This window comes from Lissotriton vulgaris, chromosome 5, assembly GCF_964263255.1.
Source record: "Lissotriton vulgaris chromosome 5, aLisVul1.2, whole genome shotgun sequence".
Classification (NCBI taxonomy): domain Eukaryota; kingdom Metazoa; phylum Chordata; class Amphibia; order Caudata; family Salamandridae; genus Lissotriton; species Lissotriton vulgaris.
The window spans coordinates 2,032,073,941-2,032,217,782 of record NC_141693.1 but is presented as its reverse complement, the minus strand read 5'-3'; the positions used below and the strand labels follow the sequence as shown (position 1 = coordinate 2,032,217,782).

The following is a 143,842-nucleotide window of genomic DNA, read 5'->3' as shown; positions in this document are numbered from 1 at the left end:
CAGTCTACAATGATGTGGCATCAGAAAGTGCTACCGAGAGACAGATTGAAAGAACACTCCCATCAATTGACAGAACTGCCTCTGGTTATTTCATCAACTTCGACAACTTCTCTGAAGATTTTAACGACCCCGAAGTGATGCCAGAAACAAAAAAGTATTTTAAAGAAAATACAACAGGACTCCTTCAACAAATCAAAGAACTATATCTGGATTCACCGTTGATTGAGCATTGGATTATCTCAGGGGTATTCATACTCCTACTATGCCTAATTTTAGTTTTAATTTTAGGGAAGTTCATTACAATTGAATGGACACAGCAAGTCAGAACATCAACCTAGTCCTGAAACAACACAGATCATCCCACGTGAAGAAAAGAGAACTGTCAACAGTAAATGTCACAGCAATTCCAATACCTGGTGGGGTAGTATGGGAGAAAACAGACTATGAGATATATGGTCCGGTCGAAATCCTGAAGTATCCTCATCAACTAAAGGTTTCCTTAAGTGACTTTTTGACACCAAGTACACTCTCTGATGATTGGGACTTTAACAGTATTAATGACATGATGTCTGATTTAGTAATGTCAGCTAGATTCACAGATCATGATTATTTACAAGGTTCATCTAGTTATGAGCAGTTATTCTGTTACACCCACTATGGGGATCATTACTTGCATAAATCTGCACAGCCTAGAAATGTTTTTATGTATAATCAATGGGAACATTGTTCTACACCACCTAAAAGCAGTTCTAAAGCATTTTTTGAGAAATTCAAATACTTCTCAGGGTTTAACACCAGTGATGCAGAAACGTTTTATTACAAACTGTTAGATAAAACAGGAATGAAAACAATGCTGACAAATTCTAAATTGATATATTCAGAAGCATTTTATGACAAAATGATGACATTTGGTTTTGATTATTGGAAAAATAATATTGAAACGAAATCAATTTGGGGTACAAAAGATTGGCAGGTGCAAGGCATTGAAGCACTATTTAGAACCTGCATGATACCAGAACAAATGTTATTTTTAAATGACACTGTACACCAAACATCTTGTCTTGGCCTAGCTAAGAACAAAGACCTGAAAGCACCGTCTATACCAAAGCCAATACCTGAAAATGCAACAGCTGATATTGAGTTAGACGTGTCACAAATTTTACATTTCAACAGAACACATCCTGATTGGAAAAAGTGGTTAATCTGGCCTACAGACACAAATAGCTGTCAAGATAGATTCCTGAATAAAACACAGGGTTTAAAAATGACCAGATTAGACCCTAGATATTCCCAGAGACAACATCCAGGAATTATACCCACATACAGTGTAGGGAAACTCTGCCTTGAATGGCTAACTACATCCACACTGGCTGAAATTAAGCAACACTTGTCTTTATTAAAAGATGGTGCTGATTTGCGCGATTTCATTCTTGGTCCACGCAAACAGCGTCAAAAGCGTTTCATAGCGACCAGCATCTATGCTGCTTACAACGAGGCTTGGAAAGTAAAGCAAATTGAAACTGCTGAAAAGATACGAGAAATTGATCGTATTAATTTGGAAAAATCACTTTCTGTGGTAGACAATGGGTTAATGACTCTGTCTTCCAGAATATATTCTTTGGACAATATTGTATCCTCTGCCTTTGATGTGATAGACAGGGATTTGCTAATGTTACAACATGGCCAGTCTCAATTACGCTCTATTATAGAACTAGGCTGGACGCTGCAAAATCTTCGTTCAGGCTATGTGCCTTGGCGTCTGATAAACACAACGTCATTATTTTCCATTTTTAACCTTACTGATAAACAGATCAGTTTGGCACATAAAGGAGCAGACTATACAATCTTGAGCATCGAGAAACTCGAGAGATTACCATTGACAATGTCAGAGAGTCCTGTCATTGAATGGATAATACACGGAATTATCACAATTCCGATAACAACTTTCCGCTTTAAAAAATGCCTTGAATACATACCTGCTGGCCAATATGAACAATTGGGTAAGGGATATGTAAAATCCGAATGGAAATTACCATACACTCATTCTTGCTATAGTGACAGCGACAAAAATGTATTTCTTAGTGGTGAGAACTGTAAACACTCACTAAGCGGTATACTTTTGTGTCAGGGTATTAATTTACACGGAGCATGTGATGGCAATTCAAACAACCTTTCATGCCACCAGCTAGTCACACCTGCAACTCAGATAGAGCCCTTCTTTATGCAACTCGCAAACGGGAGTTACATTCTAAGAACGGATCACAGGTGCTGTGGCCTCGCGCCCGGAAAAAGTTATCTAGTACAAGTAACGTCCATGGTCAAATGTTGCATGCAAGCATTGTTCCCGAGCGGGCCTCCAGACATAGTGACTCCCCTCTGGCCTCGTCTGAATCTCTATTCTATACGAATTGATACATTAAGCAAAATGAAATCTGTGCTTTTACAGACAACAGTGCCTATAACGTCATCAAAAGAGACGTATGATCTTCTAGTCGCAAGGACGGCTACTGAAGTCCATGACCTTTTATCAACAAATTGCCCCGTGCATTTCGTACAAATGCTCGACCAACTCCTTAACATGTCTAGTGCTACAAGCATCCCAGGCATATTTAAGACAGTCTTTACGGGACTGCTAACACCCTTCCAGGCAATTTTGGGAATCTTTCCTAATTTTGTGCACTCCATCTTTGGTGGTATTCCACTATTTTTTGGACTCATCGCAGGGATTCTATTTTTGACCCTCCTGCTACGTTATGGCAAGCCTCGGCTCAGACATAGCTCCCATGGGAATGGAAGAAACAATCCTAGCAATGCGCTACAGGGACAGGATAACTAACGTCCTCGGATTGGCCAGGCTGAGAGATCTAAACATGACCTGGTTCCTTTCATTCAGACCGATATGGCAAAATTGCATTTTACCTGTGCTACGGTGTATGCTTTGCGGCGATGAATGCGTGTTGGACATCTGTCTTTCACTTCCATCAGCAGTACCAATGGACGTCGATACTTTGCTAAGTCCAATAACGGCTCACGCATTGTGTTGTCCCCAGCGGCTACCAATCCTGATGACGGCATTCGTGGAGACTCCTGTACTACAGCCAAGTGGTAACAGTGGAGCGAGTGACAAAAGCAACATCATCCAGGTACAACGTTCTGTGAGCAGAGCTGGTCCTGTCTTCGATGACAGCAATCATTCTCACACCTGCCAAGTTACAGCGCTATCTAATTTGGTTGAACTATCACCTGATTTTGTAGACCAATTCTTTGCGAGCCTGTCTGATACGATGTTCTCACCCATAGAGAAACAATAACTTTTGAGAAGCTTTCCGACACACAGCGTTCCCATGAACTCTGAATTCGGCCTTCAGTTTTGATCAACATAAAACTGCCAGGAGCTTTGGTAAACTGATTTTTCTTTGAATTGGACAATTTTTTAATATTGACCCTTTCCTTTTGGCACGAACAATTCTTTGCTTAACGTAAAAACTATTCTTAGAGAACAGAAGCTTCACACTTCTATTTCTAAACACATCTAGAGACATAACAACATAACACCAGCCTCTAGCACACATATTATTACAATGCATTTTTATGTGATGTTTTATCTCGCATTTCTTCTGTCAGAGATACTTCATGTGTAATTCTTTATGCATAATCGTTCATTGATTTCATATGCAATAATGGATCACTGAAATAATATCGACTGACAAAATATCGACTTGCCAAAATATCGTGGACAAAATATCGACAGTCAAAATATCGAGTTTGTATCTACAAACAGGTAAGTACAAAAATATCGAGTACAAAATATCGTTAACATAAATATAGATGTAAAAAATATCGACTTTATTAAAAACAGTGTTAAATTAAATTAATATTAAATTTTAATTACTAAAATATACTTTAAACGACTTAAATTAAATTATAATAATAAAATAATAAATGAAAATAATAAAAATAATTTTTTAAAATCTTATTTGTTGACCCTGAACCCTAAAAATACCCCTTTACCCAAAAACCCAAAACTGACCCTGAACCCTAAAAATACCCCTTTACCCAAAAACCCAAAACTGACCCTGAACCCTAAAAATACCCCTTTACCCATGACCTGAAAACTGACCCTGAACCCTAAAAATACCCCTTTACCCATGACCTGAAAACTGACCCTGAACCCTAAAAATACCCCTTTACCCATGAACTGAAAACTGACCCTGAACCCTAAAAATACCCCTTTACCCATGACCTGAAAACTGACCCTGAACCCTAAAAATACCCCTTTACCCATGACCTGAAAACTGACCCTGAACCCTAAAAATACCCCTTTACCCATGACCTGAAAACTGACCCTGAACCCTAAAAATACCCCTTTACCCATGAACTGAAAACTGACCCTGAACCCTAAAAATACCCCTTTACCCATGAACTGAAAACTGACCCTGAACCCTAAAAATGCTCCTTTACCCAAAATTTATCAATATTATTTAATTACCAATTAATTATTAATTAACAATAACAATAAAGTAAATATATTAGAACATTAGGTGTAATTATTTTAATAATTAATATTATTTTATCAAAATTAATTACTTAAAAATAACACAAAATTATATATATAAAAAATGTACTCTAATTAATGTAATTAACTAATTACAATTAATTAATTAACAATTATTTACTAATACAAAATATATTCAAAATTATATTAATTAATTAACTAATTAATATTAATTAATTATCAATTAATTATTAATTAAAAATATTAACAAACATATATTAATTAATTAAATATTATTAAATTACTTCCCACCCTATTCCCCTATAAACCCACAACCCGCTACAGAATTACATTACGCAATTATTATCAAAACAAAATTCATGTAATAAAATATTTAATAACATTAATACACACTATTCACACATATTATTACATAAAAATACACTATAAAATATTATATATTATTAAAAAATCGATATTTTTGCTATCTATATTTTATACAGTCGATATTACTTCACTTACCTGAAAAACGATATTTTTGTAGTCGATATTATGTCCAGTCGATATTTTGTCCAGTCTATATTTAAAACTCGATATTATGTCCAGTCGATATTTTGGAGTCGATATTTTGTCTCTATACCGCAATAATTTTTGAATAATTACTATGCTTTTAAAACTACGTACAGTACCTAAATTCCATGTATTACAAGTACGCCTATTTCGAATGCATTTATGTATTTTGGGGTGGGCTATGTTACACCATGTTACACATGCATCTAATTGCTTAGTTTTAGTAATTTTGATGGACATGAATTCGTGGAGTGGGTGTCATGTGCTTATCTAGGTTCCTGATCGATACTGTGACCTTATGCCCCTATTCGGCTATAAATCCATTTATTCCCTATATTGGCATAACCGTTCAAGTGCGATTTTCTGTAAAGTCATCTCTGGCCTCACACGAGCAGAGCCACAGAGCCACATTCCAGCATGACTCTCTGCTACTTCCTTTGCGACCAATTAGTGCAATGACAGAGCAGCAGTCACTATCTGATATTCCTAGATAACACTCCGAGTTCTTCAACAAGATAAAAACTTAGCAAACCTGGAAATCCCGCTTGCTATGTTTTGATTAGTAATGGAACTCTAATGAGCAACTGATAACTGTCACTTCCTAGTGACATCTTTAATTGACGTCTTATGTCCAGCAAACTTGCGTCAAACCCGGCACCTGTCAGGTATAAATATTACCAACGTTGCCTTAAGCAATGAGCGAACATGTTGCTGATGCCAGCTGCCTGCATGACCCCGTGTTGGTAAAAACTAGCACTCTGTCGCTGCAGCCTGCTATCCTGTGGTGGTGAAGCTACTGATTACCATTATCGCCGCTACAGCGCGACCTATGGTGCAGTACGCTTGAGGAGCCGTGCAGCCGTCCTCTGCGAAGACATCCAGCCCAGCTGCCCGCGGACGCTGTCACCCCTCCTTCCTCGACGCGCTGAGAGAAGCCGCTGCCTTTCTCGTGCAGAGAAATCCAGTCCCGGCGCTTCCAGTTTACCCTCGCAGGTGACTGGGATATCGAGAGATACCCCTGAAGGAGATACCAATCCTCCATCATTCTATTCAGAGGTATGGTGTTGACTAAACCCTTAGACGAGAATTCTTGAAACAAACCTTGGCAAAACCAACTTAACTTAAGCTACTTACTTACTCCCCTTCTCACGTGTTAGGCTTAGGTCAGGCACACTGGGGTAGGCTTAGTTAGAAGCACCAGTTGAGTATGGTAGCCTAATGTATATATGACTGTATATATGTTTTATTACTTTTAAACCATTGTATGGCTAAGAAACCATATCAATGCTTTTACAGTTCTATTTCGCTATTCTTATCTTACTGTACGTACTTTTTATAATAACAGTTATTGCAATTGTGGCAATACATTTCTCTTGTACGAGAAGAAAGACTGTTCAATAAATGTTAACCTTTATTGATACACGCCCGTCTCTCTATTCTCTACATACTGTGAAAGTAAACTGCACTAGACTGACTGAGTGAAATCTATGTCTATTGTTTCACACGACCCTAGAGATCGACTCTTGATCTGAGGAGCAAAGTTGTCATGTTGCACGGTTGTTGGAAAGCTGAATCCCTTCTTGTCTGTGCCAAGGAAGCTGATCACTTCCTATGCAGAGAAGAAAGTTTCCAGTGACCTCTGAGCTAGTTGGTAACACAACCCAATTAAGTTTAGCATAGTCAGTGGAGGCCTGGAATATAAGCAGTTCCACGTCGATACTACTGTTTATGTTATTCCAATGCGCAGGGCCTAGTGGGAAACTAGGAACTACACTACAAACCATGGCCTGAATACTATCGACGAATGGAACAGCACTATTACTATCTAACGTCCTCCGTCCCTGTGCCTCCCATTCTATTACTGAACTGCACCTCTAGAATTACCTATGCTGATCCACAATTTTTATACATCCCGCTCAACTGACGCTTTATACCCCTGACACCACCATTCTGTGTTTACAGCAACTCCAACTGCCTGTCTTTTTAACTTATAGAAGGTGATTTTCGTTGCCTACTCTATTACGCACCCTCCGGTCATAGAAAGTGTCCCACCCCTAACACACTAACCCCTTTCCCCTTGGTTGCTATTGTAGACATGCTTGTCTCGACTATATCATTGTTACTACTTACAAGATTATTCACATGATTGTGCTGACCATGTCAATGTTACTACTAACCATATTGCGTTCCTTATTATGTGGTCTCCAATCGTCCCTAGTGTGATTTTATGCACCTGGTTTTTGATATTGACTGTACTGTGATCAGACAAATTGGACACTTATGTTTAGCCAGCAATGTTCCTGTTGTTCTATTTTCCACCACCGTGCTCATCGGCCGCCCGATTGAGGCTTTTATTTCCACTGTATTTAGAACCATCCAGATCTGCCTCCCTTTCCTTCATCCCTCCCTCTCCCTGTCGACCAACCAGATTAGCTGATTTATGGCTGACCCACCTGCGTCATCACCCCCCCCCCGCCCAATCGCATTTACTCTTCCGGTTTGTTCTGCAGTCCCCTAGGCAACACAAGCTCGGACTCATTCGCCGGCAGATACCTCGCCGCTTGGAGGTACGTCCTTTCCAAGCATTCTATCTTCCCCCCCCCCCGCCCGGTATACCTATACCGACTCAGTTGTTTATTCAGGCTCCCTTTGCTTTTTTAGATTCTTTCCCTGATGGCAGATTGTCGATCCCACCGTGGATCGATATAGTAAAACCCTATTCCGGATTCATTTCCGGATCTCCTTCCCCACCGCGTGGATTCTCACGGTCATTGGTAAGTCCGTAGATTTCCCTAGTGCCATACCTCCCCCCCTCCCCTTTGGCCTCGCGGACGGTTCTTAATTCTTCCCCCTTCCTTTGTCATCCCTCCCCCCAGGCTTCCAATCGTCAGATTCTAACCAACTCCGGACCCCCCCAGGCTCCTGATCAGCGCCTTGAGACCCCACGGGTATGTAGCGCGCTTTATAAGTGTCACTGATTGATTGATTGATTGATCGTCGGATTCATACCTACCCCGGACCTGACGCTAGACCCGCGCAGCTCAAGGTATGTCCGGTATGCCCTCCAGCCCGGGTACACTCCCCACCCTACGCACTGGCTTGCTTCTTTACCCAGTCCCCACGTGGTCCTTCACTCGCGTTCCCCTGAGACCTGCATGGTTCAACATCACTTCAGGACTCACCGGACTGAATTAAGGTTTCTCGGCTCGCCGCTTCTCTACACAGGCCCATTCCACTCGGTTAAATATCACTGCCTTTCTCACTACCTTCCCCACCCCTGTTCTTTTATCACTGCATGACCATGATCCACTCTCCTTGACGTCCCTGTATGACTCTGCCTGACCTGCGCATCTATGGGACACCTACGCGACTGCATGTACCAGCACCATTACAGACTAGTTCGGTCTTGCCTAACCATCCTGCCCGGTCTGCATAATTATTTGACCCCTTCACCATTCTCACCACGTTACTTCCCGCTCCACCCCGCCCCGCACATTCCTCCCTGAAGAGGCGACTCCATCTCTGCCAGTCCATCCTCTCCCTGTACGTTGCCCCTCCCGTGCCCCCTGGCTAACACCCTTTCCTTGCCCCTTCCTGCAGCACTGCACCTTACCCAAGTCCTGATGATGATCCTGATTTGGAAAGGATCGAAATGCCGTCGACCGTCCAGCGCGAACATAGGCGCCCCAGACCATATGGTTCCTAATACAATAACTGTATCACTGAAGTTTATTTCAAACAAATGAGGAACCATTTTTTGCTGTCTTTTACTCACTGTACATAAGAATCACCAGTCACCTGCGCCGCCGTCGCTGATTATGTCACTTGTGTTGCTACCGTGTCGTTCACTCACTTGCACTGAGCACCAAGTACAATTTGGGTTTTCTTGAATGTATTACATTGTCCTTTGCAGCGCTGCAATAACTGCAAAATTATTTCTCTTTCTTACTGTGTGTTTCCCTTTATATATCTGTAATAAATATGATGCCGTGTGCACTCAAATGAAATACCAAAAGAGACTCCTTATCTCCTTTTGATAATGTTTTATTCATATCCTCTCTAATTGTCTTTAAGTTAGACCAGTTGGGATACTATATGTTAATTGCATAGTTCCAATCGAAGGGCGCGTGCAGTAACATGCTTGGAAAGATCATGCTCCTCGGTCTTCATATGTCCCTTGGCAAAGCCCTGGACAGTCGTCTCACCGGCAGCCCACGGGGGCCAATATTTGCAGCCCCCCCCTCGTTAATACGGAAATAAGCTTGGCGTTCAGTACGAAGTAACTGGACAAATGTCTTGTCCTGTAAATACCAGGTGTTAAGACCCCACCTGGGGCGTCGGACAGCTTTGGGGGGCCAAGGTAAGGGAGAGGGGAGTGATCTGAAACTCCATGAGGTAATATTTGGATTTTGGAAAGCATTCAGCAGTCGGAGGAGGGTATAAAGGTAAATCTATCCATGAGTGAGTGTGATGGGCCGCTGAGGTGTGTGTAAACTGGCAACGTTTTGGGGGCCACGCCCACCAGACATCACAGAGGCTGAGAGTAGCGGTCCGTTCAGTGATGTAATTGTAATTGTAAAACATTTATACAGCGCATGGTTACCAAAGGCATCCCAGCGCTGGAGGCCAAAGTTCAAGAACTACATGTCAGTTTATGGAAACAGAAAGGTTTTTATACGTTTCCGATAGACCAGATGGTTGGTTTCACATCGAATGGCAAGGGGGAGGGAATTCCATAGCCTTGCTGCGTTATATGAGAAAAGGCGACCTGTACGTGGTTTCCTAGTTCTAGGTACAGCTGCCAACTGTTTATTACCTAATCGCAGGGTTCTCTCAGGATGGTAAGAGGATATAAAGGAGCGTATGATAGGAGGGCCAGAACCTGACAGTACCTTATGTGAGATACAGAGGGCCCGATTCACAGAACTAACTTAAGACAAAATCCTAAACTTACTACTTTTGGTATTCATAGAAGTTAGGATTTTGTCTTAAGTTTGTCTTAAAACAGACTTAAGACTGACTTAAGTTAGGATTTTGTCTTAAGTCTGTCTTAAGACAAACTTAAGACAAAATCCTAACTTCTGTGAATACCAAAAGTAGTAAGTTTAGGATTTTGTCTTAAGTTAGTTCTGTGAATCGGGCCCAGAGAGCCTTAAACTGCACTCTCTGCTGAATGGGCAGCTAGTGAAGGGCGGCCAGAGCAGCCCCTGCGACTGTCGGCTAGGAATAGTCAGGAGTTGTCGTGCGGCACAGTTCTGTACAATTTGCGATTTCTTAACCGTAGTGCATGGTGCTCCTAAATATAGGGCATTAGCCTAGTCGAGCCTGGAAAGCCTAAGCTGAGCTATCACTTTCCTTGCAGCGAAAGGGAGGAGAGGACTGATTTTACGTGTCATCCTCATCAGCCCAAAGCAGCTACCAGCAACCTTCCTTGCTTGCTCCCCAAAGTCAGGATTACGATCCAACCAAACCCCCAAACTCCCGATATAATCTTTGGGGGATGGGGGAGGGCCGAAGCAACTTGGCTAAGATGGTAGTATATTGGGTACAGAAGGTTTACCCAGAAACATCAGCTCAGTTTTAGATCCGTTCAACTTCAGGAATGAGACCTCCATCCATGCTGAGACCTCTCCAAGACACGCGGCCAGCTCCGAGGCGGTGCTGTTGAGCTCATTAAAAGAAACAATCAGCTGTGTATCGCCGGCATATGTAACAATTAGGATGCCGAACGGCTCAACCACATCTGCAAATGGGCCCATGTACACATTGAAAAGTGCGGGGGACAGGGAGGATCCCCGAGGAACCCCACATCGGAGTGGCAGCGGGTCTGAGAGGCAGTCTTCATGGAACACTTGAAATGACCGGTCGTCCAAAAAGGACGGGATCCATTTAAGGGCTAATCAGTCCCTCCTACATCTTTCAGCCTCTGGATAAGCAACAGATGATTGACCGTGCCAAAGGCTGCACTAAGATCTAAAGGCGCAATGGCAGCGCTGCCCCCGTTATCTAAGATGTCCCTAGTTGCCTCAACCACAGCTAAAAGGGCCATTTCTGTGCCCTGTTGGGGTCTGAACCCAGTTTGAGAAGGTGGAAGACAGTTATTGCTTTCCAAAAACGCAGACAAAGCACTATTCACATGTTTCCAGCAATTTTGCTGATCCCTGGCAGTAATAAAATGGGACGATAGTTCCCTAACATCTCGGGGTCCAGCTTTTTCAGCAAAGCTTTAACCATTGCTTGCTTCCAGGAGGGCGGGGCTATGCCTGTCCGGAATGTAGCATTACTCATATCTAGGATAACGTTAGACACTGTAAATGAGGGGGGACTGTACCCTTGGGGGAGCCCGACTTTAACTGGCCAAGGATAGTGCGGGATGATCCAGGGGAGGAATTTCAGATAAAATGCCGTTATCAATGCCTCCTTTGTTGTGGGCGAAGGGGACATTGATTAGAGCCGTGGCTTGGTGACAGGAGGTGTAAATATCTTGGATTTTATTAAAGAAAAAAGGGGCATATCAGCAAGACAGTTATCGCCGCTTTAGTGGCCGTTTTTGGGCGTAAAGCGGCGATAATTTATCGCCCTATAAGCAAGGTCACGCTATCTCGTGAATCCTTGCCTCAGCGCCCTTTCCCTAAATGCCCAGCTTTGCATCTCTAATGGGATGCAAAGTGAGCGTTCCGCCCCAGAATAACGGGAGAAGTGTCGCTAAGTGACATTTCTCCTATTATCAAGCCTCACGCTAACCTGCAGAGCGATAAGAAAAGTAGCGCTAACCTCGATTATCGCTACTTTCCTTACGCCTGCTTTCATCTGACTTAGCCCTGATATCCAATGGAAGGTGGATATCATGGCTAAGTATGCCCCATCCTATCGCCAATGTAGCGCCAAACGCTGTGCCATTATCGCTGGAATCCCACTGATAATTGCACATTTGGCAGCGAACTCGGTTGTTTTTATCGCTCCGGAGATAAGCATCGCTGATAGTGCGCTATCTCCGCGATAAAAACAAAACAATCGATAGCTGGCGATAATTATCCTAGCGCTAAGTACGCTTAGCGATAATTAGCGCGGGTTGTTGGTGATATGCCCCAAAGTCGCTAATTAGTTGCAACGAGATGTCATATCATTGCAGGGAATAGATGTGGGAGGGCAATTACTAAGGGATTTCACTATACAGAATATTTCGCGAGAGGAATTAGGGGCTGAAAGTATTTGGTTTTCGCAATAAAGGGACTGTGCACACTTAATTTCTTCTTTGTACCTTTTAATGTCCTCCCTATAAATCATTAGTAATGGAGTCATCTTTTCTCCATGTTCTTTCAGACCGTTTGCAGGTCTGCTTAAGTTTACGTATTTGGGGGTACACGAGGCTGTTCTAGGAGCTCCGCTCTTATCCTTAATTTGTTTCTTTGGAAGCGCCATGTCTAAAGAAGAGGTCAACCATTCTTCGAAGTTGTGGCTTGCCATAATCGGATTGGGCCCTGGTTCTGGTCTAGTATTGTTAAGTATCGATAGCCAGCGTTCTACTGGGAGTTGTGACCATAAGCGGAACACTTTGGTAGAGATTACAGCTAATCTGCCGCTGGCTTGTTGGGTCCAAGAAAAGGGATTAAGGCAGCAAAATAGTGTGTGTGGGGGGCGTAGGAGTGGGGCTCCAGGACCCTGCGGGTGTGGGGCGGTAGGAGGGGGGCTCTAGGACCCTGCAGCCGTTGTGTGTGTGGGGGGGGCTCTAGGACCCTGCAGGCGAGGGGGCTCTAGGACGCTGCAGGTGTGGGGGCTCTAGGACCCTCAAGTGTGTTGGGGGGGCTCTAGCACCCTCGTGTGTGGGGGCTCTAGGACCCTCAGGTGTGTGGGCTCTAGGACCCTCAGGTGTGGGGGGCTCTAGGACCCTGCATGTGTGGGGGGCTCAAGGACCCTGCAGGTGTGGGGGCTCTAGGACCCTCAGGTGTGGTGGCTCTAGGACCCTGCAGGTGTGTGGGGTCTAGGACCCTCAGGTGTGGGGGGGCTCTAGGACCCTGCAGGTGTGGGGGGCTCTAGGACCCTGCAGGTGTGGGGGGCTCTAGGACCCTCAGGTGTGGGTGCTCTAGGACCCTCAGGTGTGGGGGCTCTAGGACCCTCAGGTGTGGGGGCTCTAGGACCCTCAGGTGTGGGTGCTCTAGGACCCTGAGGTGTGTTGGCTCTAGGACCATCAGGTGTGCGGGCTCTGGGACCCTGCAGGTGTGGGGGCTCTAGGACCATCAGGTGTGGGGGCTCTAGGACCCTCAGGTGTGGGGGGCTCTAGGACCCTCAGCTGTGGGGGCTCTAGGACCCTTAGGTGTGGGGGGCTCAAGGACCCTCAGGTGTGAGGGGCTCTAGAACCCTCAGGTGTGGGGGCTCTAGGACCCTCAGGTGTGGGTGCTCTAGGACCCTCAGGTGTGGGGGCTCTGCGACCCTGCAGGTGTGGGGGCTCTAGGACCCTCAGGTGTGGGGGGGCTCTAGGACCCTGCAGGTGTGGGGGGCTCTAGGACCCTCAGGTGTGGGGGCTCTGGGACCCTGCAGGTGTGGGGGCTCTAGGACCCTCAGGTGTTGGGCTCTAGGACCCTGCAGGTGTGGGGGCTCTAGGACCCTCAGCTGTGGGGGCTCTAGGACCCACAGGTGTGTGGGGGCTCTAGACCCCTGCAGGTGTGGGGGCTCTAGGACCCTGCAGGTGTGGGGGGCTCGAGGACCCTGCAGGTGTGGGGGGCTCTAGGACCCTGCAGGTGTGGGGGCTCTAGGACCCTCAGGTGTGGGGGGCTCTAAGACGCTGCAGGTGTGGGGGCTCTAGGACCCTCAGGTGTGCGGGCTCTAGGACCCTCAGGTGTGGGGGCTCTAGGACCCTCAGGTGTGGGGGCTCTAGGACCCTCAGGTGTGCGGGCTCTCAGACCCTGCAGGTATGGGGCTCTAGGATGCTGCAGGTGTGGGGACTCTAGGACCCTCAGGTGTGGGGGCTCTAGGATCCTGCAGGTGTGTGGGGGCTCTAGGACCCTGCAGGTGTGGGGGTCTCTAGGACCCTGCAGGTGTGGGGGGCTCTAGTACCCTGCAGGTGTGGGGGCTCTAGGATCCTGCAGGTGTGGGTGCTCTAGGACCCTCAGGTGTAGGGGCTCTGGTACCCTACAGGTGTGGGGGCTCTAGAACTCTCTGGTGTGAGGGCTCTAGGACCCTCAGCTGTGGGGGCCTAGGACCCTCAGGTGTGGGGGCTCTAAGACCCTCAGGTGTGTGGGCTCTAGGACCCTCAGGTGTGGGGCTCTAGGACCCTGCAGCTGTGGGAGCTCTAGGACCCTCAGCTGTGGGGGCTCTAGGACCCTCAGGTCTGGGGGCTCTAGGACCCTCAGGTGTGAGGGGCTCTAGGACCCTCAGGTGTGGGGGCTCTAGGACCCTCAGGTGTGAGTGCTCTAGGACCCTCAGGTGTGGGGGCTCGGCGACCCTGCTGGTGTGGGGGCTGTAGGACCCTCAGGTGTGGGGGGCTCTAGGACCCTGCAGGTGTGGGGGGCTCTAGGACCCTCAGGTGTGGGGGGCTTTAGGACCCTGCAGGTGATGGGGCTCTGGGACCCTCAGGTGTAGGGGCTCTAGGACCCTTCAGGTGTGGGGGCTCTAGGACCCTCCGGTGTGGGGGCTGTAGGACTCTCAGGTGTGGGGGGCTTGAGGTTCCGTGAATTCTGAACCCGTTTTGCAAAGGTCATGGTATCATTATGATTTTGGTAGTAGCGAACCGCAAATGACGAGTGCGGCATGTACGAGTGATTTCGCCATGTTCGATCAATGGAATCACCATGTATTCAGGGATTTCGCTCTGAACCTTTGGGTTCCATTTTGTGTACAGCAGCCATTTTGTGGTAGCCCTCACATAGGCCGATGACTACGGCCGAACAAGTCTTTGGGACACGTACACCTTTAACTGACTCCTAGATGACCTGAGCGAACTGACCTCGTTGCCTGAAGCTAGCCTTGCTGAGCCAGTTCCTTGTCCGACAGCTGGTCGAGATAGAGATCAAAGAGCAGGACATTGCTGAGTTTATTGTACACGCACACACCCTTCTATCTTGCTTCTCATCTGTTTCTGTTCCTTCTTTTGTGGCCTATTTATGGTTTGGGTTGTGGTCCTTTTGTTATGGGTTCGTCCGGCCTGTCCGAGCAAGAATGTTGGGTTTTCCCGTGAAATTGATGGTGGGCTGGACAACTGAAAAGTGGGCTTGTCGTTATGCGATACCCTTTTGCAATGTCACTTGTGCTTGAATAGTCCTTAAATAATGGGTGTTTGTCAGGAATGTGATTTTTAGCATAAAAGACGATGTCTCGCAATATGAAAATTGAGCAGTATCTAGCGAACATACCCGTGCCGTACTTCGTAGATTTCTGTTCCTGGTTGCAGCCAATAAATTTGATCTTTGACGTCACCGAGAAGTATCCCGTGTCTTTGTATTCTAAGACAGGAGAACCCGAAGACTTTGGGCGTGCCCCTGGCGCCGCTGGGTTCTAAAACCCGGTTCTTCAGTTGACGCCCAACGTGGGGCGACTTCAGTGGTACCAGTCCAAGCCTGAAGATCATGAGGAGCTTCGTGTGAAAATTCTGGAGGAAGGCCAACCACTTCATCGACCCCTGTATGTCGTCGTGGTCCGAAAGACTTTGCTGCAAGGTTCCCCGCTTTCCGACGGCTACGGAGGACTGCTGCCCTGACTGTCGCCCTGTCTTGGACCCTTTGACGATTTGTAGAGCGAGACGATAGACAGGTCTTCTAGTGACGTGATCGATACCTCAGTAAAGTATGAGTGGAGCGTCTCCTAGTCCTTAGTTTTTGGGTATCCTTCGGGATCTTTGATTTAGAACTTGCAAGCGCCAAAGCCGAGGGACTCGTATATTTACGAGACTATGGAGTTTGGTAATCCCTTGAAGTTTGAAGCTAGACTAGTGAGCGAAGATGCCTGGTCTTAGCAGACTTGGAAAGATATTTTGTTGTGGTTGTAATAGGGATTCCCGATTGGAGGATTCGTGTCCGGTGCCTCCGGTTGGAACTTCGACTTATGAGCTCTATTTAAAACATGGTGTGGGCCCCATTACGTATAATGAAGTATGGGTTAAATATACGAGAAAGGATGGTGTCCTTAAGTGGCTCCAACATGGTAGCTATGACACGGAGATTTTAGATAATTTGGAAGTCAAACTATTTAAGAAGAAAGCCCGGCCGGCGATGTTTGACTCTTTCCGCCTCTGGCGAAAGGAAGCCAAACAGAAAGAAATTAAACTAGCAAAGAGAAATAAAAGAGAGAAGGGTATCTCGATAATGCAGGCTGCTATACAGTTTAAAGATAACAAAGAAGAACAAGCGAGTGAGCAGTTGCATAGGCAACGTAAAATGGCTATCGATAAGTGTTATCCAGCTTTATCACCCCTTCCACAAAGTTCGACGAAGGACCTTGAAAAGGATCTTTTAATGTCACATTTGTTGAGTTCTCCACCCCCTTATGTGCAGAGTGCTACAGCTCCTCCGCAACCTTTAGTTGCGCAACCTCCAGTTGTGCCTCCGATTGTTGTTCAACCATCAGCTCTTCTTCAGTTGGCTCCTATTCCTTTGGCGCAGCCTTCTCAAGGGCCACTGACTTTGCTATCAGTTCCACCTCAAACCCCTAAAGACTTTTCCTCCTGTACTTGCTACTTCTTCTGCTACTACTCCTACGTTTGGTTCATCTCAGAATATTTTAGCTCCTGTCCTTATGACAGCTTCTCCTTCTGTTCGACAGAGAATGACTGATACTGTTACTGGTTTCTTGTCTCCCTTCTTTGGGTCGTTGAGTATGACCCCTGTTTCTGCGCGTAAACAGTTGCGTAGCCAGATGCCTGGTCCCGAAGAGCGGGCAGTGTTGGATCATTTGGCGCGTAAATGGGTTACTAATCCTTTGAGATATGATTTAGAGTCGGTTATGGATGTCTTCCGTCAATGGGAAGCACCAAAGCAGAGGTATGTCTTCGATATAATGTGTATTTTCCTCCGTGAGGAATGGGAAGATGGTGAGTTGGGACATACTCTGTCTGAGTTGTTCCGTGTACAGTCTGAGTTTGCGAAAGGGACGATTGTGGGTCTCGATGTTGAAAAAGCAGTTGCGACGTTGCTTTCGTTTAGGAGTGAGCATCCTTCTCAGTCGTTGTTTGAGCCTGATTCTTCTGTTGGGAGAAAAGCGCGACAGTATCCAATGAGAGAGGTTCCTCCGGTATGGAAGGAAGCAGTTCAGGCCGATGCCGGCAATGGTATTCAAGCTGTACCGGCTCATTTTTAGCGTGTTTGGGTACATGTTCCATGGAAGCGAGCTGAAGTTTTGGCCCTTAAGCAGACTCTACCTGACCCCCGTAAAAATCCTGCAGGGTAGTATAAGGAGTTATCACAGACAGCTGAATCTTGCGTGATGAATCTAGCGGATATAGACATGTTGTTTGGTAATGTGGTTCCTCAGCCTTTATGGGTGAAGATTCGTCATGAGAACCACGCGCAAGAGTTAGGTGATACTTGGGCTAACATTTCTGCTGCAGATGGTCGACAAGCTGGTGGAACTAAACCTGAGCCTTTAGTTGCAGAACTCCCTGGTAGAATTATTAATTTTATGAAGACTTTAATGCCTGCCATGCGAGTGAATTGGGATAAATTGTCTGCATGTAAGCAGAAGAAAGATGAAAGTGTGTCTGATTTCTTCACCAGGTTTGAAGAGACGTTTATCGACCACAGTGGTCAGGATATGAGTACGGAATGTGGCCAACGGTTGTTTGTCGATAAGTTTGTGCATAATTTGCTTCCTGAGTTGTGTAATAAGTTGAAGGATTCAGAGAGTTCTTGGGCTGTTTCCTCGTCGGCGCAGATATTGGCTACTGCACAATATTATGAGAATAGGGATAAGGATGAGAAAGAGAAAGCGGATAGAAAGACTAAGGATTTGAAGACGAAGGTTCTTTTGCAACAAGCGTATCCGCCTCGTAACAATACGCGTGATTATCAGCAACCTCAGCAGTTTCAAAGAAATTCACAGAGGTTCGAGTCTTCTCAACAGCGTTTTCCCGTAAGCCCTAATCAGTGTGCTTATTGTAAGGAAGAAGGTCACTTTAACACCTTGGCTGCTAAGGGGGTTTCCCCTCCTGTGCTGCAAAGTGGTATTTATCATTGTTCATGACAAGGTCAACTCGTCATAAGCACAGCTCAACCGTGCCTCATGACGAGCTGGCCTTGTCATGAGCATGGAAGGGGTTAAGAATAGTTGTCCGGTTCTGTTACAGCGTACGAATGGTGCTTCTGGTGTGAGAGGTCGAGGTGTTCAGCAAGTTCCTAGAGGTAGAGGACGTGGTGTGTTCCCCCAGAATGCACGATCCTTTCCTCCACAGAATACGATGAATTGCTTTGATCAACAGAATGGTGCGTCTGGTAGGACGACTCAGTATTATGCTGACGACTACTATGTTGAAGGTGAGAATGCCCACGGTAATGATTGCTAGGACAGCCATAGACAAAGAGAGGGAGTTGAGTCAGTTCCAGTAGATCAGAGTGGACTTTATGTTGAAGTGATCGCATCAGGTGTGTCGGAGCCTTTTCTGTTGGATACTGGTGCTACAAAGAGTTCTATCATGCACTCTAAACTTCCTGGCGCACCTTTGTCTGGCTTAACGAATGTTTCAGTAGGTTTTTCTGGCGCCCCCGTTTGTAATCCGGTTTCTAGTCCTTTGTCTCTTTCTGTTGGACCTTGTGAATTTGAAGCACCCCTCATCTTAACGACAGGTTGTGGTGAGAACTTGTTGGGATTGGATTTGTTGAAAAGATTGTATGCAACACTACATTGTTCTCCTTCAGGAGTACAGCTTACATTGGGTAAGCGAGTGATCTCTCTGATGTATTTGTCTTAGGATCGACTTCCATTGGAATTGCGTTCGCTCCCTGATATTCTTTGGGCTACTGGTCCTAATGATGTGGGTCTTTTGGAGATTCCACCTTATGTTGTGACGTTGAAAGTGAATGCTAGATTGCCACGTATTCCCCAATATTGGATTTCTAGTGATGGTGAAAGAGCACTTTTAGCGATCATCGATGACCTCATTGAGAAAGGTGTGATTGAAGAGACGAGAGGTAATGTGTGCAATAGTCCGTTTTTACCTGTTGTGAAACGCACAGATTCTTCTCAGCCACCTGTGTATAGGTTTGTGATTGATCTCCGCGAAGTGAATAAGATTGTCGTGCCACAGTTTCCTGTTGTTCCGGATATTACTGCTTTGTTGACCATGATTCCTGATTCTGCTACTTGGTTTTCGGTGATTGATTTGAAGAATGCCTTCTTCAGCATCCCGATTGCCGAGGAGAGTAGAGACATTTTTGGCTTCTCTTTAGGAGGCCGAAGTTTCCGGTTTAAGCGCGCTCCTCAAGGCTATTGTGAGAGTCCATCCATCTATAGTCAGGCTTTGAAAACACAGCTTGATACGATTGTCTTACCTGATGGTGCTGCTCTTATTCAGTATGTCGACGATTTGCTAGTTGCTGCTGATAATGAGGAGATCTGTAAAGAAGCTACTCTTTCTTTGTTGAGACATTTGTCTGACTTCCATCATAAAGTGTCACTTTCGAAGTTGCAGTATTGTCGACAAGAAGTGACCTACTTAGGTCATCTCTTATCGAAGGAGGGAAGAAGATTGACTCCAGAACGAATTCAAGCGATTGCGAAAATGAATGTGCCAACTACACAGAGAGAAGTGCGTGCTTTCTTGGGTATTACTTCATATTGTAGGCAATGGATTCCAAATTTTTCGCTTCTTGCGAAACCTTTGTTAGCACTTACTGTCAAGGATACTCCGAATCCTATTCCTTGGTCTGACGAATGCCAGAAGAGCTTTTTAGAATTGTGTGATGCGTTGTGTTTGGCTCCTGTGTTGGGTACCCCCGACTACAGTAAGCCTTTTACACTCTATGTCCACAAGAGAGAGGGATGTGCATTGTCAGTCTTGACACAGCAGTTCAGCGATAAACAATGTCCATGTGCGTATTTCTCGTCGACTTTGGATCCGGTAGCTAGAGCATTGCCGAGTTGTCTGAGAGCTTTAGCGGCAGCAGCTGTTTCTATTCGACAATCTGCTGGTTTGGTGATGGATAATAAGTTGATTGTGATGGTTCCACATGCAGTGGATACTTTGTTGAATAGGACTAAGACACAGCACTTAACTAGTGCTCGATTGCCAGGTTATGAGTTGACACTTTTGGTGAGTCATGTGCATATAAAGAGATGCAACACGTTGAATCCAGCTACGTTGTTGCTGATTTCTGTAGAGACAGATGTTTCTGAACAGCATGATTGCTTTCTTAGGACAGAGGAGGAAACGAAGGGTAGAATAGACCTTAGGGACACTCCTCTTGTAAAGTGTGATGGTACCCTATGGGTAGATGGTTCGTGTTTTAAGCTTCCGAATGGTGATACGACTGCAGCATATGCCGTTACGACTTTGCATACGATTGTTGAAGCTGCACGTATCCCACAAAATTCAGCTCAAGCAGTAGAGTTGATTGCACTGACAAGAGCGTGCGTGTTGTCGAAAGGAAAACGAGTGACTGTGTATACCGATAGTCAGTATGCGTTTGGTGTTGCTCATAGTTTTCGAACGTTTGTGGAAAGACCGTGGGTTCCTGACTTCGCATGGTACGAAGATACAGCATGGTCAGTTAGTGAATGAACTTCTTGAGTCACTTACGTTACCGATGAAAGTTGCGATCGTGAAATGCAATGCACATAAAAAGGTTACCGATGACGTTGGTCGTGGTAATGCGTTTGCAGATGAAGTTGCGAAAGAAGTGGGGCAGGATGTGACGAGTCGAATGTATGTTGCGGGTCCGGCAAGATGGGTTCCGGATAGAGGAATGTGTGAAGATACGATAGAGAGTGTGAAGTCAATTCAGGCTGAAGCTACGGAGAAAGAATTGAGTGAATGGAGAGTGAGTAAGGGAAAATTGGATTTGAATGGTTGTTGGATTGAGTTGTCAGAGCATCAGCGATGGTTGTTACCTGATGCGTATGTGCTTGAAGTGGTTACAATGGCGCATGGAATGGCTCACATTAGTGTGAAAGGGATTTGTAAGTTGTTGGCTCCAGTATGGCAGAATGCTGGAATTCCTAAGTGTGCAGAGAATGTGGTCAAGAATTGTATGGTTTGCATGATGTATAATCCTGGTAAGGGAACTCCAACTCCAGCTGGTCATTTTGCGCCTCCGACGTATCCGTTCGAGGTTTTGCAATTAGATTTAATTCATATGGAGAGGTGTAACAACTTGAAATACGTCCTTGTCGTTGTTTGTGCCTTTTCGAGATGGATAGAAGCATATCCCCTGAAAGATAATACTGCCTTGTCCACAGCCAAAGCCCTAATTAAGGAATTTTTCCCGAGGTATGGTTTGCCAAGAATGGTGTGGAGTGATAACGGGAGTGAATTTGTGGGTCAAGTCATGAAGAGAGTATGTGAAGGTTTAGGTATCAAACAAAAGTTCCACCCTGAAACTGAAATTAGCCAAGATTCAGGCGAGCTCTGGTCTCCAATGGCCCGATGCTTTGCCATTGGCACTTTTGTCAACTAGAACTACAGTACATTCTCGAGTGGGACTTAGTCCCTACGAAATAGTTTTTGGTCACCCAGCAAACATATGGGGAGTGCCGAGGCCGACAAAATTTAGTGAAATTGAACATCCTGTATTGCTTGACTATCTGTATGATTTGACGGCTAAATTGCGTGTTTTACACCAACAGGTTCATGATTAAGCATGGGCGAATTTTGCGGATCTCGCGTTCGCGGATTTTGCGGATTTGCGAACTCGCAATCCGCAAAATCCGCGAATTCCCGCGAATTTGCGGATTTTTTTTTTTTGTGTTCGCCCGTGTTTCTGCCAGTTCGCGAGGGTTTTTACAATTTCGCAATTTGCGAACTTACCTGTCGGGTCGCAAGTTTCGCGAACTTGTTGTTTCTACGTGTCCAGCCTGTTTGGGACACTCTTCTTCATCACTGCCACTCTCTGTCACCACTGCCACTCTCTGACTACTCATGCCACCCTCTGGCCCACCCATGCCACCCTCTGTTTCATCACAGCACCCTCTGGTTGTCCAGTCAGTGTACATTATTGTGGCAACGCAAGCACACCTTCCCTGCCTCAAGTGACCTGAATTAATTTGGGGCTGATTAATGTGTCACAGAATATTTTTTTAGCTGGCACCTGCTTCCTTAGTGCTTCCTGATTAGTGAACTTTTGCACTTGCTAAGTGCTTTCATTGTTGCAAAATTAGTTACAACACCTGCCCTGCCCCAACTGACAATAATGAATTAGGGGCTGATTAATGGATTTGAACTGCCAGCCTGGCTCCTGCTTGTCTCCCTTAGCTGTAATTCAGGACCTTTGTGGCATATGTGTAACTATTCTGAGGTTCAGAGCAGGGTCACATAATAGTTGCAACTGGCAACTGAACTCTGGAGGGGCCCCTCAGCAAGCACTACAGGAAATGGCTACTAATGATGAGCCTGAACTTTTGAACCTGGTAAGTAGTTTCAGTTTTGATTAGATCGTATTTCTGCAATTTGGCACTTATTCGCGGGGCGCGAAGTTGTACTGGGAAGCCGCGAACTCACGCGAACAGTGCGAGCAGTGCGAGCAAAATCCGCTGCTCGCGGATTTGCGGATTTTGCGGGAGATTCGCGAATCTCGCGGATTGCGAATTTACCGAAAATCCGCAAAACCCGCGAGCGAAACAGATTTTCCGCCCATGCCTATTCATGATACACTGCCACAAGCATCTGACGATCCAGGACACGCCATCAAATCTGGTTCGTGGGTCCATGTACGGAATTTTCAGCGGACTAAGAATAATCAGATCTGCTGGAGTGGACCATTCTAGGTCCTGCTGGCAACGCGTACTTCTGTGAGGGTGCACGGTAAAAATAACTGGATCCACGGCGTACATTGTAAGAGGGCCCCTTTGCCTCTGCCGTACGACCGGTGGGTCCAGGAGGGTTTAGGTGATTCAGAGACTGAGACCGTGCCCCGTTTTGTGCCATTCAGTGATGCACGTTTGATTGGGACAAGTTCTGAGTGTGAGAACGACGACCTTTTGCAAGAAGCTGTGCCTCCATCAGTTCGACTGGACACCACTGAACCTGAACTATTATTTCGTGAACAGACATTGCTGGTAAAGGGCGCTATAATTTACGACGAGAGTTGTTGGACAAATAAAATAAACCTTTTTCTTGTTCTTTTTGGAACTGCGCTCTCTCATCTGAGAAACTGTTTTGATCGATTTTTGTTTTTCGAACCGCCATCCGGGTTCAGCTGTAGGGTCGCGGTATAAAGACTCAGAGTGTACGGCCGTGTAGACAGAAGGTCGACGGTTCTGGTTTGTTTTAGGGCGTTCCCTGGAACATTTAGAGGTACACTTGAGCCGAAGAGAACCAACTGCCGCGAACAGCACGGTTAGAGGATGGAGTTTTTCGAGATGGAGAGAACTGTTAAAGAAATTAATTTTAAGACACGATTATGTAAATTGATGAGTGGAAAATGTTTCTTGATAATATGTCTCTTTATGCTACTTAGCCTGGCAATGTTTTTGATGGGATATGTTATTTTCTCTTTTCAAGTGACGTTTGCACCCACTACACAGCCTATGCATTTTCCGACTATTTCTTCGCATTCTTTTCATCCTCTGCCTGAACATGAGTCCATTAGAAGATTGGAATTTGCTAATAACTCTTTTGTTCAACTACTACATCAGCATCAGTTAGTAGTGAACACCACTAATTGTTGGGTGTGTGGTCTTATGCCTCATACTACTGATAAAGGTATTCCTTACCTGGTCCTGCCATTTAGCTATAATGTTTCTGTGTGGGAATACAGAACTATGTTTATCTATGCTCGTGAGGTTTACCCCCTGCGTTCTGTGAGAGATAATCCAAAGAATAGTGCTCTAGTTAAGGGAATAGTAGATATGATTAGCGGAATCAACTCCTATGAGACTATCCCGAAAGATGAGACACTAGCGTATATTGGATGGAATGTGACTCGATATGGTGTTAGTCTGAGTGGAAACCAGCGAGCTAAAGGATCTTCTCCGATTTGGATCGTACCCCATCGTGGTCATTTTTGTCTGCAAGGTAATGGCAAGAATCCAAGGGCTCAGTTAGGGAAGAGTGTTTGTACTGAGACGTATGTTTTTGCGTCCCAGACTTCCCCATCGTTTTTAGCAGGTAAGGGTACCTATTTTGTTTGTCATGATAGAGCATACACAGGGTTGCCCCCTGATTTTTTGGGAACATGTTATGTTTCGTTCCTGTTTCCCCCTACGTATACTGCTGCAGCAGATTACCATAAGACGAGAGTTGTTAGAGGTGTCTTCAGTAAGGAAGATACTGCTGGACAAGAATTAGGAGATTTCTTGAAGGGTTTTCTGCCGTTTTGGGGACCTATGGTCAACAGCAGGAACATACGGCAATTGACGAGGGTGTTTGAGTCCACCGCGTTGAGACAGCTGGTGTCCTTAGTAATTTGACTGCTGAGCTCCAATTGGATCGCCTTATGACGCTGCAGAACAGAGTTGCGTTAGACGTCATACTTGGAGATAGAGGAGGGGTATGCAAACTGATTCAATCGAGCTGCTGCGTTTTCATTCCAGACAACGCTCCGACAGTGTACCAGGCCATTTCCAAGCTACATAAGATCTCTGAGTCTATACATGTGGACGAAGGAGATTGGTCGTTGATGGGATGGTTTTGGGATTGTTATCCACTTGGGGATGGAAGATTCTGATGGTCATTGGGATGGCTTTAGCTATCCTTTTCCTGTTCTGTCTTTGTGTGCAGTGTGCTCCTACAATATGTGGCCTTTGTGCTACTTTGTGTGCAAGGAGACCTGTCCAGAGAGAGATACAAAGTAATAGGATGATGCTTCAGCAACATCTTGATGATCTGATGAATATAGACCTGGATTCAGATTGACGTGAGTTAAGGTTATTGCCTATGTAAGGGCAAAAGGAGGGGCTGAGGTTCCGTGAATTCTGAACCCGTTTTGCAAAGGTCATGGCATCGTTATGATTTTGGTAGTAGCGAACCGCAAATGACGAGTGCGGCATGTATGAGTGATTTCGCCATGTTCGATCGATGGAATCACCATGTATTCAGGGATTTCGTTCTGAACCTTTGGGTTCCATTTTGTGTAAGGCAGCCATTTTGTGGTTGCCCTCACATAGGCCGATGACTACGGCCGAACGAGTCTTTGGGACACGTACACCTTTAGCTGACTCCTAGATGACCTGAGCGAACTGACCTCGTTGCCTGAAGCTAGCCTTGCTGAGCCAGTTCCTTGTCCGACAGCTGGTCGAGATAGAGATCAAAGAGCAGGACATTGCTGAGTTTATTGTACACGCACACACCCTTCTATCTTGCTTCTCATCTGTTTCTGTTCCTTCTTTTATGGCTTATTTATGGTTTGGGTTGTGGTCCTTTTGTTATGGGTTCGTCCGGCCTGTCCGAGCAAGAATGTTGGGTTTTCCCATGTAATTGATGGTGGGCTGGACAACTGAAAAGTGGGCTTGTCGTTATGCGATACCCTTTTGCAATGTCACTTGTGATTGGAAAGTCCGTAAATAATGGGTGTTTGTCAGGAATGTGATTTTTAGCATAAAAGACGATGTCTCACAATATGAAAATTGAGCAGTATCTAGCGAACATACCCGTGACGTACTTCGTAGATTTCTGTTCCTGGTTGCAGCCAATAAATTTGATCTTTGACGTCACTGAGCAGTATCCCGTGTCTCTGTATTCTAAGACAGGAGAACCCGAAGACTTTGGGCGTGCCCCTGGCGCCGCTGGGTTCTAAAACCCGGTTCTTCAGGCTCTAGACCCCTGCAGGTGTGGGGGCTCTAGGACCCTGCAGGTGTGGGGGGCTCTAGGACCCTGCAGGTGTGGGGGGCTCTAGGACCCTGCAGGTGTGGGGGCTCTAGGATGCTGCAGGTGTGGGGGCTCTAGGACGCTGCAGGTGTGGGGGCTCTAGGACCCTCAGGTGTGGGGGCTATGGGACCCTGCAGGTGTGGGGGCTCGAGGACGCTGCAGGTGTGGGGGCTCTAGGACCCTGCAGGTGTGGGGGGCTCTAGGGCCCTGCAGGTGTGGGTGCTCTAGGACCATCAAGTGTGGGGGCTATGGGACCCTGCAGGTGTGGGGGCTCTAGGACGCTGCAGGTGTGGGGGCTCTAGGACCCTGAAGGTGTGGGGGGCTCTAGGACCCTCAGGTATGGGGGCTCTATGACCCTCAGGTGTGGGGCTCTAGGACCCTGCAGGTGTGGGGGGTAGGAGGGGGGCTCTAGGACCCTGCAGCCGGTGTGTGCGTGTGTGTGGGGGCTCTAGGACCCTCAGGTGTGGGGGCTCTGGGACTGTGCAGGTGTGGGGGCTCTAGGGCCCTGCAGGTGTGGGGGGGCTCTAGGACCCTACAGGTGTGGGTGCTCTAGGACCCTCAGGTGTGGGGTCTATGGGACCCTGTAGGTGTGGGGGCTCTAGGACGCTGCAGGCGTTGGGGCTCTAGGACCCTGAAGGTGTGAGGGGGCTCTTGGACCCTCAGGTGTGGGGGCTCTAGGACCTTCAGGTGTGGGGGTCTAGGACCCTGCAGGTGTGGGTAGTAGTAGGGGGGCTCTAGGACCCTGCAGCCAGTGTGTGTATGGGGGGGGCTCTAGGACGCTGCAGGTGTGGGGGCTCTAGGACCCTCAATTGTGGGGGCTCTAGGACCCTCAGGTGTGGGGGCTCTAGGGCCCTGCAGGTGTGGGTGGGCTCTAGGACACTGCAGGTGTGGGGGCTCTAGGACCCTCAGGTGTGGTGGCTCTAGGACCCTGCCGGAGGGGGTGGGCTCTAGGGCCCTGCAGGTTTGGGGGTGCTCTAGGACCCTGCAGGTGAGGGGGCTCTAGGACTCTGCAGGTGGGGGGCTCTAGGACCCTTAGGTGTGGGGGCTCTAGGACCCTGCTGGTGTGGGGGGGGGGGGAGGGGGGTAGGAGGGGGCTCTAGGACCCTGCAGCCGGTGTGTGTATGGGGGGGCTCTAGGACGCTGCAGGTGTGGGGGCTCTAGGACCCTGCAGGTGTGGGGGGGGGCTCTAGGACCCTCAGGTGTGGGGGCTCTAAGACTGTGGGGGCTCTAGGACCCTCAGGTGTGGGGGCTCTAGGACCCTCAAGTGTGGGGGGGCTCTAGGACCCTGCAGGTGTAGGGGCTCTAGGACCCTTAGGTATGGGGCTCTAGGACCCTTAGGTGTGGGGGCTCTAAGACCCTCAGGTGTGGGGGGCTCTAGGACCCTTAGGTGTGGGGGCTCTAGGACCCTCAGATGTGGGGGGGGGCTCTAGGACCCTGCAGGTGTGGGGGCTCTAGGACCCTTAGGTGTGGGGGCTCTAGGACCCTCAGGTGTGGGGGGGGCTCTAGGACCCTTAGGTGTGGGGGCTCTAGGACCCTGCTGGTGTGGGGGGGGGGGGGAGGGGGGTAGGAGGGGGCTCTAGGACCCTGCAGCCGGTGTGTGTATGGGGGGGCTCTAGGACGCTGCAGGTGTGGGGGCTCTAGGACCCTGCAGGTGTGGGGGGGGGCTCTAGGACCCTCAGGTGTGGGGGCTCTAAGACTGTGGGGGCTCTAGGACCCTCAGGTGTGGGGGCTCTAGGACCCTCAAGTGTGGGGGGGCTCTAGGACCCTGCAGGTGTAGGGGCTCTAGGACCCTTAGGTATGGGGCTCTAGGACCCTTAGGTGTGGGGGCTCTAAGACCCTCAGGTGTGGGGGGCTCTAGGACCCTTAGGTGTGGGGGCTCTAGGACCCTCAGATGTGGGGGGGGGCTCTAGGACCCTGCAGGTGTGGGGGCTCTAGGACCCTTAGGTGTGGGGGCTCTAGGACCCTCAGGTGTGGGGGGGGCTCTAGGACCCTGCAGGTGTGGGGGCTCTAGGACCCTGCAGATGTGGGGGGCTCTAGGACCCTCAGGTGTGGGGGCTCTCAGACCCTGCAGGTATGGGGGCTCTAGGACCTTCAGGTGTGGGGGCTCTATGACCCTGCAGGTGTGGGGGGCTCTAGGACCCTGCAGGTGTGGGTGCTCTAGGACCCTCAGGTGTGGGGGCTCTGGGACCCTGCAGGTGTGGGAGCTCTAGGACCCTGCAGGTGTGGGGGGGGGCTCTAGACCCCTGCATTTGTGGGGGCCTCTTGGACCCTCAGGTGTGGGGGCTCTAGGACCCTCAGGTGTGGGGTTCTAGGACCCTGCAGGTGTGGGGGCTCTAGGACCCTCAGGTGTGTGGGCTCTAGGACCCTCAGGCGTGGGGGGATCTAGGACCCTGCAGGTGTGGGGGGCTCTAGGACCCTGCAAGTGTGGGGGGGCTCTAGGACCCTGCAAGTGTGGGGGGGCTCTAGGACCCTGCAGGTGTGGGAGCTCTAGGACCCTCTGGTGTGGGGCTCTAGGACCCTGCAGGTGTGGGGGCTCTAGGACCCTCAGGTGTGGGGGCTCTAGGACCCTCAGGTGTGGGGGGCTCTGCGACCCTGCAGGCGTGGGTGCTCTAGGACCCTCAGGTGTGGGGGCTCTGCGACCCTGCAGGTGTGGGGGCTCTGGGACCCTCAGGTGTGGGGGGCTCTAGGACCCTGCAGGTGTGGGGGGTTCTAGGACCCTCAGGTGTGGGGGCTCTAGGACCCTGCAGGTGTAGGGGCTCTGCGACCCTGCAGGTGTGGGGGGCTCTAGGACCCTTAGGTGTGGGGCTCTAGGACCCTCAGGTGTGGGGGCTCAAGGACCCTTAGGTGTGGGGGCTCTAGGACCCTCAGGTGTGGGGGGGCTCTAGGACCCTGCAGGTGTGGGGGCTCTAGGACCCTGCAGGTGTGGGGGCTCTAGGACCCTGCAGGTGTGGGGGCTCTAGGACCCTTACGGTGTGGGGGGCTCTAGGACCCTCAGGTGTGGGGGGCTCTAGGACCCTGCAGCCGCTGTGTGTGTGTGGGGGGGGCTCTAGGACGCTGCAGGTGTGGGTGCTCCAAGACCATCTATTGTGGGTGCTCTAGGACCCTCGGATGTGGGGGCTCTAGGGCCCTGCAGCGGTGGAGGGGCTCTAGTACCCTGCAGGTGTGGGGGCTCTAGGACCCTCAGGTGTGGGGGCTCTAGGACCCTGCAGGCGGAGGGGCTCTAGGGCCCTGCTGGTGTGGGGGGGGGGGCTCTAGGACCCTGCAGGTGGGGGGGCTCTAGGACCCTTATGTGTGGGAGACTCTAGGACCCTCAGGTGTGGGGGCTCTAGGACCCTCAGGTGTGGGGGCTCTAGGACCCTCAGGTGTGGGGAACTCTAGGACCCTCAGGTGTGGGGGCTCTAGGACCCTGCAGGAGGGGGGGCTCTAGGGCCCTGTAGGTGTGGGGGGGCTCTAGGACCCTAAGATGTGGGGGCTGCAGCCGGTGTGTGTGTGTGTGGGGGGGCTCTAGATCCCTCTGCTCTCCTCTTCGCCCCCCCTTTCCCGCAGCCCCCGTGGGGGGGGGGGAGGGGCTGGAGCGTTGGGGGCGGGACTCCAGCCCTCCCGACTACAGACCTCCTGGGCGAGCGGAAGCTGCGGGTCGGTATGTTTCTTGGGGCCTGTGGGGGGAGTGGGGGGCTCTGCTGTGTGTTTGGCGTCTGCCGCCCCCTCCGTTGTCAGCCGTCTCTGGGGGTGCGGTGCTCCCGGGGGGGGGGGGGGGGGGTGTCAGAGCCTCCTCTCTGCAGCTCCGTGTCTCGGGGTGCGTGCGGTGCGTGTGCAAGGGGGGTGGGGGGCTCTTATACCGCAATGGCCCGAGGTATGGGGGCTCCCGGCGGCCTCCAGCCTTTAGTCTGAGTCTGTTGCTGTGTTTGGGGGACCCCGCACCCCTAGAGACGGGGGGCCTGGCTTCCATGTTTGAGGAGGCTGTATTTGTATGCGTCATGCTCCTGGGGGGGGGGAGGGTGTGGGTGTGGGGGGGAGGGGGGGGAGGCGCTGTGGGACCCGCGGACTCGTATCTGGGGGTGCAGTGGATTCCAAAGGCCCGTGCTTTGGGGTTTTTGGACACAGGGGGGTGCACCCCCCCCCCCCCCCCTCCTGCGTGTTTGGAGTATGCGATTAAACGGATGTGTCTTGGGGGGCTCCTTCTGCACCCCGCAAGTCCCGTATGATGCGGGGGGGGGGGGGGGGGGGGGTGTTTACCTGCTCTAGTTTTGGGGGGTCGGCCTTTGCTTTCGTGGCTGTGATACATCCTGTCCCTTCATTTGTTTGGGGGACACTCAACCAGGCCCTCTATTTATTTCCTCCCTGGTTGTACAGGACATGATCGTGAGCAGTCCCGGGGCCCCCAGAGGCCATGGGGCCCCTAGCGCCTGGAAGCCACGCCGGCCGCTCCCGCTATAGGTGAGCAGAGTCCGTCCTCGTCACCCTTTGATGGTGTAAACTCTGCACCTAAGTGTTAGTAAGGTATGAGTGGTGCGAGTGTCAGTGAGGTATGAGTGGTGCGAGTGTCAGTGAGGTATGAGTGGTGCGAGTGTCAGTGAGGTATGAGTGGTGCGAGTGTCATTGAGGTATGAGTGGTGCGAGTGTCATTGAGGTATGAGTGGTGCGAGTGTCAGTGAGGTATGAGTGGTGCGAGTGTCATTGAGGTGTGAGTGCGAGTGTCATTGAGGTATGAGTGGTGCAGGTGTTAGTAAGGTATGAGTGGTGCGAGGGTCAGTGAGGTATGAGTGGTGCAGGTGTTAGTAAGGTATGAGTGGTGCAGGTGTTAGTAAGGTATGAGTGGTGCGAGTGTCAGTGAGGTATGAGTGGTGCGAGTGTCATTGAGGTATGAGTGGTGCGAGTGTCAGTGAGGTATGAGTGGTGTGAGTGTTAGTGAGGTATGAGTGGTGCGAGTGTCCTTGAGGTGTGAGTGCGAGTGTCATTGAGGTATGAGTGGTGCAGGTGTTAGTAAGGTATGAGTGGTGCGAGGGTCAGTGAGGTATGAGTGGTGCAGGTGTTAGTAAGGTATGAGTGGTGCAGGTGTTAGTAAGGTATGAGTGCTGAGAGTGTCAGTGAGGTGTGAGTGGTGTGAGTGTTAGTGAGGTATGAGTGGTGCAGGTGTTAGTAAGGTATGAGTGGTGCGAGGGTCAGTGAGGTATGAGTGGTGCGAGTGTCAGTGAGGTATGAGTGGTGCGAGTGTCAGTGAGGTATGAGTGGTGCGAGTGTCAGTGAGGTATGAGTGGTGCGAGTGTCAGTGAGGTATGAGTGGTGCGAGTGTCAGTGAGGTATGAGTGGTGCGAGTGTCATTGAGGTGTGAGTGCGAGTGTCATTGAGGTATGAGTGGTGCAGGTGTTAGTAAGGTATGAGTGGTGCGAGGGTCAGTGAGGTATGAGTGGTGCAGGTGTTAGTAAGGTATGAGTGGTGCAGGTGTTAGTAAGGTATGAGTGCTGAGAGTGTCAGTGAGGTATGAGTGGTGTGAGTGTTAGTGAGGTATGAGTGGTGCTGGTGTTAGTAAGGTATGAGTGGTGCGAGGGTCAGTGAGGTATGAGTGGTGCGAGTGTTAGTGAGTTATGAGTGGCAGGTGTTAGTGAGGTATGAGTTCTGCGAGTGTTAGTGAGGTATGAGTGCTGAGAGTGTCAGTGAGGTATGAGTGGTGTGAGTGTTAGTGAGGTATGAGTGGTGCAGGTGTTAGTAAGGTATGAGTGGTGCGAGGGTCAGTGAGGTATGAGTGGTGCGAGTGTTAGTGAGTTATGAGTGGCAGGTGTTAGTGAGGTATGAGTTCTGCGAGTGTTAGTGAGGTATGAGTGCTGAGAGTGTCAGTGAGGTATGAGTGGTGTGAGTGTTAGTGAGGTATGAGTGGTGCGAGTGTCCTTGAGGTGTGAGTGCGAGTGTCATTGAGGTATGAGTGGTGCGAGTGTTAGTGAGGTATGAGTGGTGCAGGTGTTAGTAAGGTATGAGTGGTGCGAGTGTTAGTAAGGTATGAGTGGTGCAGGTGTTAGTGAGGTATGAGTGGTGCGAGTGTTAGTGAGTTATGAGTGGCAGGTGTTAGTGAGGTATGAGTTCTGCGAGTGTTAGTGAGGTATGAGTGCTGAGAGTGTCAGTGAGGTATGAGTGGTGTGAGTGTTAGTGAGGTATGAGTGGTGCAGGTGTTAGTAAGGTATGAGTGGTGCGAGGGTCAGTGAGGTATGAGTGGTGCGAGTGTTAGTGAGTTATGAGTGGCAGGTGTTAGTGAGGTATGAGTTCTGCGAGTGTTAGTGAGGTATGAGGGCTGAGAGTGTCAGTGAGGTATGAGTGGTGTGAGTGTTAGTGAGGTATGAGTGGTGCAGGTGTTAGTAAGGTATGAGTGGTGCGAGGGTCAGTGAGGTATGAGTGGTGCGAGTGTTAGTGAGTTATGAGTGGCAGGTGTTAGTGAGGTATGAGTTCTGCGAGTGTTAGTGAGGTATGAGTGCTGAGAGTGTCAGTGAGGTATGAGTGGTGTGAGTGTTAGTGAGGTATGAGTGGTGCGAGTGTCCTTGAGGTGTGAGTGCGAGTGTCATTGAGGTATGAGTGGTGCGAGTGTTAGTGAGGTATGAGTGGTGCAGGTGTTAGTAAGGTATGAGTGGTGCGAGTGTTAGTAAGGTATGAGTGGTGCAGGTGTTAGTAAGGTATGAGTGGTGCGAGTGTTAGTGAGGTATGAGTGGTGCGAGTGTCATTGAGGTGTGAGTGGTGCGAGTGTCATTGAGGTATGAGTGCTGCAAGTGTTAGTGAGGTATGAGTGGTGCAGGTGTTAGTAAGGTATGAGTGGTGCGAGTGTTAGTATGGTATGAGTGGTGCAGGTGTTAGTAAGGTATGAGTGGTGCGAGTGTCAGTGAGGATAGAGTGGTGCAGGTGTTAGTGAGGTATGAGTGGTGCGAGTGTTAGTGAGGTATGAGTGGTGCGAGTGTTAGTAAGGTATGAGTGGTGCAGGTGTTAGTAAGGTATGAGTGGTGCGAGTGTCAGTAAGGATAGAGTGGTGCAGGTGTTAGTGAGGTATGAGTGGTGCAGGTGTTAGTAAGGTATGAGTGGTGCGAGTGTTGGTGAGTTATGAGTGGCAGGTGTTAGAGAGGTATGAGGGGTGCGAGTGTCAGTGAGGTATGAGTGCTACGAGTGTCAGTGAGGTATGAGTGGTGCTAGTGTTAGTGAGGTATGAGTGGTGCGAGTGTCAGTGAGGTTTGAGTGGTGCGAGTGTCAGTGAGGTGTGAGTGGGGCGAGTGTTAGTGAGGTATGAGTGGTGCGAGTGTCAGTGAGGTATGAGTGGTGCAGGTGTTAGTAAGGTATGAGTGCTGCGAGTGTCAGTGAAGTATGAGTGGTACGAGTGTCAGTGACGTATGAGTGGTGCGAGTGTTAGTGAGTTATGAGTGGCAGGTGTAAGAGAGGTATGAGGGGTGCGAGGGTCAGTGAGGTATGAGTGGTGCGAGTGTTAGTGAGTTATGAGTGGCAGGTGTTACTGAGGTATGAGTTCTGCGAGTGTTAGTGAGGTATGAGTGCTGAGAGTGTCAGTGAGGTATGAGTGGTGTGAGTGTTAGTGAGGTATGAGTGGTGTGAGTGTCAGTGAGGTATGAGTGGTGCGAGTGTCAGTGAGGTATGAGTGGTGTGAGTGTTAGTGAGGTACGAGTGGTGCGAGTGTCAGTGAGGTATGAGTGGTGCGAGTGTTAGTGAGGTATGAGTGGTGCAGGTGTCAGTGAGGTATGAGTGGTGAGAGTGTCAGTGAGGTATGAGTGGTGCAGGTGTTCATGAGGTATGAGTGGTGCAGGTGTTAGAGAGGTATGAGTGTCAGTGAGGTATGAGTGGTGCGAGTGTTAGTAAGTGGTGCAGGTGTTAGTGAGGTATGAGTGGTGAGAGTGTCAGTGAGGTATGAGTGGATCAATTGTCAGTGAGGTATGAGTGGTGCGAGTGTTAGTGAGGTATGAGTGGTGCGAGTGTTAGTTAGGTATGAGGTATGAGTGGTGTGAGTGTTAGTGAGGTATGAGTGGTGTGAGTGTCAGTGAGGTATGAGTGGTGCGAGTGTCAGTGAGGTATGAGTGGTGTGAGTGTTAGTGAGGTACGAGTGGTGCGAGTGTCAGTGAGGTATGAGTGGTGCGAGTGTTAGTGAGGTATGAGTGGTGCAGGTGTCAGTGAGGTATGAGTGGTGAGAGTGTCAGTGAGGTATGAGTGGTGCAGGTGTTCATGAGGTATGAGTGGTGCAGGTGTTAGAGAGGTATGAGTGTCAGTGAGGTATGAGTGGTGCGAGTGTTAGTAAGTGGTGCAGGTGTTAGTGAGGTATGAGTGGTGAGAGTGTCAGTGAGGTATGAGTGGATCAATTGTCAGTGAGGTATGAGTGGTGCGAGTGTTAGTGAGGTATGAGTGGTGCGAGTGTTAGTTAGGTATGAGGTATGAGTGGTGTGAGTGTTAGTGAGGTATGAGTGGTGCGAGTGTTAGTGAGTTATGAGTGGTGCGAGTGTTAGTGAGGTCTGAGTGGTGCAGGTGTCAGTGAGGTATGAGTGGTGATAGTGTCAGTGAGGTATGAGTGGTGCAGGTGTTTGTGAGGTATGAGTGGTGCAGGTGTTAGAGAGGTATGAGTGGTGCGAGTGTCAGTGAGGTATGAGTGGTTCGAGTGTCAGTAAGGTATGAGTGGTGCGAGTGTTAGAAAGTGGTGCAGGTGTTAGTGAGGTATGAGTGGTGAGAGTGTCAGTGAGGTATGAGTGGTGCAGGTATTAGTGAGGTATGAGTGGTGCAGGTGTTCGTGAGGTATGAGTGGTGCAGGTGTTAGTAAGGTATTAGTGGTGCAAGTGTCAGTGAGGTATGAGTGGTGCGAGTGTCAGTGAGGTATGAGTGGTGCAGGTGTTAGTAAGGTATGAGTGGTGTGAGTGTCAGTGAGGTATGAGTGGTGCGAGTGTCAGTGAGGTATGAGTGGTGCGAGTGTTAGTGAGTTATGAGTGGCAGGTGTTAGAGAGGTATATGGGGTGCAAGTGTCAGTGAGGTATGAGTGGTGCGAGTGTTAGTGATTTATGAGTGGCAGGTGTTAGTGAGGTATGAGTGCAGCGAGTGTTAGTGAGGTATGAGTGCTACTAGTGTCAGTGAGGTATGAGTGGTGCTAGTGTTAGTGAGGTATGAGTGGTGCGAGTGTCAGTGAGGTATGAGTGGTGCGAGTGTCAGTGAGGTATGAGTGGTGCGAGTGTTAGTGAGGTATGTGTGGTGCAGGTGTTAGTGAGGTATGAGTGGTGTGAGTGTTAGTGAGGTATGAGTGGTGTGAGTGTCAGTGAGGTATGAGTGGGTGCGAGTGTCAGTGAGGTATGAGTGGTGCAGGAATTAGTGAGGTATGAGTGGTGCGAGTGTTAGTGAGGTATGAGTGGTGCGAGTGTCAGTGAGGTATGAGTGGTGCGAGTGTCAGTGAGGTATGAGTGGTGCGAGTTTAAGGGAGTTATGATTGGCAGGTGTTAGTGAGGTATGAGTGCTGCGATTGTTAGTGAGGTATGAGTGCTGCGAGTGTCAGTGAGGTATGAGTGGTGCGAGTGTTAGTGATGTATGAGTGGTGCGAGTGTCAGTGAGGTATGAGTGGTGCAAGTGTTAGTGAGGTGTGAGTGGTGCAGGTGTCAGTGAGGTATGAGTGGTGCTAGTGTCAGTGAGGTATGAGTGGTGCGAGTGTTAGGGAGTTATGATTGGCAGGTGTTAGTGAGGTATGAGTGCTGTGAGTGTTAGTGAGGTATGAGTGCTGTGAGTGTCAGTGAGGTATGAGTGGTGCCAGTGTTAGTGACTTATGAGTGGTGTGAGTGTCAGTGAGGTATGAGTGGTACAAGTGTTAGTGAGGTGTGAGTGGTGGAGGTGTCAGTGAGGTATGAGTGGTGAGAGTGTCAGTGAGGTATTAGTGGTGCAGGTGTTTGTGAGGTATGAGTGGTGCAGGTGTTCGAGAGGTATGAGTGGTGCGAGTGTTAGTAAGTGGTGCAGGTGTTAGTGAGGTTTGAGTGGTGAGAGTGTCCATGAGGTATGAGTGGTGCGAGTGTCAGTGAGGTATGAGTGATGTGAGTGTTAGTGAGGTATGAGTGGTGCGAGTGTTAGTGAGGTATAAGTGGTGCAGGTGTCAGTGAGGTATGAGTGGTGAGAGTGTCAGTGAGGTATGAGTGGTGCAGGTGTTCATGAGGTATGAGTGGTGCAGGTGTTAGAGAGGTATGAGTGGTGTGAGTGTCAGTGAGGTATGAGTGGTGTGAGTGTCAGTAAGGTATGAGTGGTGCGAGTGTTAGTAAGTGGTGCAGGTGTTAGTGAGGTATGAGTGGTGAGAGTGTCAGTGAGGTATGAGTGGTGCGAGTGTCAGTGAGGTATGAGTGGTGCAGGTGTTAGTGAGGTATGAGTGGTGAGAGTGTCAGTGAGGTATGAGTGGTGCGAGTGTCATTAAGGTATGAGTGGTGAGAGTGTCAGTGAGCTATGAGTGGTGAGAGTGTTACTGAGGTATGAGTGGTAACAGTGTCAGTGAGGTATGAGTGGTGCAGGTATTAGTGAGGTATGAGTGGTGCGAGTGTCAGTGAGGTATGAGTGGTGCGAGTGTCAGTGAGGTAGGAGTGGTGAGAGTGTCAGTGAGGTAAGAGTGGTTCATGTGTTCGTGAGTTATGAGTGGTGCGAGTGTTCATGAGGTATGAGTGGTGCTAGTGTCATGAGGTATGAGTAGTGCAGCTGTTAGTGAGGTAAGAGTGGTGCATGTGTTCATGAGGTATGAGTGGTGCAGGTGTTAGTGAGGTGTGAGTGGTGCGAGTGTTAGTGAGGTATGAGTAGTGCAGCTGTTAGTGAGGTGTGAGTGGTGCGAGTGTTAGTGAGGTAAGAATGGTGCATGTGTTTGTGAGGTATGAGTGGTGCAGGTGTTAGTGAGGTATGAGTGGTGCAGGTGTTAGTGAGGTATGAGTGGTGCAGGTGTTAGTGAGGTATGAGTGGTGCGAGTGTTCGTGAGGTATGAGTGGTGAGAGTGTCAGTGAGGTATGAGTGGTGCAGCTGTTAGTGAGGTAAGAGTGGTGCAGGTGTTAGTGAGGTATGAGTTGGGCAGGTGTTAGTGAGGTATGAGTGGTGCAGGTGTTAGTGAGGTATGAGTGGTGCAGGTGTTAGTGAGGTATGAGTGGTGCGAGTGTCAGTGAGGTATGAGTGGTGCAGGTGTCAGTGAGGTATGAGTGGTGCAGGTGTCAGTGAGGTATGAGTGGTGCAGCTGTTAGTGAGGTAAGAGTGGTGCAGGTGTTAGTGAGGTATGAGTGGTGCAGGTGTTAGTGAGGTATGAGTGGTGCAGGTGTTAGTGAGGTAAGAGTGGTGCAGGTGTTAGTGAGGTAAGAGTGGTGCAGGTGTTAGTGAGGTATGAGTTGGGCAGGTGTTAGTGAGGTATGAGTGGTGCAGGTGTTAGTGAGGTATGAGTGGTGCAGGTGTTAGTGAGGTATGAGTGGTGCAGCTGTTAGTGAGGTAAGAGTGGTGCAGGTGTTAGTGAGGTATGAGTTGGGCAGGTGTTAGTGAGGTATGAGTGGTGCAGGTGTTAGTGAGGTATGAGTGGTGCAGGTGCTAGTGAGGTATGAGTGGTGCAGGTGTCAGTGAGGTATGAGTGGTGCGAGTGTCAGTGAGGTATGAGTGGTGCGAGTGTCAGTGAGGTATGAGTGGTGCAGGTGTTAGTGAGGTATGAGTGGTGCAGGTGTTAGTGAGGTATGAGTGGTGCAGGTGTTAGTGAGGTATGAGTAGTGCAGGTGTTAGTGAGGTATGAGTGGTGCAGGTGTTAGTGAGGTATGAGTGGTGCAGGTGTTAGTGAGGTATGAGTGGTGCAGGTGTTAGTGAGGTATGAGTGGTGCAGGTGTTAGTGAGGTATGAGTGGTGCGAGTGTCAGTGAGGTATGAGTGGTGCAGGTGTTAGTGAGGTATGAGTGGTGCAGGTGTTAGTGAGGTATGAGTGGTGCGAGTGTCAGTGAGGTATGAGTGGTGCAGGTGTTAGTGAGGTATGAGTGGTGCAGGTGTTAGTGAGGTATGAGTGGTGCAGGTGTTAGTGAGGTATGAGTAGTGCAGCTGTTAGTGAGGTATGAGTGGTGCAGGTGTTAGTGAGGTATGAGTGGTGCAGGTGTTAGTGAGGTATGAGTAGTGCAGCTGTTAGTGAGGTATGAGTGGTGCAGGTGTTAGTGAGGTATGAGTGGTGCAGGTGTTAGTGAGGTATGAGTGGTGCAGGTGTTAGGGAGGTATGATTGGTGCTAGTGTCATGAGGTATGAGTAGTGCAGCTGTTAGTGAGGTAAGAGTGGTGCAGGTGTTAGTGAGGTATGAGTGGTGCAGGTGTTAGGGAGGTATGATTGGTGCTAGTGTCATGAGGTATGAGTAGTGCAGCTGTTAGTGAGGTAAGTGTGGTGCAGGTGTTAGTGAGGTATGAGTGGTGCAGGTGTTAGTGAGGTATGAGTGGTGCAGGTGTTAGTGAGGTATGAGTGGTGCAGGTGTTAGGGAGGTATGAGTGGTGCAGGTGTTAGTGAGGTATGAGTGGCACAAACTGCACTCCATTGAGCTTCCTGTTGCTCCTCCTTCTGTGACATTGACAACGCACTCATGTTCTCCATTACTTTGCAGCTTTCTGCCTTGGAAGGATGAACGCCTCATGGTGAGCGTGAGGCAGGAGTGAAGAAATGAGTGGAAAGAAAGAGCTGCCCAAGAAGAGGAATGTGAGCTGGAAGAAAGAGCCCGGAGGCTCCCTGGTGAGTTCTGAGCTCCTCCTGGTGCACTGGTGCCAATAGGTGCCACCCCTTACCTGGCCGAAGCCTCACTGGGTTCCTGTGTGGGTACCTCACCGCCTCCTGCTTGAGGCACAAAGTGTTTATTCATTCAAGTCACTGAGGGGCAGATTTGTCGAAATATCACACAACGCAGCAAGACAACCTGCTGCGCTGCGCTGCTCTGAGTGACAGGAAGAGTGCAGGAATGTGAATATCACGCAACGCAGCAAGACAACCTGCAGCGCTGCGCTGCTCTGAGTGACAGGAAGAGTGCAGGAATGTGAATATCACGCAACGCAGCAAGACAACCTGCAGCGCTGCCCTGTGTGACAGGAAGAGTGCAGGAATGTGAATATCACGCAACGCAGCAAGACAACCTAATGCGCTGAGCTACTCTGTGTGACAGGAAGAGTGCAGGAATGTGAATATTACGCAGCGCAGCAAGATAACCTAATGCGCTGCGCTGCTCTGTGTGACAGGAAGAGTGCAGGAATGTGAAAACCCCGCAACGCAGCAAGACAACCTGCTGCGCTGCCCTGTGTGACAGGAAGAGTGCAGGAATGTGAAAACCACGCAACACAGCAAGACAACCTGCTGCGCTGCCCTGTGTGACAGGAAGAGTGCAGGAATGTCAATATCATGCAACGCAGCAAGAAAACCTGCTGCGCTGCTCTTTGTGACAGGAAGAGTGCAGGAATGTGAATATCACACAAACCAGCAAAACAACCTGCTGCGCTGCGCTGTGTGACAGGAAGAGTGCAGGAATGTGAAAACCATGCAACGCAGCAAGACAACCTGCTGCGCTGCGCTGCTCTGTGTGACAGGAAGAGTGCAGGAATGTGAATATCACGCAACGCAGCAAGACAACCTGCTGCGCGGCGCTGCTCTGTGTGACAGGAAGAGTGCAGGAATGTGAATATCACGCAACGCAGCAAAACAACCTGCTGCGCTGCTCTGTGTGACAGGAAGAGGGCAGGAATGTGAATATCACGCAACGCAGCAAAACAACCTGCTGCGCTGCCCTGTGTGACAGGAAGAGTGCAGGAATGTGAAAACCACTCAACGCAGCAAGAAAACCTGCTGCGCTGCTCTTTGTGACAGGAAGAGTGCAGGAATGTGAATATCACACAAACCAGCAAAACAACCTGCTGCGCTGCGCTGTGTGACAGGGAGAGTGCAGGAATGTGAAAACCATGCAACGCGTCAAGACAACCTGCTGCGCTGCGCTGCTCTGTGTGACAGGAAGAGTGCAGGAATGTGAATATCACGCAACGCAGCAAGACAACCTGCTGCGCTGCTCTGTGTGACAGGAAGAGTGTTGTCAATATCACGCAACGCAGCAAGACAACCGGCTGCGCTGTGTGACAGGAAGAGTGCAGGAATGTGAAATCCACGCAACGCAGCAAGACAACCTGCTGCGCTGCGCTGCTCTGTGTGACAGGAAGAGTGCAGGAATGTGAAAACCACGCAACGCAGCAAAACAACCTGCTGCGTTGCTCTGTGTGACAGGAAGAGTGTAGGAATGTGAAATCCACGCAACGCAGCAAGACAACCGGCTGCGCTGTGTGACAGGAAGAGTGCAGGAATGTGAAATCCACGCAACGCAGCAAGACAACCTGCTGCGCTGCGCTGCTCTGTGTGACAGGAAGAGTGCAGGAAGGTAAATACCATGGCGTCTATCACTGCGGTGGACTGGAGAGAGGGCTCCCTGAGGTGAACTGTAGACTGGAGAGAGGGCTCCCTGAGGTGGACTGTAGACTGGAGAGAGGGCTCCCTGAGGTGGGCTGTAGATTGGGGAGAGGGCTCCCTGAGGTGGGCTGGAGAGAGGGCTCCCTGAGGTGGACTGTAGACTGGAGAGAGGGCTCCCTGAAGTGGACTGTAGACTGGAGAGAGGGCACCCAAAGGTGTGCTGGAGAGAGGGCTCCCTGAGGTGGACTGTGGACTGAAGAGAGGGCACCCAAAGGTGTGCTGGAGAGAGGGCTTCCTGAGGTGGACTGTAGGCTGGAGAGAGGCCTCCCTAAGGTGGGCTGTAGATTGTAGAGAAGGCTCCCTGAGGTGGGCTGGAGAGAGGGCTCCCTGAGGTGGGCTGGAGAGAGGGCTCCCTGAGGTGGGCTGTAGACTGGAGAGAGGACTCCCTGAGGTGGACTGTAGATTGGAGAGAGGGCTCCCTGAGGTGGACTGTAGGCTGGAGAGAGGGCTCCCTAAGGTGGGCTGTAGATTGTAGAGAAGGCTCCCTGAGGTGGGCTGGAGAGAGGGCTCCCTGAGGTGGGCTGTAGACTGGAGAGAGGACTCCCTGAGGTGGACTGTAGACTGGAGAGAGGGCTCCCTGAGGTGGACTGTAGGCTTGAGAGAGGGCTCCCTAAGGTGGGCTGTAGATTGTAGAGAGGGCTCCCTGAGGTGGGCTGTAGACTGGAGAGAGGGCTCCATGAGGTGGGCTGTAAGACTGGAGAAAGGGCACCCAGAGGTGGGCTGTGGATGGAGAGAGGGCTTCCTGAGGTGGGCTGTAGATGGGAGAGAGGGCTCCCTGAGGTGGGCTGTGGATGGAGAGAGCGCTTCCTGAGGAGGGCTGTGGATGGAGAGAGGGCTCCCTGAGGTGGACTGTAGACTGGAGAGAGGGCTCCCTGAGGTGGACTGTAGACTGGAGAGAGTGCTCCTTGAGGTGCGCTGTAGACTAGAGAGAGGGCTCCCTGAGGTGGGCTGTAGATGGGAGAGAGGGCTCCCTGAGGTGGGCTGTAGACTGGAGAGAGGGCACTCAAAGGTGGGCTGTAGACTGGGGAGAATGCTCCCTGAGGTGGACTGTAGGCTGGAAAGAGGGCTCCCTGAGGTGAACTGTAGACTGGAGAAAGGGCTCCCTGAGGTGGACTGTAGGCTGGAGAGAGGGCTCCCTGAGGTGGGCTGTAGACTGGAGAGAGGGCTCCCTGGGGTGGACTGTAGGCTGGAGAGAGGGCTCCCTGAGGTGGGCTGTAGATTGGAGAGAGGGCTCCCTGAGGTGGACTGTAGACTGGACAGAGGGCTCCCTGAGGTGGTCTGTAGGCTGGAGAAGAGGGCTCCCTAAGGTGGGCTGTAGACTGGAGAGAGGGCTCCCTGAGGTGGGCTGTAGACTGGAGAGAGGGCTCCCTGAGGTGGGCTGTAGACTGGACAGAGGACTCCCTGAGGTGGACTGTAGACTGGACAGAGGGCTCCCTGAGGTGGGCTGTAGACTGGAGAGAGAGCTCCCTGAGGTGGGCTGTCGATGGAGAGAGGGCCCTTCCTTGAGTCTAGAGCGCTGACCCTTCTCTTCTTGCACCCTCAGGGCCCTTCCTTGAGTCTAGAGCGCTGACCCTTCTCTTCTTTGCATCCCTCAGGGCCAGCAGACCGCCATCTTTCTCCTGCTCTTCACTCTCATCACCTTCCTGATCCTCTACAGCTCCAACAATGGCAATGAAAGCTTCCAGTTCCAGTCCCTGAAGGTGAAGTCGCGCCACAAGCCCAACTTTAGGAAGGTGCCAGCCAAGAGTGGGTACCTGCCCGTGCACGGGAACCAGGTGTGTGAGGGGCGCCACTCGTGGCAACTCGGCGCTGGTGAAACCCTACAAGTGACCCACTGGGGAGGGCTCACGGGACCCACTGGAGGGGGGTCACCGACACACTGGGGAGGGGTCACCGACACACTGGGGAGGGGTCACGGACACACTGGGGAGGGGTCACCGACACACTGGGGAGGGGTCACTGGACACAATGGGGAAGGGGTCACGGAGACACTGGGGAGGGGTCACGGACACACTGGGGAGGGGTCACAGACACACCGGGAGGGGTCACGGACACACTGGGGAGGGGTGACGGACACACTGGGGAGGGGTGACGGACACACTGGGGAGGGGTCGCGGACACACTGAGGAGGGGTCAAGGACACACTGGGGAGGGGTCACGGGACCCACTGGAAGGGGGTCACCGACACACTGGGGAGGGGTCACCCACACACTGGAGAGGGGTCACCGACACACTGGGGAGGGGTCACCGACACACTGGGGAGGGGGTCACCGACACACTGGGGAGGGGTCACGGAGACACTGGGGAGGGGTCACCGACACACTGGGGAGGGGTCACTGGACACACTGGGGAAGGGGTCACGGAGACACTGGGGAGGGGTCACGGACACATTGGGGAGGGGTCACAGACACACCGGGAGGGGTCACGGACACACTGGGGAGGGGTCACGGACACACTGGGGAGGGGTGACGGACACACTGGGAAGGGGTCATGGACACAATGAGGAGGGGTCAAGGACACACTGGGGAGGGGTCACGGACACACTGGGGAGGGGTCACCGTCACACTGGGGAGGGGTCACGGGACCCACTGGAAGGGGGTCACCGACACACTGGCGAGGGGTCACGGACACACTGGGGAGGGGTCACCGACACACTGGGGAGGGGTCACGGAGACAGTGGGGAGGGGTCACCCACACACTGGGGAGGGTTCACCGACACACTGGGGAGGGGTCACCGACGCACTGGGGAGGGGTCACCGACACACTGGGGAGGGGTCACGGAGACACTGGGGAGGGGTCACTGACACACTGGGGAGGGGTCACCGACACACTGGGGAGGGGTCACCGACACACTGGGGAGGGGTCATGGAGACACTGGGGAGGGGTCACCGACACACTGGGGAGGGGTCACAGACACACCGGGAGGGGTCACGGACCCACTGGGGAGGGGTCACGGACACACTGGGGAGGGGTCACGGACACACTGAGGAGGGGTCAAGGACACACTGGGGAGGGGTCACGGACACACTGGGGAGGGGTCACCGTCACACTGGGGAGGAGTCACGGACACACTGGGGAGGGGTCACCGACACACTGGGGAGGGGTCACCGACACACTGGGGAGGGGTCACGGAGACACTGGGGAGGGGTCACCGACACACTGGGGAGGGGTCACTGGACACACTGGGGAGGGGTCACAGACAAACTGGGGAGGGGTCACGGACACACTGGGGAGGGGTCACTGGACACACTAGGGAGGGGTCACCGACACACTGGGGAGGGGTCACCGACACACTGGGGAGGGGTCACCGACACACTGGGGAGGGGTCACTGGACACACTGGGGAGGGGTCACAGACACACTGGGGAGGGGTCACCGACACACTGGGGAGTGGTCACAGACACACTGGGGAGGGGTCACTGGACCCACTGGGGAGGGGTCACAGACACACCGGGAGGGGTCACAGACACACTGGGGAGGAGTCAAGGACACACTGGGAGGGGTCACAGACACACTGGGGAGGAGTCACGGACACACTGGGGAGGGGTCCCCGACACACTGGGGAGGGGTCACCGACACACTGGGAAGGGGTCACCGACACACTAGGGAGGGGTCACCGACACACTGGGGAGAGGTCACAGACACTGGGGAGGGGTCACCGACACACTGGGGAGGGGTCACGGACACACTGAGGAGGGGTCAAGGACACACTGGGGAGGGGTCACGGACACACTGGGGAGGAGTCACGGACACACTGGGGAGGGGTCACCGACACACTAGGGAGGGGTCACCGACACACTGGGGAGAGGTCACAGACACTGGGGAGGGGTCACCGACACACTGGGGAGGGGGCACGGACACACTGAGGAGGGGTCAAGGACACACTGGGGATGGGTCACCGTCACACTGGGGAGGAGTCACGGACACACTGGGGAGGGGTCACCGACACACTGGGGAGGGGTCACGGACACACTGGGGAGGGGACACCGACACACTGGGGAGGGGTCACCGACGCACTGGGGAGGGGTCACCGACACACTGGGGAGGGGTCATGGAGACACTGGGGAGGGGTCACCGACACACTGGGGAGGGGTCACCGACACACTGGGGAGGGGTCACGGAGACACTGGGAAGGGGTCACTGACACACTGGGGAGGGGTCACAGACACACCGGGAGGGATTACGGACACACTGGGGAGGGGTCACGGACACACTGGGGAGGGGTGACAGACACACTGGGGAGGGGTCATGGACACACTGAGGAGGGGTCAAGGACACACTGGGGAGGGGTCACGGACACACTGGGGAGGGGTCACCGTCACACTGGGGAGGGGTCACCGACACACTGGGGAGGGTCACCGACACACTGGGGAGGGGTTACTGGACACACTGGGGAGGGGTCACAGACACACTGGGGAGGGGTCACCGACACACTGGGGAGTGGTCACAGACACACTGGGGAGGGGTCACCGACACACTGGGGAGGGGTCACTGGACACACTGGGGAGGGGTCACAGACAAACTGGGGAGGGGTCACGGACACACTGGGGAGGGGTCACTGGACACACTAGGGAGGGGTCACCAACACACTGGGGAGGGGTCACCGACACACTGGGGAGGGGTCACCGACACACTGGGGAGGGTCACCGACACACTGGGGAGGGGTTACTGGACACACTGGGGAGGGGTCACAGACACACTGGGGAGGGGTCACCGACACACTGGGGAGTGGTCACAGACACACTGGGGAGGGGTCACCGACACACTGGGGAGGGGTCACTGGACACACTGGGGAGGGGTCACAGACAAACTGGGGAGGGGTCACGGACACACTGGGGAGGGGTCACTGGACACACTAGGGAGGGGTCACCAACACACTGGGGAGGGGTCACCGACACACTGGGGAGGGGTCACTGGACACACTGGGGAGGGGTCACAGACACACTGGGGAGGGGTCACCGACACACTGGGGAGTGGTCACAGACACACTGGGGAGGGGTCACTGGACCCACTGGGGAGGGGTCACAGACACACCGGGAGGGGTCACAGACACACTGGGGAGGAGTCACGGACACACTGGGAGGGGGTCACATACACACTGGGGAGGAGTCACGGACACACTGGGGAGGGGTCACCGACACACTGGGGAGGGGTCACCGACACACTGGGGAGGGGTCACCGACACACTGGGAAGGGGTCACCGACACACTGGGGAGGGGTGACGGACACACTGGGGAGGGGTCACAGACACACTGAGGAGGGGTCAAGGACACACTGGGGAGGGGTCACGGACACTCTGGGGAGGGGTCACCGTCACACTGGGGAGGAGTCACGGACACACTGGGGAGGGGTCACCGACACAACGGGGAGGGGTCACCGATACACTGGGGAGGGGTCACCGACACACTGGGGAGGGGTCACGGAGACACTGGGGAGGGGTCACCGACACACTGGGGAGGGGTCACTGGACACACTGGGGAGGGGTCACAGACACACTGGGGAGGGGTGACGGACACACTGGGGAGGGGTCACAGACACACTGAGGAGGGGTCAAGGACACACTGGGGAGGGGTCACGGACACACTGGGGAGGGGTCACCGACACACTGGGGAGTGGTAACGGGACCCACTGGAAGGGGGTCACTGGACCCACTGGGGAGGGGTCACGGGACCCACTGGGGAGGGGTCACATACACACTGGGGAGGGGTGATGGACACACTGGGGAGGGGTCACAGACACACTGGGGAGGGGTCACGGACACACTGGGGAGGGGTCACGGACACACTGGAGAGGGGTCACAGGCACACTGGGGAGGGGTGACGGACACACTGGGGAGGGGTCACAGACACACTGAGGAGGGGTCAAGGACACACTGGGGAGGGGTCACGGACACACTGGGGAGGGATCACCGTCACACTGGGGAGGAGTCACGGACACACTGGGGAGGGGTCACAGACACACTGGGGAGGGGTGACGGACACACTGGGGAGGGGTCACGGACACACTGGGGAGGGGTCACGGACACACTGGGGAGGGGTGACGGACACACTGGAGAGGGCTGACGGACACACTGGGGAGGGGTCACGGACACACTGGGGAGGGGTGACGGACACACTGGGGAGGGGTCACAGACACACTGGGGAGGGGTCACGGACACACTGGGGAAGGGTCACAGACACACTGGGGAGGGGTCACCGACACACTGGGGAGGGGTCACGTACACACTGGGGAGGGGTCACGGACACACTGGGGAGGGATCACCGACACACTGTGGAGGGGTCACAGACACACTGGGGAGGGGTCACGGACACACTGGAAGGAGTCACTGACACACAGGGGAGGGGTAACGGACACACTGGGGAGGGGTCACAAACACACTGGGGAGGGGTCACTGGACACACTGGGGAGGGGTCACAGACACACTGGGGAGGGGTCACGGATACACTGGGGAGGGGTCACGGACACACAGGGGAGGGTCAAGGACACACTGGGGAGGGGTCACGGACACACTAGGGGGGGTCAAGTGACACTGGGGAGGGGTCAAGTGACACTGGGGAGGGGTCAAGTGACACTGGGGAGGGGTCATGTGTCACACTGGGGAGGAGTCCTGGGACCCACTGGAGGGGGATCAGGTGACCACGGGGGAGGGGTCAAGTGACACTGGGGAGGGGTCATGTGACACACTGGAAGGGGGTCATGTGACACACTATAGGGGATCATGTGACACTGGAAGGGGTCATGGGAGACACTGGGGAGGGCTCATGGGAGACACTGGGGAGGGGTCATGGGAGACACTGGGGAGGGGTCATGGGAGACACTGGGGAGGGGTCATGGGAGACACTAGGGAGGGGTCATGGGTCACACTGGGGAGGGGTCATATGACACACTGGGGAGAGGTCATGGGAGACACTGGGGAGGGGTCATGAGAGACACTGGAAGGGGTCATGAGAGACAATGGGGAGTGGTCATGGGAGACCCTAGGGAGGGGTCATGGGAGACACTGGGGAGGGGTCATGGGAGACACTGGGGAGGGGTCATGGGAGACACTAGGGAGGGGTCATGGGTCACACTGGGGAGGGGTCAATTGACACACTGGGGAGGGGTCATGGGAGACACTGGGGAGGGGTCATGAGAGACACTGGGGAGGGGTCATGGGAGACACTGGGGAGGGGTCATGGGTCACACTGGGGAGGGGTCATGACACACTGGGGACGGGTCATGGGAGACACTGGGGAGGGGTCATGAGAGACACTGGAAGGGGTCATGAGAGACAATGGGGAGGGGTCATGGGAGACACTAGGGAGGGGTCATGGGAGACACTGGGGAGGGGTCATGGGAGACACTGGGGAGGGGTCATGGGAGACACTAGGGAGGGGTCATGGGTCACACTGGGGAGGGGTCATATGACACACTGGGGAGGGGTCATGGGAGACACTGGGGAGGGGTCATGAGAGACACTGGAAGGGGTCATGGGAGACACTAGGGAGGGGTCATGGGTCACACTGGGGAGGGGTCATGGGAGACACTGGAAGGGGTCATGAGAGACAATGGGGAGGGGTCATAGGAGACACTGGGGAGGGGTCATGGGAGACACTGGGGAGGGGTCATGGGTCACACTGGGGAGGGGTCACGGGACCCACTGGGGAGGGTCATGTAACACTGGGGAGGGGTCATGTAACACTGGGGAGGGGTCATGTGACACACTGGGGAGGGGTCACAGGACACATTGGGGAGGGGTCATGGAAGACACTAGGGAGGGGTCATGTGACACAGTGTGAAGGGTCACAGGACACACTGGAAGGGGATCATGTGACACGCTGGACGGGGATCATGTGACACACTCAGGAGGGGTCAAGTGACACTGGGGAGGGGTGAAATAACTCACTATGGGACAAGTGTACGTTGCTCACTAGGGAGGCCATCGGTAACAGCCCATGGGGAAGGTCCACCTGGTCTGGCACACTGGGAAGGGCACAAGTGACTCGCTTTGGGGTGTAAACGTGGCACACTGTGGGGTGTACACATGGCACACTGCGGGGTGTACAAGTGACTCACTGTGGGGTGTACATGTGGCACGCTGTGGCACGTTGTGGGGTGTACACGTGGCACACTGTGGGGTGTACAAGTGACTCACTGTGGGGTGTACATGTGGCACGCTGTGGAGTGTACACCTGGCACACTGGGAAGGGCACAAGTGACTCGCTGTGGGGTGTACACATGGCACACTGCGGGGTGTACAAGTGACTCACTGTGGGGTGTACATGTGGCACGCTGTGGGGAGTACACGTGGCACAATGCGGGGTGTACAAGCGACTCACTGTGGGGTGTACATGTGGCACGCTGTGGAGTGTACACGTGGCACACTGTATGGTGTACACGTGACACACTGTGGTGTACATGTTGTTCACAGTTTGGTGTACACGTGGCACACTGGGGTGTACACGTGGCACACTGTGGAGTGTACACATGGCACACTGTGGGGTGCACACATGGCACACTGTGGGGTGTACACGTGACTCACTGTGGGGTGTACACGTGGCATGCTGTGGGGTGTACATATGGCACACTGTGGGGTGTACACATGGCACACTGCAGGGTGTACAAGTGACTCACTGTGGGGTGTACATGCGGCACTGTGGGGTGTACACGTGGCACACTGTATGGTGTACACGTGACACACCGTGGTGTACATGTGGTTCGCAGTTTGGTGTACACGTGGCACATTGTGGGGTGTACACATGGCACACTGTGGGGTGTACACGTGGCACGCTGTGGGGTGTACACGTGGCACGCTGTGGGAGGTACACTTGGCGAGGGCCATAGTGGCACACTGGCAAGAACGCTGCTGGCACAGTGATGGCACGGGGACAATGCCACGTTGAGAGGAGACATTGGCACTGTATGCAAGGTACAGGTGGCATGCTTTGAGGAAAGCTGTGCGTGGCACGCACAGGGCAGGTGGCATGCATTGAGGAAAGCTGTGCGTGGCATGCAGGGGCTGGTGGGGTGCATTGAGGAAAGCTGTGCGTGGCACGCAGGGGCTGGTGGGGTGCCACAGAATGGACCAGTGGTCCTGTGTAGATAGGGGGCAGGGTGGGCACCATGGAGGGACCTCACTCTCTTGTATGTCTCCCCTCAGAGCCTGCACACTCACTGCCAGCGCTGTGTCGTCATCACCAGCTCCAGCCACCTGATAGGCAGCCACCTGGGCCCAACGATTGACCAATCAGAGTGCACGATCCGCATGAACGACGCGCCCACCACAGCCTACGAGCTGGACGTTGGCAGCAAGACCACCTTCCGCGTGGTGGCCCACTCAAGTGTTTACAGGGTGCTCCGGAGGCCTCAGGAGTTCCTTAACAAGTCCCAGGAGACCACCCTCATCTTCTGGGGACCCACCAACAAGATGCAAAAGGAGAGCAAGGGCAACCTGCTGCAGATCATCCGCCATGCCACCGCCAGCTTCACCAACGTGGCAGCCTTCATCATCTCCCCTGGCAAGATGAAGAGCTTCGACGACTTATTCCGTGGAGAGACCGGGAAAGACAGGTGCGTCTCAAACCTGGCAGCATGCGGTGAGGTGCAGGAACCAGCTACTAAGAGGGTGGGGGGAGGGTGCTCAGAGGCGTGACGTGCTATCAGAGGCCCTGTGCTACATGCGTGAGGGTGGGGGGGGCTCAGAGGCGTGACGTGCTCTCAGAGGCCCTGTGCTACATGAGTGAGGGTTGGGGGTGCTCAGAGGCGTGACGTGCTATCAGAGGCCCTGTGCTACATGCGTGAGGGTTGGGGGGTGCTCAGATGTGTGACGTGCTATCAGAGGCCCTGTGCTACATGCGTGAGGGTGAAGGGGGGGGGGGGGGGCTCGGAGGTGTGACGTGCTCTCAGAGGCCCTGTGTTCCATGCGCGAGTGTTGGGGGGTTCTCAGAGATGTGAAGTGCTATCAGAGGCCCTGTGCTACATGCGTGAGGGTGGGGGGGCTCAGAGGCGTGACGTGCTCTCAGAGGCCCTGTGCTACATGCGTGAGGGTGGGGGTGCTCAGAGGTGTGAGGTGCTCTCAGAGGCCCTGTGCTACATGTGTGAGGGTGGGGGGGGCTCAGAGGCGTGACGTGCTCTCAGAGGCCATGTGCTACATGCGTCAGGGTTAGGGGGGTGCTCAGAGGTGTGACGTGCTCTCAGAGGCCCTGTGCTACATGCGTCAGGGTTGGGGGGGTGCTCAGAGGCGTGACGTGCTCTCAGAGGCCCTGTGCTACATGCGTGAGGGTTGGGGGGTGCTCAGAGGCGTGACGTGCTCTCAGAGGCCCTGTGCTACATGCGTGAGGGTTGGGGTGCTCAGATGTGTGACGTGCTATCAGAGGCCCTGTGCTACATGCGTCAGGGTTGGTGGGGTGCTCAGAGGCGTGACGTGCTCTCAGAGGCCCTGTGCTACATGCGTGAGGGTTGGGGGTGCTCAGAGGCGTGACGTGCTATCAGAGGCCCTGTGCTACATGCGTGAGGGTTGGGGGGTGCTCAGATGTGTGACGTGCTATCAGAGGCCCTGTGCTACATGCGTGAGGGTGAAGGGGGGGGGGGGGGGCTCGGAGGTGTGACGTGCTCTCAGAGGCCCTGTGCTACATGCGTGAGGGTTGGGGTGCTCAGATGTGTGACGTGCTATCAGAGGCCCTGTGCTACATGCGTCAGGGTTGGTGGGGTGCTCAGAGGCGTGACGTGCTCTCAGAGGCCCTGTGCTACATGCGTGAGGGTTGGGGGTGCTCAGAGGCGTGACGTGCTCTCAGAGGCCCTGTGCTACATGCGTCAGGGTTGGGGGGGTGCTCAGAGGCGTGACGTGCTCTCAGAGGCCCTGTGCTACATGCGTCAGGGTTGGGGGGGTGCTCAGAGGCGTGACGTGCTCTCAGAGGCCCTGTGCTACATGCGTCAGGGTTGGGGGTGCTCATGATGCAGCGCTTCCACGGAAATAATTTTTAAATTCTCATCACTTTTCCCTGAAGTATCTAATCATTCATTTACTCACCAGTGGGGCCCATAGCCCTGCGAGTCGCTCATACACATGTTCTTTCTACTTCATGGTTTGGTGAGAATCAAAGGCGAGCTGCTGGATCATAGCGGAGTGTCTAAAATGTAACTACCTTTTTATAATACATACATCTGCAGTTTAGATTGTTTGCCATGGTTTTTCTTTTAATACAATGAAATATTCAGACGCACCACCTTTGATTGTCCTTAGATCTGCTAGTGACAATGAGGCTAAGGATGAACAAGACCAGCTTCATTCTTCATTTATATAATTTTTAATTAAAGAAGATTCTCCTAGCATAATCGGTTTTATTCACTTTGAATTCATTTATTGCAATTAGTTATAAGGAAAGATAAAGAATTTCTCTAACTCGCACAGTTATATTTCCTTTCATTTTAAGTTTAAAGAAAATGAATGCAGTAATTGACATTTACAGGGCATATTTACGAAAGACATAATAGTTCCCAAATTCTATCTCTCTATTCCCTCAAGCTATTTACCCTCATCTACAGACTCCAAACTCATTCAAACAAAGCTTAAAGTGGTAAAATATAAGTTCTTACGCTCCAAGGAGATTCAGCATTCCGGCAGCATGTCAGGACACGCAGATGGAAATTGAAAAGAGCTTCCTTCTAAACTCCTATTCTTTTATACCCTTTTTTACTAGCTAAACTATCTAAATTCGGTAACATTTGGGGTCTCCGATGATTCTGATTGGTTGGTCCAAGGGGTGGACGAGCGTAACCTCATCATCTTGTTACTTGACTTCCGCAGAGTCGGCAAAATGAATTTGACCATTGTCTTTAAGGCCACCAGTTCCATCGTGTCCTTTAAATTGCTATTTTCACATGCTTTACAGTACGATGTCCATTTTATTGGTCGTCCGTCGGGGTTTCAGAGCACATCGTCCTTGGCCTGCTCCGCTCAGCACAGTCAGCTCCTACGCGTCTGCAGCTCCGCTCAGCACAGTCAGCTCATACGCGTCTGCAGCTCCGTTCAGCACAGTCAGCTCCTACGCGTCTGCAGCTCCGCTCAGCCAGCGCACGCGCGCTTCACATTAATCTCGGAGTCATGAAAATCGTCCACCTTGGACTCGGCCTCACAGGCCACAACGGGAACTATTATAGAAACTGTTGGACAGGCCACATGACGGGCCGCTCTCCCCCGGCTCGACCAGGCCCGAGCCCAGTCATACAAGCACCACACACCACCATTGTACGTCCTACGTCCCCTCAGGGACACCTGCCCTCGAACATGATCACCTCATGGGCCCGATCCACTGCCGACCCATGCGCTCAGCCTGGGCCGCCATCTTGGACACTTCATCACGAGGCCGCCTGGCCCCCGATCGACCTCAACCCTGGGCCTAGCCCGGCCTCAGACATTCCGGCACCACCCTCCACCCAGGAGGTGAGCGAGCTACTTGGCAGGTCAATGGGAGAAAGAGGTGTCGATGGCTCTCCCCCGGCCAGTGCCGCTCGCCCATCGCCTCCCCGGGCGCTGGCTCCACCCCCCCGCTGGGTGTCTGGACTCCCTCATCCCGGACCTCCCGACCTCCAAGTGCGAGGGTCCGGACATCAAAGCCCGCCAGCCCTATAACTGGGGCAGCTCCAGAGCAGGAAGGCAGTTGTATCTTGGAGTCGAGAGACGTAAAGAGGAACTCACCCTGGACGGACTGCTGGCGCTGCCGTAGCTCTGTCCTGTGCACCATCGTCCTGCCTGTTGGCGCTGCCACAGCCGTCGTAACCTTCATCCTTCATCGTCGTCCGGATCTGCTGGCGAGGCCGCGGACCGTTGTAACCGTCATCTGCATCGGGACCTGCTTGGCTTCTCCACGGCCCGTCGACCATCCGTCATCCATCCCGGGACCTGCTTGGCTTCTCCACGGCCCGTCGATCATCCTTCGTCCATCTCGGGACCGGCTTGGCTCCTCCACGGCCCGATCAGCAAACACACCGAGCTCGAGGATTGAGAGCTATTTAACTCATTGGCAACTAAGACTGTCCCGCTACCCCTTTTTCCTCAACCAGAGATCAGAACCGAGGGGACCCCTGAGTCCAGACCTCCTTGTATCATATCAACGTAACCTAAGAATTGCCTATAAAGTCTCGTTAACCTTCAATCTTGTGTGGTGTCCGTCTGTGGGGGGGGGAAGTTACTTATCTGTACAGTCGTTGGAGACGGCTCTCCCTGGAGACCTCTCCCCGTAATCTCGGCCGACCCTCCCGGTCCGTCTAACATTGGTGGCCAGCGGCGCGATCCGAATCACCGCATAACGTACAGAGAGTAGCTCACCCCACAACGAACAACAATGTCAACTAAAGAGAGCGGATCAACTGAGAAGTTCCAAATGGAAAAACTCGAGGAATACAGCCATCGTGAACTAAAGCAGTTCTGCATCGAACTAGGTATCGCTACCACCGGACTAAGTACCAAGGACGATTTCAAGCATGCCCTAGAATCTTGGGCAGAGACCGGGGATGTCGAAGCCCCTGAGCAAAGCACCGCGAAAAATACCAGCACGGGCCCTGAGGGGCAAAGAACCAGTCTCTCGCAAGACGAGATCCAAGAAAGAGAAAAAGCCCGACTACACGAACTCGAAATGGCCCGACTCAAGATGGACATAGAACTCAAATTGGCCGAGCAAAAAATAAACTTAGAGCACCTTCGCCTCCGAGAAGAAAGAGAGGAGAAACAGAGGCAAAGGGAGCTCGAGGAAAAAAGACTAACGTACGAGCACGAGCGGAACCTAGCCGAGATCAACCTGCGCAAACAGAATAAAGAGTTAGGGGTGCCTGACCGACCGTCCACCCCAGGGACCACGGAGAAAAAAGTGCACATCCCCAAGGATGTGGTCCGAGAATATTTTCGAGAAGACGACATCCAGCAATGGTTTAAGGCCTATGAAATCGCGATGACTGCGCACCGGATCGATAGAGCCGACTGGGGAGCCGGCCTATGGGGCAAATTCCTTAATGAGGGCCGCGATACTCTGTTACAGCTCCCAGACCACCAGATGACCTCCTACGACCATATGAAAGCGGCCCTCCTCACCCGCTATGGCCTCACGCCCGAGATGTACCGTCAGCGGTTCCGAGACTGCACACGCATTCCAGGTACAACTTGGGTGGACTATGTAACGTACTTTAGCAGAGCCTTCGAAGGCTGGATCAGAGGGAACAACGTCACGACCTACGAGCAGCTGTTCAATCTGATGGTATGGGAGCATCTGTCCAACAATTGCTTCATTGAACTACGCCAACACCTCCTCGACAGCAAGTTAACCGATCCCCGGCAGCTCGCAGCCGAAGCTGACCGGTGGGAGATCACCAGAGTGGGCCGGAATGGGTCCTACGAGCAGAACAGGAACAACAATGGTCACCCCCGACCCAGAGGAGGAGGAGGGGGCCAAGGACGAGGAAGAGACAACACTCCGGCCGCCCCCACTACCAGCACCACCCCCCCGGCCAACCGGGGCAGCACCCCGGCGCGACCGGGATACAGAGCCAATGTTACATGTCACCGATGCCAACGAGTCGGCCACTATGCAAACGACCCAAGCTGCCCGCAGTATCAGAGTCCAAGACCCCGCCAGGTGGCCGCCGCGGCACTAGGGGAAGAACAGATCTCCGAGGAACAAGAAACAGACGAGCAAGAGTATCAAGAGTGGGAGCCAGCAGCCATGACTCTCGCGTGCTTAGGGGGAAGAGACATGGTCCCGCGGGTCCCCCTACCCGCTAACACCCAGAAGTACAGCCAATGGGTGAGCATCAATGGACAACGGGCCGAAGCCCTTCGAGACACCGGGGCCAGTGTGACAGCCGTCCGCTGTCATCTGGTGACCCCAGAACAATATCTACCGAACATTCTCTGCCCTGTACGATCCGCCGACAACTCAGAGAGTCTGTGTCGGATGGCCTGCGTCCCCTTTGAGTGGGGAGGGGTCTCCGGCATGCTGAAGGTAACGGTCCGAGACGACGCCCCCGTGGACTGCCTCCTCGGAAATGACCTGGAAAGCTCCCCGTGGGCAGCCGTGGAGCGAAAAGAACACTTGGGGATGTTGGGCGTCCCAGACTGGGCGTGCGTCACCACCCGGTCCATGGCCGCCCGTGCCAACCCTCACCCCGAAGAACCAGAATGGCCGGCGCCACCGCCCCCGGTCGCCCCCGCCGAGACCCCCGACCATGGTATCCCCCTCGAACTTGCCCAACCTCCCGACCTTGCTAATCTTGACCAGTGGGCTCAAGAAGGGGGACCCACACAAGAACAATTTCGTCAGGAGCAGGAGACTTGTCCCTCCCTTGAGGGACTCCGACAACAAGCGCTCGCCCAAAGCGCAGGGGATACCTCCGGAACTCATTGGGTCTACTGGGACAATGACCTATTGTACAGCGAGCAACGAATCGCCGAGCTAGGGGCCAACCGAGTACTAGTGGTGCCCCTCCGCTTTAGAGACTTCCTGCTAAATCTGGCCCACGATGTCCCCCTGGCAGGGCACCTGGGACAAGATAAAACCTACAGCCGCCTAGTGACCCACTTCTTCTGGCCAAAAATGAGAAACGATGTGCACCAGCATTGCCGATCTTGCCCCACGTGCCAAGCCAGTGGGAAGAGCGGCCGCAAATTAAAGGCCCCCCTGCAACCCTTTCCAGTAGTCACGACCCCATTTGAGAGGGTCGGAATAGACATTGTGGGACCCCTAGACCCGCGTACAAGACAAGGCCATCGCTTCATCCTGGTACTAGTGGACCACGCCACCCGCTACCCTGAGGCTATTCCTCTCCGGACCGTGACAGCCCCAGTGGTCGGCCGGGCCCTGATGGGGATCTTCTCCCGTGTGGGGTTCCCCCGAGAAGTCGTCAGTGACAGAGGCACAAACTTTATTTCCAAATATATGAAGTCCCTCTGGCAACAGTGTGGGGTCACCTACCGCTTCACGACCCCCTATCACCCCCAAGGAAACGGACTTGTTGAGCGGTTCAATCGCACGCTAAAAGGGATGATCGGGGGATTGGAAGAGCCCCTCCGTCGCCAGTGGGATGTGCTGCTGCCGTGCCTCCTCTTCGCCTACCGGGAGGTCCCACAGAAGTCCCTAGGCTTCAGCCCATTCGAGCTGCTCTATGGGCACCCAGTACGGGGGCCACTCAGCCTGATCAAAGAAGGCTGGGAGATGCCTCCGGCCAAGAGTCCGCCCGATGTCTTCCGGTACCTCCTCACCCTCCGCAACCAGTCCCGAAGGTTCAGAGACCTAGCAAAAGCCAACCTAGAGACAAGTCAAGAGGACATGAAGAAATGGTATGACCAGAACGCCTCATCTATTGAATTCGAGCCGGGGCAACAGGTCTGGGTAATGTCCCCCACAGAACCGTGCGCTCTCCAAGACAAATGGACGGGACCCTTCAAGGTAATCGAGCGCAAGGGTCCTGCCACCTATCTGATCGATATGGAGTCCGCCCGGAATCCGCTCCGAGTCCTCCACACCAACAGACTGAAACCCCACTTTGCGCGAACAGAACTCAGTCTCTTGATGGCCACAGACAATGGGGTTGAAGACGACTCCGAACCTCTCCCTGACCTCTTGCGGACCCAGGAGCAAGACGGCTCCGTGGATGGGGTCCGACTCTCGGAGTCCCTCACCAGAGAACAACGCCACGAGTGCCAAGCCCTCCTATCACAATTTGCCAGTCTGTTCTCCCTCACCCCAGGTGTCACTTCCTGGTGTGTGCACGATGTGGACACCGGAGACAACCCTCCTATCCGCCACCGGGCCTACCGCGTACCTGATCGGGTACGGGCCTGCATCCAGGCGGAAGTAGCTAAGATGCTCACGCTCGGGGTCATCGAGCCCTCAGACAGTCCATGGGCCAGCCCGGTCGTACTGGTCCCCAAAGCGGCCGCCCCCGGAACCACACCAGAACTCCGGTTCTGTGTCGACTACCGGGGCCTGAATGACGTCACCAGAACGGACGCACACCCCATCCCCCGGGCAGATGAACTGGTCGACCGAATGGGCGCTGCCCGCTACCTCAGCATCTTCGACCTGACGGCAGGTTATTGGCAGATCGGCCTCACATCCCGAGCACAAGAACGTTCTGCCTTCTCCACCCCCGATGGCCACTATCATTTTAAGGTCATGCCCTTCGGCATGAAAAATGCCCCAGCGACTTTCCAACGGCTCGTCAACCAGGTCCTGGCGGGGCTCGAAGAGTTCAGCGCCGCCTACCTGGACGACATCGCTGTGTACAGCCACCATTGGACCGAGCACCTCCACCACCTCCAAGCAGTACTACAAGCCCTTCAGCGAGCTGGCCTCACGATCAAGGCCAGCAAATGTCAAATTGGACAAGGGTCGGTGACCTACCTCGGACACCAGGTGGGAAGCGGCCTAGTGGCCCCTCTACAGCTGAAGATTGCCGCCATCCAGAACTGGCAACCCCCTATCACTCAAACTGAGGTGCGAGCCTTCCTGGGCCTCACGGGCTACTACCGAAGGTTCGTGAAAGACTATGGCACCATCGTGGGGCCTCTCACCGAACTCACATCAAAAAATCAGCCCAAGAAAGTGAACTGGACCCCAGAGTGTCAAGCGGCATTCGAACAGTTAAAGGCCGCCATGTGTTCCGCTCCTGTGCTCCAGGCCCCAGACTACAGCCGGGAGTTCATCGTCCAGACGGACGCCTCCGACCAGGGCATTGGGGCAGTCCTGTCCCAAGTGAACACCGAAGGCCTTGATCAACCGGTGGCCTTCATCAGCCGGAGACTCCTACCCCGGGAACAACGCTGGAGCACCATAGAAAGGGAAGCCTTCGCTGTGGTATGGGCCCTCAAGAAGCTCCGGCCCTACCTTTTTGGCACCCACTTTCGGGTACAGACTGACCACCGACCCCTGCAGTGGTTGATGCATATGCGGGGGGAAAACCCAAAACTGCTACGCTGGTCCATCTCCTTGCAAGGTATGGACTTCACGGTTGAACACCGGCCTGGGTCCGACCACGCCAACGCGGATGGCCTGTCCCGGTTTTTCCGCCTCGACGAAGAGAGTCCCCAAGAGGATGGGTAACTCTCCCCGCCTTCAGCTGGGGGGGACGCATGTTGGACAGGCCACATGACGGGCCGCTCTCCCCCGGCTCGACCAGGCCCGAGCCCAGTCATACAAGCACCACACACCACCATTGTACGTCCTACGTCCCCTCAGGGACACCTGCCCTCGAACATGATCACCTCATGGGCCCGATCCACTGCCGACCCATGCGCTCAGCCTGGGCCGCCATCTTGGACACTTCATCACGAGGCCGCCTGGCCCCCGATCGACCTCAACCCTGGGCCTAGCCCGGCCTCAGACATTCCGGCACCACCCTCCACCCAGGAGGTGAGCGAGCTACTTGGCAGGTCAATGGGAGAAAGAGGTGTCGATGGCTCTCCCCCGGCCAGTGCCGCTCGCCCATCGCCTCCCCGGGCGCTGGCTCCACCCCCCCGCTGGGTGTCTGGACTCCCTCATCCCGGACCTCCCGACCTCCAAGTGCGAGGGTCCGGACATCAAAGCCCGCCAGCCCTATAACTGGGGCAGCTCCAGAGCAGGAAGGCAGTTGTATCTTGGAGTCGAGAGACGTAAAGAGGAACTCACCCTGGACGGACTACTGGCGCTGCCGTAGCTCTGTCCTGTGCACCATCGTCCTGCCTGTTGGCGCTGCCACAGCCGTCGTAACCTTCATCCTTCATCGTCGTCCGGATCTGCTGGCGAGGCCGCGGACCGTTGTAACCGTCATCTGCATCGGGACCTGCTTGGCTTCTCCACGGCCCGTCGACCATCCGTCATCCATCCCGGGACCTGCTTGGCTTCTCCACGGCCCGTCGATCATCCTTCGTCCATCTCGGGACCGGCTTGGCTCCTCCACGGCCCGATCAGCAAACACACCGAGCTCGAGGATTGAGAGCTATTTAACTCATTGGCAACTAAGACTGTCCCGCTACCCCTTTTTCCTCAACCAGAGATCAGAACCGAGGGGACCCCTGAGTCCAGACCTCCTTGTATCATATCAACGTAACCTAAGAATTGCCTATAAAGTCTCGTTAACCTTCAATCTTGTGTGGTGTCCGTCTGTGGGGGGGGGAAGTTACTTATCTGTACAGTCGTTGGAGACGGCTCTCCCTGGAGACCTCTCCCCGTAATCTCGGCCGACCCTCCCGGTCCGTCTAACAGAAACAAACACAATTGAATGTTAATTATTGAATCATAGCCCTTCTGTTAACCTCCCCCTTACTAAGGTATCCCTGTTAGTTATTACCTAGCAAATAAAGCCACATTTATGCGTAATTTGCTCAACTGTCTTCATGTTTTTGCCACAAATAGACAAACAGTAAGCACATATATGCCAATTTTGGTTAACTTATAGCTTTTGCATTAATTTCAGACATCACATTATCACTCAGTTAGTCGATTATGGTTGCAACACAAGCAATTTAGTATCCCACGTGTATTTTGTGTGGGCGTTCTATTCTGTGTTGGTTCGTTTTTTTCCAAACCGCACGATTAGTTCATGTTACTGTTATGCGAAAGTGACTTCATGAGGGGTATACAACATTTTGTTATTCACCTCGCTCCATCACTTAGAGGCGTAACGAGTTATGCAAGGCCCTGTGCTACATGCGTCTGGGTGGGAGGTGCTCAGAGGCATGATTCGCTATCGGAGGCCCTGTGCTACATGCGTCAAGGTGGGGGGGGTTTCAGAGGTATGACATGCTATTGGAGGCCCTGTGCTACATGTGTGAGGGTGCTCAGAGGTATGACATGCTATCGGAGGCCCTGTGCTACATGTGTGAGGGTGGGGCGGGGTGCTCAGAGGCGTGATCTTCTATCGGAGGCCCTGTGCTACATGCATCAGGGTGGAGGGGGGGGGGGCTCAGAGGCGTGACGTACTATCAGAGGCCCTGTGCTACATGCGTGAGGGTTGGGAGATGTTTAATTACTATTAAAAATATGGGTTTAATTATCTTTCTAGCTTGTTCCTTTCCCGAATTATTGTATGAGTGTCTTAATCTGCACTCTGTGTTCCAACCTAGGACAGCTAGGCCAGCCTGTCACCGAAGGGCCATGGAAGAATTCATTTTCTTCATGTCCCACTTTTGGACCCCATGCACCATGCCTTGTTGGCTGCAAGGCTCACATAGGGAGGACCTACTGATATTCAAAAGAGCTGGGTTTACCTGTCAAAAGGGTTATTGTAACTGGTCGCACTGCGGGGTTTACATTGCAAACAGGCAGGCTGCACAGGGTAGGCCTGAAGTCATGTTTTCTTTTGCACAGCAGTGCACAGTCAGGTAAGTGCTGCAGCCCCCCAGGGCGTGGGTGCATGTCGGCACGTGTGCTGAGGGTTTATAGCAAAGTTAGATACAGGATTACCCACGTCCGTCATTTCTTAAGTGCAGAGCATGCGCACTGATCACTGGCGCAGAGTCTGAAAACAGCAATAAAATAGGGTCCAGGAGAAGGGCAAAAATCAGCGGTCCCCACGCAAAAAAGGCAGATTTCCTGCATGGAGAATATTAGCGCCCGCACTACTGCACAACCAGCAATGCCTAGTACATTGACATATTAGCCGCACATAATACTGTGCACTGTCAGATCCTCATAATACTGCACACTGTTAGTGCCACATAATACTGTGAAATGTTAGACCCTTGACCCGGTCACTCTACTACCGCACGGCCCCCGTGTGCCCGGATTCTGCTGCTGCTGCCTGCTTGGCCCTCTTGCTGCCGCCGTTCCTTAGGGCCCCTGCTCTCCAGGCTTGCCCTCGCTCTCCAGGCTTGCCCAGGCTTGCCCTCACTCTCCAGGCTTGCCGTCGCTCTCCCCCGCTCCGCTTTCCCGCTCTTTCCAACCCTCCCTCTTCTCCCAGCTGCTGCTCTCCTGCGGCCCAGCCCCCTTCTCCTGTCTCCCGCTCCCCATTCGCCGCCCCGCTCCTACCTCCCAGCTGCTCCTCCCTCCCACTTCGCCATAAATGGCGGGGACCGTGCGTACGCATAGCGGCCACGCGCAGCGGCCACGCCGAGCGCCAGAACCCCTGGACCCTGCCAGAGCCAGCCAACCCGACTGAGCTATGATGCCGCCACCCTCCACGCACTCAACACAAGCCGACATCCAGCCTGCTACCAAGCCACCCGAAAACGCACCCACGGAGCCTTCACCTGTCACGCCTGCTACTTCACCTGCACTCGGTCCTGCACCGCGCCAGCCAAAACAGCCGCCAACAACAACCACCTCAAGTGCATCCTGCTTAACACCCGCTCCATCCACAGGCACGCCGTCGAACTATGGGACCTCCTGGACAAAACGGCACCAGACGTGGCCTTCTTCACGGAAACCTGGATGAACGCCTCCTCAGCCCCCAACATCAGCATTGCCATCCCGGACGGCTACAAGATCATCCGGAGGGACCGCGTCAACCAGACCGGAGGAGGCATCGCCATCGCCCACAGAAACACTATCCGCATCACGACCAACACCGACGACACCCTCGCCACCGCAGAGCACCTGAACTTCCAGATTCACACCGACCCCAAGAACACCCTCAGAGGAACCCTCATCTACAGACCCCCGGGACCACGCTCACACTTCAGCGAGGCCATCGCAGACTTCATCAGCCCACTCGCTCTCGCCTCCCCCGACTACATCCTCCTAGGAGACCTCAATTTCCACCTGGAGAACGACCAGGACAACACCACCGCCCTACTAGACAACCCCGCCAACCTCGGATTCAAGCAACTGGTCAACACCCCCACCCATTACGCCGGCCACACGCTCGACCCTGTCTTCTCCTCCAGCAACCACATCTCCTTCAGCCACACCACCAAGCTCCACTGGACCGACCACAGCTGCGTACACTTCAACTTCAGGAAAACAACGACCCACCACCGACCTCAACAAAACCCCCAACGATGCTGGAGCAAGATCACCACCGACCAAATCACCACCTCCTTGCGCCTAAACCCTCCCACCAACACCACGGATCCCAACGAAGGAGCCCGCAACCTCTCACAGTGGATCACCGACTGCGCCAACACCCTTGCTCCACTGAAAAACCCTCCCAGCAACCTCAACAGCAAGAAAGCCGCGTGGTTCACCAACTATCTCAAAGACTCCAAGAAATCCTGCTGTGACCTCGAGAAAGCCTGGCGCCACAACCAGTCAACGGACAACATGACAGCCCTCAAGAACGCCACCCGCAAACACCACCAGCTAATCCGCACCACCAAAAGGTCATCCTTCAGAGAACGACTGGACAACAACACCCACAACAGCAAGGAACTCTTCAACGTCGTGAAAGAGCTCTCCAACCCCAACGCCAGCAACAACAACATCACGCCTTCTCAAGACCTCTGCAAGTCTCTGGCCACCTTTTTTCACCGTAAGATCATCGACATACATGACAGCTTCGGCGCTCAGAACACGTACCCCACCACGGAACCTACCCCCCCCACCACCACTATGTGTGCCTGGACTCAGGTCAGCACAGAAGATACCACCCACACGATGAACACCATCCACTCGGGCTCCCCAGCCGATCCCTGCCCACACCACATCTTCAACAAAGCCGACTCCATCCTTGCACCCAAATTTCGGGACATCATCAACAATTCCTTCATATCCGCCACCTTCCAGAAGAGCTGGAAGCACGCAGAGATCAGCGCCCTCCTGAAGAAACCCACCGCAGACCCCTCAGACGTCAAAAACTTCCGCCCCATCTCGCTCCTCCTCTTCCCTGCAAAAGTCATCGAGAAAACCGTCAACAAACAACTGACAGCCTTACTAGAGACGAACGGCTCCCTCGACCCATCGCAGTCCGAATTTCAAGCGAACCACAGCACCGAGACTGCCCTCATTGCGGCCACCGACGACATCCGGACCCTGCTGGACAACGGAGAAACCGCTGCCCTCATCCTGCTCGACCTTTCGGCTGCGTTCGACACGGTCTGCCACCGCACTCTGACAACCCGCCTCCGCCACGCCGGGATCCAAGGAAAGGCCCTGGAATGGATCACCTCCTTCCTCTACGACAGAACTGTAGTAATCTAGTCTCCTTCTTCTATGTCTATGCTTTATCAGAGCATTACTTGGTCATGTCCATTCCTATGGATACAGAATGTTTAGCTTTGAATACTGTGCTTGGATTCCCTGCTTGTCAGTTCCTGGGAGCTCTTGTGACTAATGGCTAATAAATAACACCTGTCCTACCATTTGTGGTTGTGTGGGCTCACTTCAAATTGGCGACGAGGTCTGGTCATAAGTCACTCAACCCACGTGTGTTCAAGCTTATCATCTGTCTTTGGAGTTGAATTGAAAGAAAATTTGGTTAATTTTTAACTCCTACGCTGATGGGATCAAGGATCTCAGCGTTTATCAAAAGCTGTGACCGTGATATGTTTTAAAACAGTGAAGGTTTAGATGTTTTAACTTCAATTCAGCTCCATTCATTAGGAAAAGATTCAGACTATCATCCTTGAATACAATACCTGGAAACATCAAAATAAACTGTGAGTAACCTCATTTGTTTTTTTAAAAAAAAGGGATATCCTCGCAGTTTTGTTTCATAACAGCTGGCAGTAGAAGGCACGTTGGTACTGTTACTTGGAAAATTAATTCTGAGACTGCAGATAATATTTTCGATTTTTTAAAATACATTTTTGTGCTTCACTCTGAAAGCGCAATATTTACATAGTGCTTTTAAAGTATTTTCATTATTTAATCACCTACTTGTCCTTTTGCTGCCCAACGGTTTTTTTGCCAAGCGGAGATCCGTTCATGCCTCTGTTCTTCGTCAAATGGTGACGTCGTAGAACCTTCGGCAGGTATCGCTGATTGTTTGAGCCTGACTCACCAACGTCGAGGGAACAGAACACGTAAGACGTAATTGGTCAACGTCACACGCTTTCTCCTGTTGCTTGGTTACAGCCTGAACAACGTTGAATGAACTGAACACGGAGCGTGTGATTCGTCAATGTCACACGTCACGCGCGTTCTCCTGTTGCTTCGTTATAGTTTAAACAACGTCAAGTGAACTTAACGCGGAGTATGCAGTTCCTCAAAGTCGCGCGCTTTCCTTCGTTGCACTGTTAGTCGCGGAAGCATTACGTTGTTCTTCCTGTTCTTTACGAGCCAAATTTCAACCTGCATCACTTGGAATCCATTTGGAAGAATAAAACTCTACTGATTTATGTGGTAAAACGAATTAATAACTTTTAACTAACACCTTTTCTACCTTACATCGTGGTATCTTTTGGAACTTACAAGTCAACAACGAAGCTATACAAGACAAGCTTGAATTTTATTATTTCTTTTGTAACAGCGGCATCTAGTGGCACATTGTCATTTCTGCAGGCAAAGTGTAATTTTGGTGTTCATGACTTTTTTTTTTTTTATTTAAATTTGTTTTTATTGTTGCAGTAAAGTATTTCAGCACAGAATAATCAGACCGCCGGCGTGGCTTCAACATTCGGCCACGAACAGCTATGTGTGCAACGTTTTCTTGCTATATAGGACTGGTATACATATACATGACTTCGGTGAATCAGTGCATTACAATCATGTAGAGGCTCCCGTAGGCTGAAAGGTGACGGGGCGGTATCGCCATAGGGGCGATGAATAAGATCAGATGGGTACTTTCATGCCGTTACGGCGCCGGGTCCAGATTTGTATTGTGCACACAGCAGTGTTACCAGTGAACAGGGGGGTAACGAAACTGTGGGAGGGAAGCATGTAGGCGCTAGCAGGGTCTAAGTCGGGAGAGAATGGCGGCGGGTGTCGAGGGGGGGGGGGGGGTTGGGGGGGGAGAAACCCATGGATGGCCGGACCTGCGAGAGGTCCGCCTAGGATATAGGGGGTTTTTCGGGGTCCGATTCTGGGGTGGCTCACTGCAGGTGAAGGCTACCGGTCTTCTCGGGTGGGGGGAGGGGAAGGGTCAGGCGGGTCTCCAGCCTGTGTGGACTGGCGGAAGCTGTGGAGGAGCATGGCCCATTCCATGGAGATGGGAAGCTTGCGCGCGCCTTTGGCTTCTTCTTCCCTTAAAGCGTCTTCCTCCGCTGCCGCCCATTTGTTAACCGCCCCCTGCCAGTGTGCTATGGGGGGACCCTCTGGGGATCGCCAGCGCATGGTTATACATCTATTGGCTAGTAGGAGCGCTAAGGACACAAAGCGCCTATGCACCGGCTCACGTTTAGAGATGTGGAGGATGCCTAATGTACTGGATTCCCAGGTGGCTAGCGTAGTGAGACCCGTGAGTTCCAGTAGTGTGTTGTGCACCTCCTGCCAGAAAGGTTGGAGATTGGGGCAGTCCCAAAGCATGTGACGGAAGTTCGCACCTGGGGAACAGCATCTGGGGCACAGGAATGGCGTGGAGGGGTAGTACTTTTGTAATCGCGCTGGGGTGAGATATGCCCTGTGTAATAAATAATATTGAATATTTTTGAAGCGGGCATTTCTAGAAACGCGCTTAGGGGCCTCAAGAGCTTTAGTCCACTCCGAGTCGTGTAGCGCACGGCCTATGTCCTCCTCCCAAGTGGCTCGTAGGGTCGTCAGGGGGGTGTGTGAGAGTTCCCGGATGGATTTGTATAGCCATGTGACCAGGTGGCGACCCACCCCCATATGTAGGATAGTATGTATTACTGGATGCGTGTCTGGCTCGCCATTTTGGAGATTGAAATGGGGTCGGTATCCGTCGAGCAGTTGCCTGTACCTGAGGAATTGGCCTGGGGGAAGCCCGTATTCTGCGACCAGGCGGTCCAGCGGTTTCAGCTGACCCTCCTCGAAGAGTGATTCTAGATCTGTGATGCCACAGCGGGACCAGTCGGCGAGTAGTGGGGCCGCAAAGTAGGAATCCTGCTTGGGGCCGCCTATTAGTGGCAGCAGCGGGGAGTATGGGGGTCTAGCAGGAGACAGCCGGTGAATCCGTAGCATGCAACGGCGCGCTATCGTCACCTGGAGGGGGTAAGTGCGCCGCGGTTTGGTGCCCGGGAGGAGCAGGCGGGTGAGTTCCGGAGTCACGATTCTACCGGTAGGGGTAACCGTCTCCTGAGGGTAACGGTCCGCCGTCCAGTAGGACAGCCACTGGAGCTGTGCTGCGAGGAAATATGCCTCGAAGGATGGAGCTCCGAGTCCCCCCTGTGTTGTGGGGAGTTGAAGAGTTTTCAGGGCGATTCTGTGGCGGCCTGCTCCCCAGATGAGAGTTCCTAAGAGGGAATCAACGTCGCGGAAGAAGGATCTGGGTGGTATCACCGGCAGGTTTGTGAAATGGTAGAGGAGCCGGGGGAGCATCACCATTTTAGCCAGGGCTATCCGTCCTATTGGGGCCAGCGGCAGCTTATTCCAGAAGGCGACCGTCGGGCGCAGACTCTCGAATACCTTGCGGTGATTGCCCTCAAAGATGTCTGCCGGAGAATGGTATAAGCGAACGCCGAGGTATCGGGGAGCCTCCGTGGACCATGAAAGCCTATGCGGTCCAAGGTCTATGTCTCGGGGGGGTAGGTCCGGGTGTAGGGGGTAAACCGTAGACTTGTCCCAGTTGACTTGTAGACCCGAGGCAGTCGCAAAGTCCGTCAACGTGACCCCTATGGGGGTTAGGTCCATTTCAATGTCTCGGACATATATGAGGAGATCATCCGCGTACATGGACACACAGTGGGTCCCGTCTGCAAGCGGCACTCCCCAGTCCATCCCCTCCTGACGCAGTCGAACCGCCAGCGGCTCGACCGCTAGCGCGAACAGGAGGGGCGATAGGGGGCAACCTTGTCTTGTGCCTCGTCGGACTGCAAACGCCGGTGAGATACGTTTCCCGATACGAACTCGAGTAGTGAGGTCGGTGTATAGGAGGCGGGTGTATGCCAGGAGCGTCGGGCCGAGATTAAGACGCCGCAGGACCGAAAATAGGTAGGGCCAGGTGAGGGTGTCAAACGCCTTCTCTAGGTCCATAATGAGGCAGGCAGCGCGGGGAAATCTGTCGCGTACTTGATCTTGGATATGGAAGACTCGGCGGAGGTTCTGGGAGGTATTCCTCCCGGGAACGAAGCCGCATTGGTCGGGGTGGACCAGCGGGCGTATGACCTGCGCATAACGATCAGCTAGGATCTTCCCCAGAATCTTACAATCAGCCGACAGGAGTGTGATAGGTCGGTATGACCCCATATGCAGCGGATCTCTGTGGGGCTTAAGAAAGGTGACAATCACGGATTCTTGTAGTGATTGGGGTAGTTTCCCCAAGTGGAGTGACGCCCCGAACACCCGTGATAGACGGGGAACTACCAGGGGAGAGAATGTTGCGTAGTATTCTAGTGGGAAGCCGTCCAGTCCCGGTGCTTTATTTCGGGACATGGCGCGTATCGCTTGGGTAATGTCCGAGGGGATTATCTTGGCGTCTAGTGTGCGCTTATCGGAGTCCGAGACCGTGGGCAGCGTCAGCGGGTCCAGAAACTGATCTACGGTAAACGCGGTACAGCATGTCGGGGCTTCGTACACTCGTGCATAATGGCGTTGGAATGCTAGGAGGATCTCCGCTTGCGATTGCACCAGTACACCCTCTGGGTTGAGAATGTCCGTGATCGGCTTGATTTCGGTGTCTTGCTTCGCCATCCAGGCCAAAAGAGCCCCGGTTTTGTCTCTATCTTTGTGCACCCGCGAGGCATATGCCCTGAAGTTATACTTACGGAGGTCAGCGCAGGCAGTTTGGTATTCCGTTTTGGCCTCTGCCGTGAGCACGGCATGTTCCTCCGAGTCGTCGGGCCGTTTAGTGAGAGCAGCTAGAGTTTGTTCCGTCTGTAAGAGCGACCGTTCCAAGGTGCGGCGGACCCCCACTATCTGTTTGATGCATTCTCCCCTCGCTACCACTTTGTACGCGTCCCACTCCACTAGTACCGATGACGCTGTGTTCTCGTTGTGCATAAAGTAGTCGCTTATGCTGGTTTTGTGCGCGTCCCTGAAGACCGGGTCCGTTAAACAGTCTCTGGGGAGGCGCCAAGTGGGAACCGGCGGATGCGGGGGGCGCCAGGTAAGCCGCAGTATGTGGGCATCATGATCTGAGAGGATCCGTCCCAGATAATCTGTAGATGTAACCTTAGGGAGGATCGGAGCAGAGCAGAGGAAACGGTCTAGGCGGACCCGAAGATTGTGCGGAATCGAGTGGAAGGAGTAAATGCGAGCCAGTGGGTGTAGGTGTCGCCATGCATCAGTGAGCGCCCAGTGTGTGGTCCAAGCCCTGAAGAAGGCCGCCTGCCGAGGGGCCGGGGAGTGCGCGGGGGGAAGATGTGACCGGTCCAGTGAGGGGTCTAGTGTGCAGTTAAAGTCGCCTCCCAGCACCCACGGGACTTACTATGCTGTAGTTCATGTTTATACCTAATACTGTTTTACAAGTGTAAAAATTATACTTACAGTTATTCAATTCATTTTATCATTACACTGTTTATTAACACTTGGTTTTAAACTGCTACATATTTACAATTTAATATTTACTTGAAAATAGGCAGAATGTACAAGCCCCTCCTCTATTTTTACAGCTCCCAGGTGATCCTCCTGTGAAATGGAAAGTATGGTTTAGAGCCTTTGAAAAGTATTTAGGCGCAATTGGTGGCAGCAGATTTAGTGCGCAAAGAAAATGTTTTATCCTTGAACATAATCTTGGTTTCGAAGGGCAAGCAGTCTTAGAACATTTACCTGCAACGCAGTTAGGTGAGAATGGGGAGGAATTAGATGAGTTTGAGAAGATAGTTAGGAGTTTACAGAAACAATTTGATGTTGAAAGTAGTTTGGTTGTCGCAAGACATACGTTTTTTACTAGAAAACAAGAGGAAAGTGAAAGCATAATTGCCTATGTCGCAGCCTAAAGAATTCTAGCGTCAGAGTGCGAATTTGAACAATTTACTGAACAGCTAATAAGAGATCAGATTGTTGTTCATACTAATTGTGGGAAAGTTCAAGAGAAGTTATTAACACTCAAAAATCCATCATTGGATGAGACTATATCTATTGTGAAAAGTATCGAACTTTCCCAGAAAGCTAAAAAAGAGTTGAAACCAGAAAGAGAGTCTTTAGTTAATGTTGTAAAAGAGTCAAATACTCAGAAAAACACGAAAGTGCCGGTTAAAGTCGAATATAAAGGGAATTCTGACTCAAAAGGTATTAAACCTTTTCAAAACAAGTTCAAATAAAGAAGTGTGTGTACAAAGTATGGGTTTGCTGAACATTTTCCTAATGCAAAAATGTGTCCAGCTAAGAATGCATCTTGCCATAAGTGTGGTAAACAAGGACATTTTGCAAAAGTTTGTAACTCAAAGAACACTGTGAATTCTGTTTATAGGGGAAAAAACACAAGAAGATGAAAGTGATGGGGAGGTGGTGAGTTCATTATCAGATTTGGTGGTGGCTGTGAAGGATGAAACTGATGATTGTGTAGATCCTATCGTTGAAGTTTTGGTAGACAATAAACCTCTAGATCTCTTGGTTGATTGATATAGGGGCACGTATAACGATGATAACTGATGAATTATTTGAAAAGACATGGAATGAAAGGCCACTTTACCCACCTGATAGAAGACCACTTTCTTATGAGGGTAGGCAAATAGAACTGTCAGGATTCTTTGAGGCTACGTTAGTTTTTAGACAAAGAACTATTGAAGGTAAGGTCTACGTAGCTAAAAAAGGTCTCAATATTCTTGGTTGGTACCATCAAGGCCTTTTCAAAATGCAACTTAGACCTGGCACGAAAGATCAAGTATCTGTGGTTGAAGATGATGAGTTTGAAGATACTTGTAGTTCATGGTTTGATCGGTTCCCAAAGGTATTTGGGGATGGTTTAGGATGCAGTTCAGGTTTTAAACAATTTATAAGATTAAAAGAAGGTGCAGTCCCTATCAAACATAAGTTACGGACGGTACCTCATAGTGTCAGGGATGATTTGGCTAATGAGCTTAGGAAAATGTGTGAATCCGAAGCAATTGAACCCATTGAGTCTTCTCTTTGGTTATCTCCCTTGGTTGTCAGACGCAAACCCAATGGTAGTTTGAGAGTCTGTATTGATCTTCGCAGTGTCAATAGTGAAATTTGGATAGATTCTCATCCTTTGCCTCGCATAGACGACATTCTTTCTAAGTTTGCGGGGTCTAGATATTTTTCTAAAATTGATTTAGCTTCAGCTTATCACCAGGTGCAATTAGATCCCTCTTGCAAACATATCACAGCTTTTGTATCTCCTATCGGTACATTTCAATTTAGGAGAATGCCGTTTGGCTTAGCTAGTGCAGCTTCAGTCTTTCAACGAGTTATGGAGAAGGTTTTGAAAGGCCTTATGGAAACTGTTGTTTATCAGGATGACATTTTAGTAGCTGGGAAAACTAAAATTCAACATGATTCTAATGTGTCTAAAGTTTTGGAAAGGCTGGAGCAGAATGGTATTGTGGCAAACAAGCATAAATGCATTTTTGGTGTGCAATCTATTGGTACCAAGGGAGGGTTTGATACAAGCAATTGTAGATGCTCCTAGTCCGACTACAAAAGAGATGGTTTCTTCTTTCTTGGGAATGTGTGAGTTCTATTCAAAATTTATTCCCAGCTTCTCTATGAAAACTGCATATATGAGAGATTTGCTAAAGAAAAGGGCAATTTTTAATTGGGATGACATCTGTGAAAGAGAGTTCAAGAATTTAAAAAAGAATTAGGATCATGTAACATTTTAACACCTTTTGATCCTAATATAAAATGTACTGTGTCAGTCGATGCGAGCTTGTTTGGCTTAGGTGGTATGACTTCACAAGTGAAAGATGGGAAGGAATCTACTGTTGGATTCGCCTCACGGGCTTTGAGACCTAGTGAAAAGAACTATTCAGTAATTGAGCGTGAACTCTTGGCCTGTTGTTGGGCAATTGAGAGGTTTAAATGTTTTTTGTGGGGGAGGAATTTCAACCTTCTTACTGGTCACAAACCGTTGATTCCCATTCTGCAAGGAAAGGTGGTTAAAGATCATACACCACGTATAGCAAGACTTAGTAGCAAACTTTTACAGTATAGCTTTCATGTTGCGCATATACCAGGTGGAAAGAATACTCGTGCAGATTTCTTGTCAAGATTTCCTGTACCTATGTCTAAAAATGATTTCAAAGAAGACATAGATGAGGATTGCTTGATTGCTGCTGTGGATGCGTGTTTAGTTGGTTGTTTCTCTGAGAATGAATGGTTTGCTGCTATGGAGCAAGATAATGTTCTGAAGAGAGTTAAACATTACATTATCACTGGTTGGCCTAAAGAAAATTTACTGGAAAAAGTATTTCATCCTTTTGCAAAAGTTGGTGATGAGTTAACTGTTGAAGGAGGCGGTATGATTATGAGGGGTGAGAAATTTGTACCGCCTGAGAAACTAAGGTCTGCTATAATTAACTTTGGACATGAAGGACATTTGGGGCAGACTAACACAAAGAAAAGAATTCACAATTTTTACTGGTGGCCCTCCATGGACCAACAGATCACTTCTATTGTAGGGGATTGTTTAATCTGCAATTCGAGTGATAAAGTAGTTAAGATTGTTTCCCCTCCGATTCAACATGTGGCATTGCCTGATGGTCCATGGTTGAAATTGGCGGTGGATTTTGTGGGTCCATTCAACATATTACCTAACAAATGTAAAGTTGCATTGGTTGTGGCCGACTACTTTAGCAAATGGTGGGAGGTTCATTTCATGTCTGATCCTAATTCTAATGAGGTTATCAAATTCTTTCAAAGTCTATTTGCTAGGGAGGGTTTTCCGAAAGAGATCGTTTTGGATAATGGAGTTCAATTTACTTCAAAGGAAATGTCTTCCTTCTTGTCTCAATCGGGTATTGTTCACAAGAGGGTCGCTCTTTATCACCCACAAGCAAATGGTTTTATTGAGAGGAATAACCGTATTTTGGTAGAGTGTATACAATGGGCTCTCTCTTCTGATTTAAACATAAAGGAGGCCGTCCAAAGTATGTTATGGGCACATAGAACAACTCCGAATGCAACCACTGGTTCAAGTCCGTTCAAACTTTTAAGAGGAAGAGAGGCTTCATTCCATCTGTGTCCAGCCTGGATGAAAGAATGGGGTTCATCTTTACAGAATAAGTCAACTCAGGACTCTTTTTTAACAAATGATCAATCTCTTACTGATATGAGTGTTGATAAGCATCAAGGTGAACAAGTTATTAAAAGTCATCAGAAAACAATCATTCAGAGAGACTTTGTGTCCAACATAAAGGTTGGTGACTGGGTTAAGATCAAATCACCACATAATGTTCCTAAAGGCCTGTCTACATTTGGTTCACCAGTTCAAGTTGATTCTGTTACGAAATTTGCAGTGAGAGTTAATGGGAAAAACTGATGGAATCTTGCTCGTGTTTATAAATTGCCCCAGAAGGTTGTTTCTCAGCTGGGGTGCGCTACCAGAGGGAAAAATACTGAAGTTGAAGTTGCTGGTAAAAATGATTCTAAGTTGGTTTATGTTCCTCCTAGGAGGAGCAGGAGGATTAGGGTTTCTCCTAAACGCATGGATTTGTAGTTTTTTACTGTAATTTCTAAATGCTATTGCTTTATAGTTTTTAGATGTAATTAGTTTTTATTGAAACTTTATGATTCTTCTTCTTTTCCTTATGCTGTTTTATTCTTCTCATTTTTTCTATCTTATTTCTGTATTTTCTTCTTTTTGTTTTTCATTCATCTTTTAATCCGTAGGTTTTGACTTTTGTGAAAGAAGTGAAATATTGTAGTAATCTAGTCTCCTTCTTCTATGTCTATGCTTTATCAGAACATTACTTGGTCCTGTCCATTCCTATGGATACAGAATGTTGAGCTTTGAATACTGTGCTTGGATTCCCTGTGTGTCAGTTCCTGGGAGCTCTTGTGACTAATGGCTAATAAATAACACCTGTCCTACCATTTGTGGTTGTGTGGGCACACTTCAAGAACCCAAAGAGTCCGTCTCCCGCCCTTCCTCGCAGAAGCCACCAAGATCATCTGCGGCGTACCTCAAGGCTCCTCGCTCAGCCCCACCCTCTTCTACGTCTACATGAGCCCCCTCGCGGCCATCGCACGCAAGCACAACCTCAACATCATCTCCTACGCCGACGATACCCAACTGATCCTCTCCCTCACCAACGACCCCAACTCCACCAGAGCCAGCTTTCAGGACGGAATGAAAGACATTGCAGACTGGATGAAGCTCAGCCACCTGAAACTGAACTCAGACAAGAGGGAAGTCCTCATCCTTGGCCCATCCATCTCCGCCTGGGACGACTCCTAGTGGCCCCCTGCTCTGGGCCCCCCACCCAAGCCCACGGACCACGCACGCAACCCGGGCTTCATCCTTGACTCCTCCCTCATGATGGCCAAGCAAGTTAACGCCGTTACCTCCTCCTGCTTCAACACTCTCCGCATACTCCGTAAGATCTTCCGCTGGATCCCCACTGGAACCAGGAAAACGGTCACCCTGGCCCTCGTCACCAGCAGTCTGGACTACGGGAACGCCCTCTACGCTGGGACCACCGCCAACTACAGAAAAGACTCCAGCGCATCCAGTACGCCTCAGCACGACTCGTCTTGGACATCCCCCGACACAGCCACATCTCCTCCCACCTGAGGGACCTGCACTGGCTCCCCGTCAGCAAAAGGATCACGTTCAGGCTCCTCACCGACGCACACAAGGCCCTCCACGACCGGGGCCCCGAATACCTCAACAACCGCCTCACGTTCTACACGCCAACCCGCCAGCTACGGTCGACCAGCCCGTCCTCGCCACTGTCCCACGGGTCCGCAGACCCACCACCGGAGGAAGATCCTTCACCTACCTGGCGGCCAATACATGGAACTCACTCCCCACCCACCTCGACTCACCCAGGACCATCTCTCCTTCAGGAAACAACTCAAGACCTGGCTTTTTGAGCAGTAGCAGCCCCCCCCCCCCCCCCACGCCCCCCAGCGCCTTGAGACCCTAATGGGTATGTAGAGCGCTTAACAAATACTCTTGATTGATTGATAGTTCCTCACAATACCACACATTGTTAGTGCCACATAATACTGTGCGATGTCAGATCCTCATAATACTGTGCAATGTCAGATCCTCATAATACTGTGCAATGTCAGATCCTCATAATACTGTGCAATGTCAGATCCTCATAATACTGCGCAATGTCAGATCCTCATAATTCAGATTTCAAATTTCATAAGTCTTTATTTCGATTTAGAAATCATAAAAGACAGCACAACAGCTAGACATTTACATATTTAAAAAATAGCCATTAACATATTAAAACAGCAGATTTTCACAATACCATATATCGCTAGAGAGCCAAATCAAATGTTAACCCATCCATCTAATAATTAAAACAATAAATTAAGTGCATTTGATGAATTATAACAAGTGTATTATATCTTGTGTTTTTAAATCCTATCAAAACACATATAATTCATTATGCAAGTTTCTTTGAAAAATTTGTAAAAATATTGAAGGTTAAAATGCCATAGTTTTACACCTACAACATATACCATAATGTACACTTTAAGGTTGCATGATCACATAGATAACTCGCAATTTGTCACTGTAAACTTGTTTTGCGTGCTCGGATAATCCACATCCAGTGGAGAAACTTCGCAACGGCTACGACCACTGCCTGAGAGTTATTGGTTCGAAGAATCCTTACGGACTCACAGCCTGTTTTAAGACCTAGCTGCAAGCAGATAGGTTTTAACCATGTTATCCTAGGCACTTTATATTCAGGGCAGACAAAAAGTATATGCCCAATGCCTTCCCGTTGGGTGGGGCAGAAGGGACAGACAGACCTGTGTACCCCGCTCCATTTCGCAGTGAAGGCATGGAGTGGTAATGTCCCAACCCTGAGCTGGTGATATTTCTTCCTGTCCCCAGGAATGGTAATCCAGTCCCAAAACCCTCAAGAGCTGGAGAGTGTTTTAGTCCCAAGAACTCCGCCGTTAGAGATGGGCCGGTACAATGCCCAAATCTTTTTAGCACAAGCATATTCCAGTACAAATCCCTAAAACTTTTTCTTGGAGGAAATACATTAGCGGTTGGGTTGTCCCACAAAGGGGATAGGCCCATAGCAGCGTATGATGCCCTTACCTCCCTCATCCAAGGGATTTTGTGAGCCCTATCAGCATCTCTAACCTTGAGAAACGCCTGTGCATACTGGGAGAGTTCTGGGGTAACCCACAATATCCTCCAGTAAGCTGCTGGTCTATAACGGGCCAAATCTTCGAGGCGTTGAGATCCTAAATCATAGAAAAGGGGAGTCTTGGGAGTTGATGCTGGGAGACCTGTAATACCACGCAAGTATGTGTTTATCGCGCCCGTCAGTTGGTTTAATGACTAAATCCCCACAATTCTGCGCCGTAAAGAACAGCTGCTTCGACTTTAGCGTCATAAATCTTGAGTGCCGGGGTGATAGGCCTGGTATATGACTGATACAATTCTTTGATAAGTGCTCCCGCCAATTGAGCGTGTTTCGTGACCAGCTGGTTGGTGTGATGTTTCCAATCAAATTTAGATCCTAGGGTAATGCCCAGATAGGAGAAAACTTGGGTCTGTTCGAGTTGTGCCCCATTCATAACCACCTTCCCTCTAACATACTTGGATTCGTGTAGGACCATGAACTTGGTCTTGGTTACATTTATGACAAGTCCAAGTCCACATAATTCTACACACAGTTAGTGCCACATAACAATGTGCAATGTCGGATCCTCATAATTCTGCACACTGTTAGTGCCACATAACAATGTGCAATGTCGGATCCTCATAATTCTGCACACTGTTAGTGCCACATAATACTGTGCGATGTCGGATCCTCATAATACTGCACACTGTTAGTGCCACATAATACTGTGCAATGTCAGATCCTTATAATACCACACACAGTTAGTGCCACATAATACTGTGCAATGTCAGATCCTCATAATACTACACACTGTTAGTGCCACATAATACTGTGCAATGTCGGATCCTCATAATACTACACACTGTTAGCACCACATAATACTCTAAACTATTACATCACACAATACTGTACAATTTGAGCATTCCATACTACTATATGACAGCAATTCCTAGTACTTTACAATGTTAACTCCACATAATACTGTGCAGTTATCACCACATAATACTGTGCACTGTTATCACCACATACTCATCATCATCATCATACTTTATTCGGGAAATATTTGCCATCAAAGAAACAAAACAGTGCAATCATAAAAAGTATTTATAAAAGATGGAAAAAACTGATGACTAGAATTTTAAAAAATAATAATATATGATTAAAATTACAGAAAGGTAGGACAATGCAAAACCTGGGCGATACCTGAATTAGCTGCCAAATATTGTACATACAACATCATTTTTAAAATGCTCTGTGCCGAATTCTCCCCATGGGCATTAAAACAAGCATTGGCATAGCCAATAGGTCTCGCCTTTGGGACCTTATACGTACGTGTTTAGCCAGAGCTGTTGTTCAAGCTATGGTGTGGAGCATTGTGGCCGCTGTGCAGTATGTTAAAAAGTTAGAATAAAAACTTCTTGTAAGTATTTTTGTTGCCTTACATATAACCAAGAAGACATTATGTCCAACTGAACGACCTTATTAAAAAAGAATTAACATAAAAAAAGATTTCTTGTTTTGTGATTATTGTCCTCCGACTGAGACAGCAAAATTAAGATGTCTTTTTATGGTGTATTTACAGTGGCAGATGAGGTGTTGTTATAACGTAGCACGCGTTTTCAAATAGGGAAGCGTGTTTTAATGAAAAACAAATACATATTAATTAAAACCCGAAGAAAAATGGGATAGTGGTATAATATGGGCAACAATGTTTCTTAGAAGGGCTGGTAGGTAGTAAGTACCTTTTTACGACTGTTTAGTGAGACTAAAACAATAGCTTAGGGAAAACAGTGAAGCTTTGCACAAAATCCACCAGTGCTTCAACAGCTGTTTCTAAACAGACAACAATGAGTTTTCATTTTTAAAAAATAATTTGTGTGCCGACTACTCCAATGGCAATACGGTTATTTATAACATAGCGCCTACAGTGCAATATTCATAAAAAATCTGACTGGTATTATAATTATTCTAATATATTTTCGTAACAAAAATCAAACGGCTTTTTGGTATGTTTAATTTTACACTAGAGAATTTACATGTATTCCTCATACTTGCAAATATGTGGCCTCTCTTTTCAAAGAGCATCGCACCAAGGATTTAAGTGGTCCACACAATGCTAAGCAAGGATTTTTAGCTTACGTATTTTAAGCCACGCCCTTAATTATATTGGCCACGCCCCTCTGAGAGACACCCTTCCCTCAGTTTTTCATCCAACTTAAAGCCCTGGCTGAAGGCATGGAAATGTCACACATAAGTGAACTGATAATTTATCAGCTGTGAAATCGGTTTAGCTTACGCTCTCCCTCCTAAAATAATGTAAACCCTCGACAGAAGTCACAACGAAAATACATTTAAAGGTACGGTTGACTGAGCGCAACTACGGGGCACATAAAAAAATCACGGTAGCTCAAGAGACATAGCACCAACCAGACAAACCCACCCCACAGAGCTATCTCACAAACGGTCCACACCCTGCGACGAAGGCATCAACACGGTCTACACATACTCAACCTACCCTTCCTGCCTGCTATCCATCATCTACCAAAACACCCACTACTTCGTCAACCGGAACCTCAAAATGCAGAGCTTCCGCCATATGATTAACACTGGTGTCTCCAGTCAATGTTTGGCTGAATATGCCTGACGCGCTCATATTACCAATGTGGACTCGGGGCTTTGGAGGCGGGATTTTGGGAAAGAAGGACTAGAAAAAAGATTGGTGTTGCTGCTGGGGATGCAGAGAATGGTGTCCAAGCCACCGGGTGTAAAGTATTCAGGGACCGAGCGCGAGATAACTTTCTACGCAGGACACTAATCTTATGGTAAATAGGTGTGACCAAATATGATAGTAAACGGCGTTTACATCCATTTTCATTTCAATACAGGGATAAACTGATGGTAACTAATGTGATGCCAGTGGGTCGCTTCTGTGGTTTATGTAACGCTTTTCATTAACTGAAACGTAGGGGCGGGGCAAGCGGTGCAATCACAGTGCACAGATGGTCTTTACCCATAACTCTCATTAAAAAACAAGCGAGAGCATGGCGCGTTGCGTGCAACCTGACCCACTAGGAACGCAGCTGCCACCCTGCGCTCCGCTGCTCGCTCCAGAGAGCAAAATCTGTGGGAGTGACACATCGGAAAGGAGGTGGGACATGCAACCGACTTTGGCCATTCGCGTGCTTTCATTATTGAGAGACACACGTAAAGGCCAATCCAATGTGTGGGAGGAGTCCTACCCACAGGGAGAAGTTTAGAGTGCTCACAAGAAGCCTCCCAATAGAGCAGCGCATGCGCGCTGCGCCAGTCTCAACCTAAACAGCAGAGTTGCCAATTGTCAGAGGTGATAACTCTGGGCTTCTCGGAAGCCTCTATGGCCAGGGTGGGTCAGAGCAGCGCAGCCCACCCGCTTCTGATATTACCGTCACTGGGGCAAGAAACAATCCGCGTCACACAGGCTGGACGGCGATTATCCCTTGCATGGGCCACTGGCCCCGCCTGGCGATAAACGAGGTGAGCACCAGTGTTCCATGTCTGACCCGAAGAGAGCGCCTGCTGGATTTTGCAGGTCCCGTCCAGGCGCTCTTCTCTCTGACACCATCTTTTGTGGTTAAAAGGCCGACGACAGGGAAGAGCGGCTGGTGCCGTAAAAAGCCTATTTGATGTTGCTAGCCTCTCCCGCTAGCCTCTCCTGCTAGCCTCTCCTGCTGGTAAAAGTTCAGTCCGGAGGAGCTTGGTTGGGTTAGCTCTAGCTTCAAGGGAGCTTGGGTGGGCTGGCTCTAGCCTCAATGGAGCTTGGGTGGGCTGGCTCTAGCCTCAGGGGAGCTTGGGTGGGTTAGCTCTAGCCTCAGAGGAGCTTGGGTGGGCTGACTCTAGCCTCAGGGGAGCTTGGGTGGGTTAGCTCTAGCCTCAGGGGAGCTTGGGTGGGCTGGCTCTAGCCTCAAGGGAGCTTGGGTGGGTTAGCTCTAGCCTCAGGGGAGTTTGGGTGGGTTAGCTCTAGCCTCAGGGGAGCTTGGGTGGGTTAGCTCTAGCTTCAAGGGAGCTTGGGTGGGCTGGCTCTAGCCTCAAGGGAGCTTGGGTGGGTTAGCTCTAGCCTCAGGGGAGTTTGGGTGGGTTAGCTCTGGCCTCAGGGGAGCTTGGGTGGGTTAGCTCTAGCCTCAAGGGAGCTTGGGTGGGTTAGCTCTAGCCTCAGGGGAGCTTGGGTGGGCTGACTCTAGCCTCAGGGGAGTTTGGTTGGGCTAGCTCTAGCCTCAGTGGAGTTTGGGTGGGTTAGCTCTAGCCTCAAGGGAGCTTGTGTAGGCTGGCTCTAGCCTCAAGGGAGTTTGGGTGGGCTGGCTCTAGCCTCAGGGGAGCTTGGGTGGGTTAGCTCTAGCCTCAAGGGAGCTTAGGTGGGCTGGCTCTAGCCTCAGGGGAGCTTGGGTGGGTTAGCTCTAGCCTCAGGGGAGCTTGGGTGGGTTAGCTCTAGCCTCAAGGGAGTTTGGGTAGGTTAGCTCTAGCCTCAGGGGAGTTTGGGTGGGTTAGCTCTAGCCTCAGGGGAGCTTGGGTGGGCTGGCTCTAGCCTCAGGGGGGCTTGGGTGGGCTGACTCTAGCCTCAAGGGAGCTTAGGTGGGCTGGCTCTAGCCTCAGGGGAGTTTGGGTGGGTTAGCTCTAGCCTCAGGGGAGTTTGGGTGGGCTAGGTCTCGCCTTAAGGGAGCTTGGGTGGGTTAGCTCTAGCCTCAGGGGAGCTTGGGTGGGTTAGCTCTAGCCTCAGGGGAGCTTAGGTGGGCTGGCTCTAGCCTCATGGGAGCTTGGGTGGGTTAGCTCTAGCCTCAGGGGAGCTTGGGTGGGTTAGCTCTAGCCTCAGGGGAGCTTGGGTGGGCTGACTCTAGCCTCGAAGGAGCTTGGGTGGGCTGGCTCTAGCCTCAGGGGAGCTGGGTGGGCTGACTCTAGCCTCAGGGGAGTTTGGGTGGGTTAGCTCTAGCCTCAGGGGAGCTTGGGTGGGTTACCTTTAGCCTCAGGGGAGCTTGGGTGGGCTGACTCTAGCCTCAGGGGAGCTTGGGTGTGTTAGCTCTAGCCTCAGGGGAGCTTGGGTGGGTTAGCTCTAGCCTCAGGGGAGTTTGGGTGGGTTAGCTCTAGCCTCAGGGGAGCTTAGGTGGGTTAGCTCTAGCCTCAGGGGAGCTTGGGTGGGCTAGCTCTAGCCTCAGGGGAGCTTGGGTGGGCTGGCTCTAGCCTCAGGGGAGCTTGGGTGGGTTAGCTCTAGCCTCAGGGGAACTTGGGTGGGTTAGATCTAGCCTCAGAGGAGCTTAGGTGGGCTGACTCTAGCCTCAGGGGAGCTTGGGTGGGCTGACTCTAGCCTCAAGGGAGCTTGGGTGGGCTGGCTCTAGCCTCAGGGGAGTTTGGGTGGGTTAGCTCTAGCCTCAAGGGAGCTTGGGTGGGTTAGCTCTAGCCTCAATGGAGCTTGGGTGGGCTCGCTCTAGCCTCAGGGGAGCTTGGGTGGGTTAGCTCTAGCCTCAGGGAAGCTTGGGTGGGCTAGCTCTAGCCTCAGGGGAGCTTGGGTGGGTTAGCTCTAGCCTCAGGGGAGCTTGGGTGGGTTAGCTCTAGCCTCAAGGGAGCTTGGGTGGGTTGACTCTAGCCTCAGGGGAGTTTGGGTGGGCTGGCTCTAGCCTTATGGGAGCTTGGGTGGGTTAGCTCTAGCCTCAGGGGAGCTTGGGTGGGTTAGCTCTAGCCTCAGGGGAGCTTGGGTGGGCTGGCTCTAGCCTCAGGGGAGCTTGGGTGGGCTAGGTCTAGCCTCAAGGGAGCTTGGGTGGGCTATCTCTAGCCTCAGGGGAGCTTGGGTGGGCTGGCTCTAGCCTCAGGGGAGCTTGGGTGGGTTAGCTCTACCCTCAGGGGAGCTTGGGTGGGCTAGCTCTATCCTCAGGGGAGCTTGGGTGGGCTGACTCTAGCCTCAGGGGAGTTTGGGTGGGTTAGCTCTAGCCTCAAGGGAGCTTGGGTGGGTTGACTCTAGCCTCAAGGGAGCTTGGGTGGGGTAGCTCTAGCCTCAGGGGAGCTTGGGTGGGCTGACTCTAGCCTCAATGGAGTTTGGGTGGGTTAGCTCTAGCCTCAGGGGAGCTTGGGTGGGCTGGCTCTATCCTCAGGGGAGCTTGGGTGGGCTGACTCTAGCCTCAGGGGAGTTTGGGTGGGTTAGCTCTAGCCACAAGGGAGCTTGGGTGGGCTGGCTCTAGCTTCAAGGGAGCTTGGGTGGGCTGGCTCTAGCCTCTGGGGAGCTTGGGTGGACTAGCTGTTGGAACCATCACTCGCCGCATAAAACAATGTTCTGCAGTGCCTGGGACAAGACCTCTTGGTGTCGACAGAGCAGCCACCACCCCACCCACCCCCCAGTAGTGTTCTCTGCTCTAAGGGTGGGTCCGACACAGGAAGTGCTCCTTCGGGAGGGTGCCCAGATGTGCACAAGTATTGACTGACCCCAGAGGGCTCTCCCCCTCAACACGGGGCCAGCTTGAGCAGGGCGGCAGGGATCGAACACCGGGCACTTTGTTTCTGCCGGGGTGGTATCTAACCCCCTTAACGTGCAAAGGCTGCAGGAGCTAACCAGGGAAGTAACTCGAACCCCTGAGCACACTTCCCAAGAGTGTTCTTGAGTATTGTGCAGACTGGTTTCGAGTTCAGTTACTTGAATCCATGACACACATGATTAAGGTGCATGTCAGACAACATGCATTCCAGAGTAGCGCCCATAGAGAGTGGATATTTATTGGGAAAGTGTGGAGTGCATTACACACATACAAAAAAATGAGTGAGCAAGTCAATTTTTGAGTTCGTGTCTTTCTCCGTTTGGTGGATTCAAGCGCCGGAGTGGTAATTGGATATATATATATACATATATATATATATCTCAAAGCTCCTGCTTGGTTCGGTCGGTCAGTTGAGGAGCACTCACACACCGGCACAGGGTTTCAAGCATAGCCCCAATAAACAGTACAGGAACGCCTTCCAGTCGATCCCCTTTCACAGTCCTGACAACATTTTCGCCAACGCGTTTCGAGATAACACTCTTCTTCAAAGGCTAATGATGGCAGGAAATCAGCACCGCCCAGGTAAAGTCTCCATTTATGCGCCATGGCGCGCCCTCTGATGGGCTGATCTGTATGATGCTGCGCTGGGCATTATGGGAGTTGCAGTCTTGGGCAGAAATTTGAATGTCTGTAAGTGCTTCAATAGACTGTTAGTACATTAAAAGCTCACAGATGAGCCTCCGCTGGCATGCGTTCCTTTATCCAGTGACGATGTACCATGATAGGGGCTGTTGTATACACACCCCTGTGGCCCCCAGGTTCATGGTATGGTGCCCCTCAGTAGCCTGGGTGTCCGAGTATTTTCCTGGGATTTATGGAACTTTGTGGTGAATTTATGGAGGTGATCCGGTCTCCTAACTTGGACCGCCATTGACAGCTCGGTAGTTCTACAACCAGAACTTGTGAATTGATATATATATATATATACATACTGTAGAATGTTAGCATCTCATAACACTGTAGAATGTTAACTCCACGTAATACTGTAGAATGTTAGCTCCACATAATACTGTAGAATGTTAGCTCCTCATAATACTATAGAATGTTAGCTTTCATAATACTGTAGAATGTTAGCTCCTCATAATACTATAGAATGTTAGCTCCTCATAATACTATAGAATGTTAGCTTTCATAATACTCTAGAATGTTAGCTTTCATAATACTGTAGAATGTTAGCTCCTCATAATACTGTAGAATGTTAGCTACTCATAATACTATAGAATGTTAGCTCCTCATAATACTATAGAATGTTAGCTCCTCATAACACTATAGAATGTTAGCTCCTCATAATACTATAGAATGTTAGCTCCTCATAATACTGTAGAATGTTAGCTCCTCATAATACTATAGAATGTTAGCTCCTCATAACACTATAGAATGTTAGCTCCTCATAATACTATAGAATGTTAGCTCCTCATAATACTGTAGAATGTTAGCTCCTCATAATACTATAGAATTTTAGCTCCTCATAATACTGTAGAATGTTAGCTCCACATAATACTGTAGAATGTTAGCTCGTCATAATACTATAGAATGTTAGCTTTCATAATACTGTAGAATGTTAGCTCCTCATAATACTATAGAATGTTAGCTCCTCATAATATAATAGAATGTTAGCTCCTTATAATACTGTAGAATGTTAGCTCCTCATAATACTATAGAATGTTAGCTCCTCATAATACTATAGAATGTTAGCTTTCATAATACTCTAGAATGTTAGCTTTCATAATACTGTAGAATGTTAGCTCCTCATAATACTATAGAATGTTAGCTCCTCATAATATAATAGAATGTTAGCTCCTCATAATACTGTAGAATGTTAGCTCCTCATAATACTATAGAATGTTAGCTTTCATAATACTCTAGAATGTTAGCTCCTCATAACACTATAGAATGTTAGCTCCTCATAATACTATAGAATGTTAGCTCCTCATAATACTATAGAATTTTAGCTCCTCATAATACTGTATATTTTAGCTCCACATAATACTGTAGAATGTTAGCTCGTCATAATACTATAGAATGTTAGCTTTCATAATACTGTAGAATGTTAGCTCCTCATAATACTGTAGAATGTTAGCTCCTCATAATACTCTAGAATGTTAGCTTTCATAATACTCTAGAATGTTAGCTCCACATAATACTGTAGAATGTTAGCTCCTCATAATACTGTAGAATGTTAGCTCCTCATAATACTGTAGAATGTTAGCTTTCATAATACTCTAGAATGTTAGCTCCTCATAACACTATAGAATGTTAGCTCCTCATAATACTATAGAATGTTAGCTCCTCATAATACTATAGAATTTTAGCTCCTCATAATACTGTAGATTTTAGCTCCACATAATACTGTAGAATGTTAGCTCGTCATAATACTATAGAATGTTAGCTTTCATAATACTGTAGAATGTTAGCTCCTCATAATACTATAGAATGTTAGCTCCTCATAATATAATAGAATGTTAGCTCCTCATAATACTGTAGAATGTTAGCTCCTCATAATACTATAGAATGTTAGCTCCTCATAATACTATAGAATGTTAGCTTTCATAATACTCTAGAATGTTAGCTTTCATAATACTCTAGAATGTTAGCTCCTCATAATATAATAGAATGTTAGCTCCTCATAATACTGTAGAATGCTAGCTCCTCATAATACTGTAGAATGTTAGCTCCTCATAATACTATAGAATGTTAGCTTTCATAATACTCTAGAATGTTAGCTTTCATAATACTCTAGAATGTTAGCTCCACATAATACTGTAGAATGTTAGCTCCTCATAATACTCTAGAATGTTAGCTACTCCTAATACTATAGAATGTTAGCTCCTCATAATACTATAGAATGTTAGCTCCTCATAACACTATAGAATGTTAGCTCCTCATAATACTATAGAATGTTAGCTCCTCATAATACTGTAGAATGTTAGCTCCTCATAATACTATAGAATGTTAGCTCCTCATAATACTGTAGAATGTTAGCTCCACATAATACTGTAGAATGTTAGCTCCTCATAATACTATAGAATGTTAGCTCCTCATAATACAATAGAATGTTAGCTCCTCATAATACTCTAGAATGTTAGCTCCTCATAATACAGTAGAATGTTAGCTCCTCATAATACTCTAGAATGTTAGCTCCTCATAATACTCTAGAATGTTCGCTCCACATAATACTGTAGATTTTAGCTCCACAATACACTGTAGAATGTTAACTCTCCTGTTTTTCCTCCTTTGTTCTCTCCTGCTTTCCTCCTCCCTTGTTCTCTGGTGTCCTCCTCCCTTCTCATCTCATCTCATCCTTCCTTCTCCTGTCCCTTCATCTCCTTCTTCATTCTCCTGTCTCCTGGTTTCCTCCCTCCTTCACCTCTCCTGGTTTTCTCCTTCCTGCTCCTTTCCTGGTTTCCTCTGTCCTCCTCTCCTGGTTTTTTCCTCCCTTTTTAACTCCTCTTGTTTCCTACTCCCTACTCTCCTTGTTTCTTCCTCCCTTCTCCTCTGTCCTTCTCTTTCTCCTCTGGTTTCTTCCTCCCGTCTCCTCTCTCCTGTCTCCTGGTTTCTTTCTCCCTGCTCCTCTCCTCTTGTTTCCTCCACCCTTTTCCTCTCCTCTGGCTCCTCCTCCCTCGTTCTCTCTCCTGGTTTCGACCTTCTTTCTTCTCTCTCCTGGTTTCCTCCTTCCTTCTCCTCTCTTCCGGTTTCCTCCTCCCTTCTCCTCTCCTGATTTTCACTCCAATTTTCCTCTGGTTTTCTTCTTTCTTTTCACCTCTCTTGGTTTCCTCCTACCTTTTCACCTGGTGTCCACCTAACTTCTTCTCTGGTTTCCTCCTTCCTTCTCCTCTCTCCTGGTTTCCTCCTTCCTTCTCCTCTCTCCTGGTTTCCTCCTTCCTTCTCCTCTCTTCTGGTTTCTTCCTCCCTTCTCCTCTCCTGATTTTCACTCCTCTTTTCCTCTGGTTTTCTTCTTTCTTTTCACCTCTCTTGGTTCCTCCTACCTTTTCACCTGGTGTCCACCTAACTTCTTCTCTGGTTTCATCCTCCCTTCTCCTCTCTTCTGGTTTCCTCTTCCTTTTTCCTCTCCTTGTTTCCTCCACCCTTCTCCTCTGGTTTCCTCCTCCCTTCTTCTCTGGTTTCCTCCTTCTTTCTCCTCTCCTGTTCCCCCTTTACTTCTACTATCTTGGTTTCCACCTCCCTTCTACTCTGGCTTCCTCCTACCTTCTTACTTCCTGGTTTCCTCCTCCCTTCTCCTCTCTCATCTGGTTTCCTCCTGCCTTCTTCCTTGGTTTCCTCCTTCATTCTCCTCTTTCCTGGTTTCCTCCGTCCTTCTCCTCTCTCCTGGTTTCCTCCTTCCTTCTCCTCTCTCCTGGTTTCCTCCTCTCTTCTTCCTTGGTTTCCTCCTTTCTTCTCCTCTCTCCTGGTTTCTTCCTTCTCCTCTCTCCTGCTTTCCTCCTTCCTTTTCCTCTCTCCTGGTTTCCTCCTGCCTTCTTCCTTGCATTCCTCCTTCCTTCTCCTCTTTCCTGGTTTCCTCCGTCCTTCTCCTCTCTCTTGGTTTCCTCCTTTCTTCTCCTCTCTCCTGCTTTCCTCCTTCCTTCTCCTCTCTCCTGGTTGCCTCCTCCCTTCTTCCTTGCTTTCCTCCTTCCTTCTCCTCTCTCCTGGTTTCCTCCTCCCTTCTCCTCTCTCATCTGGTTTCCTCCTCCCTTCTTCCTTGCTTTCCTCCTTCCTTCTCCTCTCTCCTGGTTTCCTCCTCCCTTCTCCTCTCTCATCTGGTTTCCTCCTGCCTTCTTCCTTGGTTTCCTCCTTTCTTTTCCTCTCTCCTGGTTTCCTCCTCCCTTCTTCCTTGCTTTCCTCCTTCCTTCTGCTCTCTCCTGGTTTCCTCCTTCCTTCTCCTCTCTCCTGGTTTCCTCCTGCCTTCTTCCTTGGTTTCCTCCTTCCTTCTCTTTCCTGGTTTCTTCCTCCATTCTCCTCTCTCCTGGTTTCCTCCTCCCTTCTTCCTTGCTTTCCTCCTTTCTTTTCCTCTCTCCTGGTTTCCTCCTCGCTTCTTCCTTGCTTTCCTCTTTCCTTCTCCTCTCTCCTGGTTTCCTCCTTCCTTCTCCTCTCTCCTGGTTTCCTCCTCCCTTCTTCCTTGGTTTCCTCCTTCCTTCTGCTCTCTCCTGGTTTTCTCCTTCCTTCTCCTCTCTCCTGGTTTCCTCCTTCCTTCTCCTCTCTCCTGGTTTCCTCCTCCCTTCTTCCTTGCTTTCCCTCTTCCTTCTCCTCTCTCTTGGATTCCTCCTTCCTTCTCCTCTCTCCTGCTTTCCTCCTTCCTTCTCCTCTCGCCTGCTTTCCACCTTCCTTCTCCTCTCTCCTGGTTTCCACCTCCCTTCTTCCTTGCTTTCCTCCTTCCTTCTCCTCTCTCCTGCTTTCCTCCTTCCTTCTCCTCTCTCCTGGTTTCCACCTCCCTTCTTCCTTGCTTTCCTCCTTCCTTCTCCTCTCTCCTGGTTTCCTCCTTCCTTCTCCTCTCTCCTGCTTTCCTCCTTCCTTCTCCTCTCTCCTGGATTCCTCCTTCCTTCTCCTCTCTCCTGGTTTCCTCCTTCCTTCTCCTCTCGCCTGCTTTCCTCCTTCCTTCTCCTCTCTCCTGCTTTCCTCCTTCCTTCTCCTCTCTCCTGGTTTCCACCTCCCTTCTTCCTTGCTTTCCTCCTTCCTTCTCCTCTCTCCTGGTTTCCTCCTTCCTTCTCCTCTCTCCTGGTTTCATCCTCCCTTCTTCCTTGGTTTCCTCCTTCCTTCTCCTCTCTCCTGGTTTCCACCTCCCTTCTTCCTTGGTTTCCTCCTTCCTTCGCCTCTCTCCTGGTTTCCTCCTTCCTTCTCCTCTCTCCTGGTTTCCTCCTTCCTTTTCCTCTCTCCTGGTTTCCTCCTCCCTTCTTCCTTGGTTTCCTCCTTCCTTCTCCTCTTTCCTGGTTTCCTCCTTCCTTCTCCTCTCTCCTGGTTTCCTCATTCCTTCTCCTCTCTCCTGGTTTCCTCCTTCCTTCTCCTCTCTCCTGGTTTCCACCTCCCTTCTTCCTTGGTTTCCTCCTTCCTTCGCCTCTCTCCTGGTTTCCTCCTTCCTTCTCCTCTCTCCTGGTTTCCTCCTTCCTTTTCCTCTCTCCTGGTTTCCTCCTCCCTTCTTCCTTGGTTTCCTCCTTCCTTCTCCTCTTTCCTGGTTTCCTCCTTCCTTTTCATCTCTCCTGGTTTCCTCCTCCCTTCTTCCTTGGTTTCCTCCTTCCTTCTGCTCTCTCCTGGTTTCCTCCTTCCTTCTCCTCTCTCCTGGTTTCCTCCTCCCTTCTTCCTTGCTTTCCTCCTTCCTTCTCCTCTCTCCTGCTGCTTTCCTCCTTCCTTCTCCTCTCTCCTGGTTTCCACCTCCCTTCTTCCTTGGTTTCCTCCTTCCTTCTCCTCTCTCCTGGTTTCCACCTCCCTTCTTCCTTGCTTTCCTCCTTCCTTCTCCTCTCTCCTGGTTTCCTCCTTCCTTCTCCTCTCTCCTGGATTCCTCCTTCCTTCTCCTCTCTCCTGGTTTCCTCCTTCCTTCTCCTCTCGCCTGCTTTCCTCCTTCCTTCTCCTCTCTCCTGCTTTCCTCCTTCCTTCTCCTCTCTCCTGGTTTCCACCTCCCTTCTTCCTTGCTTTCCTCCTCCCTTCTCCTCTCTCCTGGTTTCCTCCTTCCTTCTCCTCTCTCCTGGTTTCATCCTCCCTTCTTCCTTGGTTTCCTCCTTCCTTCTCCTCTCTCCTGGTTTCATCCTCCCTTCTTCCTTGGTTTCCTCCTTCCTTCTCCTCTCTCCTGGTTTCCACCTCCCTTCTTCCTTGGTTTCCTCCTTCCTTCGCCTCTCTCCTGGTTTCCTCCTTCCTTCTCCTCTCTCCTGGTTTCCACCTCCCTTCTTCCTTGGTTTCCTCCTTCCTTCGCCTCTCTCCTGGTTTCCTCCTTCCTTCTCCTCTCTCCTGGTTTCATCCTCCCTTCTTCCTTGGTTTCCTCCTTCCTTTTCCTCTCTCCTGGTTTCCTCCTCCCTTCTTCCTTGGTTTCCTCCTTCCTTCTCCTCTCTCCTGGTTTCCCCCTTCCTTCTCCTCTCTCCTGGTTTCCTCCTTCCTTCTCCTCTCTCCTGGTTTCCCCCTTCCTTCTCCTCTCTCCTGGTTTCCTCCTTCCTTCTCCTCTCTCCTGGTTTCCCCCTTCCTTCTCCTCTCTCCTGGTTTCCTCCTTCCTTCTCCTCTCTCCTGGTTTCCTCCTTCCTTCTCCTCTTTCCTCCTTCCTTCTCCTCTCTCCTGGTTTCCTCCTTCCTTCTCCTCTCTCCTGGTTTCCCCCTTCCTTCTCCTCTCTCCTGGTTTCCTCCTTCCTTCTCCTCTCTCCTGGTTTCCTCCTTCCTTCTCCTCTCTCCTGGTTTCCCCCTTCCTTCTTCTCCTCTCTCCTGGTTTCCTCCTTCCTTCTCCTCTCTCCTGGTTTCCCCCTTCCTTCTCATCTCTCCTGGTTTCCTCCTTCCTTCTCCTCTCTCCTGGTTTCCTCCTTCCTTCTCCTCTCTCCTGGTTTCCCCCTTCCTTCTCCTCTCTCCTGGTTTCCTCCTTCCTTCTCCTCTCTCCTGGTTTCCTCCTTCCTTCTCCTCTCTCCTGGTTTCCTCCTTCCTTCTCCTCTCTCCTGGTTTCCTCCTTCCTTTTCCTCTCTCCTGGTTTCCTCCTCCCTTCTTCCTTGGTTTCCTCCTTCCTTCTCCTCTTTCCTGGTTTCCTCCTTCCTTCTCCTCTCTCCTGGTTTCCTCATTCCTTCTCCTCTCTCCTGGTTTCCTCCTTCCTTCTCCTCTCTCCTGGTTTCCTCCTTCCTTTTCATCTCTCCTGGTTTCCTCCTCCCTTCTTCCTTGGTTTCCTCCTTCCTTCTGCTCTCTCCTGGTTTCCTCCTTCCTTCTCCTCTCTCCTGGTTTCCTCCTCCCTTCTTCCTTGCTTTCCTCCTTCCTTCTCCCCTCTCCTGGTTTCCACCTCCCTTCTTCCTTGCTTTCCTCCTTCCTTCTCCTCTCTCCTGGTTTCCACCTCCCTTCTTCCTTGGTTTCCTCCTTCCTTCTCCTCTCTCCTGGTTTCCACCTCCCTTCTTCCTTGCTTTCCTCCTTCCTTCTCCTCTCTCCTGGTTTCCTCCTTCCTTCTCCTCTCTCCTGCTTTCCTCCTTCCTTCTCCTCTCTCCTGGATTCCTCCTTCCTTCTCCTCTCTCCTGGTTTCCTCCTTCCTTCTCCTCTCGCCTGCTTTCCTCCTTCCTTCTCCTCTCTCCTGCTTTCCTCCTTCCTTCTCCTCTCTCCTGGTTTCCACCTCCCTTCTTCCTTGCTTTCCTCCTTCCTTCTCCTCTCTCCTGGTTTCCTCCTTCCTTCTCCTCTCTCCTGGTTTCATCCTCCCTTCTTCCTTGGTTTCCTCCTTCCTTCTCCTCTCTCCTGGTTTCCACCTCCCTTCTTCCTTGGTTTCCTCCTTCCTTCGCCTCTCTCCTGGTTTCCTCCTTCCTTCTCCTCTCTCCTGGTTTCCTCCTTCCTTTTCCTCTCTCCTGGTTTCCTCCTCCCTTCTTCCTTGGTTTCCTCCTTCCTTCTCCTCTCTCCTGGTTTCCCCCTTCCTTCTCCTCTCTCCTGGTTTCCTCCTTCCTTCTCCTCTCTCCTGGTTTCCTCCTTCCTTCTCCTCTCTCCTGGTTTCCTCCTTCCTTCTCCTCTCTCCTGGTTTCCTCCTTCCTTCTCCTCTCTCCTGGTTTCCCCCTTCCTTCTTCTCTCTCCTGGTTTCCTCCTTCCTTCTTCTCTCTCCTGGTTTCCTCCTTCCTTCTCCTCTCTCCTGGTTTCCCCCTTCCTTCTCCTCTCTCCTGGTTTCCTCCTTCCTTCTCCTCTCTCCTGGTTTCATCCTCCCTTCTTCCTTGGTTTCCTCCTTCCTTTTCCTCTCTCCTGGTTTCCACCTCCCTTCTTCCTTGGTTTCCTCCTTCCTTCGCCTCTCTCCTGGTTTCCTCCTTCCTTCTCCTCTCTCCTGGTTTCCTCCTTCCTTCTCCTCTCTCCTGGTTTCCTCCTCCCTTCTTCCTTGGTTTCCTCCTTCCTTCTCCTCTCTCCTGGTTTCCTCCTCCCTTCTTCCTTGGTTTCCTCCTTCCTTCTCCTCTCTCCTGGTTTCCCCCTTCCTTCTCCTCTCTCCTGGTTTCCCCCTTCCTTCTCCTCTCTCCTGGTTTCCTCCTTCCTTCTCCTCTCTCCTGGTTTCCTCCTTCCTTCTCCTCTCTCCTGGTTTCCCCCTTCCTTCTCCCCTCTCCTGGTTTCCTCCTTCCTTCTCCTCTCTCCTGGTTTCCCCCTTCCTTCTCCTCTCTCCTGGTTTCCTCCTTCCTTCTCCTCTCTCCTGGTTTCCTCCTTCCTTCTCCTCTCTCCTGGTTTCCCCCTTCCTTCTCCTCTCTCCTGGTTTCCTCCTTCCTTCTCCTCTCTCCTGGTTTCCTCCTTCCTTCTCCTCTCTCCTGGTTTCCTCCTCCCTACCCTACTGTTCTCAGAGAGAAGTCCCGCTCTTGGCTGAGCACCGGTTGGTTCACAATGGGGATAGCAATGGATCTTTGTGATCAGGTTCATGTTTACGGAATGGTCCCCCCAAACTACTGCAGGTAAGTCACACTCTATTTTAATTGCTTCTGTTGTAAATAGTCTCCCCCCTCCCCCCGCTCCTCCCGATTTCTCTCCCTGCCCCACTAAAGGAAGAAGGCATTTTTGGGCCATAAACATGATTATGACTGATAATACCTTCATTTAGGCCTGCTAGGAATTCACAATAGGAATGTTGGTGGGTGTGAAGGGTTCACTTCTGCATATTTGTCCACAATGAGTTCAGAGAACTGTGCAATAGCAAGTCCCAAGGGAAATGGTGAGAACAGTGCATGGGACCCCAGTAAGTATATGAAGACCAAAGAACATGTCTGCGAAGACCAAAAACATGTCTGCGAAGACCAAAAACATGTCTGTGAAGACCAAAGAACATGTCTGCGAAGACCAAAAACATGTCTGCGAAGACCAAAAACATGTCTGTGAAGACCAAAGAACATGTCTGCGAAGACCAAAAACATGTCTGCGAAGACCAAAAACATGTCTGTGAAGACCAAAGAACATGTCTGCGAAGACCAAAAACATGTCTGCGAAGACCAAAAACATGTCTGTGAAGACCAAAGAACATGTCTGCGAAGACCAAAAACATGTCTGTGAAGACCAAAAACATGTATGTTTGTGGACATTCACAATCTTTGACCAACCCTTCTCTACACAGAAGTGGTTGGAGACGGACGCCAGCGAATGGCTCGTTAGCACCCTTAAAGGATGTAAGAGGGGTGGGCTTTCTCCTAAGTTGGAGGGGACTTGAAGGAAGGGGTTTCTCCACAAGGAACATGTTTTCTCTGTGGAGAAAAACTTAGAAAGAAATGTGGAAATCCTTACTTATGCCTACTACCCCTCCTAGGTCATCGGCCATCAACCAGGCCTCTCCGCCGCCTCTGTCCTGGGTTTTCTTTCAATTTGACTCCAATTGAAACCCGTCACCGTGCGGTCAGCCTTGAAGCCTTGACGCCAGGTGTCTCTTGGCCTTTCTCTTTTCCTTTCCCTTGAGAGTTCCGGGTCAGGACTTCCCTGGTGGTGTTTGACGCGGGCTTGTGGAGGGTGCGACTTATCCAGCCCCAGCCAATTTTCCTGATTTCTTCATGAGCAGGGCGTTGGAAAGTCGGCCGCTATAGTCGCTGTTGCTGATGGTGTTTTGCCAGTGGAGTTGGAGGGTTTCCTTCAGACAGGGGCTGATGAAAGTCTATCTTTGTTGGTGGTGGTCTCCGTTCCCCTCCGAGTTTCTGCTCCATACAGAAGGATTGAGTTGACGCTGGTGTTCAAAAGCCTGACCCTCAGGCCGCACTATCTTCAGGGTGGCGGCCGCACGGCACTGGCCGTTATCATTTATTTGGGGCACTCGCTGACACAGTGTACCCAAATACATTATAAAGCTGCAGCCTTGCGTGCCCCCCCCTCAGCCGCCTTCAGCTGAGCCTCAGATTGAAATCATCTGCCTCTTCTTGCGCGCTCGCCATTGGCTCTGCCGTCTGCCCGTCACGGATGCTCCTCCTTGAAAGGTGGCGGTGTTGTTTGACCGTGCCCGATCCTGGGTAGTGCGGGGTGATGGAGCTCTGCCATCTGGTCTCACTGCTCGCCCGGTGTCTCTGCCAGGGAGGTAAGTGTGCGGTGGCTTTGTCCAGCGCGCACTGCTTATACAACCACCTCTAGGCGCTGAGCGGGGAAGGTGTGTGCATGGCTCTGGACAGCACCGGCGTGAGTCCGAGCCTTTCTGAAGGCAGGTGGGGTGGACATATGAAAGGTCTCACAGAGCAGTCTGAAACCTTGGCAGCTACGGTGCTTTCTCTGTTATGTGTAGAGCGAGTGGGTTACAGGCTCTGGCCGGGCCTTGGACACAAGGACAAACCGGCACAGTAACAGGGGCAGTGCTTTGAATGGGCCTGCACTTCAAAATACTCTTCTCAGTAATGGAACTTTTGTTTCGCAGTTTTGTAGCAGTACAGAGGTGTTAAAAGTACTACAATGTTCCTTATATATTGAGCAGTTTTTGGGCAACACACAGTGCCAAGTAAACTCTGGCGATTCATTTACCTGCCGGAGAGAGATGGGAGGTTCATCCAGTGGCAGGTTTCATTTGTGTGAGGTAGCGCAGGTGGTTAATATCAAGCTGCCAGGTATTCGCATTGCAAATGTGACGTTTCCATTGATGCAGTGACTTATGAAAGACATTCCATAGCGACATGTGACACTTCAAAAACATGTTATACTGTGTTAAAATAATGAGTTGCACATTCATTGTGCTTTAAGTCATAGGATGGGACATCGTAGCACTTTAAAAACAGAAGTCGTTAACCACCAATCCTTACCCACCACCACCGGGAATCTATTCCTTTACTGTCTGGTTACACTCATCTGTAGTGACTGAATTAATCAATTAAATATCATAAGGCAAACAAATGCATTTCCTACCGATTACTTTAACTTGGATTTATCTTTAAACATACAGTGTGCCTTTAGTTTATACGCTGTTACCTGAAGGTGAAGACAATCGAGACTTGGGACAGAATAAACCTATTTTGTCCTTCCAGCTTTGTCTTTAACTTACTGCCCCAACTGCAGAACTCAAGTTGTCTAGTGCTCAGGTGCATTGGGCTCACCTATAGTATCCTGAAGCGGCTGCCAGGGGAAGCGTGGTCAAACCCAGTGTGGTGGACGGGCCTGCAGACATTGCCGAGGTCATGGACGGGGCAGACAGGGGACAAGGGTCCTGCACAAGCGGTGATATTGTGAGTGAGATGTCACAAACGGGATGTTAATGTTAATGTTAACTACAGCTTATATAGCGCCGAATCACCAACAGGTCTCTAGGCGCTATTTAACAGAAGGAAACAATAATGGTGAAACAGCAGGAAGATACCTAGATCCAAGGTGTTAGGCAGTGTTTAAGACTTCCCTGAACAGGAATGTTTTAAAAGACTTCCTGAAGCGCAATAGATTGGTTTCCTTACGGAGAGACTCCGGGAGTTTATTCCAAATCTGAGGAACCATCACTGAAAAAGATCTGCCACCCTTCGTTGCTAATTTATAGCGGGGACAAGACAACAGTCGGGTGTTAGAAGACCTTAGTGATCGTCTGGGTTTATATATCCCAAGGCGGTCATTTATGCACGCAGGTGCCTGGCCATAGACAGCCTTATGAGCAATGCATAGGCTCTTAAACGCCACATGTTGTTTTATGGGGAGCCAATGTAGCTTACGCAACAGCGGGGATGCCTGAGTCCGTCTGGGTAGCCTGAAAATCAGCCTGGCTGCGTCATTCAAGACAACTTGCAACCTGTTGATCAAAGTTTTGGGCAACCCCAAATACAGGGCATTCCCGTAGTCTAGTCTTCAAATTATGGTGGCGGAGACAATGGTACGAAGCGTGGAAAAGCAGAGAAGGGGGACTAGCTTACGTAACTGTCTAATTAAATTAGTACAGGTCCCAACCACAGATGAAATCTGACGAGCCATTGACAGCTCGTGATCAATATTTATACCTAGACTTTTTACCTTCAGACAAGGTTTCGGGGTAGGGCCAAGGTCTTGAGGCCAAAACAAATCGCTCCAGGGAGAGGCTGCAGTTGAAACCACCAAGACCCCAGTCTTGTCTGGATTGATTTTCAACGAGTTTGCTGTCATCCAGCTCACTGTGTGTCTAAGAATCGTTTGGGCATGGGTCTGTGCACAAGCCGTATTATCGATACTCAGTAGCAACTGAGTGTCGTCGGCGTAGTTAGAAGTTTTACAGCCCATGCTCACCAAAGAGTTGATTAAGGGCTGCAGATAAAGATTGAAAAGGAGTGGGGACAAAGCAGATCCCTGGGGGACTCCACACTTCAGGGCACCCTAACCTGATATACAGTCCCCCAGTTGAATCCTTTGAGTTCTCCCAGAAAGAAAGGATTTTAGCCATTTATAGGCTGTGTCTTTTATCCCAAAAGTGGCCAGTCTGTCCAAAAGTAGGGTATGGCTGACAGTATCGAATGCGGCTGACAGATCTAATAATATCAGGGCACTCGGCTTTTTACTGTCAGCCATACCTCTGAGCTCATCTAGCACTGAAAGCATCACTAATTCAGTGCTATGGTGTGCCCGGAAACCTGCTTGCCGCTCATGGAGTAGATGGTGCGACTCCAGGAATGCTGAGAGAGAGCTCAGAACATGCTGTTCCAAAATTTTGAACAGAAAAGGCAGCTGGGATATAGGTCTATAATTTTTTAAGTTAGTGGGATCATCCCCTGGCTTTAGGGGCCTAACTCGTGCTTCTTTGAAACTAGAGGGGAGCTGGCCAATATCTAATGATTTATTCAGTATGGAGATAAGATGATTCTCTAAAGTAGGGAGCGCCAGACGAAAGATGGTAGGAGGACATGGGTCTGCAGGCGAGCCTGACTTAGTTCGATTCATAAGTTGACCTAAGGCTGTGGAGTCAATCAAAGGAAATTTAAGGATGGTGTACTCAGAAGAGGGGGTTTGAGAATGGGAGGAAGAAGATAGGTAGAACTGATGTAAGTTTTGAGTTTCCTTCTGCTTTTCCTTCCGCGGCGTACCCAGGTGGGGTCAGTCCGCTCTAGGCGGCACTATTTTGGGGACGCGGGCTGTCTAGCCCTGGGCCGTGTCATGTATGTGCATGTAACTTGCATGATCAAGGTAACTATTAGCGGCGATACTACGTGTCTCTCGGACCTCTTTCATGTGCTCGCTGTCCTTTTTCCCCAGCACCCCCCAGGGGGGCGGCAATCTGAGGGATAGGCCCGGGCACCACAAGCTCTAGCGACGTTTCTGCCGACAAGCGGGGTGTGTCTTTGACCTTCAGCTCTGAAACCTGTGGCCTAAACTTCACTAAAGGCAGAGTTCATGTCAAGGCTCCCCCAAACGGAGGAGTGGGGTCCCCCCTGGTCTACTGGTGGTCCTCACAGGTGGCACCCTGACGGGTGTCAACCTCCTACCATGGCCCTGGGGTCTGGATTCTTGCAAAGTCCTCTAGGTTCCACACATCTGCACCTATGTATGTGTGTCTGTATGTATGTATGTATATGGTATTATCTTTAGCTCAAGCCTAGCCAAGGCTAGCGGAGGACTGTGCAGGGTCAAAGACCAGCATAAGGTCAGTGAGTGAGAGGAGATGGGATGGTCTTGGCCGGTCTGACGCTCACCAAGCACTTGACCGTGCAGCCGTTTGGCCCCAGAGTACAGTCCCTCACTCTGGATAGATCACCACAGGTGGTGTTTCCCTTCACAGATGGCACGGCCGGTGTCACACAGAGCTCCCCTGCTGACACTGTGCCACGGCTCCAAGGAGACCAATGCTCCCTGGAAGTTCCAGGACACTTTGGCCTCAGTCCCAGTCAGACTCTCACCAATCGCTCACCTGGAGGCATGATCAGACATCCTGACGCAAGCCAGCCCCCAAGGTCCCCTCATCCTTCCAAACCCTGTCCTGGGGACATTAACTGAGAGCTCTATATGGGCTGCACTCAACAGCACGAGCTTTCCCAAAGATGCAACGGATCTACGTGCGCCCTTTGTGCAAACACTGTCTCAGGAGCCCCAGCAGTCCTTTTAACCCTGGGGGACTCTCCTCGTGCATGCTCTCCTTTCCTCTCTTCTGTCACTCTCACTGCCCCCTGCTGTCTCTGTAGGAGCTCATTGCCTCCATCCCACCTCTAAACATGCGATGAGAGAGCTCCTCCTTTCACCCAGTCCCCCAGGAGAGCCCAGGCTGGCAACATGGCGTCCTCACTCTCCCTCGCTGGCCCCACATCCCACACAGGGGTCTCAGGGGACTCTGGGACTCCTCCGGGGTCAAGGGGGGTCCACAGGAGCCATCAATGGCTCTCATTGGGGCTACGCAGGGGTAGGCCACGGTGCAGAAGAAACAGAGTCAAGAAATTGTAGTGTAGCGGTCTAGTCCTTGCGGGCGCGTGATCACACGACACGCAAGGACGAGATCGCAAGACGATGTGCGCATGCGCGGGAAGCGCAGTGCCCATGTGCGAGCGATCGGAGCGCGATGCATTAAGACGCCCGGCGCTCCTTTGTGCGATTTCACCTTATAAATAAATAATAACGTTCCTTAAGGATCCACAGTGTCTGCCTCATCATTTGGGCGATCCACCAACATTACAGTGGCGACGAGAGTTGGGATTTCCCACAAGAAGCCCAAACTGCTTCCTAAGAAGAAAAAAAAGGCACACAGTGGAACAACAGGCATTGGAAGACCACTGCATGTACCGGTCAAGGGACAAAGGAAAAGAAGCACGGTGGCAGTGAATTGCAGGAGGAGCGTGGCAGAGGCGCAAGGAAACGAGACGCTCCCACCACGTGCACCAGGGCCAGGAACGGAGGCAAACAAGGACGGGAAGCACGGTAGGAGGGTAGCTACACCCCACTGAGGCCCTGGTGGAACGGGGACAGAGCAGAGAAGGGGGAGAAGGAGAACCCCGACCCAACACGGCACAAGGCGGGAACACAAGCGCACCAGGTAGCCCTAGAAATCAAGTAGGGGAACCGGAAGAACAGGCCAGGATGAGCACACAAGCCTCTTCCCTTACGACGCCGATTCCATTTCTGCCCAAACCAGGTGAACCCCAGATGAAATGGGAAGACTGGAGGGAATATTTCAAGAACTATCTAGAAGCTTTAGAAGATGAAAACGGAGAACCCTTCCCCAGTGCGAGGAGAAGAAGGATACTCTTACATAATCTAGGTCCGGAAGGGATAAGAGTGTTCACGAACCTAGTGCCCACGCCTACACCAGCAGCTGATGATGATGTCTTCCGGCATGCCGTAGAAGATCTAGATAATCACCACCGTGGTACAGAGCAGGAATATCGCCGCAAAAATATCGCCTAACATAAATATCGCCGCAAAAATATCTACAGGAAGAAATATCGATGACAAAAATATCGTCTGACCAAAATATCGACAGACAGGTAAGTAATATCGTTAACATTAATATAGTTGTAATAAATATCGTTTACAAAAACATAGTTTACAATAATATCGTTTTTTAAATAATTATAAGTAATGTAGTGTTTTTAATGATTATTTTTAGTCAAAGTACTATTTTTAGTAGTATATTATTATTTAATAATGTATTTTCAGTTGAATTTAGTATTAATAGTTCCGTAGCGGGTTGTGGGTTTATAGGGGAGTAGGGTGGGAAGTAATTTAAATATAATGAAATAATACATTAATTAATGTTTTAAATGAATATAAATAGTGTAATAAATAATAGTTAATTAATTTCAATTAGTTAATTGAATAATAATTATGTAATTAATTATGTTAATTTTTTAATTATTTTTAGGTGTGTGTACAGGATTTTTTTAGTGAAAATGTTTTTGGGTAAAGGGGTATTTTTAGTGTTCAGGGTCAGTTTTCAGTTTTTGGGTAAAGGGGTATTTTTAGGGTTCAGGGTCAGTTTTCAGTTTTAGGGTAAAGGGGTATTTTTAGGGTTCAGGGTCAGTTTTCAGTTTTTGGGTAAAGGGGTATTTTTAGGGTTCAGGGTCAGTTTTCAGTTTTTGGGTAAAGGGGTATTTTTAGGGTTCAGGGTCAGTTTTCAGTTTTTGGGTAAAGGGGTATTTTTAGGGTTCAGGGTCAGTTTTTAGTTTTTGGGTAAAGGGGTATTTTTAGGGTTCAGAGTCAGTTTTCAGTTTTTGGGTAAAGGGGTATTTTTAGGGTTCAGGGTCAGTTTTCAGTTTTTGGGTAAAGGGGTATTTTTAGGGTTCAGGGTCAGTTTTCAGTTTTTGGGTAAAGGGGTATTTTTAGGGTTCAGGGTCAGTTTTTAGTTTTTGGGTAAAGGGGTATTTTTAGGGTTCAGGGTCAGTTTTTAGTTTTTGGGTAAAGGGGTTTTTTTTGGGTTCAGGGTCAGTTTTCAGTTTTTGGGTAAAGGGGTTTTTAAATATAATGAAATAATAGATTAATTAATGTTTTAAATAAATATAAATAGTGTAATAAATAATAGTTAATTAATTTTAATTAGTTAATTGAATAATAATTATGTCATTAATTATGTTAATTTTTTAATTAATTTTAGGTGTGTGTACAGGATTTTTTTAGTGAAAATGTTTTTGGGTAAAGGGGTATTTTTAGGGTTCAGGGTCAGTTTTGGGTTTTTGGGTAAAGGGGTATTTTAATTATATATATGTATTATTGTTGTTATATAAAGTAATGTGTAAAATTAATTTATATGTCCACATTTATTAAGTTTATAATTAAAAAGTGTAGTAAATTTGTTTGAAATAGTTAAAAAATAAAAGTAATGTAATGTATTTTGTTAATAGTACTTATATTTATTTATTATTTAATGTAATTTTAATTATTTTAAAAAGTCGATATTTTTTACATCTATATTAATTACAACGATATTTTGGAGTCGATATTTATGTACTTACCTGTTTAAGTATAGGGTGTCGATATTTTTGTAAACGATATTTTTGCAACGATATTTATGTCAGCTATATTTTTGTTATCGATATTTTAACACCCTACCCACTACCGTCCCGTGGTGTGCGTCTCCATTGATCGTTTTAACTTCCAGCAGACGAAGCAAGAAGCGGGAGAATCCATTGATGACTACGTCGCAGCGTTGAGAAGGTTGGCGATTACATGCAAGTACGGGACACTCCAACACAACTTCATAAAGGACCAAATCGTGATGCACACCACCAATAAGATGGTCCAGGATAAGTTGTGGGCGCATGGAGAGGCGACGCTAAAAGAAGTAATAGCAATGGTAAAGAAAGCGGAACTGTCGAAGCGATGCGCTGACGCTGCAAAAAGGGAGAACATCCAGAGACCTATGGTGAACAAGGTGGACGATGCGGAGCATTCAGGATGGAACAGAATGACGGCCGGGGATAATAAAGGAACCAACAGATGGTCGGGAAAATCAGGTCAAACATGGAAACCATCTACGGAAAGCAAAGCCACGTGTTACTCGTGTGGAAGTGCGAACCACCCGGCCCAAGATAAACGTTGCCCAGCATTCCGGGCGAAATGCATGTTCTGTGGCCTGATAGGTCACTATGAGAAGGTATGTCGCAGGAAGGGCAAGAAGAGGATCGTGAAGTATGTGGCACAAGACCGGCCAGAAGGAGAAGAAGAAGAACTGGAAGAAGAAGACCTGGTGCTGTGCATTGAGGAGCAAGTGCTGGGAATAAAAAACAAGCGCTAGAGTAAACCACGGTCCGACATGCTGATAGGAGGAGTGAAGATCAGGATTGCGATAGACTCAGGATCCCCATACACCATAGTCCAAAGATCTGTATGGGAGGAAGAGTTCAGACCCAGCCTAGGCCCCAACTTGGAACCACCAGACATTCCACCGGTCTCATATACTGATACCCCGATCCCCATGGTGGGCTACCGGATCCTGAAGTTTGAATTTAGGGGAAGAACGGCAGACTGCAAACTGTATGTAGCAGAGAAAGTCCCATTGGTGTTGGGATGGAGAGATCAAGGAGACCAAGGGATAAAACTGGACCCGGGAGGCAGTGAGCAAGTATTGCTGACGGACAGTGAGTGCTGGCCGAATCTGAAGAAAGTGAAGAGAGAATTCCCGAAGGTATTCGGAGGAATTCATGCACAAAATCCTGCTCAAAGAAAACTCCCGACCTGTGTCCCACAAGGTCCGGAACGTGCCCATAGCGGCAAGGGAAGCGGTGCAACAAGAATTACGCAGACTGGAAGAACAAGGGATAATTGAGCCCATAGACAGTTCGGAATGGCTATCTCCCTTGGTCGTGACACGAAAACCCAACGGCAAGGTGCGTTGTGTGTGGACCTGCAAGAGCTAAATAAATGCCTGATAGTGGAGAAATTCCCGTTGCCCAGGATTGAAGAAATGCTGGCCAAAACAAGGGGAGTGAAGTGGTTCTCCACCATTGACCTCGCATCCACCTATCATCAGATAGACTTGCATCCGCCTAGCCAAAAATTCACGTCCTTCATAACACCATTTGGATGCTATCAATTTCGCAGAATGCCCTTCGCGCTGGCATCGGCTGCAGCAGTGTTCTAAAAGCTGATGCACCGGCTGTTCAAGGATGTAGACGGCATCCAATATTTCCAGAACGACATCTTAGTGATGGGAAAGGACCGTGAAGACCACGACAGGAAACTGAACAAAGTACTGAGCGTGCTACAGGAGAAGGGCCTGACAGCTGAATGGAACAAATGTCGACTGAGAATGAGATCTGTCACCCACCTAGGTCATGAGATTGGAGGACATGGGATCACCCCTGAGAGGGAGAACGTGAAGGCAATCTGTGATGCCAGAGCCCTCGTCAGCAAGGAGAAGTGAGATCCTTCCTAGGGATGGCCGAATACTATAGTAAATTCGTTCAGCACTTTGCAACAAAAACGCATCAATTGAGGCAGCTCATAAGAGACAAGACGGCGCTCCACTGGGATGAAGAAGCACAGAGGGAATTCGAAGTGTTAAAGAAAGACATAAGCCAGGCGGTGCCTTTGCATGGACATGATCCTCTTGGGTACTTACCACTGATGCCAGCTAAAAGGGGCTTGGGGCAGTTCTCGCACAAGAGAGAGAAGATGGTACCGTGGAGACCCTCAGCTTTGCATCCAGAGCGTTATCCCCCACAGAACAAAAGTTCAGTGTGATTGAGAAGGAAATGCTGGCGGTGGTATGGGCCATGGGGAAGTTCAGGCAGTTCCTGTGGGGCACGAGATTTCATCTGCAAATGGACCACAAACCGCTGGTCAAGGTACTCACCTTGAGTGGACATGCAACTGCCACCCCACGCATAGCCAAGATGACGCTGAAGCTGCTGGCGTATAGGTATGATGTAGAGTACATACTGGGGACACGCAACAAAGTGGCTGACTACCTCAGTCGAGCCTCGGCCATGGAGGAGGCGCCAAATTCGTCGGTGGAGGATGAAGAGATGATAGCTGTGATGGAGGACTCAGAAAGAGTCATCAGCAGGCAAGAATGGGCGCAGGCGTACGAAGAGGACGAAGACATCAAGGAGGTCAACGAATGCCTGCTTGGTGGTTGGCCAGAGAAAAGGAGGTTGAAGGAAGTTCTCCGTAAATTCTACGAAGCAAGGGAAGAACTATTGATGAGTGACTCCGGAATCCTCTTATATCGAGGTGACAAAGTGGTGCCCCCCACAAGACTGATCCCGCTCCTGCTGCGCCAGCTACATGAAGGACATCCCGGCATCGTGAAAACCAAACTGCGAGTGAAGCAAATGTATTGGTGGCCGGGACTGGACAGTCAAGTAGAAAGGCACGTGAGGGACTGTGACCAGTGCCAAGGAGTAGACAAAATATTGAAGCCATTGAGACCCGCGTTGGGAAGGTTCGACCAACCGCACAACCCTTGGGAAGATGTATCGGTTGACATTCTGGGACCAGTGTTGGATAGCCAAGGTATGCCACAATACTTATGTGTTTTGGTGGACAAATATTCTAAGTGGCCAGAAATACATGTGCAGACAGAGATGGACACTGACACTATCATCAAGTTTCTCACCTCAGTGTTCCTGAGAGAAGGGATCCCGAGGACGATCCTCAGTGACAATGGTCCGCAGTTCACATCTGAGAAGTGGTACAAGTATGCAGAAAGGAATGGAATCAAAATGAAGCACACTTCAGTGTACCACCCTTCGAGCAACGGACAGGTGGAGAGATTTAATCGAGTCCTCGTGGGATCCATACAAGCTGCCATCATGAAGGGCAAGGATTGGGAGAAGGAAATCCAAAGCATGATGTGGGCGTACAGGATTACCCCCACCTCTACAGGATACAGCCCCTTCCAGATCCTAAGAGGCAGGCACCCGTTCACGAAGGACAATGTGGTCTGGAGGGAGAAGACCGTCACCAGCAAATGGTCACCTGCCCTAGTCCAGCACAATCTCGAAAGGGCCCAAAAAGTATATACTGAGCACTATACCAGGAGAAGAAATGTGAAAGAAGCGGCTTTGGAAAAAGGGGAATGGGTGAGAGTCAAGTTGGCTGTGCTAAAAAGGAAAGGTGAAAGCAAGTACAGCTCGCCCAAGCAAGTGGAGGAAGTATATGACAGGGCTGCGTTGCTTAGTGATGGAAATGTGTGGTCCCAAGACCGCATGGCTAAATGAAACAAGATTCTACAGTGGCCTGAGGAAAAAGAGGAAGGCCAACAAGATCTAGGACTGAGTAGCAGAGAGGAGAGAATAACGGAAGAAGGCGAAGGCCAAGTGGAAGGACATTTGCATGTAGAGGGAGAAGATCTGTAAGCTCCGAGGGTAGAGGAAGAGAGAGTCGAAAAGGACTTGACACCCCAGAGAAATGAACGGAGTCAAGTGAGGAGTGGAATGTTGAGCCCGGTGGGGGATGGTGTCCGAGAAGCCTCTACCCCGGTAAGACGTACACGTGCAGGGAGAGCGGTGGTCACACCCGCTCGTTTCAGAGACTTTGAAATGGGGGTATGTTGAAACAGTGGACTTATAGCATGTTTTATGTTTGTGTATAAAAAAGGGAGATATGTAGTGTAGCGGTCTAGTCCTTGCGGGCGCGTGATGACGCGACACGCAAGGACGAGATCACGAGACGATGTGCGCAGAAAGCGCAGTGCGCATGTGCGAGCGATCGGAGCGCGATGCCGTGAGACGCCCGGCGCTCCTTTGTGCGATTTCACCTTATAAATATATAATAACGTTCCTTAAGGATCCACAGTGTCTGCCTCATCATTTGGGCGATCCACCAACATTACAGAAATGCATGATTTACTGCACACGTTGAATTATTAAAACATTTTCAGCCCCAGAATAAAACCAAGCACTGCTGGAGAGCCTAAACATGGCGCTGTATATTGAAAGAAGTCCAGTAATCCAGGGAAGATCAAGTAAGATGTTTGTTAAGATCAAGAGCCCCACCAGGGGGCAGCCTTCGTGCTGCTCAGCCCAGTCTCCAACTGACTCTCTCACTCACCCAGCATTCCACAGCATCCCCACACACCAACATTCCAGGCATCCCCACACACCAACATTCCAGGCATCCCCATACACCAATCGCACACACCAACATTCCACAGCATCACCACACACCAACATTCCACAACATCCCCACACACCAACCCCACACACCAACATTCCAGGCATCCCCACACACCAACATTCCAGGCATCCCCACACACCAACATTCCAGGCATCCACATACACCAATCGCACACACCAACATTCCACAGCATCACCGCACACCAACATTCCGCAACATCCCCACACACCAACCCCACACACTAAGCATGGGCGGAAAATCCGTTTCGCTCGCGGATTTTGCGGATTTTCGGGAAATTCGCAATCCGCGAGATTCGCGAATCTCCCGCAAAATCCGCAAATCCGCGAGCAGCGGATTTTGCTCGCACTGCTCGCACTGTTCGCGTGAGTTCGCGGCTTCCCAGTACAACTTCGCGCCCCGCGAATAAGTGCTAAATTGCAGAAATACGATCTTAGCAAAACTGAAACTACTTACCAGGTTCAAAAGTTCAGGCTCATCATTAGTAGCCATTTCCTGTAGTGCTTCCTGAGGGGCCCCTCCAGAGTTCAGTTGCCAGTTGCAACTATTATGTGACCCTGCTCTGAACCTCAGAATAGTTACACATATGCCACAAAGGTCCTGAATTACAGCTAAGGGAGACAAGCAGGAGCCAGGCTGGAAGTTAAAATCCATTAATCAGCCCCTAATACATTATTGTCAGTTGGGGCAGGGCAGGTGTTGTAACTAATTTTGCAACAATGAAAGCACTTAGCAAGTGCAAAAGATCACTAATCAGGGCGCACTAAGGAAGCAGGTGCCAGCTAAAAAAATATTCTGTGACACATTAATCAGCCCCAAATTAATTCAGGTCACTTGAGGCAGGGAAGGTGTGCTTTGCTTTGCCGAAAATAATGTACTCTGGACAACCAGAGGGTGTGGTGATGAAACAGAGGGTGGCATGGGTGGGCCAGAGGGTGGCATGAGTAGTCAGAGAGTGGCAGTGGTGACAGAGAGTGGCAGTGATGAAGAAGAGTGTCCCAAACAGGCTGGACACGTAGAAACAACAAGTTCGCAAAACTTGCGACCCGACAGGTAAGTTCGCAAATTGCGAAATTGTAAAAACCCTCGCGAACTGGCAGAAACAAGGGCGAACACAAAAAAAAAAAAATCCGCAAATTCGCGGGAATTCGTTGATTTTGCGGATTGCGAGTTCGCAAATCCGCAAAATTCGCGAACGCGAGATTCGCAAAATTCGCCCATGCTTACCACACACCAACATTCCACAGCATCACCACATGCCAATATTCCACCGCATCACTACACGCCAACATTCCACAGCATCACCACGCACCAACATTCCACAGAGTCACCACACGCCAACATTCCACAGCATCACCACACACCAACATTCCACAACATCCCCACACACCAACATTCCACAGCATCACCACACACCAATATTCCACAACATCCCCACACACCAACCCCACACACCAACATTCCAAAGCATCACCACATGCCAACATTCCACCGCATCACTACACGCTAACATTCCACAGCATCACCACGCACCAACATTCCACAGAATCACCACACGCCAATATTCCTCAGCATCACCATGCACCAACATTCCACAACATCCCCACACACTAACATTCCACAGCATCCCCATGCACCAACATTCCACAGCATCACCACATGCCAACATTCCACCGCATCACCACACGCCAACATTCCACAGCATCACCACGTGCCAACATTCCACAGCATCACCACACGCCAACATTCCACAGCATCACCACCACCTACATTCTTCATCCCAGTGACACTGGCTGAGCAGCAGGTATAACAGACTCGTGTGCTCTGTCCAAGACTTGGCCCTTGGTGGAACCCCCGACTTGGATGGGGGAGTCATGCTTCTTCTGACCCACCCTCAGGTAGCCTTCCTAACTAGACTCCTTGTCCCCTCCAAGTGAAAAAGTGCCCTCTAGTGCCTTTGTTTTCCTACTGCAGGTGTTGTGTGCAGTGTCTTTACATCTCAGGTTTGCGTGTGTGGCAGAGCGGGAGACTGAGGCAACGCTGAACAGAACTGATAATCAGGGGTGGAGGGGGCGGCCATTTTGGTGACTGTGCTTTGAGTACTTTTGAGTTTATTGCTTTCTCTTGAGGTCGCAGACCTGAAGTCTGTACACTTGATCGACTTGCTGAGCCGGCCTGTTGTGCACTCTTGAGAGCCCACACATGGCTCAGGACACTCACACTGTTGCTTTGTTCTCCTACAGCCGGCGTGTGGCGTTCCGCAAAGTGGCGTACCACTACTATGAACCCAAAGGCCCCGATGAGTGCACCACCTACCTCCAGAATGAACGGAGCCGGCGGGGCAGCCACCACCGCTTCATCACAGAGAAGCTTGTCTTTGCGCACTGGGCCAGCATCTACAACATCACCTTCTCGCATCCACGCTGGTTTCAAGATCATTGACAGGGGTCCACAACTACTTCCACCTGGAGCCGTGCTCCACCAGGTCCTTCCAGCACAGACCACCTCCACGGCCCTTCTGAGCGAAGACCACCTCTACTGGCCCTTGGGAGCGAGGACCACCTCCACCGGCCCTTCCAGCACAGACCACCTCCACTGGCCGTTCCAGCACAGACCACCTCCACTGGCCCTATCGAGCCTCGGCCATCTCAACTGGTCCAGGACCAGCTCCATCAATCCTTTCCAGCCAAGTCCCCCTCTATCAGGAACCTCCAGTCATGAGCCTCTCCCAGAGACCTTTGAAACCTAATCCGGCTCCTTCCACCCGTAACAGCTCGGTCTCCCTCTTCTACACAACCAGACACTTTGCGTTAGCCCACATCAGCTCCAAAGTTCCACCATGACCAACTTCCAGAACTTCTTCAACCCAGAACTGTTTCCATGAGCTCTTCCAGCTGGGACCTTCCATCACTTTCCTCCCACGGCAGGCTCCATCATGGCGCCCGACGTGGCGACACTCCTCCCAGAGGCAGCTGGAGGTCATGCAGCGCTCCCAGAGGCACCTAGCGCTGCGACACTCCTCCCAGAGGCGGCTGGAGGTCATGGGCGCATTGGAAGGAGCCCTACAGCCAACTTATCCTTCACACTCTTCACTTTGAGGGCGTTATGTTGTAATCTGAGCACCTGGTGCCGCCACCGCTTCCCAGGTAGCAGCGCTGTGCAACACCTTGAAGTGCAGCTCAGCGACGCAGCGCTGGGCAGCGCCTTGAAGTGCAGCTCAGCAACGCAGCGCTGTGCAGCGCCTTGAAGTGATCCAACAGCGACCGGCACAGCGATGCCGGGGACTCAGTCCTCTCACTCTCCGGACCGCTAACCGTGGAATGTACTTTATTCACTTTGCTATAGATTTCTTGGTGGGGATTACCACATGGGGGTCCTAGCAGCCCACAACATGGCCGTATTTATGGGCGTGTCTACCTCGTGTGCGGTGACAGTGTATGTGTGTTTGTGATCTCACGAGGGCTGCAAATAAAGACTTTGGTGTCAGCTGGCCTGTGGCAAGCACAACCCATGATCCATGTCTGTAAATGTTTGTGTTCTCACTTTAGTCCTGTAACTGCTTCCTGTGTGAGAGTTCAGCCTTCCCTGTTGGGCGTGGCCTATGTGTGTGGCAGAGGAAGGAGTCCCCTTTCACTCTGAGGCACATCCTGTGGTGGGTGCTTCACTTCCCCTCTTGTTGGGGAGAGAGAGAATGCCAGAGAGGTGGCAGCCTCCATTTGTTCTCGAGCCTCTTGCAAAATATGGAGGCCTCTTTGTCAAACCATTCATGCATCAAGCAGCAGAACCCCTTCAAGACAGCATTGATATACCTAAGGAGAGTCCCAAAATCCCTGAGCCCAGCTGTGAGCCTGGAAGCATGTATACCAGCATGCCTCTAATGTCACCCTGGGTGTACTCAAAATATACTTAGATAACAGAGAAAGGCCCGTCTATGTCCCTGTCAAAGCCCTTTTAAATTTAGAAAAGTTTGGTTAACAAACAAGTTTTTAAGGGCTGAGGATGAATTTTACATCCAGAATAAAGATTTGACCTTAAGCTGCTCATTCACTTCTGATACGTTCCGTGGCGGTGCCCCCCACCCAGAGCCGCAGGGATCGACCATCAGCCCCCCTGACTTCAAGGACTAAAGGCCCAGTTCAATCAATCAATCAATCAAAGACATTTCTAGAGCGCACTACATACCTGTAGGGTCTCAAGGCGCTGGGGGTGGGGGGTGGGGTGCCGCTACTGCTCGAACAGCCAGGTCTTCAGCTTCTTCCTGAAGGAGAGGTGGTCTTGGGTCAGGCGCAGGTCGGTCGGGAGGGAGTTCCAGGTCTTGGCGGCCAGGTTGGAGAAGGACCTTCCTCCTGTTGTCGCTCTTCGGATGCGGGGGGCGGCGGCGAGGGCGTGGTTGGCTGATCGGAGGTGGCGTTTGGGAGCGTAGAAGTTGATTCGGTTGTTGAGGTAGCTCGGGCCTTGGTCGTGTAGGGCTTTGTGTGCGTGGGTGAGGAGGCGGAAGGTTATTCTTTTGTTGACGGGTAGCCAATGCAGGTCTCTCAGATGTCCGGAGATGTGGCTGGTTCGTGGGATGTCGAGGATGAGTCTGGCTGAGGCGTTCTGGATCCGCTGGAGTCTCTTCTGGAGCTTGGCGGTGGTACCGGCGTAGAGGGCGTTGCCGTAGTCCAGTCGGCTAGTGACGAGGGCCTGGGTGACGGTCTTCCTGGTCTCGGTGGGGATCCACCAGAAGATCTTCCGTAGCATGCGTAGGATGTTGAAGCACGCCGAGGAGACGTTGTTGACTTGTCTGGTCATGGAGAGGGAGGAGTCCAGGATGAAGCCCAGGTTGCGTGCATGGTCTGTCGGTTTGGGTGCGGTGCCCAGGGCGGGAGGCCACCAGGAGTCGTCCCAGGCGGAGGGTGAAGAGCCCAGGATGAGGACCTCCGTCTTGTCTGAGTTCAGTTTCAGGCGGCTGGTCGTCATCCACTCGGCTACCTCTTTCATCCCTTCGTGCAGGTTGGCTCTTGCGGCGGCGGGGTCGTTGGTCAGGGAGAGGATCAGCTGGGTGTCGTCGGCGTAGGAGATTATGCTGAGGTTGTGTTGGCGTGCGATGGCCGCGAGGGGGCTCATGTAGACGTTGAAGAGGGTGGGGCTCAGCGAGGATCCTTGGGGGACGCCGCAGATGACTTCGGTGGCCTCTGACTTGTACAGTGGTAGGAGGACTCTCTGTGTTCTTCCGTCGAGGAAGGAGATGATCCATTCCAGAGCCTTGTCCTGGATTCCGACGTTGCTGAGGCGCTGTACTAGGGTGTGGTGGCAGACAGTGTCGAATGCCGCGGAGAGGTCTAGGAGGATGAGGGCCGCTGTTTCTCCGTTGTCCATCAGGGCTCGGATGTCATCGGTGGCGGCGATGAGGGCGGTCTCGGTGCTGTGGTTGGCTCGGAAGCCAGACTGTGAGGGCCAGACAGTTAAGTGTTTGGCGGTCCATGTGACCGTGGTGGCGGTCCATGTGACCGTGGTGGCGGTCCATGAGACTGTGGTGGCGGTCTGCGCACTGCTGCACTCATAGTCCTCTGCCGTATTTAGAGTGCGGCGATGGGACCACCACAGCACCAACGGATCCACGGGGATCATGAATCGCACAGCGGTGCGCCGCGGTCTTGGGCTGCAATATGCTGGTGGTGCTGATGCAGCACCGCCAATCGTATTACGAGTTGCCTCACTTTGACCCTATCCACAGCGGTGAGCTCGCCATGGAAAGGGTGGTGGTGAAGCAACTCAGGGGGGCCTGTCACCTCTGTTCAGTGGGGTGCATGCAAGAGGGCACACGGCGTGCTCCTCGTATGTTAGCACCGCCAGTTCCTGCACAAGAAGAAATGCATGACATTGTGTATTATTGCTCATGCAGGAACCTGCTTTGGCACTCCCACGGCGCCGCCTTTCTATGGCTCGTCTTTGAGAAAGGCACCTCTTTGGGACCGCTGCAGCAGGACCGCCTACCAGGATTAAACTCGTTATCTGGCGGGCTGTCTGACTGCGTGTTTGGCGGTCTCTCAGCAGGCGCTTGCGTGGCGGCCCGCTGCGAGAAGCCAGACTCATATTCAGGCCCTCAGTCACGGTGCTGCGAGCCATACACAACCCACTGAGCAATGCTGAACAGGCAAGCCATACACAACCCACTGAGCAATGCTGAACATGCAAGCCATACACAACCACTGAGCAATGCTGAACATGCAAGCCATACACAACCCACTGAGCAATGCTGAACATGCAAGCCATACACAACCCACTGAGCAATGCTGAACATGCAAGCCATACACAACCCACTGAGCAATGCTGAACATGCAAGCCATACACAACCCACTGAGCAATGCTGAACATGCAAGCCATACACAACCACTGAGCAATGCTGAACATGCAAGCCATACACAACCCACTGAGCAATGCTGAACATGCAAGCCATGCACAACCCACTGAGCAATGCTGGACATGCAAGCCATACACAACCCACTGAGCAATGCTGAACATGCAAGCCATATACAACCCACTGAGCAATGCTGAACATGGAAGCCATACACAACCCACTGAGCAATGCTGAACAGGAAGTGTCAACTGGCAATGCTCAGTCTCATCAGATAAATTCAGGGACAACCAAGGAACTCCCAATGCTCTTTCGTAAATTAATAACACACTCAGAACAACACGAAGAAGCCGGCTATGCATTTTAAACTCTTCATTTAAAAATCTTTAGACTAGTGCATAAAATGTGAAGAGAACCACATAGAAAATGAAGAGAAAGACAGCGAAGCAAGTTATGGATAATGAGAATATTAAAAATAATTGTTATTTGTTTATTAAAATCTATAGTCCTGACACCCTCTAGCTGCTACCTCTAAGCGCTATGCAAACTTTAGCTGAATCATTAAACAATAAGCCCACTTCTAAGTTTCAGAGAAGGTGCTCTCAGCATCCCTGTTTTCAGAGCAGCAAGAAGCAGCTGGGTCCTTCTTAGATACCACAGTAGATATATTTTATAGTCTGTATGTTCAAAATATTTCATTAGAATTTTTGATAATAGATAACATACAAAAAAGAGCTCCGAAGAGGTACAAACATTAATCCAAAAATACATTATGAATAAAGATAAACATTCTAATTAATAATTAAGAAATTCAAGATTATATTATAAAGTACCTAAAAAACTAAATGATATCACCACAATAAAGAAAAATGGACAACATCATACATTTATAAGAACAGATTACAGGGCTACTAAAGTTAAAAGTCATCCCATAAAAAGATACATTTAAACTTGTACATATTATGGATTCAACATTTCAACAATTAGTGTTCGCTTGCAGGGACCACTGCGAAGCTACCTTCTCCAATTTTAGACGATGCCTGCTCAACATATCCTCCTGGATGGCCCTTAACACCCTCAAGCTCAATTCGGATAAAACGGAGGTGCTATTCTTCAACCAAACTAGCCCTCGCCCTCCTCCCCTCTGGTGGCCATCAGAAATGAACCCCTCTCCGGAACCTGTGACGTCAGCCAGGAACCTGGGCTTCAGGTTCAATAACGAACTTACATGTTTAAATCAAACAGATCAAGTTTCTGCAGCCTTCTTCAAAAAACTCCACATGATCTGAAAATGTTTCCTGTTTCTCCCACCGGACTCTGGCAGGACTGTCGTTCACGCTCTGATCACCTCACATCTGGACTACGCAAACAGTCTGTACGCAGGGGCTCCTGCGTACCTGATCAGACGCTTACAGACTGTCCAAAATGTGGCTGCTAGGCTGATTTATAATATTCCCTACCGCCACTCAATCTCCCCATACCTGAAGAAGCTTCACTGGCTCCGAGTGGCCAAACGCATCCAATTCAAATCAATGGTTCTGGTCTTTAGATCACTACAGAGTACAGGCCCGGCCTACCTGAGAGCTCGGCTTAAACATGCACAGTCTAACCGCGCTATTAGATCCAACCACCTGCGCCTCCTTATTACCCCCCCCCCGCGCTTTTGCCGCGCTAGAATGGGCGGCAGAGCTTTTGCGGAGTTCTCTGCCAAAACTTGGAACAGCTTGCCTCTGCAACTGCGACTGACCAATTCTGAACCTATCTTAAGCCGTGACCTTAACACTTGCCTCTTCTCGAACGCTTAAACCACTCACAGTACTCCCATCCTTCGCCTGTTCAAGTGCCGGGACACCTCCGTTGGGGGTAGCTGTGCGCTCTATAAGTCCTAAATAAATAAATAAATAAAATAAGAAATTAATAAACTTCCTCCCAAAACTTCTTCACAAAAGGACAATCAAATAAAATATGTCTTAATGATCCAACATCTAAAGAACAATTCCAACAATTAGAAGAAGTTGAAAGTTTGGCATTATATAATTTTGAAGGGGTCCATAAACAATTAAAAAGTATGTAGGAGTTAGTTTGATATAATGTTACAGACAACCAACCCGAAACAACCAACCTGAAACAGTTTAACCAAACATTCCTCCATTTGTCCAAAGGAAAGAACAACTGTAATTCTGCGTTCCAAAAGGGAGCAAGAAAATTAATATTGTCTCTATCAAGAATATTAAACTTTTTATATAGTAATGATTCTATATGGGGAGAGGGTGCAATTATTTGGAGATACACTTCTAAATCAGAATAAAAAATGAAAGGAAAGCCCTTCGGGAAGGAATTAAGAGTAGAGTTACCAAACAATTCATATGGTTGCAAATGAAATCTATGCTGAAGGTCTTCAGAACTTAAAAAGGCATTATTATCATAAATATTTTTTAAATACAAAATGCCTACTCTTATCCATGAAATCCAAAAGTTTGTATGACAAACTAATTATCCTGATGGGTTATACCATAGCGTTAAACTCAATGTATTAGAAATAGAACATTGAAAAATAGAATCTAAATCATATAAAATCAACCTAGTAGATTTCAATATTACTGATTTCTTTAAAAAAACAGAAGAATTAGACATTATAAGCAAAGCAGCTAGATGAAAAGGTGATACTGAATTCTGTTCGATACGTAGCCATGCCTGTGATTTATTAAGCTCTAAATTTTGAAACCATAAAATACTTTGTTTTAAAATAAAGTCTTTATGATATTTTAAAAAATCTGTTAAACCAAACAAATTATCGATAGCTGTATCTGAAGACGGTGGATTATTTTATAAGTCTGAATAATAATTCATGAATTCTTCAATAATTTCATCATGGGATAAAGCAATTGAGCCTTTTGGGGAATGAATAGCATTAATTAGATTTTTCTCATTTTGAATACAGAGGTAGTTAGCTAACAACCTGGCAGACTATTCACGCTAAAATGAAATTTAGGTTTATTATTAGAGATTTGTATTCCACATCTATTACTCAAAATAGAATTCAGTTCATAACAAAGTTTCTGTAATTTTTCCTTATTTAGGAGGTTATTAGAAGTAATATATAGACATTCATATTTAACTATCTGTGTTCCAAATTCTTCAATTTTAGTGTTAAATAATTTATTTTCATGTGCCATAATTGAAATAGCCTTACCTCTAATATACGCTTTAAATGCGTCCCATCGATTAATAATAAATGTGGAGCCTTCATTATTAAAAAAAAAAACTCTTGAATAGCTGATAAAAGTCTAGGTTTGTTATTGCCATTAAGAACAATATTGGTATTCGTAGGCCGGTGATGGCTATTCTGGTTGGAATCATTGTATAAAATACAGGAGATTAAAGCATGGTCAGAAATATTTATATTCTGAAAGTCTGGATTAGAAATTGAGGAAATTAGATCACAAGAAATAAAAAATAATCTAACCTAGAATAGGAGTCATGAAGATTAGAGAAAAAAGTAAACTGTTTATCAGTAGGAATATGCAGACATCAAATATCAACCATTTTGGTAGTCTTTGAGCTTGAAAAACGCATTTGAAGGACGAAATATGGCTTGTGATATTCTATCCAGTAATGGATCAGATATAAGATTAAAATCTCCTCCAATAATCAGAGGAACATTACCCAATTTTAGAACCTCTGATGTAAATCTTAACCAAAACTCTGGGTCATCATTAGTAGGATCATATACATTAATTAGGTAGAAAACCTTACTGTCAATTTTTATTTTAGCTATATTAAAACGACCTTCTGAATCAGAACGCTAATCCTAAATTTGACCATGTAATTTTTTTGCAAAAAGAATTGCAACCCCATTTTTCCTATTGAGAGCCGGAGATGAAATAACAGTCCAAACCCATTTTTTATTCATATAGGATAAAACTTTATCATCTACACAAGTTTCCTGAATTGAACAAGCTTTATGCCTAACTATATAATCTGAAACGTTAGTACATTTAACAGGGTGCCACAAACCTTTAACATTAAATGAAACAATTTTAATACCATTGCGACTTGACATTTTGAAATAAGAAAAAGGTAGAAAAGAAGATAGGTAAAAACGATAGATTAGAAAAAGAATAGAAGCTCGAGAATTGATATTTAAAAGACACAAAAAACAGGCGACAACAAAAAATAACTATACAACATAGAGACATTTATAGAACTTCTGAATTGCACAAACGCATATCAAGAATAACCCACTTAACATGCCCTAAAAGAATACTCCAATCAATTAACCATACTGGCAATAAAAAAACAAGCAACAATGAAGTCAAGCAGTAATCTCATTTGTTTCCATGCTGACTGAGACTGCAAATCCAGAAAACGGCGAAGATCTTTAGGATGTTGAAAAGATTTCGAAAATTCATCCTTCCATATTGATAACCAGCATTTCTTAGCCTAGGACGAAGGTTTGCAAATTCTTTACAAATATTGACTGGAGCTTTAGCAAAGACTTGATGAATGAAAATGTTATTACCATTGGCCATTATCGAAGGGATATCTCTGGCAGCTCTTTGTATTAAAATTAGACGGTGATGATGTAACACTTTGAAAATCATTTGATGAGGCTTATCTTGTCTTGGGTTGCGATGAGAAGGGATCTGTGTGCCTTATCAATTTCAAATTTTTCAGGAAACTTAATACGCAAAAGACCAGGAATTAGGTTTTCCAGATAGACATTGCAGTCATTGCCCTCCAAATCTTCTGGTAAATTGAAAATTTGCAGGTTATATTGCCTATTGCGATTCTCCAAATCCAATATTATTTTTTTCAGTGTATCAATTATGGCTGTAACTGGTATAAGATGGTCAATTTTAGCTTCATTGTCTTGAATTGTATTAGAATTTTTAGAGAGCTTCATAGAAGGACCAGCCATATCTTTAAGCAAATTTTTAATCTCAGTCGCAATATTATCAGTATTAGAACGCACAGCTTGTAGTTCCTCCAGTAAAGCAGATAATGAAGATTCATTAATATCCACTGGGTTAGATTTAACTGGTGGTGGAGAAACCTTTTGTTTCCGTTTAGACAACATATTGTGAGACTGCTTGCCTTCCATAAATAATAGAAATTAAATGCAAACAGCAATAAAGGAGCAGTAAAAAGCAATATTTTAAGAACAATACTGATATAGATGAAGAAATCAGTCTGAATAAGCAGAGTGCAGCAGCTAAAACCAGCTTTGGGAGTGGCCTAGGCCTTGTAATGTCCGAGACCGCGGAGTCAGCGGTCTAGTTACTCGCACACCGTGAGGTGCGCATACGCGAGCGCGTAACGTAACACGCTCGCCTATAAAAATAAAGGAGGCGTGGCCGGGGTTAGTCCGGACCACGCGGTGAACCAGAGCCCATGTGTCCCGAGTGTCTTTTACGCAGCTGCGCGTTTATCACCCTGCGCCTGTGATCCAGAGACACGATGATGGCGACGGGGGTCTAAATAAACAGAACCCATGCTCAGCCCTCAGGTAGCTCTCTGGCGACTGATCTCGGCGGCGCACGGCGGTGCGTTGCCCCGTCCAGCAGTCGGGCCTAGTGCAGGATGCTACGGCGGTGTGCCGACTCCGCGTGCAGCCCTGGCCTTGGGCGGAAGACTCGCTGCAGATCTCACAGAGCCGCTGGCAAGACGCCCACTCGTCTGAAGTACAGTGCTGGCTCCTGGAGGGCAGGAAAGAAGGTTTGAGGCCACCGGCTGATTTCCAATGGTGTGAAAAGGAAGAGGCAGCTGAAGAGTAGAGAAGGTGACACACCCAAGCATCATAGCCCGAGGGGGCGGACGGACAATAAGCCACGGAGGCGGCAGGTCAGTGCCAGCGCGTGAACTGACCAAGCTGAGTCACGAGCTAAAGCACGTGCCCCCCCCTACTCCACACCAGCACATGAGGCAAGGCCGCACCTGGTCAGAACCGGGGCTACGCTGCGTAGAGTGATCCAAGCACCGAGCTAGAGCCCTCCACGTGCCAAAATGGTGGCGTCCATTCCCGCCATTGAGCCGTTCGTGGTAGTGGCGCCCCAGCATCCCTAGCGCCTTGCTAGAAAGACTGGACAGATCATCTGCAGATATATTTCGAGGGTGCTGGGACAGCGAGGGAACGCCGCAGGGCCCTACTCCTGCACCTGGGTGGGAAAGACATACACAGGATTTACAAGACCATTGTAGAGGCCACTCCAAAAACCTACATAACGCTCCTCAATGCTCTCAATGCACACTTCGAACCCATGGCCAGCAAAGACTATGAAAGGTTCATTTTCCAACAGGCAAAGCAGGAGGCCGAAGAGTCACTTGATGCATTCCACGGCAGGCTCAAAGAATTAGCCAGCACGTGTGGATTTCACGATGAGCAAGAGGAAATTCGAGGACAGATCATACAGGGATGCTACTCCTCAAAGCTGAGAGGTACGATATTACAAGAAGATGGGAAACCGCTGGCGGATATCCTGAAGCTAGGACGCTCCAAAGAGTTATCCCAGGCAAGGGCGTCGCACATGGAAGCGGCTCTCCAATGTCCAGTGAAGTCAGAGCAGGTCAACACGGCCGAACAAATCAACGTCGTAAGACCTAAGACGCGCCAATATGGTGGAAAGAAGCCACAAGACAAACGCAGCAACTGCGGATACTGCAGGGGTCAAACACACCCCATACAAGACTGCCCGGCACGAGGGAAAAGATGCAGCTCGTGTGGGTGGATGAACCACTTCGCGGCAGTATTCAGGTCGACTAAGTTCAAGAAAGAAGCTGCTCACACCATAAAAGAAAGTCAGGACAGCAAAGACATGGACGACGACACTAATGACTATCCCGTCCACTACGTTTTCGCCATCGAGCATCCATAGAACTCATGGCGGCGGATGTGTACAACCAGCTGAGAACCAAACCACCATTGCAAGCCGCGAAGATCAGGGTATTCGCATATGGACAAAAAACACCGATACCACTGATAGGCTGTTTCCGGACAGAGCTGCAGCACCAAGAGTTGAAGGTCCCGATGACCATATATGTCACCAAAGAGGGCAGCGGCATGCTTATCAGTGGGCAGGCGGCGGAGGAACTCAGACTAATGTCTTTTGCTATGGCGGTGCTAACGGAAGAACTGGACACGATTTTGGAGGAGTTCGAGGGAGCGTTCCGGGACATTGGATGCCTAAAAGGGAAGGAAGTATCTCTTCAGATTGATCGGTCAATCCAACCTGTCGCACTCAGGCACCGAAGAATCGTTTTTCACCTCAGGAAGAAAGTGGAGGAGGAGCTGGAAGCCCTTGAACGACAGGGCATCATCGAAAAGGTCAGCGGACCGACACCTTGGGTGTCCCCGATCGTTATAGCGCGCAAGCCTAAAAAACACGGTCAAGTCCGCATATGCGTGGACATGCGCCTACCCAACACAGCGGTCAAGAGAGAGAGGCATCTGACTCCGACAATCGACGATATCTTAGGAGAGTTAAATGGAGCGCGATGGTTCTCAAAAATGGACCTCCGGTCAGGCTATCATCAACTTCCTCTCCACCCAGACTCCCGCTACATCACCACGTTCTCCACGCACGTCGGCCTCAGACGTTACCGACGTCTCAACTTTGGCATATCCAGTGCCGCAGAAGTCTTCCAGAACACCATAAGGGAAGTGTTGAGTGGACTCCCAGGCGTCCTGAACGTCAGTGATGATCTACTGGTCTACACCAACACCATCGAGGAGCACCACCAGAGGCTAATGGGAGTGTTGCAGCGGATCAAAGAATCAGGTCTAACGTTACACAGGGAGAAGTGCCAATTCCTCCAGAACAAAATCAGTTTCTTTGGATACACTTTCTCCGACCAAGGGGTAGCACCAGACCCGTACAAGGTGAAGGACGTGCAGAACGCGCCAGCCCCCTCCAACATACCGGAAGTGAGGAGTTTCCTGGGCATGGTAAATTTCTGTGGAAGGTTCATACCCGACCTGTCAAACCTCACCCGACCTCTCCGGGAACTGGCCAAATCGGCGACCCCCTGGCAATGGGCTGAACAGCAAGAGGCGTCATTTAGAGACACCAAAGCGGCGCTGTCCGCAGACAGAACTCTGTCGTACTTCGACCCGACTAAACTCACCAACATTGCCATTGACGCCAGCCCCTACGGCCTGGGAGCAGTTCTCACACAACGCCAAGGAGATGAGAAATGGACCCCCATAGCCTACGCCAGCCGATCGTTGACAGACACGGAACAAAGATACTTCCAGATAGAACGAGAGGCTATAGCAATCCACTGGGCCTGCCGACACTTTCATGTCTACGTGTACGGACACCAGTTCTCTGTGCCAACAGATCACAAGCCACTAATCCCACTATTCCGAGGGTCAGTGTCCAAGCCACCCCCCAGAATCGAAAAGTGGATCCTTCAACTGCAAGAATACGACTACCAGGTGGAATACCGACCAGGAGCGACAAACCCTGCAGACTATCTCTGAAGACACCCCCGAGCTGCCACCCAAGGAGAAAGAGAAGATGCGGAGGAGACCGAGGAGTATGTCAAGGTCGTGATGGAGAGATCAAGACCCCTGCCCATGAGTCTGGAGATGATCATTGATGCCACTAAGAGTGATGAGGTGTTACAGTTGGTGGCGAACGCCATCCAATCAAACGACTGGCGAGCAGTTCAAGCCTCAGTGAGCAAGCGAACACCACAAGCCAAAACCTCCGTAGAAGCATTTCTCAAAGTGAAAGAGGAATTGTCGCTTGACAATCAAGGGTGCCTGTTAAGAGGTCTGAGGATCGTGATGCCCGAGAGCCTCGCCCAGCAAGCGGTAGAGCTAGCCCATCGAGGACACCAAGGCATGGTCAAATCGAAGAGCAGACTCCGGGCCAAAGTGTGGTTTCTGGAGATGGACCACATAGTGGAACAAACGATCAAAGCATGCCAGTGGTGCCAAGCCGCAGGACAGCCCGATAGACCACCCCCAGTCATCACGGAGGCAATCCACGGAGGCCGTGGTAGTGTGTCAGTGCAGACTTCGGGCACCTCCCAGATGGTAGATATGTACTTGTCATCATCGATGATCTCACCAAATACCTTGAAGTGGAGGTTGTAACAACCCTTACTGCCAAGGAGGTCATTGCAAAGTTCGAAAAAACCATAGCCACGCATGGCATTTTCGAGAGCGTCAAGATGGACAACGGACCGCATTTCCAAGGGCAGGAGTTCCCTGAGTACCTGAGATGCTGGGGAATTCATCACCGGAAAGTGACCCCCCGCTGGCCCCAAGCCAACGGGGAGGTAGAAAGATTCATGCGCATGCTGAACAAGGTAATCAGAATAGCCCATGCAGAGGAAGTCTCAATGGAAAAAGTAATATACACCTTCCTGAGAGAGTACCGCCTTACGCCACATCGGACCACCGAAGCGGCGCCAGGCCCATCCGCTCTAGGTCGAGTGGTCAGAGACACCCTTCCTAGTCATCCTAACTACGCCAGCTTTAGGCGAAGGGCCAGAGAGCCAGAGATCCATGGGAGAGACCGTGTATAGGTGAGGGACAGATATCCAGGTAGAAAATTCTGGCTCCCATTCGAACCTCGGCCATGGGCTGTTACACACCGCCGGGGTACCATGGTAACAGCTCAACGGGGACCTGAAACGGTCACTCGAAATGTATCCTTTTTTTAGAAAGCTCACCCGGATACTCTGAGCTCCCCAGTACAGGAACAGGAAGAAGAAGCTCCCAGCCAATTTGACGAACCCAATGGAGCTGAAGGGGGAAAATAATCACGACACCCAGGATGGAGGCGGTGAGGCAAGTTCACCATCATTCAGAATCCCCATACCCAGTCCCCACCGATCCACAGAGGAGCCCAGGTACACCCCAGCACCCCCTCAAGCGACCCCACGGAGGGTCCCTGGCCGAGGAGAGGTGGCGGGATATGGCCTGTGAAGAAATCCGGCTCCGTCGTCCCAACTTGCAGACTTTGCTGTGGGCTGACTGTGAACTGTCTTCTCATCATGCTGGTAACTGGCTGTCCGGCCATTTTCAATTCCTTATGACTCTATTGACAGTACTTTTGTTTTGTTGTTGTTTTAAAAAAATAAAGGTTAGAAGGAAAATGTAATGTCCGGGACCGCGAAGTCAGCGGTCTAGTTACTCGCGCACCGTGAGGTGCGCATATGCGAGCACGTGACGTAACGCGCTCGCTTAAAAAAATAAAAGAGTGGCGTGGCCGGGGTTAGTCCAGACCACGCGGTGAACCAGAGCCCATGTGTCCCGAGTGTCTTTTACGCAGCTGCGTGTTTATCACCCTGCGCCTGCGATCCAGAGACACGACAGGCCTCAGCCGCACCCTTTCCTAAGCTTCTCCAACCCTCTGACAGGAAGCAGCTCACCTCGAAGTATCCCAGCCTCACTTGATGTAACACGCTCAAAGAAGGTTCTGCTCAGAGCGCTTTCTTCTTGCTGAGCGTCGTCTTTATGTTGAAAATAAAAATGACAGTCTTAAATCAGCATTTACCCGTCGACGACGGGCAGATTTCGCCTCCGTTCAGCGGGGACGGCCATCTTGAAACGGCGAATCCCATATGTTATAGTCTTTGAGCAGCTCTGGTGCTTAAACGGTGACCCGTGAAAGCCGCTCTGAGTATTGGTGCTTCGGCTAACGCGGGGGGTGCAGCTTCGATCTGCGAGGGCCACGTATGCGCAGCTGCTCTCTACCCTATAGTCTGACACCTGGCTTCACAGGATCTGATGAGAGATTGTTGAAAAACACATTTTTGTTTGTTATATATTTATTTCTTATAAGGAAAATAATGAGAATGCTAGCAGGCATGTATGTCTTGCTAAGCAGGAGGATAAACAGTCATGGGGTAAATGTGGCAGCTCAATTGTCATCACTATCTGAAATATTCCTGTTATAACAAACAATTCCAGAGAGCGGCAAGAAGTGAGGCAAGCATTCTGTGCATGTTTAAACCTTCACACTTTCTAACAAAGAAATGGAAGAGTTTAAACTGGAGAACTAGAAGGGGATTCATGTGTAATATTGTGATATGAAGGAGCTAGAAACGTCGGAACCCACAGTGTTTACGACATCCCCGGAGTGGCAATTGAGATAAACACATTTAAAATGTTCATGTGATTGTATTAAAAGTATATGTGCAGGGATAGAAGACTGGAACAGACAATGTATTTAACTTTTGATTCCTGCAGTTAGGCACAAAAGAAGAAGAAAAAAATAAAAAGGTACAAACTGTCCCATTGTACTTTTCTCTCCATTTAAATTTCTGAAACAAGAACAGTCTGTCTTCTTTCTTGTATTGTCCATCCTGGCACAGATAATCCATGCGTCAAGAGGAGTCATCGAGATAAACCTTCATGTTGCATCTCGTTCGTCGCGCTCAATAAAGGAGTATGTCTTGAGTCAACGGACATCAAATGACAAATACTGAAGGTATTTCCCTACCTTGTTTGGCAGCGTTGGACTTCTTTGATCTGTTTTTATTTATAAGAAAGAGTATTGGTTCAGTTACAGTACAGTCGTGGTGATATGTCCATTGCCGAAAACAATAATTTGGCGATAAAGCAAGACATACGGTGTACAAAACATTATCCTTGTCTCTCCCCCCGGGGGGCCCTCAGTTATATCTACAGCTCTCACTCGAATAATTGTACCACACACCAGCTTTGAAGGCTCATTGGGGTCTAGTCCTAATCCACATGCGTATTGCCTATGGAGGGGCCACCATCTATCGTAAGGCGGGCCATTAGGTCTTGTCTTTCACGCCTCGTTTTCACCTTTGGGGAGATGCATATGTCCCCAACAGTATTTGTTCAACTTTCCCCACTTTTGGTCCCATTTCTTGGGGCAGCCCCGTCCCTTGAAAATGGTTTTCTCAGCTATCATTGCCCCGTCCATATCCTTCGCCCAGTCCGTCACCCTCGGGTTAGAGTCCTGCCCCCACTTCTGTGCAATATTATGCATGGCAATCATCCACCCCATTCCTTCCCAAGCCTGTTCCATTTGAGAAAGGTCAGTAGCTTCCCATATGTTGAGGAGACATAGCTTGGGCAAGGGACTCAGAGGTTTGTTGCAAGCCTTAGACAATTGGCGTGTCACCCCCTCCCTATAGTGTTGTATGTGTGGACACTCCCATATTATGTGGATGAAAGTGCCGACTTGGTTGCAGTGTCGAAGACAGAGTGGATCTGGCCGTCTCTTAAGTCGGAACAATAACTTGCCATCAAAATATACTCCGTGTAACACCTTCAGTTGTATAAGGCGGAGAAGCATCGGAGTTGCTACCTCTCTGAGTTAGGCAAGAGCGTCTCTCCAGTCTTCCTCTTCAATATCCCCCGGATCGGATTCCAAGTTAGTACGGAGCTTCTGCAAGGGGTCAGTGGGATTGTTTACCAATTTTTTGTACGTTAGGGAGATAGCCTTGTGCTCCAATGGATCTAATATTAGTCGATATTCCAGTGGGGAGGAATCAGGGAGAGGTGCCCCCCCCGGCCAGGCCGTGGAGATAGCGTGTCTGATTTGGAGATATCTAAACGTCTCTGTGGGATCTAATTTATATTTGTTCTGGAGGTCGGAGCATGTGGCCAATTTACCCTTCACCCACATGTCTCCCACCATGGAGATTCCTGTCATGTCCCACTTATCAAACCCGGGACACCTACTGAGGCGGCCCAGGATATCAGGTTCCCACAGAGGTGTTGCTTTCGTTAGGCGATTATGCCACCCTAGTTTCCTTGTACTTCCATGCCATATCTCGACCGTTCGAGCAGTGGGACCAGTCAAGCAAAGTTTGCGGGGTTGGTATATAGTGCCCGGTTATAGCCCCCCGTCCCATGAGCCAGTGGTCGGTGCGGAAGTTAGGATCATCATGTGGGGCAAACACCGAGCTGTTAATAGCCGTCAATTGGGACGCCGGGTAGAACAGCCGAATATCAGGCAGCCCTATCCATCCGTCGTCCCAACCCATGGTAAATTTGTTCATAGCAATTCGAGGCAGAAGGTCCTCCCAAAGTAACCCGCGCAATACACTGTCGATTTGGGCAAAATAGGAGTCTGGGATTGGGTATGGCGCGTTCTGGAGTGCATAGAGAAAGCGAGGGAGTGCCAGCATCTTAAAAAGGGACACACGTCCCAAAAGAATGAGAGGAAGAGAACGCCAATGTCGGGCATCTGATTTGAGACGTTCAAGGGGCGTCGCTAGATTATGCTCAAAAACAAATTTGAGCATCTGGGGTTACAAATACACCCAAGTATCGGAAGCCATAGGTGGCCACTGGTATCTCGTATCCCCTTGGGCTGGGTGGGAGCTCCCCCCACAATACGTACATCTGGGATTTGGACTAATTTATCCGATACCCTGAGTGTGCCCCAAAAATATGGAAAATATGAAGTACTCGCCTAAGTGAACGCACTGGAGATGTTAGATAGAGGAGGATATCATCCGCATACAGGGAAATACGATCCTCGTAGTCGTGTGTCCATTTAAATCCGCGTATCCCAGGTTTTCCCCGGATCCAAACAGTGAGCGGTTCCGATACCTAAGCAAAAAGGAGTGGGGACAGCGGGCAGCCTTGTCTTGTGACCCGATGGAGGGGAAAAGTGCCAGATCGATGATTGTTGACCGGTACATATGCGGTGGGTTGTGTATATAGGAGTTTGATCCAGCCAATTAGCCGGGGGCCTAATCCCACGCGACTCAACACTGCAAAGAGGAACTCCCATTCAATGGTATTAAATACCATGGTGGCATCAAGGGACAATAATATTGCCTCCTCTTCTATGGTGTCAATTCTCCCCAGGGCCCCATGTACTCGCCTTAGGTTCCGAGCTGTATTCCTGCCCGGCATGAAGCCGGACTAGTTATGTTATGTTATGTAAAAATGTATTTCTAGAGCACCCGTTCACCAGACGGTTTCTTGGCGCTATGGGCAGAACGGTAGCCATACCAGATAGTGAGTGGGCGTCATTTGTAATGGTGGAAGAAAAGCCAGGTCTTGAGTACTTTCCTAAATTGGGTATTGGAATCCGCCATGCGCAAATAGGGGGGAAGGGCAGTCCAAAATTGGGGGGGCCAAGGTCGTATATCTAAGGCCACCGTATTTCTTCCGTTTAAAAGAATGGGAAACCAGCAAGTTCTTTTTGGAGGAACGTAGATCACAAGAGGGAAGATACCGCTGAATGTTTAAAGCAATAAAAGCAGGACCACGTCCTAGCAGGGCTTTGTGAATAGTACAGCCCAGCTTGAACAGACAGCGTTGGGGTATGGGAAGCCAATGGAGGCTTGTCAGCAGTGGTTTTGCGTTTGAGTGCTTAGGCTGTCCAAGAATAGGTTTGACAGCCTGGTTCTGAACCCGTTGCAAGCGTTGGGCTTGGTACGCAGGTATACCAACGTACAGAGAGTTGGCGTAATCGATACACGAGATAACCAGGGCTAGAACCACTTGGGTCGAGGCTTCGATTTAGAGGAATCTACTGGTTTTTCAGACTCTGCACAGGTGGAAAAAGCATGCTGAGACCACTGAGCTAACCGGGGCCTTCATGGTAAGGTCATTGCTGATCATGATTTCCAGGCTTTTTACTGACAAGACCGGGGCTGGGGGGCTCCCTAAAGATGGAGACCAAACGCTGGAGTTCACGGGTTAGCCACGCCACTGGTCTGGGTGAATTAACTCGGTGATGTAAGGGGGGAGTCGAGAAGCCAGGAGCATAGCGAGGATTTTGGCTTCTACCGTCAGTAAAGAAATTGGGCGGTACAATGTGCATTCATCCGCTGGTTTGTTGGGCCTATGAACTACTACTACTGCTGCTGATCGAATCTCTGTAGGAAGGAGCCCAGTCTGGTAGCATTCGTTATATAGGGCCAAGAGATGTGGCGTAACTTTCCAGACATGAGTTTGAAGAGTTCAATGAGCAGTCCATTCGGACCCATTGCTTTACTCGAACACACCCCCATTATGGCTTTCCTGATCTCCGTAATGGTAATGTTTGCCTCCAAGGTTTCCGTATTCTGCGGGGTAAGGCAAGCCATATTAATTGTAGTGAGTAGTTCAGCCGACATTGGGGCCTGAGAAGCATTGAAACTTTACAAACCTCTTCGAAATACGAAGCAAACGTGTTAGACCTGTCTGCTTCTGGGAAGACTCTAACCACCATGATTTATTTTTGTCCCCTTTAGCCTCCCAGAGTTTCTATTTTTATTTTTACATGTGTCCATCAGGAGTTTTTAATGCTGTCAGGGGGCTAGGTGTTCCTTGGCGATGACGCCATTTTTCCCTCATCACTTGTGAGGCCTAGTCACCCCCTTGAAACCTTAGGGATCTCCAGAGATCTAAAATGGTGTCCACCAACTGCCATAACGGACACTACTGGAGGACAGGTCCATAGGGTAACATTAGGGAACTTTCTGGAATCAACTAGAGACTTCTGCAGGTCTCAGGCCACCCTATATAAGGCCAGTGACCAGCAGCCATTGTGTGCTGACCCCAGAGTAGAGGAGTGAGGCAGTGGTGAGAGGAGGTGGACACACTGAGAGCAGCTAGTTTGTCACTGAGGCTGACAGTTACTTCAGAGGATTGTTCCCCCTTCAACCTTTGACCGATCCCTCTCTCAAGACAGCCACTACTGACAAAGAAATCGAGCTACTTGAGGAAGCAGCCACTCATATCTTGGAATCCCATTAAATCCTCTCAGGATACCCTTAACTGAGGATATTCCTGGCTGCCCCTATCCAGCGCTGAGCTTACCGGTGTCGTGGAGCAGCTGAAGTGAAGGCGGGTGTCTGTGGCACCCTGGCGACCTGAGGTGCGAGGGCGCCGTGTGTGGACATCCTTCCTGTGAGGCCAAAGTGAGAAGTGTCTGGAGGGAAGCAGCGGCGCTGCTCCGATCGGCATCGGGACCCCGGGGGCACCGGCCGCGTCAAGTGAGGAGGTAGGCGCTTCCGCGCATGTCCAGCGTGTAAACGCTTCTGTGGAGGCAGGAGGGGCCTAGGATCGAGCAGGCCCAGAGGAGACAGAGCAGCGTCTTCGTGGCGAACGACGTCCTCCCTGGGAGCCAGCGCGCAGAAGCGGAAGGAGAGTGAGCGCGATCGCGCATGCCCAGCTGAGCAGTGCCGACTGAGGAGAGCCGATCGCGTCGGAGCACCGGTAGCCGTTCCCCCATCCTGAGGAGGCAGAAGCGCCACTACGGACGTCACAGTAAGGAGCCGGTGGGCCAGGGAAGCCTCCCTCGATCTCTCCTGACCGCCGACTGCTGCCAGGCTTCAGCGCGAGTGGGAAGAGCACTCGCATCACATCCAGGAGCTTACAAGTAAGCCGGGTAGAGTGGGGACGGGAGGCAGCAGCACCGGGGGAAAGAGACAAGACGGTGGGACTGCAACTGGGACATAGACTGAACTGCACAAGGAAGCATAAATGAAGAAAACGGGCTAGCGTTCAGCCCAATCCTAACTAAAGTATCCCATAAGTAACTGGAGCAGAAAGGTGGAAGTGGTGCAGGGAACCACAGGGTTCCTGGGTAAAAACCCCTACAGTTAGTGATAAGTAAAGAAGTAGATTCTCTACCAGCTAGGTGTGCCTGTCAATCAGAGGGAGGGGAACCTTACTAATATTATTGTGTCTTCCCTTTTAGCACATAACTGGTGGGTTATACAGTGAACATCTACATTCAGGTCTTGCTGTGAGTTGAGCAGTGCTTAAGAGCTGTGGGGTAAAGTACCTATTAATGAACCTGTAAAAACGTATTGCACTATCAGTCTGTATCTGCTTTTCAGTAGATTTATTGGTGGAGTAATGTGTCATTGTACGCTAATGTGAAGGAACCTTACAGAGTGTGAAGCTAATGAGATCCTCTTAACCAACCAAAGAGTTACCCTTATGCTTTACTGTACCATTGACAAAAGTATGTGGTTTATTGCCCTTTTTCCACAGCCGGAGGAGTGAAAAGTAATTTCTTAAAGTAAAAGTGTAATGTTGACTCTTGAAAGAAACTAATATTGCATCTTGTATAACTTAAATCCAAAAAGACATATTATTTTTATAAAAGGTAACGGTATTTTTCCAAACAGAGGTGTTGTGTCTTTATTTTAGTGGTTCATCACTGTGTTACTGTGGGTGAGACTTGTAAGTACTTAGCCAACGCCTTGAGTTAGCTGTAGACCACTACTGGGCCAAGCTACCATATGTAGGCTTGGGTAATCTAGGTCCAACATAATTGGTGTTTCAGCGGTGGGATAGAGGATTTGTACTTACACTCACTTATTAGTAACGCAGTGCCAACCACGAGACCTCACCTGGAGTTTTCTCCCTGCGGCCCTCCTAATTACATTTTTGATTTTTCTAAATTTACCTCTGGCGGTGGGTGGAGGTTGACCTCAGGTCACTCTGTGGATTTCTCCTGTGTAGCATTTTATACTTCAAATAGAAATGGAGATAAATGTGGAAGAGCTAGACAATTATACTGTGCCCCAATTGAAGGAATGGTGTCAGCAGCAGGGGGTGTTTTTCAAGAAAGGCGCCAGAAAAGTAGAGCTGCTGACCAGTATCCGGGCATGGGTAGAGGCTCATTCCGGGGAGGAGGTAGATCCTGAAGGGAGTGATAAGGACACTGTCCTAGAGACCGCAACACTGTACCAGGCGGGAGGGGAGAACCTTGTAACAGGTCCTAGAACACCTTCCAGGGTGGGCAGTAGCGTGTCAGAGAGGGGCCTGACCGACGCCGAGTTAGAAGATAGGAGTGAGGAGAGGAGGATGAGAATAGAACTAGCCAGGATGTACATGGTGAGGGAGGAAAAGAGGTTGGAGCATGAGCGGACCATCAAAGAGATGGATTTACAAGCCCTAAACTTACGTACCCCCAAACCAGAGAATGGTGGCAGCGATATCCAGACCAACACCAGGGAACCTAGACCGTACCTACCAAAAGATATTATGGCTTGTTATGTACCCTGTGACGACATTGCTAAATGGCTAGCCGCCTACGAGGTCTCGCTGAGGGCCCATGGGATTCTGGAAGTCCACTGGGGAGGTGGGTTGTACAAATACATGCCCCCCACTGGCAGGGATACTTTGTTGGCCCTTGACCAGAGTGAACAGACCTACTATCCGGCTATGAAATCAGCGCTGCTCAAGAAGTTTGGGTTGACCCCTGAGAAATATAGGCAAAAGTTCCGGGGCAGCTACAAGCTGGGCACACAAAACTGGGTAGATTTCTTGGACTACTCCAGGAAGGCCCTGGAGGGTTGGGTAAGAGGCAGCGAAGTAGGAGACTATGAGGGACTATATGACCTCATACTCAAGGAACACCTACTCGAGAAGTGTCTTCCCGAGCTAAGACAGCATCTGGTGGACAGCAAGCTGACCAGCCCCAGGAAGCTTGCTGAGGAGGCGGACATCTGGGTTAGTACCCGGGTGTCGACTAAGGGGACTGGAGGGAATTCCCAGAAGCAAGGACAGGGCGTCCCCCAGAAGAAAGAGGGAGGGGAAACTAAGAGGGAGTTCTCAAAAGGGCCACAAAATACTTCGCAAGGAAGGGGCAGAGGATTCATCCCCAAGAGTAACCCCCCTCGCAACCCTATCCCTGGCCAAAGCCAGCAGCCAAGGGTTGTTCATTGTTTTGAGTGTGGTGGTGTGGGACACTATAAAGGAGATGTGAGATGCCCAAAAAGACCACCCCCTCCCACTGGAGGAAAAGCCCCGGGAATCACTAGTGTAGTGCTCGGGGAGGAGATGCCTTTGGGTAATGGAGGGGAGCGGGCGGGTGTCACCTTAGTGTCCCTGGGAGATAAGGAGATGGTTCCCAAGACCCAGCTGCCCTCTAATACTACTAAGTATGAGCAGTGGGTCACCATCAATGGCCGTAGAGGGGAGGCTCTGAGAGATACAGGAGCCAGCATGACTATGGTAAGGAGTCAGCTGGTGTCTCCAGAGCAGGTCATCCCAGATGTACTCCATCCCGCCGTAATGGCTGACGGCAGATTGGGCCACTACCCTGTGGCTGAGGTTCCCTTTGAGTGGGGAGGGGTTGCAGGTCCACTTCGAGTTGCCGTAAGCCCTGCCGTGCCTGTTGACTGCCTGTTAGGGAATGATATGGAGCACAATGCTTGGAGGAGGGTGGAGTACCAGACTCACTCTGAGATGCTGGGACCCCCTGACTGGACTTGTGTCAGCACAAGGTCAGCGACTGCCCGAAGGGGGAGTTCACTTACGCTGGAGCCTGGAACAATGGCCCAGCCGGCTGCCAGAGAGGAGAAGGACAGGAGGCCGGAGGACCCTGCCTCGACATCTCCACCTCGTGAGACAGCTGGACCACCTGCGGAGGTGGATCTGGAGTCCACAGGGGAGAATGTTGCTTCCTTGGAGAACCTACCCATCCCTACTGAATGGCATGTGGAGGGAGGTCCTTCCCGGGAAGAATTCTGTGAAGCTCAGAAAGAGTGTCCTACTCTCGAGGGGCTGCGGCAACAGGCCAACGCCCAGGCAGCAGGAAACATTGAAGGGAGTTACCGGATTTACTGGGAGGATGGACTCCTCTACAGTGAGCCCAAGGCACCTGGCCATGGTTCAGCCAGAGCCTTGGTGGTCCCTCAATGCTTTAGAGCCTTTCTACTGGAACTGGCTCATGAGATACCATTGGCAGGGCATCTAGGACAGGACAAGACCTTTGCCCGGCTTGTCCCCCACTTCTATTGGCCTCGAATGAAAGTGGCGTCTGACACATACTGTCGGACGTGTGTGTCCTGCCAAGCTAGTGGGAAAACAGGAGTGAAGCTTAAAGCTCCCCTGGAACCACTACCGGTCGTTAGCACCCCCTTTGAGAGGGTGGGCATCGACATTGTGGGGCCATTGGATCCACCAACTTCAGCTGGTCACCGGTTCATACTGGTTTTGGTGGATCATGCCACACGGTACCCAGAGGCCATACCTCTGAGGACCATCACTGCACCTGTGGTGGCAAGGGCCCTGATGGGGATCTTTACCCGAGTGGGTTTCCCCAAGGAGGTTGTGTCCGACAGGGGGACTAACTTCCTTTCAGCGTACATGCGGGCTATGTGGAAGGAGTGCGGAGTTACCTATCGGTTTACCACTCCTTATCACCCACAAACCAATGGTCTTGTGGAAAGGTTTAACAAAACCTTGAAAGGTATGATACGGAGTCTACCTGAGAGCCTGCGGAGGAAATGGGACATCCTCCTACCCTGTCTCTTGTTTTCTTACAGGGAAGTGCCACAAAAGGGAGTGGGCTTCAGCCCCTTCGAACTTTTGTACGGGCACCCTGTACGGGGACCTCTCAGCCTGGTGAAAGACGGATGGGAACGGACTCTCAGAAAGCTTCCCCAGGACGTGGTGAGCTACATGCTGGCCTTCCGGAGCCAAATGGCTAAGTTGTGGAAGCAAGCTTCAGACAACTTGGAGGCCAGCCAAGCAGTGATGAAAGAGTGGTATGACCACAACGCTCACCCAGTGGAACTGGAGCCTGGACAGAAGGTGTGGGTGATGGAACCTGGAGAGCTAAATGCCCTACAGGACCGTTGGACAGGCCCCTTTGAGGTGTTGGAGAAGAAGGGGAAGTCCACCTACTTGGTGGATCTTAAGGCCCCGAGGCAGCCCCACAGGGTGCTGCATGCCAATCGCCTCAAGCCACATCATGAGAGGCCCGCGGTTGTCTTGATGATGGTAACCGATGGAGCAGAGGAAGAAGAAAGCAAACCTCTCCCTGATCTTCTCTCGTCCCAAGAAAAGGATGGGTCGGTGGAGGGAGTAATTCTCTCGCCATCCCTAACTCCTGAACAGCAGAGTGATTGCCGCCAGATCCTGGAGCAATTTTCTTCTCTGTTCTCCCTTGTCCCGGGTAGGACCCACCTGTGTACCCATGACGTGGACACAGGAGACAGCCCACCTGTGAAGTCTAAAATCTACCGGCTGTCGGACAAGGTGAAGGCCAGCATCAAGAGTGAAGTCGCCAAGATGCTGGAACTGGGAGTAATTGAACCTTCTGGAAGCCCTTGGTCTAGCCCGGTGGTTTTGGTACCAAAAGCTGCCCCACCAGGCACCACACCTGAATTGAGATTCTGTGTGGACTACCGAGGCTTGAACTCAGTGACCAAAACTGATGCACATCCTATCCCACGGGCGGATGAGCTTATTGACCGGCTGGGAGCTGCTCAATACTTAAGTACCTTTGACCTAACTTCAGGGTACTGGCAGATTTCCCTTACCGAGGAGGCGAAGGAAAGGTCAGCCTTCTCTACACCTGAGGGACACTACCAATTTCGTGTGATGCCCTTTGGGCTCAAGAATGCCCCTGCCACTATTCAGCGGCTGGTGAACAGGGTCCTTTCTGGAATGGAAGCTTTTTCTGCTGCATACCTGGACGACATTGCTGTCTTCAGTAGCAGCTGGGAGGACCATTTGCAGCATCTGCAAGCTGTTCTTCATGCCCTGCAACAGGCTGGATTGACAATCAAGGCCAGCAAATGTCAGATCGGACAGGGGTCGGTGGTGTACCTAGGTCACTTGGTGGGCAGAGGGACGGTGCAGCCCCTCCAGGTAAAGATTGAGGCTATCATCGCCTGGGAGCCCCCCAAGACTCAAACAGAGGTCCGAGCCTTCCTGGGCCTCACTGGATACTACCGTCGCTTCGTGAAGGGGTATGGCACTATCGTGGCCCCCCTCACTGAGCTTACTTCCAAGAAGCAACCCCGACGGGTAGTCTGGACGGAGGCTTGCCAGCGAGCCTTCATGACCTTGAAACAAGCATTGTGTTCTGCTCCCATTCTCAAGGCCCCTGATTTTGCTAGAGAATTCATTGTCCAAACAGATGCGTCAGAACATGGCATTGGGGCAGTGTTATCGCAGCTAAATGATGAGGGCTTGGATCAACCCGTGGTCTTCCTGTCCAGGAGACTACTCCCCAGGGAAAGGAGGTGGAGTACAATTGAGAGAGAAGCCTTTGCGGTGGTCTGGGCTCTGAAGAAGCTGCGACCATACCTGTTTGGTTCGCACTTCCTAGTTCAGACTGACCATCGCCCCCTTCGTTGGCTGATGCAAATGAAGGGGGAGAATCCCAAGTTGCTAAGGTGGTCCATCTCCCTACAGGGAATGGACTTTAGGGTGGAACACCGACCTGGGGCAGACCATGCCAACGCAGACGGTCTATCCAGGTATTTCCGCCTTAGTGATGAGGACTCCCAAGGGGTTGGGTAGTTCTCCCCCCTTTCAGCTGGGGGGGACGCGTGTTAGACCTGTCTGCTTCTGGGAAGACTCTAACCACCATGATTTATTTTTGTCCCCTTTAGCCTCCCAGAGTTTCTATTTTTATTTTTACATGTGTCCATCAGGAGTTTTTAATGCTGTCAGGGGGCTAGGTGTTCCTTGGCGATGACGCCATTTTTCCCTCATCACTTGTGAGGCCTAGTCACCCCCTTGAAACCTTAGGGATCTCCAGAGACCTAAAATGGTGTCCACCAACTGCCATAACGGACACTACTGGAGGACAGGTCCATAGGGTAACATTAGGGAACTTTCTGGAATCAACTAGAGACTTCTGCAGGTCTCAGGCCACCCTATATAAGGCCAGTGACCAGCAGCCATTGTGTGCTGACCCCAGAGTAGAGGAGTGAGGCAGTGGTGAGAGGAGGTGGACACACTGAGAGCAGCTAGTTTGTCACTGAGGCTGACAGTTACTTCAGAGGATTGTTCCCCCTTCAACCTTTGACCGATCCCTCTCTCAAGACAACCACTACTGACAAAGAAATCGAGCTACTTGAGGAAGCAGCCACTCATATCTTGGAATCCCATTAAATCCTCTCAGGATACCCTTAACTGAAGATATTCCTGGCTGCCCCTATCCAGCGCTGAGCTTACCGGTGTCGTGGAGCAGCTGAAGTGAAGGCGGGTGTCTGTGGCACCCTGGCGACCTGAGGTGCGAGGGCGCCGTGTGTGGACATCCTTCCTGTGAGGCCAAAGTGAGAAGTGTCTGGAGGGAAGCAGCGGCGCTGCTCCGATCGGCATCGGGACCCCGGGGGCACCGGCCGCGTCAAGTGAGGAGGTAGGCGCTTCCGCGCATGTCCAGCGTGTAAACGCTTCTGTGGAGGCAGGAGGGGCCTAGGATCGAGCAAGCCCAGAGGAGACAGAGCAGCGTCTTCGTGGCGAACGACGTCCTCCCTGGGAGCCAGCGCGCAGAAGCGGAAGGAGAGTGAGCGCGATCGCGCATGCCCAGCTGAGCAGTGCCGACTGAGGAGAGCCGATCGCGTCGGAGCACCGGTAGCCGTTCCCCCATCCTGAGGAGGCAGAAGCGCCACTACGGACGTCACAGTAAGGAGCCGGTGGGCCAGGGAAGCCTCCCTCGATCTCTCCCGACCGCCGACTGCTGCCAGGCTTCAGCGCGAGTGGGAAGAGCACTCGCATCACATCCAGGAGCTTACAAGTAAGCCGGGTAGAGTGGGGACGGGAGGCAGCAGCACCGGGGGAAAGAGACAAGACGGTGGGACTGCAACTGGGACATAGACTGAACTGCACAAGGAAGCATAAATGAAGAAAACGGGCTAGCGTTCAGCCCAATCCTAACTAAAGTATCCCATAAGTAACTGGAGCAGAAAGGTGGAAGTGGTGCAGGGAACCACAGGGTTCCTGGGTAAAAACCCCTACAGTTAGTGATAAGTAAAGAAGTAGATTCTCTACCAGCTAGGTGTGCCTGTCAATCAGAGGGAGGGGAACCTTACTAATATTATTGTGTCTTCCCTTTTAGCACATAACTGGTGGGTTATACAGTGAACATCTACATTCAGGTCTTGCTGTGTGTTGAGCAGTGCTTAAGAGCTGTGGGGTAAAGTACCTATTAATGAACCTGTAAAAACGTATTGCACTATCAGTCTGTATCTGCTTTTCAGTAGATTTATTGGTGGAGTAATGTGTCATTGTACGCTAATGTGAAGGAACCTTACAGAGTGTGAAGCTAATGAGATCCTCTTAACCAACCAAAGAGTTACCCTTATGCTTTACTGTACCATTGACAAAAGTATGTGGTTTATTGCCCTTTTTCCACAGCCGGAGGAGTGAAAAGTAATTTCTTAAAGTAAAAGTGTAATGTTGACTCTTGAAAGAAACTAATATTGCATCTTGTATAACTTAAATCCAAAAAGACATATTATTTTTATAAAAGGTAACGGTATTTTTCCAAACAGAGGTGTTGTGTCTTTATTTTAGTGGTTCATCACTGTGTTACTGTGGGTGAGACTTGTAAGTACTTAGCCAACGCCTTGAGTTAGCTGTAGACCACTACTGGGCCAAGCTACCATATGTAGGCTTGGGTAATCTAGGTCCAACAAAACGTATTTGCGATTTGTTGAGGATCAGTAAGGAGCTCCCTATAAGGACCTGCTATTGCCTGGACTCATCGTGACGCCTGCTCTCTACGATATAACCATGACAGGAGTTTGCCAGTTTGCTCTCCCTGTTCATAGATTAGATGCCCGGTCGACAAGGAGCGCATCGTGGCTTCCTCCAATAGGAGCTGCTTGTAGTCCTGCTGGTTGCCTGTAAGAGAGTCACCTCCATGGCCAGTGTCTCTGCTTCAAGTTCTGTCACTCCACAGGAGCGCTCAGTTCGGTGTCCCACTATCAATGATAGTGCCCCACCTTTAATTACCGCCCCATATGTTCCCGAAAGCGTCACTGCTGAGTTTACCGACCCTACGTTCTCCTCAAAGTAATAGTCAGTGTCCTGCAGGAGGGCCTGCCTAATGTGAGGTATTTGAGTGCCCGTGGTTGTATCTTGAGAGGGCCTGGCTGCCGGGTGCGGGATTGACCTAACATAGTTCAAAGGGGGGAGTGGTCAGAGATCCCTCTTGCCAAACAGCGGGTTTCAGTGAAATTGTGGATATCTTGGGCGGGTGAACATATAGTCAATATGGGACTGGCTTCCGTGACCACCAGATTGAAAGGTGTAGTGGGTGTGTGTGGGATTCAGCCGTCTCCACAAATCCACCAATCCCAGACCATTGGCAAATTCCTGCAAATGTGAGCCTTGTGCGGGGTCATCCCTGGGTGGGAGGCGGTCCCTGGAGCCCTCCATAGTTGAATTGAGATCCCCCCAGGATCAGGGTCCCCAGGGGTAGTTCCATCAGTAGCTTCCCTACGTCACGTAGTGTCAATTGCTGTAGTCCTGGGGGGCATATACAGCAACTATATTCAAAGTACGCCCTTCCCATGTACCGTCACTGCTGAAAACCTACCCAGAGTATCCGTCCATGTGCTGTTCGTGATGAATGGGCAACCCCTTCTGAGCAGGACGCCCACTTCACTAGTTCCAGATGCAAACCCCAAGTGTACAACCATTGTGTACCCCTTCCTATTCAAGGCGATGCATGTGTTTCCAATCAGGTGAGTCTCTTGCAACATTACCAAACCAAGTTCTTGCCTTTTGACATATCTTAGAACAATTCCCCGTTTGATTTTGTCCCCCAGTCCATTCATATTACAAGTGGCGATTTATTATTTTTATTATTTCTTTTTATTAAACAAAAAAAGGCATTACAAAAGGAAATCAACTCTCAGGTGAGTGCATTCGGTTTCAAAGCATGGATCAAATCAACAAAGTACAGGATCAAATAGCAACAATCAGTCCTAGGGTCAAGGGGATTCCTGTGCTCCTAAATCTAATCTCGTCATGGGTGGCTCACAAATTTCTCCTCAGTGACTATATCAACGCTCCCCAAACCTTCCCCCACTTCTGCGGGCAACCCCATGCCACATACACCGATCTCTCCCGGAACATGCACCAATCAAGATCGTCCGCCCATTTATTATTTCGGGCGGCTGACTGGCACCCCAGAGTTGAGCAATATTACGTTTGGCCACCATATAGGCCAGAGTCACCCATTGTTTCTGGTACGCATTTAAGTCAGTTGGCTCCCACACATTCAGCAGACATCTCCGGGCCTCCAGTCGTATCTCCGCACCCAGAACTTCTCTCAATTCCTCGTGGACTTGTGTCCAATACATCTGGATAGCATCATAATGCCAAAGGATATGCATCAATGTGCCAACTTCTCCACAACCTCTTCTACAAACTCCACTCTCAGCTCTCCCCATTCGTACCAGACAAGGCCCCGTTATATAGGAGCTATACAATATCTTTAACTGCACCAGCCGGAGCGCATCTGGATAGCAACCACCTTGGGGGACGATACCGCCTTCGTCCAATCCTCATCATCAAGTTGTAACCCATCTGCACTCCACTGAGCTCTGAGCCGCACCAATGGGTCCTCCGACTTGTTAACTATTTTCCTATAGATCAACAAGATGGTTTTCTCTGGATTATGACCATCCAGCACACAGTCCTCAAGAGGAGATGCCTCCGGAACTTCCGTGCCCTTGGGAACATGGGTGGTAAGGGCATGTCTGACCTGCAGATAACGAAAGTACTCGTTGTGGTGTAAACTATACTGCTTTGCAAGGGATTCAAACGTGAGTACGGAGTCCTTCCCCCATACATCATTATCTGGGTAATCCCAATAAGATCTCATCTATCTAATCCCTTAGTCCTCCACAAACTGCCCAACTTTTCCGAATTGAAGAGAGGGGTTGCGAGTGTCATCCTGGCCTCCCACCCAAGACACCTGTTAGCTGTGTGCCACACCTGTATCGGGTGCGCAGTCGGGCCAGTCAAGGGAAACCTCCCGGGCCTAGCGTACAATGCTCTATAAAACATCCCTCCCGGGGCCTGACCCCGGTCCATAGCGTATCCCGGATCTCCGGGGAGTCCGTAAACAACATGGTTCACCGCGGCCAGCTGTGAGGCCAATTGTACTTCCGCAAATCTGGAAGTCCAATCCCACCATCATACCACAGAAGGGTCAGTTTATTGAAGGCGATTCGGGCCCCACCTTCCCAGAGGAGCTGTCTCTGAAGAGCTTTTATCTCTCTGAAGTATGCGGCTGGCACTGGGTCCATCGAATTTTGCAAGACATACAAGAACCGAGGCAGAGCCATCATCTTAAAGAGGACGGCCCGACCAAGCAGGGAGAGTGGAAGAGCCTTCCAGCGCTCCACATCTGTCCTGCATCTACTCAGTGGGGAAGCCAAATGATTATCATACCGCAACTTCGAATCCAGCGTGATAAATATACCAAGATATTTGAACCCTGCCGTCTCGATATGAATAGGGCTCGACGCGGGGATCACCGGTGGATCTCCCTCCAACACAAAGAGCACCGACTTTGCCCAATTAATAGCTAACCCAGAATACCTGCCAAAAACAACAAGCACATCAAGAAAGTTGCGGAAGGATTCCTTGGGGTGAGTGAGATAAAGCAAAACGTCGTCCGCGTACAGGGAGATCTTGTCTTCCCAGTCGGGCGTCCACCGCAAACCCCGTATCGATCTATCCCATCTAACCCAGGTTGCCAGTGGCTCCATAGCGAGCGCGAAGAGCAGTGGAGACAGTGGGCTCCCCTGTCTGGTGCCGCTCCCTAACGGAAAGTCACTGGACTTACAATTGTTGACGACCACTCTAGCCAGGGGGTTTGCATACAGCAGGCGTACACAACCAATAAATTCATCTCCGAAGCCCAGCTTTGGCAACACTGCAAACAGATACCTCCACTTCACCCTATCAAAGGCTATTGTGGCATCAAGGGATAGCAGCACCGTTGGCTCATGGATTTTTGAGGAGCCTCCGAGGATTCCGTGTAGCCTTTGCAAATTTAGCGCCGTGCTACGGCGCGGCATAAACGCCGACTGATCCGGGTGGATTAGGGTGGTATTCACTTTGATCAATCTAGTGGCCAGGAGTTTCGCAAGTATCTTGAGTTCCGCATTGAGAAGCGGTATGGGCCTATAGGAGGAACATTGTGTCGGAGGCTCGCCAGCTTTGTGTATGACCACTATATTGGCCACCCGCTGATCATAGGGGAGTTCCCCCTTTTCTCTGCTTTCCACAAACATGGCACGGATGTGGGGGGCAAGTTTATTAGCGTTCAACTAATACAATTCAATAGGTATCCCATTGGGGCCCATCGCTTTACCCGACCGCAGCTGCCTAATTGCTTGAGCTACTTCATCGTCTGACAATGCAACTTCAAGATAGCTCCTGTCTTCCTCCGTCAGACGTGGCCTAACTACATCCTTAATCATTTCGATATTATCCATTTCCCTGATGTCACTACCGGCTGTATAAACCTTCCGGTAGTAGTCAGCGAACTCATCTGCCACAGCCTGCCGCTCTGTGATCTTGCGTGACTCTAGACCTTTCAGCTCAGGTACCAACCTAGACGCAAGTTCCCCGTGCTCGAGCCATGCGATCAGTTTACCTGCTTTGTCACCGTGTTGATAGATGCGGCTCTGGACGGCATTGTGCTGAGCCACCGCTCTATTCCTGACAAGATTTTTATACTCCTCCTCCTGGAGTCGCAACAAATGGAGCCCCGCCTGCGTATGTGACCTAGCTACCTTCTACTCCAGAAGTATAACTTCCGCCTCCTTCTGTGCCACCTCCGCATGGCCTGCCCTCTTCTTCCCTGACACCAAAGACAGTACTTCACCTCTAGCAACTGTATTGTATGCTTCCCAGAGGGACGATTCAGAAAAGGGGGTGGTGATGAACAGAGTGTCTGAATTAAGCAGACCACTCTTACCCAGTCCAAAGATCAGGGCTTGATCCATCACCGTTATTTAGCTCACTGCACCATCCCAGCTCAGAACCTGGCTATATGTAAATTAGTCTGTCCCTGGCCCAGTGCATCATGGGAACAGGGCAGACCAAACTACCAAGCCAATTCTTCACCAGAAAGGAGACAAGCTTCCGGGGACCGGTTTCTGGCATTTCAGCCGTCGTCGGCCCGGCTTGCTTGAATCCTGATGGTGCAGTGAGCAAGGGACTCATGTCTGAGTATACCCTGCCACACCTATAGTGGCCAAAAACGATTCAGAAAAGGGGGTGGTGATGAACAGAGTGTCTGAATTAAGCAGACCACTCTTACCCAGTCCAAAGATCAGGGCTTGATCCATCACCGTTATTTAGCTCACTGCACCATCCCAGCTCAGAACCTGGCTATATGTAAATTAGTCTGTCCCTGGCCCAGTGCATCATGGGAACAGGGCAGACCAAACTACCAAGCCAATTCTTCACCAGAAAGGAGACAAGCTTCCGGGGACCGGTTTCTGGCATTTCAGCCGTCGTCGGCCTGGCTTGCTTGAATCCTGATGGTGCAGTGAGCAAGGGACTGCGCAGAATCCACCGACCCCGCGTTCTCCATAAAATAACGGTCTGACATTCATAGAATCTCCTTCTTAATAGCAGGGTCTTTTAACTGCCAGGCACCAATGGGAGCCACTCTGCCCACTGTCGGTATTTCAAGAGCGAGGGAAAGCCATAACGGGGAGTGGTCAGAAATTCCCCGACCAAGATATCTCACTTCCTGGATCATGGATGCCATCGCCGCAGGGAGCAGCAAATAGTCCAGCCTAGACAGGCTGCCATGAGCAGCCGAGACATGGGTGTAGTGTGTCGACGTCGGATTACATATTCGCCAACTGTCCACCAGTCCCAGCGTGTCTAGAAAGTCCTATAGCCATCGCTGCATCTGTCTGAGCGCCCGGGGTGGACTCCGATCGACCTAGGACCTAAGACTAGACCTCCAAGGGGTAGCGAAAGGAATATAGTACTCAAATCCCGAAAGGTCTCAGTCTGTAGGCCAGGTGGTACATAAATAGATAGAAGGGTAATCGTCCGGCCCCCAACCTTTTCCGGAGACACCGGCATAACTGCCCCATTGGTCAATCCACGTGGCCTGCACTGAAAGGAGAAATTAGGTCTTAACCAGGATACCGACACCTCTAGAGCCGGTCGTGAATCCAGCGTGTACCACCAATTTATACCCTCCCTTGTGAAGGGCCGTGCACCTATTCCCTACTAAATGTGTCTCCTGCAATAAAATCACATCTGGGGAATGTCGCCGGACAAGTTGACTGACCATCCCTCTCTTAATCTTGCCACCCAAGCCGTTCACATTCCAACTCAACACTCTCATCCCCAACCCTCGGCTATTCTGTGCCACCGGACCCATGCAGAAGGCAAATCGCAACAATGTTATCACCTGAGTTCAAAAATTAATAGCTAAAGAACCCACAATCACACAACAACAAATTCAACAACACATAAAGAAAAAACATTCCCAGCTCTCCTCCCCCCACCCTGCCCCCCTGATCCTGGCTTGCGCCTGACCCCAACTTGCAGTGTGCCTGTCGCCCCACACTCTAACTAACCGACTAACTAAAGATAGTAATGAGGAGGAAGACAGCTCCAAAGGACATCCGCCCACACCCCCTCCACCCCCCAACTCCCTTTCAGTAATGATACGCCTCTCTAATAGTCATAATAGAAGACACATATGTCGGACACCCCGTGGGCGTTCGCAGGGTTGCTCTAACACTTCACCCCCCTCTATGTTCCCCGGCGTCTCAGACTCTGGCTCAGGGTGCGCGTCTAACCAGTCTGAGGCAATTTCAGGATTGTCAAAAAAACACAATTTCCCATGAAGCTCAATCCGCAGTCGGGCCGGAAACATCATGGCGTATTTCACACCCCTCTCCCTGAGTCTCTTCTTGATGCCCAGGAAACCCTGGCGTTGTCTCTGGACAGCCTGGACAGGGAAAAAGGAGAGATTGGCATTGTCGAATTTCAGAGGGCCTCCCAACCTGGAGGCTTGCAGGATAGCATCTCGATCTCTGAAATTAAGTACTCTCGCAATCAGTGGATGCGGGGGACCCCCCGGCCGCGGCCTTCCTCCCGGGACTCTATATGCCCTTTCAACCATAAAGAAGTTACTCAGGGCCAGATGTAGGTAGGCCGTTACCGATCGGTAACGGCCGAAAATACCGATTTTGGGCCCTTACCGATCGGTATACAGCCATCGAGATGTAGGGAAAAAAAAAAGTCAAAATCGGAGCGAAAACCGATTCGGAATGAGTACCGAATGGAAAAGAATCCGATACGTACATACCGAAAATCGGATATGTAACGAATCGGTAACACACCGAATCGGATGCAAACACCGATTCGGTCAATGTACCGAATCGGTAGACACACCGAATCGGAAAATAACCGAATCGGTCCATGTACCGAATCGGTAGTGACACCGATTCGGAAATTATCCGAATCGGTCCATGTACCGATTCGGTACTGACACCGAATCGGAAATTATCCGAATCGGTCCATGTACCGAATCGGTAGACACACCGAATCGGAATAAAGCCGATTCGGTCCATGTACCGAATCGGTAGATACACCGATTCGGACATGAGCCGAATCGGAGAACCTACCGATTTGTATGAATCACCGATCGGGAAATTCCCCGATTCCGACAGATGGGGAGATGTAGGGAGGCACAGAAACACCGATTTCGGCTCAAAATCGGTAGAATTCACTTGGTATTTACCATGGATTACAATCAGGTGGTAACCAACTCCAACCCATAAAAACAGCCCCAAAATGCATTGCAACTTGCAGGATGGCAGCTTTTTATGTCATTGCGAGGCGGCTACGGCTACAGCAGGAAGGACAGAGGGAATGGCAAAGAAATGAACAGGTCTACAGACAGAGGATAACCCTGTTCATGCTCACAGAGGCAGAGATCCTACAGAGATACAGGCTGGACTCTGACACCATTCTTGAGCTCATCAGGGACCTCAAACCATTGTTGGACCACCACACCCCAAGGGCACACGCCATCCCAGCACACGTCCAGGTGCTATGCAGCCTACACCTGCTTGCGTCTGGCAGCTATCAAAGTGGAGTTGCAGCGGCAGGAGGGGTGACCCAGAGCAGCCTGTCAAGGTTCTTCCACACATTCCTTGACGCCATGATACACAGGATGGACCAATACATCTCTTTCCCTGCAACCCACGCAGAACTGCTACAAACTAAAGCTGACTTCTACCAGATGGCACAATTTCCCCAAATCATTGGCTGCATAGATGGCACACACATTCCGATTTGCCCACCAGCGGACACAGAATACATATACCGCAATCGGAAGTCTACACACACCATCAACGTGCAGGTGATCTGCAATGCGAAGTGCACCATCACAGACCTGGTAGCAAAATTCCCAGGGAGTACCCACGACTCCTATATTTTCCAACAGAGCGGCATCTATGCACGGCTGATGGCTGGCGAATTTGGTGAAGGATACCTCCTAGGTGAGACACATCATCAGACCCGCATAACACAAAGTAGGTAGGTGTAATACATGTATGCATGTGTGTAATGTTACCCCTTTCCCTTCCAGGCGACAGTGCATATGCCCTCCGCTCATTCATACTCACCCCCTACCTCAACCCCTCCACACCCAGCCAAAGGAGGTATAACCGGGCCCACATACGCACAAGGAATGTCGTCGAACGGACCTTTGGCATCTGGAAAAGTAGATTCAGATGCCTGCACAAGAGTGGAGGTGCAAGGCAGTATACCCCCATCACCTGCTGCAAGATCATAGCTGTATGTGAAATGTTACACAACCTTGCGGTGAAGAAGGGCACTGAGGTGGAGTTGTCTGACTACGAGGACCATGACGACGACGAAGCTGTGCCACTGACACAGCCAGCTGGGGTGTGTACGCCAAGTGATGGCAGATACAGACGTGAGGAGATTACAGAAAACTATTTCTGAGTGAGTACAGATGCACAGACAGGTAAATGGTTGTGGTGAAAAAGCAATTTTTAATACTGTTGCAACACAGTT

The 143,842-nt window shown here is 50.4% G+C and overlaps 1 protein-coding gene across 5 annotated transcripts; it reads left to right on the top strand.

The window, feature by feature from the left end:
• The first annotated feature begins 29,590 nt into the window (after positions 1–29,590).
• Positions 29,591–108,270, top strand: ST6GALNAC6 (ST6 N-acetylgalactosaminide alpha-2,6-sialyltransferase 6). Of its 5 annotated transcripts, XR_015296129.1 has the most exons (8): positions 29,591–29,649; positions 30,363–30,446; positions 38,583–38,707; positions 42,070–42,249; positions 49,613–50,022; positions 91,643–91,750; positions 107,000–107,261; positions 107,319–108,270. XR_015296129.1 is itself a non-coding variant. In XM_086924942.1 (7 exons), the coding sequence occupies exons 3-7, from the start codon at positions 38,639–38,641 to the stop codon at positions 107,196–107,198; spliced, it is 966 nt and encodes a 321-aa protein (XP_086781068.1). In that variant the 5' UTR covers positions 29,591–29,649; positions 30,363–30,446; positions 38,583–38,638; the 3' UTR covers positions 107,199–108,270. The 5 variants fall into 5 exon arrangements, 4 of the variants coding, with proteins under 4 accessions (XP_086781068.1, XP_086781070.1, XP_086781069.1 ...); XM_086924942.1 differs by having other exon boundaries at positions 107,000–108,270; XM_086924943.1 differs by having other exon boundaries at positions 29,594–29,645; positions 107,000–108,270.
• The last annotated feature ends 35,572 nt before the right edge of the window (positions 108,271–143,842 follow it).

Excerpts from the sequence above, each read along its gene's own strand:
- ST6GALNAC6 (XM_086924942.1), top strand. The coding sequence starts at position 38,639 with ATGAGTGGAAAGAAAGAGCTGCCCAAGAAGAGGAATGTGAGCTGGAAG. Across the intron at positions 38,708-42,069 it reads AAGAGCCCGGAGGCTCCCTG|GGCCAGCAGACCGCCATCTT; the intron begins GTGAGTTCTGAG and ends TGCATCCCTCAG. Across the intron at positions 91,751-106,999 it reads GTCCCCCCAAACTACTGCAG|CCGGCGTGTGGCGTTCCGCA; the intron begins GTAAGTCACACT and ends GTTCTCCTACAG.